General features: G+C 34.3%; 8 protein-coding genes across 15 annotated transcripts; 2 read left to right on the top strand and 6 right to left on the bottom strand.

The window, feature by feature from the left end:
• Window positions 1-35,678: 35,678 nt before the first annotated feature.
• LOC132278436 (protein SUPPRESSOR OF MAX2 1) lies at window positions 35,679-40,933 on the bottom strand. The gene is made up of 3 exons (XM_059780224.1): window positions 38,721-40,933; window positions 37,675-37,969; window positions 35,679-37,591 (listed from the first exon to the last, which is right to left on the bottom strand). The coding sequence occupies exons 1-3, from the start codon at window positions 39,956-39,958 to the stop codon at window positions 35,975-35,977; spliced, it is 3,150 nt and encodes a 1,049-aa protein (XP_059636207.1). The 5' UTR covers window positions 39,959-40,933; the 3' UTR covers window positions 35,679-35,974.
• Window positions 40,934-62,175: 21,242 nt separating this feature from the next.
• LOC132278417 (uncharacterized) lies at window positions 62,176-67,740 on the bottom strand. Of its 4 annotated transcripts, XM_059780207.1 has the most exons (12): window positions 66,877-67,212; window positions 66,404-66,563; window positions 66,230-66,316; window positions 66,106-66,148; window positions 65,911-65,968; window positions 65,488-65,631; window positions 64,037-64,133; window positions 63,852-63,929; window positions 63,516-63,741; window positions 62,994-63,217; window positions 62,768-62,802; window positions 62,176-62,478 (listed from the first exon to the last, which is right to left on the bottom strand). In XM_059780207.1, the coding sequence occupies exons 1-11, from the start codon at window positions 67,050-67,052 to the stop codon at window positions 62,779-62,781; spliced, it is 1,317 nt and encodes a 438-aa protein (XP_059636190.1). In that variant the 5' UTR covers window positions 67,053-67,212; the 3' UTR covers window positions 62,176-62,478; window positions 62,768-62,778. The 4 variants fall into 4 exon arrangements, with proteins under 4 accessions (XP_059636190.1, XP_059636193.1, XP_059636189.1 ...); XM_059780210.1 differs by lacking the exons at window positions 62,176-62,478; window positions 66,877-67,212 and adding an exon at window positions 67,559-67,740 and having other exon boundaries at window positions 62,578-62,802; XM_059780206.1 differs by lacking the exon at window positions 62,176-62,478 and having other exon boundaries at window positions 62,578-62,802; window positions 66,877-67,211.
• Window positions 67,741-79,190: 11,450 nt separating this feature from the next.
• Window positions 79,191-90,580, top strand: LOC132278400 (uncharacterized). 3 transcript variants are annotated; one of them, XM_059780190.1, is made up of 9 exons: window positions 79,192-79,396; window positions 79,497-79,618; window positions 81,413-81,513; window positions 86,202-86,397; window positions 86,501-86,593; window positions 87,349-87,408; window positions 87,556-87,630; window positions 88,604-88,684; window positions 90,167-90,580. In XM_059780190.1, the coding sequence occupies exons 1-9, from the start codon at window positions 79,309-79,311 to the stop codon at window positions 90,503-90,505; spliced, it is 1,155 nt and encodes a 384-aa protein (XP_059636173.1). In that variant the 5' UTR covers window positions 79,192-79,308; the 3' UTR covers window positions 90,506-90,580. The 3 variants fall into 3 exon arrangements, with proteins under 3 accessions (XP_059636174.1, XP_059636175.1, XP_059636173.1); XM_059780191.1 differs by lacking the exon at window positions 87,556-87,630 and having other exon boundaries at window positions 79,191-79,396; XM_059780192.1 differs by lacking the exons at window positions 87,349-87,408; window positions 87,556-87,630 and having other exon boundaries at window positions 79,191-79,396.
• Window positions 90,581-91,583: 1,003 nt separating this feature from the next.
• On the bottom strand, window positions 91,584-105,781 carry LOC132278399 (cyclic nucleotide-gated ion channel 17-like). Of its 2 annotated transcripts, XM_059780187.1 has the most exons (7): window positions 105,534-105,777; window positions 104,539-105,103; window positions 102,518-102,730; window positions 102,040-102,344; window positions 100,911-101,022; window positions 93,164-93,400; window positions 91,584-92,597 (listed from the first exon to the last, which is right to left on the bottom strand). In XM_059780187.1, the coding sequence occupies exons 1-7, from the start codon at window positions 105,560-105,562 to the stop codon at window positions 91,875-91,877; spliced, it is 2,184 nt and encodes a 727-aa protein (XP_059636170.1). In that variant the 5' UTR covers window positions 105,563-105,777; the 3' UTR covers window positions 91,584-91,874. The 2 variants fall into 2 exon arrangements, with proteins under 2 accessions (XP_059636170.1, XP_059636171.1); XM_059780188.1 differs by lacking the exon at window positions 93,164-93,400 and having other exon boundaries at window positions 105,534-105,781.
• Window positions 105,782-109,681: 3,900 nt separating this feature from the next.
• LOC132278389 (uncharacterized) lies at window positions 109,682-120,197 on the bottom strand. Of its 2 annotated transcripts, XM_059780180.1 has the most exons (5): window positions 120,032-120,197; window positions 115,977-116,061; window positions 114,854-114,964; window positions 110,054-110,155; window positions 109,682-109,954 (listed from the first exon to the last, which is right to left on the bottom strand). In XM_059780180.1, the coding sequence occupies exons 1-5, from the start codon at window positions 120,133-120,135 to the stop codon at window positions 109,910-109,912; spliced, it is 447 nt and encodes a 148-aa protein (XP_059636163.1). In that variant the 5' UTR covers window positions 120,136-120,197; the 3' UTR covers window positions 109,682-109,909. The 2 variants fall into 2 exon arrangements, with proteins under 2 accessions (XP_059636163.1, XP_059636164.1); XM_059780181.1 differs by lacking the exons at window positions 109,682-109,954; window positions 110,054-110,155; window positions 114,854-114,964 and adding an exon at window positions 114,971-115,356 and having other exon boundaries at window positions 115,903-116,061.
• A 2,110-nt stretch (window positions 120,198-122,307) lies between these two features.
• On the bottom strand, window positions 122,308-123,270 carry LOC132278461 (uncharacterized). Its single transcript, XM_059780245.1, has one exon. The coding sequence runs from the start codon at window positions 123,268-123,270 to the stop codon at window positions 122,308-122,310; it is 963 nt and encodes a 320-aa protein (XP_059636228.1).
• A 3,960-nt stretch (window positions 123,271-127,230) lies between these two features.
• Window positions 127,231-128,141, bottom strand: LOC132278378 (RING-H2 finger protein ATL56-like). Its single transcript, XM_059780170.1, has one exon. It carries the CDS (start codon window positions 128,015-128,017, stop codon window positions 127,421-127,423), a length of 597 nt encoding a protein of 198 aa, XP_059636153.1. The 5' UTR covers window positions 128,018-128,141; the 3' UTR covers window positions 127,231-127,420.
• A 1,321-nt stretch (window positions 128,142-129,462) lies between these two features.
• Window positions 129,463-132,539, top strand: LOC132280102 (EG45-like domain containing protein). The gene is made up of 3 exons (XM_059782227.1): window positions 129,463-129,698; window positions 131,050-131,323; window positions 132,297-132,539. The coding sequence occupies exons 1-3, from the start codon at window positions 129,578-129,580 to the stop codon at window positions 132,301-132,303; spliced, it is 402 nt and encodes a 133-aa protein (XP_059638210.1). The 5' UTR covers window positions 129,463-129,577; the 3' UTR covers window positions 132,304-132,539.
• The last annotated feature ends 3,912 nt before the right edge of the window (window positions 132,540-136,451 follow it).

The following is a 136,451-nucleotide window of genomic DNA, read 5'->3' as shown; positions in this document are numbered from 1 at the left end:
TTCTTAAAAGTCCCTAACATTTACTTTTGGTACGAACAAGGGCATGTTGTCAGTGAAGCGATTAAAAAATTAAATGTGATACCCCTCGATTCTAAAGCCACGGATGATCAAGTCCGAGCACAGATCCGAGGGATATCAAACAATCAATATGTAAAAAAGTAGGAATAAAAACTGAATTCAGAATAAAAGAATAATGCGCTGGAAGAAAACTAAAATAAAAATCCTCAAACCTTAAATAATAAATTAATATAATTTAAATCCGTACAACTAGGGAATCCACCTAGTGGACTCCTAATCCCAAATCTTTGAATAAATTTATAGAATTAAAATCCAAAATTAAAATAGAAATGAAATCCTATGTAACCGGAAGAGTGAGTGTCTGTATCTGCATCAACACAATCAAGCTCTAAGCCTGGTACTGTCGAACACCTGAAAAAATAAGAGAGTGGGTCAAGTCCACATGCAAGTCCCGTTCTACTACGATCCATACATAAACCCGATATGCAGATACATCATAGATAGACTCAACAATATCTAGAGTAGTCCATATATGTATAAGTACACACTATAGGACACTCACTAGTCCAATAGGTTTATCTCAGCCTGAGTAGAGATACCATGCAAATCGCACATAATGTGGTCATATGTACCTATACCTACCAAGGAATAACACCTCTGTCCAGCTATCCATCTTAGGCAATATACGCACCCTAACCATGGTCCTAAGACTCAAGCTCATACCATGGCATCATAACATAAATATATAAAGTCCGTGTCCTCCTAATACAAAATATCATCCATCTGATATAATGGCTTGATATCTGTATAACAATTTATCCCAGAAATCCAATTATGTCATTCAGTTATTTACTGACCTGGCACTAAAAGAAGTCGGACTTAACTTTTATTGTCAATCCGAAAACCTCAATCCAGATTAGGTAGACTTAGTGTCTGAACTAATTCATACCTAGTATGCTACCGTCCCATACCGGTGTACACTATCCTCCATTTACCATAGTTGACAAAAACAGTATAAATAGTTATCAATTACACTCCAAAACAAGCACCAATACAATTCCACATGTGTAAAACTAAATCATACATCCAACAACAAATTTAGAATCCAAATCCCAGTCCTTTAAATTGGTAAAATAAAATTACACAATTTACCTCTCCAAACAGTATCCTACCGATGCAATGTATAACAGATTTAAATACCAGTTAATTCCATTTAAGCGTACACATATCTAAATTATTATGTGCTTAAATCACAGCTGAAAACATGATTCTCAATTTAAGATTTTGCAGAGAAAACAAAATTTCAAAACAGTAAGCAACTGAAGTTAATTCTGCAATTATCCACCTACAGATTCTCTGTTTAAGCTTAGGTTAACTCCATCCTAAATATTTGAATGTAAGCTTACTTCCCAACATTTTTATAAGTTTTAAGCAGTGATTTACATCATTCAGTAGCACATAGACAACCCTAGGAAAATCCAGTTTAACCAAACAGACCCCAATTATCAGTTTTGCACATTAAAGGGGAAAGAGAAGGCTCTGAAACAAAAAGCCTTCTCCATTTCAAGATCAATTATCAGTTTTACGCTTCAAACAAGAGAAAATGAAGGCTCCGAAAACAAAAGAGCCTTCTCCATTTCAAGGGAGCCTTCTCCATTTGAAGGAAAGCCTTCTCCACTTCAAGGAAAGCGTCTATTCTTCTGTTGTCTTCTCCGACTCCGGTGGTTTCCAGTCTTTGGATTCAGTTTTATTATATGTTTTAAAGTCCCATACACTATTTAAAATAGTTTAAACCAATCGAGAAAAAACCTATTCAGTCCAAACAGCCCCTAAGTGTCAAAACTGGACCATTAAAAAAAAAGGAGCAGTTGAATAACAAGATGAAAATTAATTTGATCCAACACAGGCATGGATAAATTCAGGTAATCCAGGTTATTTACAATCTTAGTTAAGTATGATTAATCAAAATTAAATCACATATAAGAAATCCTCCAAGTTCAAAAATGCTAATTGACTAACATTCCAAATACAACCTGTAGGATTTTTTTCCCTAACTGTGCACTGTCCAATCCTTAATCCATCTATGAACTGTTGTTTCTCTATGTTCTTACAGGTCTAAAACAATAATATAAACCATTTAAAATAATTTAAACGAAGCATACCAACTCTGTACAGTCCAAACAATCCCTAAAACCCCTTCTGTAGCATCTTAAGAAGAGAGTATGTGATACCCTCGAATTCATTAATTAATAAACTCTTCTGATACAACTGATCCTCCAAAATACAACTCGGGAATCCATACTGTGTGGACCCCTAGAAAATCTAAACTAAACAAATAACAGTAATAATTGTCTAAATTAGGAAACTGAATCATAAAGGAACTCCTATGTAGCATCGAAAGAATGAAGTAGATTGATCCCCGCTCAGCACGAACAACCTCTACTCCTGACGAACACCTGAAAAATAATGGTGGGTCAAGCCCACAAACAAGTTTTACTTTATTACAGTCCAAGCAGAGATCCGATACACGTATACATCCTAGTCAATCCAACAGTAACTAGTAGTCCGTATATATATATATACACACTAAAGGAACCTCATTAAACTATAGGATTGTCTCAACCTGAATAGTAGGCAATATGCAAAACGCACATATAGTGGGCATGAGTACCTAGACTTACCAGGGTACACAACTACATTATATCTAGCTACACATCCCTGACGATATACGCGCCCTAATCACTGATCCTGAGACTCGAGCTCATATCATGGCACCATACTTATATATGTAAAATCTAGTAACCATCCTATCCAGTATAAATTAATCCTCCATAAGTCATTCAACTTGTTCAGCTAACCTGAATTAAATATAAGTAGGACTTAATATTTTAGTTAATCCATTCCCTTATATAATAAATTAATCCTCCATAAGTCATTCAACTTGTTCAGCTGACCTGACTTGAATATAAGTAGGACTTAACATTTTAGTTAATCCATTCCCTTATATAAAATAGGTAGGACTTAACTGATAAGTTAATCCGTCCCTAGAATGCCATCGTTCCATACCGGTGCATTAAACCACATAATCCAACAATTGATGTAACGATTAAGGAATACATCAAACAATACAGAAATAACTATGATAATATGATATCAAGTTATCACAAAATAGAAATAACTTATTATTTATTTAAGCTTCCTATATCATATGTCCTACACAAACTGAATCTTATACATGATGATATTTTATTATACCGTCAAATAAGCATTCTCCATATCCAATTCATCCTACACATTTAATCTTAATTGCTAAAATATTTTAAAAGATTAAATTCATTCGTATGTTTAAAACATTCAAATAGCAAGTATCATTATGATTGAGTCTATTTAAATTTATTTAAACCCAAACCTAGTTCCTATTTAATGTTCAGGAATCCTAGGCATGTTTCTACGTTTCATCATTCCACAGATATGAAAAATATATAATGTAAACATATAAAAATTCACACCGGAAATCAAATCAAAATCATGCATTTATTAATTTATAACACAAGAACAGATATGAACCAATTTCATAAAACCTATGTTCTAATCCAATTAAACATGCATAATTATTTAATTTTATGTGTTTATCCTGGAATTTCCTAGGCATGCATAGAAACACAAATCAAAGGAAAAAAGATAGAAGAAGAACTTGCCTTAAACTTTCGGATCGAAAGTTAAACTTCTTCTTCCTTGATCTTCTCTCTACAGGGTTTTTTTTTCCTCCTTCCCTCTCTAACTCTCTCTCTCTCTAGAATATATCACGTGAATATTTTTAACCCCCTTTTACAACCTATAGCTATATATTTATAGGCTAAATAAAATAACCCTAACCCTTTTTCCCAATCCAAGTCAACTTAAAAAAAAATAAATATTAAAATATTAAAAAGGTAAGTAAAATATGTAACGTATATAATTTGTGTATATGTTTATTAAATAAATAAATTATACACATCCTATTATTTATTAATGGACTATCCAATAATACTTCAGTTACCATAATATTATAAAGTAACTTAAAACATAACACGTATCAAATCTATGTATATTTTTATTATTTAAATATAAAACATATACATCAGATTAAATATTACTAACCAAGTTACCATAAAAGTAATTAATAAATTACTTTCCCTTTTATATATATTAAAAAGGTAAGTAAAATATGTTACGTATATAATTTATGTATATGTTAATTAAATAAATAAATTATACACATTCCATTATTTATTAATGGATTATCCAATAATTCTTAAGTTACCATAATATTATAAAGTAACTTAAAACATAACACGTATCAAATCTATATATATTTTTATTATTTAAATATAAAATATATACATCAGATTAAATATTACTACCTAAGTTACCATAAAATTAATTAATAAATTACTTTCCTTTTTATATATGTATATAATATATATATCTATATATATACATACACAATTATCCATGGATAATAATCCATACACATCCAACCTCCTATCCAAGTAGTCCATGGGACCCAATTGGTTGACCCATTACTACTAACCATAACCATAAAAGAAAAATAAAATAAAATAAAATAATAAAAGAAAAGAAAATATTTAATTTACAATTAATCAAAATACCATTTAAGCACATAATCTAATTAAACAATTAACACATAGACAAATACAAATAATACATAGACATATAATCAAATAATCAAGTAATACCTAATTCAATTAAACACATAAGCAATTAGTCAAATAATCAATTAAATAATTAAAAATACAATTAAAACAAATAAATAAATACCGAGACTATCCTTTTAAAATTATGGGTATTACAGAGTAGGCTCTCCCAAAACTGGGAGCCTGCTCTAAATGACCTAGAGCCGGCTCTGGGATCCTAGGAGCTGGCTCCAATGCTTCTAGAGCCGGCTTCCCTCTTTGGGAGCCGGCTCTAAGGTTTTGGGAGACTGCTCTCCCTCCCCTTAGCAGCCCTCGTCTGTTTCAGCTTCGTCTCCTTCAACTCCGGTGATGTTTCAGCCCTCTGCACTGTAATAAATTCTTGTTCTAACATCCAATTAACCTTCCAGTCTAACTACAAGCCATCCATATGCATCATTAATCTCAAATAGTAAAGCTTAAACGCATAAACAAAAAAGAACCAAACAAACAGAGACTTTAAGAATTTTGTGAAACTGTTTCATTCAACGAGTCTAATTATCAGTCAAGCATACATAAACGTTTATTTAGGCATTTATTTAAACTCCTAGAGTCCATCTAAGATCACAAGTTTAAGGAAAAGAGAATAACAGATACTTGCCTTTGAGACTTTAGATTAAAATCTCTAACTGTCGTCTCTATCAACTCCGGCAACGTCGATTGTATTAAACGACCTCTACTGCTCCTAGTTCAACCCAGTAGCATACACCAAACTCCCCTCATTGACTCTGCTTTGTAAATCACCCAAGATCATTCTCCGTTTCCCTCTGTATCTATCTGTTTTAGGTGAACAGTCTGTTTTTATGTGAACAGACTAAGGTTGTATTTCTTCAAAACCCTAAGCCTAACATAACAACATATTTATAGACTCAGTAAATCTATAGCTCTAATCCTAATACACTCCAGAAAAGAACAGACTAATGCTAAGTCGACAATACGTAAAATCCACAACCCTAACTTACGATCCAATAATTTAAATCAATTTAAATAATTATAAACAATCAACCAGTTACATATTACTAAAGCAGTTAATTTAAATAAATTCAAATAATATAATTAGGGAAATTAATTTAAATAAATTCAAATAATCTAATTAAGACAATTAATTTAAATAAATTCAAATAATATAACTAAGGCAATTAATTTCACAATTAACTAATCAAGTAAATCTACCATTATATAAACAAATATGCACTTAAATAAGTAAAAATGCTATCAAAATCCAAATTAAATTCCTATTTTATCCTTTTGAAAACTAAGGGTATTACATTTAAGTCCTCTTATGTATCTCCAAAAAAATAAAATAAAAAACAACAACAACAACTAACTAACTAACTAAATGTAAAATGACTAAAATGCCTAAGCAAGAATGACATCGTGTGAGACGACTGATTATTTAATCTTATACCTTATATTCTCTCCCTCTAACCTATTAGAGGGAGATGGGTTTGTAAAAATTAGGGAAATGTGATTTATATACAAAATGGTATAAAGAGTATTCTGGGAGAGTAAAAGGGTGTTTCAGGAATTTTATAACTTAAAATAGACATGTGCAATGCTCTTCTTTGTAACATTTTTTTTTAACTTTACGGATTTATATACTCAAAATATAGGATGTCTGTTATTTGTTTAAAATATAAAGATTAGGATATTTTTCTCACTCTGCCCTTAGTTAAATTATATTTATTTCAACCATAACTTTTATCATAATAATTCCACATATATGTGTGAACCATCCACTATTAAATGCAACTCTGTATGATGGATTGATGGAGTAAGTCCGACCTAGTTTTTTCTAACTCTATGTATATGTATGCATGCATATATGTTAAACTTATGATGCGGAAATATAAGATGTAAAATAGGAAGATGGAAGAAAGAAAAATAGATAACACAACGCAACATATACATAGTTCGGCGCCAAGGCCACATCTATGGATCAAGAACCACTGAGGTTACATTTATCTTATTACTTGTATTTCTTGATATGTTTACATTGTACTGATACACAATATATAGGAAATAAAGTTGCATACAAAAGGAATAAATCAAGGAGGAAAGAATTGTGAAGTAAATCAAAGAAGAAAGAAAGGAAAACGAATATAATATATATGTATAATATATATTTCAATATTCTCCCCTAAGCTCAAGATGGGTTTTTCGAAGCCAACTTGAATTTGGAGATGAAATCTTGAAAACGGTTGTGGAGTGAAAAGCATCGGAAAAGTCGGAACAACGCCGGGGAAATGGGTCGGAACAAAGTTGAGAAATGGACCGGAGCAACACTGGAAGACATCCGGGTGATCCATCTGAGAAATAAAAAGATCCGGAACAAAGCTGGTAAAAGGCCGAAACTAAGTCGGGGAATAGTCGAAACAAAGCTGAGAAATGCCGGAACAACGCAGGGAAATAATCGGAATAAAGCCGAGAAATGACTACCGTCGGTGAAGAAGGAGCGCTTGGTCGCGTGTAGTGCGAGTGAAATCTACTTGCAGCAGCGTGTGTCATGTGGGCGCGTGAAGCGCAAGTCAGATTTATTTCGCTAGAGCGTCGGCGCATGACGGTGCGGGACATCGCTTAGAAGTGCGTGGTTGATCGAAAAAAGAAAACAAAGAGAGATCTGAACTAGAAACAGATCAGATTTTACTAGTGTAAATGATCTAGGATCGTTACTCTGATACCATGTTAAACTTATGATGCGGAAATATAAGAATTAAAAGAGGAAGATGGAAGAGAGAAAAATAGATAACATAGCACACACATATACATGGTTCAGCACTAAGGCCTACATCCATGGATCAAGAGCCGCTTAGGCTACATTTCTCTTATTATTTGTATTTCTTAATATGTTTACATTGTATTGATACACAACATATAGAAAATAAAGTTACAAGCAAAAACAATAAATCAGGGAGTAAATAATCAAGAAGTAAATCAAGAAGGAAAGAAAAGAAACGGAATATAATATATATGTATAATATATTATACATATATACACGGAAAAAAGGAAAACAAAATGAATAAATCAAAGAGTAAATGAAAGAGGAAAGAAAAGAAAACGAATATAATATATATATATATATATATATATATATATATATATATATATATATATATATATAATCTACTTTAAGAGTTTATGGACAATGAGATATATACAAATTTGGACTTAGTTTTCATTTGGTCAAAATGAGCCGATTGGCTTATATCTTGGAGGCGACTAATGCCATGTGCAACTGCACAGTTGGGAGGAGTGTAACTTTAGGACAATGTGTTCACACATGCATCTCTACAAGAGGTTTTTCCTACTTAGTTTATTATTGTTGTATTTCTTAATTTTTATTATTGGGTTAATATTCTATTGGTAAGATAATTGTTTTTATTTGAATTCTAAACTCATTGTGATATCCATGTTAATTCAAATTGATGTTTTATTCATTTTAATAAAAAGTATTGTGATTTCATATTAATATATTATTCATTGATATACAGAATCATTATTTATGAACAAATGTAATGTATCGTTCTCGGTGGTGTAAAATATATAAATTTTTCTCAACATAATCTTTCTTAATATCTCTGATTATAACAGCAGTAATCTAAACTCCTTTATTGGAATTTAATTTTTAACAGCATCACCGACGTCACCCGGCAATTGCCCTTAACATTTACATCCATACAAGAAATTTGATTTTTAATCCTTTCTATTCATCCCCCTAAATTTTTTATTTTTTATTTTTTTTATTTCTAGTGGAAGTAAGATTTGGGAAGTGATTTTAACTGTTTTTTATTTTTTTTCTTTCCCTAATTTAACAAATAATGATTAACTGTATCATTATTCTATTAAGGACTTGAACTCTCAATTAATACTTATTTGTTTTTAACAAATTAGCTCTTATGTAGGACACTTTCTAGGGCATATATTTTGCAGGAAACTCACAAAGGTGAATAGGTTGAAGGTTGATCACAATCGTATATGTTAAAACATTGATTAATATAAAAATGCAAATTTTATAATTAGAACAATCATTTTCTTCGAAAATGCCAAAAAAAAAACGCGGGGGGGGGGGGGGGGGGAAGGAGTGTTTGAGATATCCATATTTATGATGGGTGCCTAAATAAGCACGTGTAATGTTAGGCACTACTCATTATTTTTTATTTTATTTGTATTTAACAAAAAAAAAAAAATCCATCTGTTGTGTGCACTAGTAGTAAAGGTAACAATTTTAACAATAATTGTGGTTGTAGGGGAGCAATCACTTGGTGGTTGAGATCTGTTCGGCCCTCATTCCACCCATGGAAAGTTTTTAATAGAAAGTGATTTGTATTTCTTGTCAATGTCAAAATTGAGGGAAAAGACACTTCCATTATACTCAAGGGAAAAGAGAGCATTTTCAGACCGAAATTATTTATGCGTGAATTTATAAAATATGATTGCGACTTATATATTGTTAGTTGAAGAAGTCTCTTACTTTAATACTGTGTCCTAACAAATAAATTAACCTAATGAAACAAATAATCACAAGCTGTTCTAGGATTGGAACCATTCCAAGAATATGATTGTTGACATGGTTAAGGATCAATTTTAAATCGTTACATATATATATATATATATATATATAATTTGCTACCTATTTTATTCTCAATATGCTTAATCTAATGATTGATCAATTTTTTACTAATCCAACCATCTCAAACTTTTTTTTTTTAAAGTAAAGACACAGATCACAAATGCCTCCTACAGAGCTAAAACTCTTCTTTTATTAAAAAGATATAAGAAAGTATATGTCTCACTTTCTTATATTTTAAATATTCAATCAATTGATAATCTTCAAGGAGACATTTAGGTTAAAGTGGTCGAAGTTAAAAAAGCATTTTCCATACTTTATCCGTGCATGGTTTGTGCTAATAAGAGGCATCTCTGCGTGCATCATCTTCGACCATAACTAGAGACATGTTAAACCATTACAGCCCATAAGTGAAGTGAGGTCCAAGGGGACCAGATTATGGACAGGGCATACAACTTTTATACCACAAATAAGATTCAAAAGGATACAAGTAGGAATCTAATAATTGCAATCCTAGTGGGAATCTAATAATTGCCAAGGTGTACTTGAAAAACGTTTTTATTTAATTCTGAATATATAGCAATACTATAGAAACTGGTTTTCATTTTAGATGGTCCTAAAGGCTAAAGAAATTGAAGAATAAGTTGGGAAATCACAGCCTTCACTTGGGAACCTTCAAGTCAAATACATAATTTTAAGGTGTATAAAAAGCATACTGTTTTTTATTTTTTAAGAATTGAAAATTAAAAAATTGTACAAAAATGGATCTGCTTGATTTGTAACTCATTATTTTCTGTTTTCAGATAACGAAAATCAAAAATATGTAAAAAGACTCAGTTTGGTTCAATTTTCTGAAAACTCAGTTATAAAAATGTAGTATATTTTCCTATAATAGTCTTTTATAGTTCTTTAAAATAGTTTTATATTTTCTGAATTGTCGATAACTGTTTTAAGGAGTTACAAATTAAGAAGGCTATAATATTTTATCAAAGATTTCTCAAACTCAATTAAAAAAAAACACACACACACACATACACACTTTTTCATAAAACTATTGCTATGTTTGGAAACCGTTTTTATTTTGTATTTTTTGTTTCGGACCGTGTATGGTAAAAAAGTAAAACACGGATGCGTGTTGGGTAACGTTTAATGCAATTTGAGTAGTATTGAAATATTTTCAAAAAATAGGCCAAAATTGGAAGCATCAAATTGGTTTTTTTGTTACTTTCACACGATAAATATAATAGCAATGAACTAAAAAAAACCTTTGAAATTAACTTCTTTTTTTCAACATTTAGGAAAAATATATTCAAGGGTTTCTTATTCTTTCCCCTTTTATTTGTCGATCTAATATTGAATAAGAAACTTATTTTGATGTCAAATTCTTTCCTCCCTCTTTTTTTATTATTTAAATTTCATTTCCAATCGTACAATTTGGTCCGGATATTGAACAATTTGGTTCCAATTCTAAAATTTTCTCAATTTGGAGTTTGAAAGAACATAACGGAACCATTTTTTAATAAATATTTATAGATTTACATATTATACTCTTTATATTGTATAAAGCACTTAATCAAAATATAACTTCTTATACACGACTTATATATATATATATATATATATTTGAAATTTTGGTTTTCTATTTTATTGGTTTGTATATATATTCGTTTTGTTCGGTTCTCATCTGATTTTAACCGTTTGGATTGGTTACAATATATTGTAACCTACATAATATGTCTGATTCATTTTAGAATCAGACCAAACTCAACCATGTCCACTGTCACCCCTTGTAACTCCAATGAAATAATTTACAATTCGTTTGGTTAGCGCAAAGTAATCAAAAAAGAAAAGAAATTAAAATTTTTAAAAAAATTTAGCGTTTAAAATTTTAAAGAAAATAAAATTCCTGCAACTAGTTAATTTTTTACAAAATGATTCTAGCATAAAATACGAAATTTTTTTACTTTCTGGCAAGAGTGATGCATTTATTTCTTAATTTTCAATTATGCCCCTAATCCAAATACGATACCCTATTGTTGTACAATGATATATGCAAACATAAGTAGTTTAAAATTATGACACGTACAACTCAACAAAGTATTGTTTCAAAAATTCAGACACCTTAAAATATTTATCTGGCTGATCTCACTTTGTAACTAATAATGAATAGTTTTAGATAGTTATGCAGGCAATTAATAGCTTATGCGAAAAAATATAAAGAACTTTCTTTCGCATGAGCTCCGCCTTTAAAAAAATATTATCAAACCAAATTTTAAGTATAAATAATTTAAATATATATATAAGCAATTATATGTAATTTTAATAATATATCATTTTTCTATTTTTGTTGCCTATAAAAGAGGGCTCCTCTAACACAAATTCATATATATATATATATATATATATATATATATATATTAGTATTTAAAATAATAAAGGTTATTTTGACAAGTGAATTGTTTTCTTTTCAATTTCTTGCTATATGAACTAACAAAATAATATCTTGTCACAACTTTCTTGAAATTTTTTTTGCTAAACATATGCATACTAAAAACTTAATTTGACTTTCCATCATAATTGTCCATCTAACCAAACGGACCCTTTATGAAAAGGCACATATGAAGATTAGAAATTTTAATTTCCTCGTAGCCACTTTGAGGTATTTTCACAAGCAATTAATGTATTGTATGTGTTTGGTGATAGACGTATTATAAGATGTTGCTTTAAGAGACCCAACATCATTACGGTTTGTTGGGAAATAAAAATGTTTATAGTTAAGGGAATAAAAGTATTTTTAGTGAAAAATACCATCCTTTCTCACTTCAATTTGGTAGAAATGAATGAGGTGAAAGAAAAACAAAACTCTATTTTAATATTATACATTTACATATCAATATAAGAAAATTATTTTGAACGAAAAATATAAAAGGATATTTGTTTGGTTCCTCCCTTATGTCAAATGGTGTTTGGAGGGATTTACTCACACTCGTATTTTCCTTTTACTTCCTCTTTCCTTCTTATGTACCAAAATGAGCGCGCTCTCTCTCCCAATTCTCCCTCCTTTCAAAATCAACCATTACAAAATAAAGAGAGAAAATAAAAGAAATGGTCCGTGCAGCAAATATTCAGGAGATACTAAAAGAAAATAAATAGACCACAAATACAACTATATAGAGGAGTTGAGAATGACTGAAATTCTTTCCTACTTTTCCTTTAAATGTAATTACTCTATAGTTAAAAGGCGTTCTTCTCTGTAATTAAATTGATGGATTTTTTTTTTTCTTCTCAGTCAAAATAATTGAAAACAGCATTGACTTACTTGCTAAAGAATTGATGAACCAAACAAGATCACAACAGGTAGATATGACCCAATAGGGTCAGCAAATCATATATATTATTATTGCTTTAAAAGTAGTATTACAGTCGTAGTAATTAGGGTGCAGGAGATAGATTCTTCATTCTAATTGTTTTTGCAGGGAGGACAAATAATAGTCATAAAATTTAATTAATTAATTAATCACTCAATTAAGGAACCATGGGTACTCTCGTGGTTTGATATACAAATAAGGGTAAGTATGGAACTTGAATAATAAATGTATTTGTGCTTAAATTAGCGCTGCCAACTGCAATCCTCTGGGCCCCGCCCATTCCGACAACAAGGTGTAATATTCAAAGGTTGATATCTTTTTCATATATCTCCACTTTGTGGACCAATCAGAGTCATTCTTTTTTGGTTAATGGCATTTTGCTTTTCCACTTCAACGTGTTAAAAATTTCACACTCGTAACAGTACGTGCAAAGTGAGAAAAAAAAAAAAAAAAAAAACTCAAAACTATGTCATAATTTGCAAATAACTCCATTGATATATATTTTGTACATAAAACTTCTTGAACTAGTGAGGTATCATATTTAGTTGCAAAATACTCTAATGTCTCGCATATATTTCATTAAATGATCATAATATTATTTCTTATTGAATTACACTTAATTTATTTTTTGTATTGAAATAAATTATGAAATAAATTCATAATAATTTGATAACATATTCTTTATTAAATTTGTATAAATTTATCTTTAATTTTTCAAATTAATTTTTTAAATAAAATCTTAAGTAGAAAAATTTTAAACAATTTAAGTAATTTCTTAATTTTTAATGAATATATTGCATAAAAAATAAGGTATTTTTTATTTTTTCAACAATATATTGCATGAAAAAGAAGTTATTTTATATAAAAAAGATTAAAGTGAGTATAAAAACTTTTATTATAAATAATAAGTTAATCATTTTAGAAAAATGGTAGTTACAAATTGATACTAATGATAATATTAAGATAAATGGTATAATTAATATTCAGGTAAGAGAAAAGATAAAAAAAAAAATAGTTTAATAAGAAATGACAAATATAATGAGGAAGGGTAAAATAATCTTTTGTGATGGGTTTGTTCTTAATTGCAACAAATTTATAGTTCAGGGAGGTTATTTGCAAAAGGGTAATAATTCAAGGGGACAATTTGTAATTTAGGGAGATTATTTACAAAGGCAATAGTTCAAGGGGATTTTTTGTTCTTTAGCCTAATAGTATTATTTAGTTTGGAACACATATGAGCAGGGGCGGCCCATGATTTCAATTCAGGGGACACAATGCCAAAAAATGAAAAAGAAAAAAAGAGAAGAATTATTTTAGGGTACATTTGGATATGGTAGATTCGGAGGAATAGGGAGAGAAAAGAAAAGAAAGACAGTGAGAGTATGTTTGGTTGGTTAAAAATGAGATAAAAATGAAAAGATAGGGAGAAAAATGATACTATTTAAGTAATTTTTTTCGTAATTTTGAAACTACCTTCAATAATTAAAAGGAGGAAACTATTATTTTATTCATATCCTATCTATTTAAAAGGACATGATAGTAATTTGGTTGTTATCATTTATCTTCTTTTCTCCTTTCTATCATATCCAAATAAGATCGAATATTATCATTTCATTTCATTTCTCCTCTATTTATCTAAGTATAAATAGAAATTATTGTTATCATTTCTCTTATAACTAATACGATCCTTTCTTTTCTTTTTTCTCTTATGTATCCAAACAAAGCCTTAAGAAGAAGAAAAAAATTAAGTAATAAAGAGAGAAATAGAAAAAATAAGAAAATATTAAAGAAAATGATAGAAACTAAAATAATTAAAGGGAGGGCATTATATACAAATTTTCATATATATATATATATATATATATATATATATATATATAATGATACTAAAATAATTTTAGGAAGGACATTATATACAAATTTTCATAAGGTGGTATAGAAATCGGACCATATATGATGGCCAAAACTTGTGATAATGAAAAGACGTGCTCTCTTTCTTTTGTTCGATCCAGTCTGGAAACAAGGTAGTTGTAACGGGTTGGGTAGTGCTGTATACCTATCCATTTATACCCAATCACTTTCCCATTTGAATCCGATATGGGACAAATAACCCTTGTAACAGCAGTCCATAGCCTCGCGCACATGTTATTAGTAATTTGCTTGTTGAGGACTATATTTTGAATTGATGAATGTTGCATTGAATTTTTTTGGTAATTATAATGCTCTTGTTTTATATTGATATATTCTCTTTGTCAAGAAAAAAAATAAATGGTGAAAGTAAACTTGGCAACTAAATGGTGACTTTGGGTACACGGAGTCAGAAATTTTTTTTCAGGAACATTGCGCATATATAAATCAATATTAAGGGGTATCTATATAAATATATAGAGAGATATATATTGTTATAAATACAGAGAAATATATTTTTGGAATGAAGTAAATTAATAAATTATATAGGTAGAATATAAGGAAACAATTTAGAAAAATAAAGAAAATGAAACACATTAAGAGAGGAAAAAAAATCAGGGGACACTTCACATATTTTCAAGGAAAAATCATAAATAGATTAAAAGAAATTTATATAGAATATAAAGGAAAAAGAGAAAATTCAGGGGGACACGTGCCCCTCTCGCCCTTAACTCCCTCCGTCTCTAGGTATACGGGGTGACAATTTTGGTATAAAAATATGTTGCGTTGTTGAGAATGAAACCTAAGATGATCTTGCATATGACCCCTTTTAAGATACCGTATCCTCATTTGGCATAACCACTTCTTGCGTGTAGGGGTGCACACAGTCTGGTTTGGTCCGATTTTGAGGATTTTTGGAACCAAACCGCTCCCAAAATCTGAAACTAAACCAGACCATTTGAGCCATGGAACCAAACCATCCCAAACTGTGAAAAAACGGTTTGGTTCGGTTCGATTAGAGAAAAAGAGAGGGAAAAGTAGGTGAAATAAAACCAAAAGTTAAACCCTAGAAATTAAAATAAGATTGAATCTTACTGAAACTGAAAATGATGAAAAATCCGTGGTTGAAAACTAAAAAACTTGATTCGTTGTGGTTGTTGTTGTGCTCGAGGCGCAAACATGCCATGAGACTTAGAGATCTGTGAGTTGGAAGTAAGAGAGAAGGGGAGAGAGTGTGAGAAAGAGGATGTCATCGATGGCAGCAATAAAATATCGACGGCGATGACCAAATTTCGAAGGTTGCTTGAGAGAAATTGATCAACAATTGGACCCCGCGGCAATGAAAACTAAAAAGTGAATGAAGTGGCATGAGCAAAGAAAAACAATGAGATAGTGGAGGAATTTTTGCACGAACCCAAAAATCAAAACATTGGGAGAAGCAAAAGCAAATAAAATAAAATAAAAAATTCGGATAATGATGAATGTTGGCTCCTGTTTGATTGTTGTGCCGAAATCCTTTCCAAAGTTAAGAGTAGTATATAGGTATAACTATATACATATGTACATAATATAACATATATTTGTTTACATATTATAACGATTCGGTTTGGGCCGGTCCTGTAGGACACTAATCTGGGATCTAACCAAAAATTCACGGTTCCATTATTATAAGACCGTGACTGGACCGAACCGCAATGAAACCAGTCCAGACCACTCGATTCGGTTTGGTCCGATTTGATTTTTTGGGTTGACGGTTTTTTTGCACACCCCCTACTTGTGTATATGTACGGTAACTAAATCCCCCTCTTTCAAGACCCTTTTTATTTGCTGCTTACATATACTTAATGTGTGTGTGTGTGTGTATATATATATATATATATATATATATATATATATATATATATATATATATAACAACAACAATATATTCAAACACGAAAAGGACAAGAACAATATGGGAAAAGAGCATTTAATAACTACGAGGGCCATATGCTCAACTCAACATCACCACACTCGGCTGCAAGAGCCTTTTTACTCAACACATGAGCGACAACATTCCCTCGACGAGGAACCCACACGAGGGTAGAACCCACACAATCCTTAAAGATAGAAAGGATATCATTGAAGACCACCATCAAACCATCAACCGAAGCTTGCAATTGCATCACAGGCAATCAATCCCCTTCCACTACCACATAATTATAGCCCTAGCTTTTGAGAAGAATGAGCGATTCACGAAGAACAAGACCTTAGCTGAGGACTGGAAACATGATCAAGAAAAACCGAGGCGACTTTAATGGGATGGCCTAAGTGATTTCAAAGGATCATACCTCCTCCATAGGTCCGCAAAGAAGAATTAAACGCCGCGTCAAAATTGAGTTTGACGAAACTCGAAATCAGAGCAGACCACTTCTCGCAAGGAACCACAGGAGGAAGAGGAGAAAGGGGAAGGGAGAGCAGTAAATCTTGCCTAGAGATTTCCTTTAAAAATGCTTTTGAACATCATCCTGAATTGATCTGTCATTGTAAGATCCCACTAATGTTTTAGAGATCGACAAAGTCAGCCAAAAAAATTGATAGCAATTTGATGTCAATATGCGAGGGAGTCCATGTAAATGAATGAGCTTCTTGAATATAGATTTGCCACATGGGTGGTGGCATTGGAGGTCTGTTTTTTCTGAGCAATAAAGTGAAATATCTTCGAATATCAATCAATCAATCACCACAAAAACTAAATCTATCCCTTGCCTTGTGTGCGTGGAAATACTAGTACGTACAAGTTCCATAAATGATCTGGTGTAGCAAGAGGTAAACATAGAGTAGTGTGTTATGGGACTAGCGGCTGACAAAAATTTGAGGTGGAAGAATAAATATATACTATAATACTTGAGACCAAAAAGAGGATATGTATTCTTGGATAACTCATCAACACTTTAGACATAATTCTGAATTGAATGAAGGGAGATAGTCAGATAGATGACATGGACGTCATTTAGCTGACCCTAATGTCGCATATGCTTTGGATTACACATCAACTCTCTGGAATATAATATAGCTGGAACTGGATTGGACCCGTGAATTTTACTTGGGCCACGATTTGGATCGGGCTGAATTTGGCACACCAACAAGTTTATTCTATAGAAGGCTTAAAGACTCTCACAGTGTCCAATTCAACTTAATTCCAACAACTATCGTGTAACACTATTCTATATGCTGCTATTATGTATGTATTGACTAAGGACAAATAATTAGTAGTACAGTATTAGAATGCCTCAACCACCTGACAAAAAGTGGGGTCAGACCAGCCTGCTTTATTATTCTCGACATACAGGTGCCATAAGGCCCACAACTGACAAGATTGAGATCAACCATTTTTAAATCTTCATTTTCTCTCTTCTAAATCCATACCGTAATTCATTACTCCTTCGGTCCAAAACAAAATGTCCACCTGCGCATTTTTAGTTGTTCCAAAATTAGTGTGCAATTTGAAAGGTTAATTTATTATTATTATTATTTTTTTATAGTATTACAATTTTAACTTTTTTACATTAAAGTAAAATATCACATCACTACGAGTAAATTTGATAATTCATTCACTATCATTGTAATAAAGAACATCAAGGTTGTGTTCGGTTGCGTGTAATTAGAGCATAGAAATTGGAAAAAAATTTGGTTCAATTTTGTTAGTTATTTTTCTCTAATTTTAAAAATTCCAATTCTACGCAAACAAACACATCCTAAGAATATGTTTGGCGGCACCGTATTGAAACTTAGGAATTCGGATTGAGAGCCCCAATTCCAAATACCTTGTTTGGATATAACAAATCAATTTGGGATTAGGATTGCATTGTAATCCCAAACATTCCAAATCGGCAATTTGAATCCTACAATTCAACTAAATATTTCCAATATAAAAAACAAACCCAACACAACACCTCTTTCTTCGGTCACTCACCCCTAGGGGCAGAGCCAGGACTTCAATTCAAGGGGCACAGCGTAAAAAAAATCAGACGACAAATATAGATTGTTCAATCAAGGAGAAAAAAAAAATCATTGCAAAACAATATGCTAAACAAGTGAATAGTATAAGAAATATTAGTACTTGAACCATAAGAATTAAAATATTGTTTAGTAATTAATATTTTCATTGAATATAGTTGTTAGTCTTTGGATTTTAAAAGTGATAAATTAAAATTACTCCCATTGATTTCATAAATTATAGTAATAAATTTAAATAAGAAGAAGAAAAAAAAAATTACAAACTCATTCGTAAGTTCAAAAAGAGGAATTTTAAGTACGAAAAAAAAAGGAAGAAGAAAAAGGAAATAAAAATGGGAACTTTGAAAGGAAAAAAAAAAAGATTTTGATTAAATAAGGGAAATTTAACCTTTTTTAAAAAAGGAAATCAAAGGAATTTTAAAAGCAAAAGAGAAAAGAAAGAAAATTTTAAGAGATAGTTTTAGAAATTATAATTTTTTGTGGGGCATTATATAGAAATTTTCTTATAAATGTAAAATTAAAATAAAAAATAACTATATTTTACACTTGGCGGGACTAGGGAAGGGGGGCCATGCCCCCCCGGGCACACATTGGCTGATGGGTAAAGGAAAAAATTAACTGTAACATTTACTGCCTCGTTCTCGTGTCTGTATATATAGGTGTGTGTTTATATATATACATGATTATTTAACATTAAAAAATATGAAAAAACAAATAATGAAGGGTAATGCAAAATTTTTGATGTAGTATTTTTTTCATTTTTCATTTTTGTCATTAAATTTTGATAGCAATGAATTATTTATTTATTTATGAACTGCTTGGATATGTCGTATTTTCTTTCACGGTTTTTTTTTTTTTTTTTTTTTTTTTTTTTGGGTATAGAATATAGTTTCATCGAAAATAATACCAAAGTTGTGTCATGAATGGTTTGAATACTGTGTTGATGTGCCACAACATGGGTTAGAGTTGCCTCATGTTCTTTTGATCTTCAATAGAAGTGTGCTTTAGCTACATATGTGTGTGTGTGTCTGTGTGTAAATAATTCATGGAGATTATAATTTTGTAATGTGACCATCCACATGATTAGAGAAAAAGAGTTATATGAGGGATTGATGATTTGTTGTTGAGAAAGTTTTCATCGTAATTGATAGGGAAAAAATAACCCTAAGTTGACCAAACGCCTACCATTTGGTTCTCTTCAACTACTTAGGATAAGATAAGGGCGAGGCTATTCAGTTAACAGTGATAGAGGAGATCGATGATAAATCAAATCTTAACCATCGACATCTTCTCAACGGATTTGATTCCATCGATATCTACTCAACCGACTGGATTTCCAAAACAACCATAAATAAGGAATAAAGCCACTAAAGAAGGTATGAGAAAGAACTCTTAAACATTGAATACATGTAATACCCCTAATTTTAAAAAGGATATTTCTGGTATTTAATTTATTATTTAAGTGCATTTTATTTGATTATATGTCATTATTTTTTTATTAGGTGCTTAATTGTTTTCTTTTGTGGTGATTTAATTTATTTAAATGATATTTATTTTTAGTTATTTGGTTGGAATTACTTGTTAGTGTTTTAATTATTTAATTGGCATTAATGGTTTAAGTGTAATTGGTTTAGTTATTTGAATTGGAATTACTTGTTAGTGTTTTAATTATTTAATTGGCATTAATGGTTTAAGTGTAATTGGTTTAATTATTCTATGTGTGTCTTATTTTATGTGTGTCTTATTTGGTTTAATTGGGTTTACAAATTATTATTTTGTTCAATTAGATTATTTGTTAAGTATTTAATGGTGAATAGGGTAATTAGGTAAATACATCTAACTAGGGTTTTAATTACAGTATAAATTAGGGTTTTATATTATAGCCGTCGTAAGTTTCTATGTTAATTGGATGGGCCGGTTAGGATTGTGAGTTGGACTTAAATGAACCTAGGGTTTAGGAAAACTCTATAAGTATAAGGTAGACGTCTGTGTAGGGTTTTTTTAAACAAAGCACACATTTTGTGGAAGTAGAGAAGGAAAAATGCAGTTTTTCACATTCTGCCAAGGTTTGATCAAAGCTCCGATCCCACTTCGTCCGTGGTCCGATCGAGCTGAATTTTGGAGGAGAGGTTCACGACTCAGTTACACACAATCTGAACGGTGAAGATTAGAGTTTGACCTCGGGAACAGTGATTCGTACTCGTGAACAGTAACTGGGTCGCACAGGTTTTTTCCATTCTGCCCAGATTTTATCAAACAACCGATCCCGCTTCGTCCGTGGTCCGATCGAGCTGAATTTTGGAGGAGAGGTTCATGACTCTGTGATGCACAATCTGAACGGTGAAGATCAGAGTTTGACCTCTGGAACAGTGATTCGTACTCGTGAACAGTAACTGGGTCGCACAGGTTTTGTTTCCATTCTGCCCAGATTTCATTAAACATCCGGTCCTGCTTCGTCCGTGGTCCGATCGAGCTGAAATTTGGAGGATAGGTTCATGACTCAGTGTTGCACAATCTGAACGGTGGAGATCAGATTTTGAGTTCGGGAATAGTGTTTCATACCCGTGAACAGTAACCGGGTTTTGGAACTCGCCGGGATTTTTTTTAAGAAGACGACGTTGAAACTTTGAACAAAAGTTTCTGAGGCAAGATTCCATCCTTACTCTTTCCCTTAGGCTTCATACTCTTTGCACTCTTAAATGATTCCAGGATTAATGAAGATTAAACCAAACCAAAATGATATCTGTTTTGCTATGAAACTGGTAGTTACAGTAGTGTTGTATGCTTGGTCAACCTAGACTAAGCATGTTTGTGGATGCATTGTGGTTCTGTGGTTCACGTTTTTCCTTACCACTGCTAGTATAAATTATTGGAAGGATGGGTCTAGATGATAGCTATCTTAACTTCTGTAATAGCAACTGTTGGAACTTAAATACTAGGAGGATTTGAGTTTAACACTAGATCGGTTTTGTGGAACACTATAATTTGAGCATGTCTACATACATACTGTGAATATTGTTTTGATGCTTACATTATCACAGTTAGTATCAACTGTAGAGGTTAGGATTTTGTGATACATACCCTACATATCTGTATGTCATTTGTAAGGTGTTAAATGGAAGTTTTAATTAATTCTGTCTTTATATCAGACTAAAGGGAATAACTTAAATTGGGCATGTATATGTTGTTGTTGTGACCCTGTTTATCACTGCTTATTTTATCACTGCTAACATTGAATGTTGGATGTTGGAATTTAGTTGATATATACTTGATTTATTGGTATTATTGACTACTGGAGGATTGGAAAGTAGGCACCGGTATGGAACGGTGGCATACTAAGGATGGGTTTGGTTTTTAAAACAATTCCATTACCCACCTACTTGGAATAAAGATGGGATTAACTAAAAGTTAAGTCCCGTGGATTTGTATTGTCATGACAACTACTTGTTGAGCGGCAATACCAGGGATTTTGGATGGATTTTATATATGTACTGTTATGGTGCCTCGGTATGAGCTTGAGCCTCGGGACCGATGGCTAGGGAGCGTATATGCATCGGGATGTGTAGCTGGCTACGATGGTTGGAGGTGTACCCTGTTTAGGTATAGGTACATATGCCCACTTCGTGTGCGTTTTAGCATGTTACCTCTATTCAGGTTGAGACCGGCCTGTAGTCCGGTGAGAGTGTGACTATATATATATTTACGGACTATCAGCTATTGTTGAATTATTTAGGATGTACATGCGTATCGGGCCTCTGTTTGGATTGTAGTAGTATAGAACTTGCGCGTGGGCCTGACCCACTACTATTTTTCAGGTACACGACAGTTCCAGGCTTAGACGTGTTCGTGCTGAGCAGAGGTCTCTATTCACTCTTCCAACGATGTAGGGCTCCCTCTATAGTTTTATTTCTGGACGTTTATTACAGTTGTTCTATCTTCCGTTTGGATGTTTAATAGGGGTCCACTAGAGATGGATTCCCAAGTTGTAAACTGATGGAGTTTTGGAGTTTGGGTTTGATGGATTTTAATAATTATAATATTTTGTGGATTCTATTTTTAGTTTCTTCCAGCTTTAATTTCATTTCTTAATTTATTTTGTATTCTGTGTTCATTATAAAATATTAATTGTTTGATATTCCCTCGGGTTTGGGCCTGGGCCTGATCAACCCGTGTCTCGGATTCGAGGGGTATCACAATACATAATAACCCTAAGTTGACCAGACGCTTACCACTTGATTTCATCGATATCTGCTCAACCAACTGGATTTCCAAAATAACCATAAATAAAGTATGGAGCCACTGAAGAAGGTATGAGAAAAGACTCATAAATATTGAATATATAATTAATTATTCTGTTATACAATTCCAAGCACTGACTTGATCATCGGAGGGTCCTCGGCTTGCACCCCATCGGTGCCATCCGAGATGACATAATCTTTATTGTTTTGCAGATAAACGTCGTCTCTCTGAGTCGCGCTGATTTCCTCTTCTACAGTTGGCGCAATATCTAGGAAACGATAAGTTTCCTAGAGAAATAGTGACTTTAATGTGATTCGGCCCAAGATGGAAGGAGAAATAAATCGACATGTTTCCAATCATAGAAACCATCCGGAAAGCATTCTGGCATCCAGAAATCATAAAGTGTCGCAGTGCCATAACAAAAGGTCCCTCGTTCCTATGGAAGGACGGGTCTCCACATCAAGGTCACCCATTATTCATACTAAGGGCAAAATGATGAATGAATCCTGATGCACTAAGCCGACAAACGTTTGGTCTTTCTCTTACCTACTAGTACTTGGTCCCCTGCAATACCAAGGCCTGGCCGTCAAAGACTAAAGCGTAGTAGTCCAAAACCATGGCCTGCTTATTCCACACTTACGTAACCTAGGGGGTCTCTATCCACCAAAAAGGCCTCTACCAACAAGAATGTCTTTACCTACTAATAAGACCTCTACCGCCAAGGGGTCCTTACCAATAGTAAGGTCTTACTACTCCATCTATCTATGGAATCAGGGTGGCCTTACACCCAAGAATGTATCTCAAGACCCTCACGTCCAATGAGGTTCTTACACCCAAAGATATCTTTCAAGTTTCCCACATCCAATGAGGTTTTTATACCCAAGGAGATTTCTAAGTCCAGGGTGATCCGTATACCCAACGAGGTATTCATCTAGTGGTTATTAGGCCATCGCCTGTTTAGGATGTCGGGTCATGTACCTTCAGAATGGTTCCCCATTCAGTATCCCCCAATTTATCATACTGGGGGAAAAACAGTAAATTACGTGATAACAATCAGTCACGATAGCAATCTGTATATGATGGTAAGTCAAAAAGCCTGGCGCATCAACCTCAGTACACAAAGCCAGTCAAAGCCTGGTACCATCCACATCAAGTTTGGTTGGTCTCAACCACAAAGAGTCGGGCAAATTTTATTCACATTATATTGCCAAGCCAGACATGTTTCATCCATACCAAGCTTGTGGTTTTTATTTTACTAAGTTTGATCTCAAACTCAGGTAGAAGATCCACAGCCTCGAGGCTATGAGATTTCAAAACATGTTCTCAAAAGAAGGTCAGTTGGAGGGAGGCCATAATCACGTGAGGCCATTCGGCCAGGTTAATATAGGTAAACTGTGCAAAGATATGCACTCTAACCCGTCGAAGAGCATGCCTAACATCTCAAAGATAGTTACAGAGAAATTAATGCCCATGTTATTGGTGACAAACATGATTGGTACATTACTCCAGGGAAAGAAGACAAAGGATTTAGGTGGTGTTTGGCTGGGCTTCCTATAGTCTCAGAACGGGTTTCTAACCCTAAGAAGCCCATTTGACAATAAGTGTAGTCGTTTGGTAAGAATTTCAAATGAACTTCGACAAAATGCCAATCGCTTGAAAGCCCGTTCACCCGACGCAACTAAGAATTGCTTTTAAAACCCACTTTCCACAATGTGAGGTAAATGTGCTTGTAAAATAATATCTTATCCCTGTACTTCTACCTATCATTCTTATCTCTTCATAAGTTTTATCTCACAATTAATCCCAAATACGATTTCTTCACAAGTTCCATCTCTGTTTCTATCTAATATACATCCACTACGATTCCATGGCTAACGGCAACACTGGTAACCCACCACCATCCACCTTCTATATCGTTACTTACCAACATCAATTTCACACCTACTTCTACCACTCTTCCTCTACCGTTTTATCGTAATTTTGCTTCTAATTTATTATTGGTGAGGCCCCCCACTACTAATTGTTTTCTATCTATTAACAGATATGAAATTCAGAAGGCAATGAGCAAAAAGATTATGACAACAATCCGAACTAGAGTTCATATTCTATTATTGCACTTTATATGTAGTTTCAAAAATTGTAGTCATGTAAGTCACCAATGAAAAATTCAACCAAATTTTGATGATGATTCAAAAGTTTTATGAAAATGGTGCCATATAAAGAGATGAGGTTGAATGGGAGCTTTGGTTTTAATGAAATTGTTCGTACACAGAAGAGGTTTGAATATATATAAGGTATAAAGGAAATGGGTATTATTGGCAAGCAAAAAATAATTTAATAATTAAAACTCCTTTAAACTGGACTCACCAAACATCTTTTTTAATAATTTTTTGTTTTTCAAAATTCCTTATAGGAAGTCATATCCAATAACGGACTTTTGATAGTAAGAAGTTGTTCCTCTAACACAAACAATACCCTTATTAAAGGGCAAGCCCATGAAGCTCCAAAAAAAAAAAAAAAAAAAAAAAAAAAACAACCAATTCCCTTATTAAAGGGAAAGCTTATAAGCTCGGGATAACATCCTCTTATTAAAGGGGAGAGTTAGGTGAAACTCGTAAAAACTAAACTTTTTATTAAAAGAGTGAGCTATGTGAAGCTCGTAAAAACTAATCCTTTATTGAAAGGGCAGGTTGGATGAAGTTCGAAATTATTATTCCCCTTATCAACAGGGCAAGCTGAGTGAAACTTGAACCTATTACGAACTCCTTACCAAAGAAGTAAGAACAACTACTACCCTTCTAAAAGGGGGGACAATAATAATCAAATAAACTAATACAAAGCCCCAAAAAAGAGACCGTTTCCCAAACTTAAAATTAGTAAGGTTTGTAAGAAACATGACCACGGGGCAAATACATTATCTGAAGAGAATAACCCAACAATACACAATAACTAGATTTCTAAGAGAAAAATCTCGTCCACATCAGGGTTTGGTCATCCAAGTACAGCGCCTAGCCTACAAAGGTCTAGTCATCCAAATCCAATGCTTAATTTCTATGGCATGCAAAACGGCGGGGTCATAAAAGAGAAAGGCATGGTCACTCAAGACAAAAAAAGAAGTTATTGTTCACCTCGGGAATAGTACCCGAGGTAGAACCATTTTACCTTGAGAATCGTGCTTGGGAAGGGTAAAAAAAAGTTACTGTTAACCTCGGGAATAGTACCTGAGGTAGAATTGTTCACCTCAAAAATTATGCCCAGGGTAAAAAATATATATATATTTTCTAGTCATTTCTGAACAAGGAAATAAGGGGCAAGTGATAGGGAAAAAATAACCCTAAGTTTACCAGTTGTCTACCATTTGGTTCTCTTTAACTACCCTGGATAAAATATGGGTGAGGTTGTTCAGTTAACGTTGATGAGGAGATCAGTTGAGGATGATAAATCAAATATCAACCATCAACATCTGCTCAACGGACTTGATTCTTTCGACATCAGCTGAACCGACTAGATTTAAAAAACAACCATAAATAAGGCATGGAGCCGCTAAAGATTGTATGAGAAAAAACTCATAAACATTGAATACATAATTAATTATGTTGTTAAATGATTTCAAGCACTAACTTGATCATCGGAGGGACCTCGGCTAGCACCCCACCGGTGCCATCTGAGATGACATAATCTCTATTGTTTTGCTAGTAAATGACATCGTTTCGGGTTGTGCTGATTTTCGCTTCAACTGTAATATTTAATTTTTTTGTAATATTATACCCTTTTGAAAAAGACTAAAAGTAATTGTAATTTAATCATTACAACTACTGAATTAATTTGCATTACCAAATTTTTCGAGCATTTATATGATTTCATTAATAAACGTGTTTTTTCTTTCTGTTCAATAATTGAGGTGTTCGGTGCCTTGTCCGGACGAATCCACATAACCCGTGTTCATTAAAAAAAGAGTTATATTATTAAGTTGTAATAACTAGTCTCTAGTTTATTCATGCTATGTTCGGTAGCATACTTGCAACTGATTTTTATCCACTTTAATGAAATGCTACCGAGTTTTGCTTTAAATATATATATATTTGCAAGTGTTTTGCATCAAAAAATTTGGATCATATATATGATAAACACTCTTTTTAAAATTCACATGGGTAAGTCAAAAGATTTATATCAATTTATTATTTATTTGATTTTTTTTTTTCCGATAAGTATTATTTATTTGATGTTGCGTTTGACAATATGAAATTCGATACTTTAAAATTGAAAATAAGGACTAAATGCTTGAACTGATTTAGTTCTTAGTTTTAATTCTAGGACATGGACTTCAAGCTATTGCAAAGGAAAATGCAACCAAAAAATTTGTCTTATATAATGGATATGTGTCTTATATATGGTATATGTGTCTATATAATTTGTCTTATATATTGTATATGCGTCTATATAATTTTTTATACATATACTTACATACATATCTATTTTCATTGTTTAATTCAATTCCAAATTAATGATACTATCCAAATAATAAAATTAGAATTGAAATTCAATAACACTTGAATTACAAAGTTTATTTAAACAGTGGATTTGGAATTGAATTGCCAGGATTATAAGAAATTGCAATTCCAATGTGATCCCAATTTAATTCCAATTTCATGCAATCAAACATAGCCTAAAAATTATCTTTTAAAATGTTAGATTTCTAAAAATAGACATTTTTTTTTTTTTTTTTTTTTTTTTTTTTTTACCCAACATTATTATGATACTTCCACCCAAAAAAATAAAAAAAAATTTCCTAGTGAAACTCCGTTATATGTGCCACCAATCGATTATGTCTTGTCACATAAGAAAAAAATGTATTTATTTATTAAGTTATATTAATACGTGTCAATATTTAATTAATTAGTAATACCATGTCATCAAAATAATGAAAGCATTAAATTATTTCTTTTCAAGTACAATCCTTGATACCTCCTTATAAGCGCATCCCTTAATGATTCCACACTTCCGGGAACCACCCAATATTTTACACTCCATACTCCACATTTGTGGAGTTAGTGGCCTGACACGATTAAATAGTGGGCCTTTGTGTCAAGAAAAACTTAATAAAACAATTGGTTAATGGCACAGTAGTATTAAAGGTGTAAGGAAGTTTTTCCTTTTTCGTGTCCAATTATGAATATAAAGTAAAAGTGATGGTGTGTGGTGATGTGTAAAATAATTATTTTATATATTTATTTAAACTTTATTTTATATGTTTTTCTATACGTATTGTATCAATTAATTAACTAATTTAAAAAGAATCATAATTTAATTTGCTTAAGCATTAAATTTAATTTTTTTTAAAAAAAAAGTTATGTACCTTTTGACTTATCAATTTAATTAATTTATTTATTACATAATGATTTAATTAATTTACATAATAATATAAAAATTACATTTTATTCAGTTACACCAAATTTAAACATCTTTCGTCATTTTATTTTTTAATAAATAAAATTTTAAAAATAATAAATTAATAAAGTGTGAATTAAAAATAAAAAATACACATCAACAAATTAAAGTCTCTAAAATAAATTTAGAACCACTTCAGCACAATTGTTGGCGTGGTCCGTGCTTTTAAAAAAAAATATAGAATGAAGTGTAGAATGTGTAATGCGGATGCTGAAGAGAGTGTGAAATATGGGGCCACCCAAATATTTGGAACACTTCTTGATTGAAGTCACCAAGAAATGCAATCCCGAGCAAAGTGCTTAGCTTTCACTTGTTCGATCACCATTATATTTTGAGTATAATATGGGGGTAGTTTTGAACTCACATTCCCCTAATTAAATAGAGGTGTGCCCGTAAACAAGACTTATTAATGCCATTAATTACTAAATATATTAATGCAAAAAGGAGGTGAGAAAAAAGGATCTTTGATAGGATTATTTATTTATTTATTCACATGTTGTGAGAGGGAACAGGTAATCATGGTGCTCTAAAAGCCTTCAAATCTACAAAAAAAAAAATATGAGCTAGCAAAAAGGCATGTTGTGGTTTGTCCAATACTTGTTCTACATCGACCATAAATTTTTAATTATTTTATGCCACATTGATCTATATCCGAATATAATACATAAAATTAGGGAATATATAAAATGACAACAATAGTGGGTGACAAAAATATAATAAGAGGGATATATACATCCCACATTCTCACATGCTTATGTTTCTTCTCAATAAAGTAAAAGAAAATATTACATTAAGAAAATAATAATATGCGTGTCTTTTTTTTTAAAATTTTTTTTAACAATCATATGTCACCCCTCTAATTTTTTAAGGTGAAAAAGTTAATGTATTCAATATTCCTTCCAAGACAACCCTTTTTTTATTTTTTATTTAATGATAAATTAGTTAAATGGAGCTTTGCTCATGCCCTAATTAATAGAGTGTTTAATTTTTATAACGGGTGTATCCGTATTTGAATCTTCCTTCTTTCTCATTTGTCAAGATAAAAAGATAAATTAATTAAATAGTATAATTTTTCCACTTTAAAAAGAGAGGTGAGGAGTGAACCTCATATGGACAATTTTGTGAAATAGTGTGTGAATACTTAACCATTCATGAAAAATAAAAAATAAAAAAGAAAAAAAAAAGAAAAAATATTTAAAAAGTAGAGAAAAGATAAATTAGTTAAATGGTACAATTTCTCCCTTTCAAAAGAGAGGTGAGAAATTATGAGCGCAAACTACTTGTAGATAAAACATTATCTAATGCATTATCATGGATCATTCAAATTTGTATAACCCTTTATATCTATGTATATATTTAAAAAAATATTATTGTTATTTAATCTTGTCATGATAGTACTTTTGCTACTATGTTGCAATTTTGAGAAAATTTATCAAAAGGATTTTTGGCCTAGCGACTGAACCTCCTCATCTTTAAAGAGGAGGGAAGAAATTTGAGCCCAGAGTCCAGATATTGACTAAAAGGTGTGTATTTGCTTTAACATTCTATAATATTTTTTAAAGATTATTTATTTTATAAAAATAGATAAATAGATCAACAAGCATGTAGTAATCATAATTAGTAAAATATGGTACGAAAAAAATACAGGTACGAAAACGTATGAATATAATTTGATATTTTTTTAAAAATGCGTTTAAAAAATTCGGCAAAAAAAATACGAAGACTTAAAAATATGAATACAAATACGTACGTGTATAATACGTTATATACACTTAAAATCCGGGATAAAAAATTCGGCTATATATATCTTATTATTTTCTTATATATATATATTTGTAAGGACAATAAAAAATATATAACAAATAATAAAATAAATATATTACAATTGACACTATCACAATAATCATAAAAAAAAAAAAAAAATCATGAGTATATAATGTGATATTCTACTTAAACATCTAGGGAGCGTGGTGATCTACAAACTTCTAAAATAATAATAATGATAAAGATAGTAACAAAATTTAAAAGATCTCACAAAAAACAAAAAATCTATAAATATCTACAAATATCAATAAAAACTTATGATTCTTTAAGATTATAGTGTTCCACAAATATATGTATGTGTGTGTGTATATATTTCATTGTTTTGATTAAAGATCATAATTGGAGGGACAATAATAAGAAATTGCACAACAAATAATATTATTTTGATGGTTTAAAAAATAATGGCTATACCGGAAAAAAAAAATAATTAGGTTACGAATTAAATGGAGCAACCAAAACGAATAAACCCGTTAGATACGGGGTGATGGAAAAAAACGTGTATTTTACCGTATCTTTTAATTTTGATCGGCAAATAGAAGTATTTTATTAAAATTCGTACGTACGCGTTTAATTCGCGTATCATACGCGAATTAACTAACTAGACTAGTAACTTCTTATTCTATATTCCCTTCATTCTACATTTAAAAGTCATATTTTACTTTTAAATTAGGGTTAAAATCATAAAATTGTGGCTTTCAAAATTTTGATCATAAAATGTAACATGTTTTAAAAAATTCCTACACTTTTAAAAAGTGATTACATTGTCCAATATCCGTATCCGACCCCTTAATCGAATTATGAAATGATAAATTTAACTTTATTATTTAATGTTAAATTAAAACTAAAAATTATTTTAAAATTACAAAAATTACGTTTGAAAGAAAGAGAGGGGTAAGAGTTTGAGGGATAGGGAGAAGGGGTGACGAAGAAAATTAAAGGGTATTTTTGTAAATTTAAAAAATAATTTTTAATTTAATAATAAATAGTAAGGTTAAATTTGTCATTTCATAACCTAGTTAACTGGTCGGATATTGATATTGAGGGCAATGTGATAACTTTTTAAATGTGTAGAAATTTTCTTAAACATGTTGTGATTTTATGGTCAAAATTTAAAGGTAATAGAGATTTTATTATTTTAACTCCTTAAATTATTATTATCTCTGGAAAAGAGCCAAAAAAAAAAAAAAGAAAAAAAATGAAAGAAAGAAAGGGTAATGATTATCTCCTCTTTTGTTAGCTCCTCATTCCTCAAACGGTCAAACCCCTGGAAAGGTCTTCTAAGGTTTTTTTTTTTCTAAATTTAAATTTCCACAAAGACTTTAAAAATACGGTCTTAGAGGACAAAAGAGGGTCAGAGTCATGTCATGGACCAACCCAAGCCCAACATACTTGCTTGAGCCGCCGAGTCGCGTGGTTTTACTCCTTCTAGAAACATAGTTGATGAACATGGGATTCAAAGGTCACTAAATCAACCAAAATAATAATAATAATAATAATTTTCAAATTGAGAGATCAAGGATTGTGGTTCTTATTGATTTGTTAGACATTAATGGATTTGATGCCAATTGGATCAAAGGGTTAATCCGATCAGAATAACTATTTCTTTTGATTTAATTTGATTAGATTAATTTATAAAATTAATCCATAACATGGTTATTAATTAAATATCTTATCCAATAAAAAGAAGTTAAAACAGAAGACAGATGAAACAATGTTTTTGTTTTTTTTCAAAGTTCAGGCGAGACACTAATCCATTATATTGTTAAGATAACTAAAAAAATAACATTTTTTAAAACAAAGAAGCCTTCTACTCTTTATTGAAGGAAAAACATTAAAGAAAAAACATAAAGTGAGGAGATAACAAGATGAGAAAACAATGATAAAAATATTTTGATAATATGTAAAATTTATATATTATAGTATTAGGTAATACTATATATTTAACATATTAATAATATATTTTGTAAGATTGGATTGATCAAATTCATATCTAATTTTTTTAGTTATGTGATTATTTAATTATGATAATTAATGAATTATGAAAAAAAAAATTAATTATTCTTGAGTAGAATTGAATTGGGATCAAAATCCAACCTAGTCCTGGGACAATTCTGCCAATAGTTTTTCTCACATATGTATGCATGGTTTCCAGTTAAATAATTTAGGATTTTTAGCCAACAAAATATGAAAGTGATAGACATACACAGTAAGGATTTAGTGAAGAAAGTTCCATATAGGCCGGAGTATAATTTAAGTTCATATATATATATATATATATATATATATATATATCCACCCATCTTTTTCTTAATAATTAAGCGAGGTCTGAATTGGTGGTGCTGAGAGATGCCCCTGCATATGAATTTGGAGAGAGACGAGGTTGGCTTTAAACATATAAAATGGTGAACGTTATTTTGTGCGGTTAGGAAGCAAAAATAAAATATAAAAAAAATACTTGGATCGTTGTATAGGAGGATGAATGGTTCAATACAATTAAGACACATATTTAAATTTAATTTTTTTTAATAATAATTATTATTCAACTTCTTACTAGTTAAACCCAAATCAATTTTGTTTCTTTTTCTATTTAAAATTTTTAAAATCCCTTAAACTCAAACCCATTTTATTTAAAAAAAAATCAACCCTTAGCCCTATTAATTGAAGTGCTGCAAACTTGGGAGGGATGTAAAATATAGATCTTAATTCTGACAAAAAAAAAAAAAAAAAAAGAAAAAAAAGAAAAAGAAAAAAAAAGTGATATTTTTTAAAATTTTAAATATTTATCTAAATTATATTGAGTCCAATCAATTGCAATTATAAACATTTTATCATTAATATATATATATATATATATCATGAGATAAAATTTTAAATATTTATTTAAATTATATTGTGTCACGTCAACTAAAATTATAAACTTCTTATCATTTGGGCAGACCCAAGTATTTTCTATATATATATATATATATCACGAGATTAAACTAATCCGGACGTAGTAATGGCGTTAGTTGGGAAATTTGTCTTCTCTACAAAAAGGTTGATTTGACGTAGAGAAGGAGGAATGAGTCAAAGATGAAGTTGAAAAAGGTAGGTGGTGGGGTTTGAGAGGAAAACGACACCCTTCCTTCCTTTTTCTTTTTCTCCTTGGGGACCAAACACACTGGCGGCATTCCTTGCGTCAATCAATATATACTGTATTTATGTATATTCTTTTTTTATCTCAAATATTTATATATACTTACCTATAGTATCATACATGTTAATTTGAATACTGTATTACTGTTACCCCATTTTTAAGGAAAAGGAAAACTCTTAATCATATGGTAATTTCGCAATATTTAATCATTGAAAAATGATTTTAAGGTTATTTGACAGAAAAGTTTTAATCAGTAATGTATATAAAATATAAATCACTTCCTTGTGCAGGGCAAACATGAGTCCATGACCCATCAAAATTGATAGATCAAAATTCACAATAAAACTTCGATTAAATATCACTACATAATATTGTTAATGAACATAGATTTTTGTATATATATATATATATATATAAAGGATAAAGTACAAAAACACACCTTTGAAGTTTGAGGAAAGACTTTGCGAAGGAAAGTTAGTCAATTTTTAAACAATGACGTTCCTTCAAATTTAAAAAATAAACAAAAAGACCTGAAAATAGTAAATTAACCTTATTACCCTTTAACATAAAATTGACATTTTAATTGACTTAAATACCCTTGAAGTAAACACAAACCCAAACCCATCTCAAACTCTAACTTGAACGCCTGTGTAAAGTACCTCTCTTCCCTTTTCTCTCTGTATCGCCGTTCAAGTCTTATGTTTCGAAATCCAACGGCGATTCGAAGCCCTACGATCTCGGAGCTGATATGGATTACATCTTCATTGGTTTTTTTCGCACCATCGGAATCGTGGCTGTTCGTCACTGGATAGTTTGATCATCGTCACCGTCGTCCGGTTCGTTTCTCTTCGCCGTCGCTGGAATTGGAAATGGAAGGTCACAGATTGTGTGTGTGTGTGTGTTAGATAGACAAAACAAAAATGGCAGGTTAAAGATGTTAAAAGGAGAGTTTAATGGGGGGGGGGGGGGGGGGGGGGTGTGTGGCAGGTTAAAGATGTTAAAAGGGGAGTTTACTGGGTCTTGCATTTCACACAGGGCTTTTGCCTCTGACGATTTGGGGATTTCATGGTTGTGGTGATGTTGATGATTTAGGGTTTCGGTGATTATGAGAGGTGAGTTGCTGCGGTGAAAGGGTGGAGATGGTTGTTTTATATGGTGGGTAAGAAGTAGAGGTGCTGATTGTGGGTGGTAGTGGTGAAGGGGTGGAGATTGTTGTTTTGTACGGTGGGTGAGAAGTGGTGGAGGTGCCGATTTTGGGTGGTGGTAGGAAGTTAGAGAGAGATGAGAGGACTGGTGGTGGCGGCGGCCATGGCGGTCATGGTGGTGGTAGGTGGCTTCAGATTCAATCTCAGCGACGGTGGCTGGTTTGAGTCTGAGTCAGCCTTCTCGGTAGGGAGGAGAATTGTAGGCTTGGTGTTAGATTCCGGTCGATAATTTAATAGATCGTTGTCGATGACGCCTAACGTAATACTAGCGGTATAGAAAGCGAAGAGTAAGAAAATAACGGATCTATTGTCCAAGGTCGAGTTTGCCCGAACCAAGGCCGAGTTCGGCGAGGTCGAGGAGGTGGCGGTGGCAAGAGCTCCGGCAAGGTCGAGGTTGGGGGTGGTAGTTACTGTGGTTGTTTGTGTATATATATATTTGGTCATTTAAATATTTTGATATTTTATAATTAAAATAAATAAAATAGTAAAGGATAAAGTGAACTTTTCACATGTTTTAAGGCTCTGTTTGAATGACAAATATCACAATGGGGTGTGGCTGTCCAAAAATAAGCCAACTTTCCTTGACATGTCATTTCCCCAAACCTCAAGTGTCTTTGTACTTTGCCATATATATATATATATATATAGATTTTTCTCCAATCTTGATAGTAACTAATAACCATACTAAGCAAACAAATCTCCAAATCACTTACTTATATTTGACATTTTATGAATAATATAAAATTAAGTTATAATTCTTTTAAATGATTCTCACTTTACATTGTGTGGTTTAGATTTTGTGACTGTTACAATCCGCCTTAATATGACTTGGATAAGACACTAATTACCTATGAGTTAAGAACAAATTTATGGTTGAGGAAGCTAATAAATGAGAACACATGCATGAGTTAAGGGTAGTAGAATGGGCAAGTGCAATGAATTTGTTGTTGAATTTAGGCACGATTGAAACATCTTTGTCCTCCTCTATCCGAATTGAATGGAATGGCGTGTCCTTTTCAACAAGAAGCTCATGCATAGCATTAATGGTGTGGCGTTGGAGTGAACTTTTTAATTCAAAACTACGGTGTAGTGGAGTGGATCTCATTTAATTCCATATATATTTTTGGTTCACATGCCAATTCCTTTTCCTTTCTCGTATTTGTCCTCCAAATACTACTATATTTGACTACAATAACAATGTTTTTAAGCATATAAAAAGATCGAGCACGTGGTTTCAGGAGGAATGCCTCGTCTTATTTAATAATCATTGTCCATGTATTTAACAAATATTTATGAGAATATAATTAAAATTATTACATAAAGAAATTAAATAACTAGAAAGGGTAAGAACCTCTATAAATTCTCTAAATTTATCAACACCTTCCTCTTTCTAACCTTCAATCAATTTCATCTCTTAAACTCACCACCCACCAAACAGTTGTGGTATATTTACATCTTTGCCCAAGAGAAATGAGCAAATCCATCTCTTTCAACACTAAGTAGTAACCAACAAACTACTCATACTCCATCAACCATTCATTACTGTGATTTTACTTGGATCTCCACTTCTGCAGCTATCCGAATCTCTTTCGAGTTCGAGTCGGATCAACAACATAGTTTGGTCAGATTCGGAGGGTAGGCGTGCCTTGAGCTGGTGGAAGCTCGGCACCAACACCTTATCAGCCCACTCTTCCAACTCTGTTCTACCAAGCCATACCACGCCTAAAATCTTCTCAAGAGCCTCGTCTTCAACTTGTATTGACAGCTTCTCATCAATCACCACCGAGGAAAACTTCTTTGTGATTGCACTCCTAATCTCACGGCGAATGGGCCCGATTTCCACAGGCTTGAAGATTATGGCATCATCTAAATAATTGACCAGATCATGAGGAACCGATGCTATGTTGTCAAGGCCATGATGGTCATCTTCTTCATGATCGATGGTGAGATCACTTGAACTGTGAGACCCATCGGTAGTCCTATTATCCTGATCAGTACTGTCAGCAACTTCATTAAGGTCAAATGCTATGTTGGAACTCATTTCTTTCCTAGGCTTTGTGGGCCTATCCTCATCCTCGTGTAGCCAGTTGGCTCGGCGCTTTACACTCTTTTCACCAATGGATAGCCTCAATTGCCAGCACCCACTTGCAATAGAGGCAAGCCTTTTTTCATCAACCAAATGTGCATTCAGTGAGTTTTTGAAATCATCTGGAAATGAATTTGCTGTGAGTATGAATATAACATTCCTAAGACTCATCTCACGACCATGAGAATCAACAAGACGACCCCTATCCATTGCCCGTTTTATACTCCCACGAACCACCATATCCATTTCATCAATGTCCTCCAGCATAATTACTGAGAATGGGTTCTGACGAACTGCCTCAACAATGCGATCAAGTGTTGTCTTACCACGGATATTCAAATCTGTTTCCTCATCATCACGCCGTGACCCAAGACATATCATTATTGGATTGGTCCCGCACAGCTGCTCTGCAAGAACTGATGCCATCTTCTTCTTGCCCATCCTGTCAGGGCCTGCAAATAATAGCCAAGTGTCACCCTTTGATTCAGCTCCCCTCCGTTTTCCATTGCCTAATTTGCATCGACTTACAGCTGTAGCCACTGCAGAAGCTGCTTCCTGCTGCCACCACACCTTCTCCTTTAGATTCTTAAGGAGCTTCTTAAATGAGTCCACATCTAATGTATTAGCGAATTTCTCCCTCTGCAATTCATGGAACTTGACCTGTGATTCAGAAGAGATGCAGCCCAAGAAGTCTTTTACATGCTCTTTTTGGGTATTATCGGGGTGGGTTTCCGTGATCTTTGTCTGCCCAAGAACAAGGTCTGTCCTTACAGGACTTCTAGGAGGGCTACCAGAACGCTGCAAAGGTTGGCTGGCCACTGGATTCGCGTTCAATTGCAGACTTTCTCCATTTTTTCTGGTTTGTTGTAACATCGGTTGAAAAGGTTGGCGCACAAGCAGGTTTGGATTGTACAACCCTGCCATTGAGAGAGCTGTAGGAGCGGATGTCTCAGAACTAAGATTGTGATGAAAATTAGGGTGACAACGCAAGCACGTATCATTCCATTTCTTTACTAGTTCTTGACTTTTCTGCTTGAAGATCACTTCCCGATCCCTGGCCTGTAAAACCCACAGATTGAATTCATCCACTCAAATATAAAATGAATTTTTATGAGTATTTAATTTAATTGACTTGAACATACCTGCCACGGAATATTCATTGTTTTAACATCATTATTATGGACTCTGGCATTTTGCAACCACAGTGGCAGCAGTGGCCGAGCTGCTTCTGATTTAACTTCAGAAGAGGATTTCTCACACTCCATCGCTACTAGTTTTGCTAGCTCTTGTTCATAGTTCTCATTACACTGTGGGCAACAGCTCATTCTTCGAGCTGGATCCAAGTTCTCAGAGGCACGTCTTGTTAGAGCAGTTGGGAAACTCTTCAACAGACTTTGAGGCTCAGCTAAGCTGCTAAGAATTCCATTGGTTGCCACCCTAAAAAAAATGAAATCCAACAGACAAACTAAAAGTGAACGGATGGCTCCAAAAAATGGAGGAAAAAAAGGTGCCAACTACATTTGTAAGGCTTAGGCTTAGATTGAGCAGGTTTCTGGAGTTCTTTGAAGTCCCCTCTAAGGAGAGGAAACAATTTACAAGAATAAGATGAAACAAGAGAAACAGGTTCATCTAGATCAAGGCAGAATATTAATTATAAACAAGGATCCATTTTTTAGCAAGGTATGAAATATATACAACAAAAAAGAAGTCCAAGCCTCAAAGAAAACATAAGGAGATTCTATATCCTAGTAAAAATGTTTGGCCTGCACAAAATATAAAGAAATTTCAGATCCCATTGGATATGGCATGTGTAATTCAATGTTCAAAAACTTCTAAATCAAGCTAGTTATGAGAAAGATTCACCCCTAATTACAGCATATTCCTGTTCAACTATTATTTTCAAGAGAAAAAAACACACAAGAAACCAGAGAATATATGTTTTTTTTTTTTTTTTCAACAAGTAACCAGAGAATATGAGTTCTATAAACATCATTCAGAAGTTGGACTCCATGAAAGATATAATTGATAAAAGATTGTCACTCAAACAATCTAGCAAAAGCAACTGCCATTAATGTATGAGGTATAAATTTGAAAGGGTGATTACCATTTCAATCATCAATAAGTGAAGCTAATAATTAAGAACAAAACATCAGAATGGCGTAATTTAATGGGAGATGAAAAAGTAGACCTTGGAAACATCCCCTGAAGAGGTGATCTTGAAGCAATTGGCACCGCCTGTAGATCCCAATCTTTTTCCATTGAAGGGTGATAAACCTGGCACCTCAAATAAGTCTCACATGTAGCAGTTCCAATCAACCAAAGCAAACGGCTGCTACCCTCTCTAAAATTTGCCAATAGCTTCCTCATCTCTGTCACAGCCATGCGCTCTGACTCGGAAACAACCTGTTGCGGACCTGACCCCGGAACTCCAAAACTCACAGGTTGCTCAACAAGCCATTTCAAATCACCCAAATCAAGAATAATGGCTCCAGCATTAGAATTCTGGATAAGCCCCCCCAATTCCTTAAGCTTCATGGGTATTTGTGTTTTATTCAAAGCAAGCTCCTTTCCTACTGGAATCACCTGAACATTCTTAAGTGGTCCATCACCAAATTCTTCTCCCTTGTCAATTCTCCTCAGTAGATCCTTTAACACCGTCTCAGGCTCTAACTCGCCAACCAAAACTGGGTTTCTCCTCTCAGTCCTTAACAATATATCAACAATCCGCTTAACTTCATCGTTTCTTTGCTGCCGCCCCAATTGAGCAGCCGCATAATTCCCCCCCTCCTGCTGCAGTCGAGGATTCATATAAAAATTACGATGTGGATGTGGAATTGGAATTGGTATGGGCATGGGCGTCGGGGTTGGCCGAAACCCAATTCCAATTGTGGATGATGAGTGATTAACAGCGGCCGCCTGAGAATTCAATGATTGTTCAATGGTTGCCTTAACAGCTGGGCTCGAAAAGCTCGCTTCCCGCATAACCCTGCTAACACTTGGGTCATCAAGAATCGATATTATGAGCTGTTCCAGCTCCACTTTGACCGCTAGAAGAGGCTGTTGCTGCTGCTCGGGGCAACCTCGCCGCTGATGCGCCTGTGCCCGTTTCAGCGCTGCCATTAAAGCATTGGAAATCGGGGGTTCCATGGCGGAAGAGGTCGCGTTTTGGGTGGTGGGTAGTCGCTCGAGTGCCACGCTGAAGCAGAGCTCTAGAGCTCGGCACTGAAGAGGATGGGAAGAGTTGGAATGAGAACGAATACAAGCTTGTCGGAGGAAGCCCGAAGGCGACGCCAAGAGTGTCGCCGCCACGTGAAGCGGCGTTGTCTGGCCATGATTACGGCGACCCGCCTCGGCGATCGAGTGGTTCAATACACTCGTTGCCTCTGGCGTTAGGGTTTGCTGGATCGTACTTAGTCCCGCTCTCATCTTCTTATAGCAGCAATAAACAGGCTCAATCTCGAAAATCTTTTAAGGCTCGAAACTGTTTCGAGTCTCATAAAATCCCAGAATTGGAATCGAATTTTCGCTTGCTAATTTTTGTTGGAATTTCTTGAGTTTTACACTAATAGGAGAAAACTAAAGCAATCAACAAATGCCACCACTACTACTACTACTCTAGTCCTCAAGTTGGGGTTTTCAGATACGAATATTATTATTGCATCAACTTCTTAATCCGCAAGTCAAAATGATCAAAGTGTGAACGGATGCAAATAAAAAATATTCGAATTTTCTAGAGGAAAAAAAACAGAAGAAGAAGAGTTAAAAATCATTCAAATTGATCTCAGCTGACACAAACCGACCAATAAATCAAAACTAAAGACAAGTCACTTCACAAGGTGCAAAAGTGGAAAATCAAAAAAGCCTTGGTCTACACCTTTGCTTGGTTGCCTGTGGAGTGGAAGCCTTATAATTCAACGGGACAAGGAAAGCTAGATTCCCTCCACACAAAACCCCATCCCTTTTCTGTTTTTTTTTTCTCTCTCTCTCATACAGCAGGCAGCGAGATGATGATAGAAGTCAGTAGAACACATACATCTTTCTCTCATTAGATGACCAAAAATACCATGGTAACAAACAAAATCAACTTTTTCAAATATTACCAGACTGCACTGCATATAAAGCTGAGGTAAAATTGTTAGGTGGCAGAGTATGTATGGCAAGTGCTGTTTTATTATGTGTGTGTGTGTGTATATATATATATATAGAGAGAGAGAGAGAGAGAGAAATAATTTATGAAAAATAGTAGTAGTAAGCTGGAAGTACTTTCAGTTGCAAGGATTTCTGGAAAATGCTTTCGGGGTTGAGTAATCTCCGCTCTCCTTTTTGTGTCATCCTTTTGTTTTTATTATTAATTTTATAATATGTGATCGCTTAATGAAACCTTTCTAGAGAGATGAGAAGGAGATTCATGAGTAGATAGATAGATTGATTACTTTATTTTTTTAGCTCTCTCTCTCTCTCTCTCTAACTTTTTCTATCTATGACTAATGACAATGGGCCATGGTGTAGATTGTCGACCTTTATAGTAGTAGCTCTTATTTGTTAGTTTTGAATTAATTTTTAGACTCACATTCTCTTCCATCTATTGATTGCAAATACTAAATATCCCAAATTCACCTTTAGCGCGTGAAGACACCACTCCAAATGGAACTGCGCACAATATGGCTTGAGATTTGGAACACGCTCTTCAGGTTCGCGTGGTTGTAGACTCTCTTTAAATGGTTTGCCTTTCAACCAATTTTCGGCTTTTCACACGCAACTGCTGCAAAGGCATCGCACGGCTATCAACACCTTTTCATGCTTTCACTTTCTCTCTCTAACTTTTTGAATGAACAACTACTTTATGATCATCACCCCATCTTTTGTCTTAAACGCGGTTCTTTTAACCTAAATTCAAACCAAGCTTTCATCACATTTTTAAATTGCAGATCGTCCCAATAGTTTGGAAAAATTACATATTCCTTCCATGCCTATTATATCATTACGAATCGACTCTTTTTTTTTTTTTTTTTTAATTAATTAATTCATATCTTACTTAAACTCAAGCTTAAAATCAAAATTAAAAAGGACAAGAGTTAAACAGTTTTCAATAATTTAAAAAATAAAATTTACTTTTAAATAATTATAAAATATAGTTCTCTCCTATAAACTTTTTCATTTTAATTGAGTTTTTAAAAAATAGTTCTTGGGGCTGTCCAAATAGATTTTTAAACAATTTTTTTATTTTCAATTCTCAAAAAATAGAACCAAGCAAGTAATATAATTATACATAACAGAATCATGTTCACAATAATACCCATTTGCAAACTTATGATGTTGGTGTCAATTTGTCTTTATCTCCAGTAAGGCATTAAAAATTCGAAGTAATTGATTTGATGAGTTTTGTTGTTCTTGTTTTTTTTTTTTTTTATTCCCCTTCCTCCATAGCCCATGCTCATAAAAACATGAGATAAGAGCACCAAAGAGAGAATTTCTACCATGCTTTTCTCATTTATTCCGTTTTGAGGCTCTCTTTTTTCAATTTCTTGGTAAGAATGGTGACGATTGGTTGTATGATTCAGCTAGGGCTTTAAATCACATCATGTTATTGAAAATGAGTTACAAAATAGCACCAAAATATACGACCACATAATAATATACTATCATAAAAGTGAACTAAATAAAAACTTTGGAATCATAATAATTGAGACGTGTACCCTCCTATTATGTGGTGGTCCTGTGCATCACCGAAACTGTGTTCAATATGGATCGTGCCAGGAATAATTGACATTTTTATTCTTTTTACTTGTCAAGTAATGGGTGAATTTAAAAGTGAACTACCTATAAATATTTTAAAGTAAATTTCATGATTGTTGCATTCGATTGAAACTAGGTAAGATTTGATTATGTTATACTTATATTATGGGTTATGCATAAATACTCGTTGAAGAATCACTAATATATTGGACGTGCTTGGTTTGTTATTCAAAATTTTTAAAAACTCAATAAATAAAAGATTGGTCTCAAAGAATTACAGTATAAAAACAAGTTTTCTAGAAATAAGCCTTGTTATACAGTTTTCATAAAATTGAATCTAACAGATTTTTTAAACATCTTTCTGATTTTCAGTTTTGAAAACATAAACCTATTGTTATACTCGTTGGTGTTTTTTTTTTTTTTTTTTTCCTTAAAAATTGAAACAAGGTCACTTTAAACTATATGCAATTTTTTTATATACTTTTTTTGTATAGAAAAATTAAAACCTTCAAATGCTATTAGCTAGAAAAAATGCATTTGAAGGTTTTTTTTTTTCTTTTTTTCTCATAATAATTAAAACAAGGTATCTTTAAACTTTTTTTTTTTTTTTTCTTAATAATTAAAATAAGGTCACTTTAAACATTTTTTCTTTTATTGAAAAAAAAAAAACATTTAAATGTAGGGCATAAATGCATTTGAAGATTTTTTTTCATTTTTCTTAATAATTGAAACAAGGTTACTTTAAACTATATTCATATATAGTTTTTTTCTATAATTCCCAAGGAGTTGTTCTTAAGAATTAAAAGTTCATAAAAACTTTCACATAATCGCATTTATACTCCAAAGCATATTTAGAAAATTAATTTTTAAAAAATTAGATCAGTAAGCCATGCTTTGCTAATTATGAAGTATTAATTATATCATTTTTAAAAGTAAAGCAATAAGTTTCTTACATATAAAGGTGCCCAACGGTTGGGAGGGGCAATTTTGTCACAGAAAAAGGTTTTCCTGAGTGATGTGGCAGTGTTGCAGCATACAAAATTATTAAGGGGATTTTATGGCAACATTTTTTTGAAAGGGAGTTATTAAAACTATATGGGAGTTTTATGAAAAAGGTAAAAATGTTACTAGTTCAACACATAATTAGTAATTACCATCAATTAGAGATGGTAAAATTATGTTTTGGGATTCTTCGCTTTTTAGGGATTTATTTTCTTCACTGCTTTTTGTGAAGTCTTCAGAAACAAAAATCATCATCAAAGTTCCTTTTGGCAACGCACGCCCTCACTTGCCTTTTACGCGTTTTTCAATTTCTACAACCCAACTATTTACTCTTTATACCTTTTTTCATTTTTTTTTTTTTTTTTTTTTTGGATCTCTCACTCCTCCTCCCGTGTACGTCCATCCCAACCCTCCAAAAGCAAAACCATCCATCAAATTCAAGAAACCCTCCACGGCTTGATTTGATGCACAGGAGAAAGTGGGTTCCATTTTTTTGGGTGGGGTCATCACCTGCAAGTAGAGATTCTAACCTTTAGATATGCCAATTTCAAACGATTTTGACCGTTAATGGATGGAATGCTACTAGTGGTACGTACATGTTATTTATTCATCTACTTTATATGTAGTAGTAGTAATACTATATATATATATATATAAAGAGATAGGAGTCTGAAAAGGAGGAGTCGAGGGTGTACGTAATGGGATGGACTCTCTAACTTTCCGCATTTATTACCGACTTATGGTTGGCAGTGCACTTGCCGTCGTCCTCTTACACTTCTTTATTGTCTAAAGTTCGAATGACTATAATTCAGACAAAAAAATTGTTTGAATCACAATAGAGCCCCTCTACGGAACACTCTTTTCTTTTTATTTTTATTTTTGTTATGGTTGTCTGCTCGTTGGAATAAACAACATAAACGAATAGCACACATCCTTTGGAATTAAATTGAATTGTAAATTTATACAAAATGGGTAATTGTCACATTATCTACCCTTGTCCTGTTCTGCGCTCTATCTCCATTTGTCACGTCTCTCATCTTCCATCAAACTTCCTTCACTTTGTGATGATGTGCATACAATACAGTGTCTGGTAAACTAACATTACCACCTTGTAGTTCATATATATATATATATATATATATATATTAGGTCTGCATGAGTCAATAAAGAAGCTTCCAAAACTGCAATTAATCTCGATCGAATTTTGACAAATTTGGCTCTACATTATTGGTTTCCTTGTTGATGAATTGGCTTTTATGCTTGTACATTGACTTTTGTTTAAATTTTGATTAGAAAGTTTAGAATATCAATTCTATTACTCAATTTAATGTTAAAAAGTCAAAGAAGCTACTGTATAATTTGGTTTGACTGCAAGCATCTTTTGACAATCAACAATAAACGAGCATAGTTTGAATGATGAAGCCATCCATATACACACACACTTATTGAATACAAACTACGTAGTCGGTAGGTGCTAAAGCCAGCCACGCGTTAAGATATTTTGAAGAGCGAAGTGCAAATGTAGGAGTGATCGATCAAGTGAAATATTAAATTAATTAAGTAAATCAACATATACACAGCATGTGCAAGTTAAAATTGAAGAAATTAAGAATCGTTGTAACCTTATCTAGGACTAGGAGGGACTTACTGAATGATATAGGAGAGACTATAATCTCATACAACATGCAGGAACACAATATAATCTCATACATCATCTTCTTCCATATCCAAAAAAGTAAACTACTTTGCTTTTGTTATAAACATATATAGTCTTAACCACATCTTAAGCATGCTATGATATATACAATTATAATTCCTTCCACTTTGAAAAGGATCAGTTTGCCTCGTCACCCTCTCAACCACTCCTTCCCAATTAAAACACATTCCTAAATCTCTTTCCGTCATTCTACTTGTTTCCATTGGTTTGGATTGAAACACACACACACACACACTCTCTCCCTCTCTCTCTCTCTCTCAAGAATCAAGATTCATTTCACCTTAATTAGCATCACCATCAACACAGTATGTTGCTTGTTAGTTGGTTCCTTCATAAGGGAAAAGATTTCCCCACCATACCATAATATTCCATAGTACCCCACCCCCACCAATAATAGAGGATTAACCATGATTCAAAACACCTCTTTTTGTTTTGTTTTTATTTTTCTTCGAGTTTAGTTTGATACATCAATCAATCAATGACCTAAGTTGTAAGGCTTTCATATTCCGCTTGTCATTGATTATTAAAGTGTCATTTTATTTGACCTGCTACACCCGTTCCCACAAGTTCAAATTGTGATTGGAAGATGGATGGTCTATAAAAGTTTCTCTCAATTACCCTAATTAGTTGAAGCAATATTATGAACCAAAGGGCCCATGTATAACAACTTCTTTTCACTTGAACAAGCAAAACCCCACCTCGCTTTTGCACACACATTACACATACTAATATATATATATATATATATATATATCATGTCATAAAGATCAAACTTTAAGCAAGCACAAAACAACAAATCACTCACAGCTGGGAAGAATTGAGAGCCACCCCCTCCCTCCAAAAGGTGTTGGTAGCTTCTTGCACTCAAAGCAATTAAGTATACTTTCAAACCCCTTCCTTTTCCCATCTTTTTATACTAGTAGTTTATTTGTAAGTGGATTTGCTTTTTTATGGAAAAAAAAAGGGTGAATTTAGGCAAGAAAAGCACCAATCAAGCCAAAGATGACTGTTGGTTCCCCTTTTTACGATACAAGAACTGTGTCATCATTCTTCAAAATAAATCAGAAGAATAAAGTTGGATTGTTATATTAAATTATACGTATATATTATTGAATGAGAAATCTACATTCTACCTAGGGGCACTTTATTTATTTGTCCCAATTCAAAATTTATTGTATTGGTACAAGTGCAGTTAATATCCTTAAAATATATTGGGTGTAGCATTTTTACCTCCTATTTAAAAAAATATGTAAAAAAAACTCATAATATATTCATATTGTACAAAAATACCCCTCAATCATAAATTAATATTATAATACCCGTTTTGCTTTTTTACACTTCCGAAATGCCCAAGGGGTATATATGCTATTAATCTCATAGTATAGGGGTATTATATGTACATTACCTTATATATATTTGAATTTTTTTTTTTTCTATATATATCTCTAAACTTTTTAAATTTTTTTTTTTTTAGAATTTGTAGAATAAGGTTTTGAATATTTTGAGATTTTAGTTTATTATTTTCGGCTATTTTTTGTCTTTTTTTTTTTTTTTTTTCGTACCAACACTATTAAATAAGGAGAAAAAAAAAAAGAAAAATAATCCCAATATCAGTGTACATTGGTTTTCGGAGTTTGTAGCAGGTTTGTTTTCTTTAATTTGTACTTTATTTTTATTTTTATTTTTTATTTTTTATTTTTATCTTTACTTTTCGTTTATACTTTTATTTTTATTTTTATTTTCTATTTTTATCTTACTTGTCCATAGTCGGCGTCCTCCAATAGTATCATTTTCAGTCATTTTACAAAATTATTTATTTTATATATTTTATAAAATGGTTCAGTAAGGGTAATTTAGTCAATTTAGGGTTTAAATTTGTCAAAGAGACCTATTTGTACCAAATCAGAACTTTAAGGGTATTTTTTGCAGGTGAGGGCCGTTCTCCAATAGTGTATTTTCGGTCATTTTACAAAATTATTTATTTTTATATTTTTTATAAAATTATTCAGTAAGAGTAATTTGGTCAACTTAGGGTTTAAATTTGTTAGAGGGACCTATTTGCATCAAATTAAAACTTTAAAGGTATTTTTTGCACGTGTAGGGCGTGATATGCACTCATATTTTAGGGGTTTTTTTTCTACACTTAGACTCTTAATGTATTACTATAATTTACAACATTTCTAATTTATCTTTTTTGTATTGAATTTATAAAAATAATTAATTATTAAAATTTACAATTTGAAAAGTTCAGGTTTTCAAGAAGAACTTATTTGTCAATGACAAGGATTTATCCTCCTTTTGTGAATAGTTAATCTGCGTATTCAATTTGAGGCAAAAAATAATATAGAATCAAGTAGGAAAGAGATGGGGTATTTAGAATAATGATCTCTTATTCACTAAAGGAAATAATCTAAATTGATATTATCTCTGTTTCAAAATAAATATTTTTTTTAAAAAAAATTTGACTCATAGACATTCTTTTTGGAACATAGAAAGTAATCATTTATTATGAGTACAAAATGAAAAGTATTTGGCATTGCCTAATCAAAACATACAAATAAAACAACTATGTATGACATCTAATTCATTCTATTCTTAAAGAAATTATCCCATATGTCTTATCATATTTTGAAAAAATTTATCATTACATGAATCAACCAATTGATGGGAAAATGGTGAAGTCCAATCAATGATGATGAAGGAGGCACCGCCCCATCATAAATCTATTCAAAATTTCTTTTACAGTAATTGAAAGACAAATGAGAGATGCCAAATCCTCACAACTCAAATGCTTTGTTTGAAAGAACATGCCATCTACTACTTCCTTTTCAACTTTTGGAGTTCTATTTGGGAATCCTTAAAAAGTTGCCAACAAAAGAAAATTCTACTCAAAAGACGCATAGAAGATGTTACTTTTTCTCCACTAATGCTGTGGAAATTTAGTTTTGTTTAACCACTAATAATATGTATACTTTACACATAAGCCATTAAACTTTCTAGGAGAAAATAAAAGAGGAGGTTTTGGAGAATAATCAACACTTTTGGATACATGTGCAAAAGTCATGCCTCAAACTTTACATAATGTATTCAATTGCTCTAGATAGGGTTCAACTAAACCAAAAAGTTAGTATTTAAAAGTTAAAAAGACAATTTTTAGCAAACCTTTTTCCCTAGGGCCTACATTAATAATTCTTCGATTCTTTAAAGGTAATTAATGTAGAGGCCACCTCATAAGAGGTGGAATGAGTTATCTCAAAAATAATAGTAATAATAATAATTGATTGATATTCCCACTTTGCTATCATGACCGTTATTATGACCATTAAAATGATTCAAAACTTTGTATGCTTCTTCCTATCCTCCCTTGCAAGTCCCTCCTACTTGATTGTTGTCCAAACCTGTCCTATCATATTATTAAAAACTACAATCTAGTGATATCTGCTTAAAGTCTCAAAATAAATTAAGATTGAGAATTTAAATTTGGAGAGTTGATAGAGTGTGTGTATTATTTTTATTTACAGTGTTATTATTATACGAGAGTAATGATAGGCAATGTGAAAGAAAAAATGTAAAAACTCCCAAATTTGATTTGGTTAAGCAACGTTAGAGTTAAAAAAAAAAGAAAGTCATTTGTGGTATAACTTTGAAAAAAAAAAAAGGAGAGAGGAAAATATGGTACTTCCTCTTTTCCCTCACAAACAGGAACTAAAAACTCTCATCTTCTCTATTACCAAAATATTAAATCGCAATACATAATAGGGTATAGATAATATTATATTCGTTTTGTTAAAATCAGTAGTTAAAGAAGTTTTGACTATTAAAATGATTTGATATATTCAAAATATATAATTCTAGGAATTTTTTCTTTGTAAATTTAGATTTACGGAACACGGGAATAAGAAATTTTCGGATGATTTTTATTTTCTTTTGTTTTCCCTTTCCAATTATGGAGAGTTTTTAATTTCCTGCAAGAAGAAAGAGGAAGATGTTTTCCTCGAGTTTTTGTGTTTTCTCTTTCGCTTCACTTTCCATTACTCAATGTAATATACAATTTCTTTAAGCTTAAATATTGCTCCTCGGACTCCTGTAACAAGGACAAGAAAATAAATTGTGTTTTGACCATATCTAAAACTTTCGAGTATAATGAGCAAAACCCATATCATTAATTATTGTGCATCTATCTTAAGTAGGATTAAGTGCAAAAAATACCCTTTAGGTATGGTTAGAGTGCATATCACATTCCTCGTATGGAAAAAACACCCCTAAAGTTTCAATTTTGTACAAATTGGTCCATCTGAAAAATTTAAATCCTAAGTTAACTAAATTACCTTTACTAAACCATTTTATAAAATATATAAAAATAAATAATTTTGTAAAATGACTGAAAATGACACTATTGGAGGACGTTTCTCACGTGCAAAAAACGCCCCTGGAGTTTTAATTTGGTGCAAATAGGTCTCTGTGGCAAATTTAAACCCTAAATTGACTAAATTACCCTTACTGAACCATTTTATAAAAATAAATAATTTTATAAAATGACTGAAAATGACATTATTGGAGGATGCCGATAATGGACAAGTAAAGATAAAAATAAAAAATAAAAATTAAAGTATAAAAGAAAAGTAAAGATAAAAATAGAAAATAAAGTGCAAAATAAAGAAAACAAATCTGCTTCAAATTTCGAAAATCATTTGGAATTTTTTTCCTTTTTTTTTTTTTTTTAACAGTGTTGGTACGAAAAAAATAAAATAAAGAAAAAAAAATAGTAGAAAAAAGTAAACTGAAATCTCAACAAATTCAAATCTTTATTCTACAAATTCTCAAAGTTTCAAAAAAAAAAGTTTAGAAATATACATAAAAATAAAAAAAATAAAAAAAAGGTAATGTATACATAACACCTCTATATTATGAGATTAATAGAATATATACCTACTTAGACATTTTCGAAATATTAAAAGACCATTTTTTGTCATGAGGGATATTGTTGCACAATGTGAAAAAATTAAGAATATTTTTTACACATTTTTTTCAAATATAGAGTAAAAATACTATACAAAATATATTTTAATAGTATTTTCTACACTTGTCCCATCTTATACATTTTAAAAGTATCTTTGGGTCCACGCTTCCTCCTTTTCTTCAAAATCAATTAATTTATCAAACCGTTGGGTGGCAGATTCAAGGTGCCATTGGCAGTTTTATAATAAAGAGGGGGATTTTATATATATATATATATATATATACATATATTGTTATGAATGTTTCATTCATCGTTTTTTGATAAAAAAGAAAAAAATTAAATGACAGAAAGAAAACGAGATGAGTGAAACATTCATAATAATAATATAATAATACTGGTATTAGTACTACATATTGTTGTTAAGGTCAGGGAATCACATGATGATGGATAGATTTAGGAAGATCAAAGATAACGACAGTCCAACCAAAAACAAGTCACTTTTTACATTATTATTCTCTTAAACTAAAAAAAATCCAACATAAGCAAGCAAGCTCTGAAGCGTTTTTACATTATTATTCTCTTAAACTAAAAAAAATCCAACATAAGCAAGCAAGCTCTGAAGCGATTAAAATTTAAATCGTTCATTATTCATATCTTTCACAACAAAGATATATATATAGATCTTCCTAAATCTATCCATCATCATGTGATTCCCTGACCTTAACAACAATATGTAGTACTAATACCAGTATTAGTGAATTATATATTGCTATTAAATGTAACCATGCGATTGCTGATTCATTATTTTATATATATATATATATATATATATATATATATTAGTTAGTACTCACTAACACTTGTCTATAAGATTTGAACTTTTGACATCTTTTTGAAAGTAAAGGTTGATACCGTTAAACCACTGACCCATTAATATATATCTATACTATTTTAAAAGTGTAAGGAATTTTTGAATATTTTTTTTATTTAAAAAAAACTCATTAAAGCATAATAATTTATACATCATTAATGGTATAGATAATGATATATGAATATATATGTTTTCAATTGCAAGAGTTACATATCTTAAAATGCCTACTTTAAAAATAAAAAATAAAAAAATCTATAATATAATATATTTGTATATAGATTTTCATTGTACATATATATATATTTTTTTTTATCGTTGTACATATATATTATTTTTTACATTTTAGATATTTTTTTATGCCTAACAGTCGAATAATAATATATATGTTTTTAATTGCACGAGTTACATCTCTTGAAATGCCTACTTTAAAAATAAAAAAATAAAAATTCATAAAATAATATATTTGTATATAGATCTACGTTGTACATATATTTTATTTTTAACAATTGTACATATATATTATTTTTTACATTTTAGATAATTTTTTATGCTTAATAGTCGAATAAAAAGTGTAAGTAATTTCTTAACATTTTATATATTTTTTTTCACATAAAAAAAAACTCATTAAAGCATAATAATTCATACATCATTAATGGTATAGATAATGATATATAAATATATATGCTTTTAATTGCATGAGTTACATCTCTTGAAATGCCTACTTAAAAAATAAAATATAAAAAAATTCATATGTATACTATATAATATATTTGTATATAGATCTGCATTGTATATATATTTTATTTTTTACCATTGTACATATATATATATATATATATTATTTTTTACATTTTAGATAATTTTTTATGCTTAATAGTCGAATAATAATATATATGTTTTAAATTGCAGGAGTTACATCTCTTGAAATGCCTACTTTAAAAATAAAAAATAAAAAAATCCATATGTATACTATATAATATATTTGTATATAGATCTGCATTGTACATATATTTTATTTTTTACCATTGTACATATATATTATTTTTTTACATTTTAGATAATTTTTTATGCTTAATAGTCGAATAATAATATTTTATTTAAATGTTGTAAAATTAATTTTTACGCTTTTAACAAATTTTTTTTTTTTTAAAAAAGTATTTTGTATATAATAAAATCATTTTCATTAATTCTAATAAAGTCTCATTATCATTACCTCATTAAATGAGTTATTTTTTTTCCCATTACAGGCAATAAATAAGGATTTTAATCCTTTAGCATTTTTCTTTTATAACTTCAATGGTGTCTCTTTATCATAACGTACGGAATAACAAAGAGTGACTTCAATATTCAATTTTTCTCTCTATATATATACACACATTATATATATAGACAGAAATCCAAATCTCTATTTCTCAACCTATTGTTTTGTTGATTGTTCCGTGAATCCACTCTCTATTTTTTAATCATTTGAATATTGATGATTTTAAAGGAATGATATGCTGGAGCTTGCTTTCCATGCCCCTTCTGCTATGTGCATGGATGTTGAAATTCCAGTGCTTTGTAGTCATCCTCACATGGACCCACCCTTAACATTTCATGAGCTCAAAATTTTCATCAAGCCCTCCTCTTTTTCTCTCTCTTATATTCCTTTACATGTGGTTGCAAGTGGGCACAGATGAAAGGAGGGAGGGATTAGAATATGTGTGTACATTATATATTTGTTCTTTTACATTAAACAACTTAAGTTGTGGTCAATATCACAAAATTTTGTTTTGTTTTGTTTTTTTTGGTTGTTTTTCAATCATCACATGTAGTTAGCATTTGTTTTTCATTACAAAATATGGATTTAGAGAATAAGGGTCAAATAGCATAAGAGACACCATTGTAGTTATAAAAGAAAAATGCTAAAGAATTAAAATCCTTATTTATTGCCCGTAATGAAAAAAAAAAAAAAAAAAAAAAAAAAAAAAAAAAAAAAAAAAAAAAAAACTCATTTAACGAAGTAATGATAATGAGACCTTATTAGATTTAATGAAAATAATTTTATTATATACAAAATACTTTTTTTTTTTTAATAAAAATTGATAAAAGTTCCTTTGCATGTGGTTGCAGGTGGGCACAGATGAAAGGAGGGAGGGATTAGAATATGTGTGTACATTATATATTTGTTCTTTTGCGTTAAACAACTTAAGTTGTGGTCAACATCACCAAATTTTGCTTTTTTATTTATTTTTATTTTTTATTTTCAATCATCACATGTAATTAGCATTTGTTTTTCATTACAAAATATTGATTTATAGAATAAGGGTCAAATAGCAGAAAAGACGCATACACTTCACAAAAAGATGGGCAAACGGCACTATTTGGAATTGTTAACCTGCTATGGCAGGATATATGCCATTTAATGCCTTATAAAAAAACAAGGGTAACATTTATGTGAAGTTTTTTATAAGAAAATTCTGTTAGCTGATGGCATTTTTTAGATTTGTGATTAACTTTTAGCTTATTTCATGTTTGAATTATTTATTCAATGTTTGAGAACTCAATCACCCACCTATTTCTAAAGGATTTGAACCATCGGCCTTCTACTTTAGAAGGTAAGTAAGTACCACTAAATTATAACTTTTGATGGTTAATCACTTGCTTATTACATAGGAATAGGAACATCTTCAAAGTATTTTTCCTTTATAAATAGTTTATGTATAGTTCAGTCTTCTCCACTCTTTTTATTCGTGAAACTCCTCCACTCTTCTTCTATACCTCCTAGAATTTTAGAAACAAAAATAAAACATAATACATAATGCAATGGGTTTTTCATATCCACGAATCAATTAGTTTTTTCAATAAAGTTTGTTTTATATTTTAGGGCTTAAATCTTAAAATCCTCAATACTATCATTTTTTATCATGAAACTTCAACTTGTTTGTAAAAACCCTAACAATATTAGTACAAAGTTATCACTTTGCTCCAATTCTGTCAATCAACCGTTAAGGGCTTGTAAAATAACTAAATTACCGTTATGATATATCACTTTATTTACAAAAATAAAAATTCATATTTTACAAATTACAACATTATCCTCTTGCACAAAACAAATATATATTTGGGTTAAAATCATAAAATTCCCACTATTTTAATATTTTGACCATAAAACTCCAAACTGTTTTAGAAAACCCTAACACTTTTAAAAAGTGATCACATTGCCCCAATATCCGTATCCGACCAGTTAACCGGGTTATAAAATGACAAAATTAACCTTACTATTTAATGTTAAATTAAAAACTAAAAAATATTTTTAAAAAATACAAAAATACCCTTTAAAATTACAAAAATTGTGTTTGATAGAGAGAAAGGGGTGAGAGTTTGAGAGAGGGGGGGTGAAGAAGAAGATTAAAGGGTGTTTTTATAATTTTTAGAAATAATTATTAATTTTTAATTTAACATTAAATTGTGAGGATAAATTTGCCATTTCATAGCCTGATCAATGAATTGGACATAGATATTGAGGTAGTGTGATCACTTTTTAAGTATAGGGAATTTTTAAAACAGGTTGGGGTTTTATTATCAAATTTTGAAAGTAGTAGGGATTTTATAATTTTAACCCAATAAAAATTGATAGCACGTAGTAGGCATATGTTCTTGCAGGGGTAGTTTTGCTACTAAAAATTGAATGCCAATGCATGTAAAAATCACGCGTTAGGTTAACATCCCAAACTAACAGAATTGAAGCAAAATGATAACTTTGTAATACTATTAGGGTTTTTACAAATAAGTTGAGATTTTATGATTAAAAAAATGATAATATTTGGGGTTTTATGATTTAACCCCTATATTTTAATTTTTAATCATTTGTAAATATTTATATTATAATTATAAGACAAATTCACTCATATGCATCCCACGTGCTTTTTGCTAATTTAAATAAAATGATATTTGAAAACAAAAAAAAAAAGGTTGATCCAATTAAAAGATATATAATATATTTAAATTTTAAAAATATGACCTCAACCCAAATCCTAATTAAACCAGGTTGATTTCTTCAACCCAAGCCCAACCTCATAAAAAATAATTACAGAAACTAGGAAAAAATTGAATTAAGTTCGGGTTAAATTTTGATTGGCCATTGCTCCCAGACCAACGCACATCAACTAGTGAGCCAATTGGCAAATTAGAAAAGATCATCTCTCCAACACCATTAAACAGAAAAGCCCAGCCTCTATTGGTCCACAGTCCAGCCCATCTCCCACCGTCCCCATTGTTTTGAGGGCAGAGAAAACTTAATTCATTTATTGTGTATCAAGACAAATTGAGAAGAGAAAACCTAATTCATTTCTTGTGTATCAAGACAAACTGAGAAGATTTGCAGAGCTCAGTGAGTATAGAAGAGAGTCGAGTCAATGGCGAGATAAAGCAAGTGAGACGAAATCAAGAGGGCGAAATGAGAGAGAATGGAGATGAAATGCCCTGTTACCGGAGAAATAATTCGAAAGTCAGTATCGTCGAAATCAGGATTAGAATCCATATTCTTGATTGAGTTTGAAGACATGGGACTTTTAGGTATATAATTTTTCCTGGAATTTCAATTCAGCTTGAAATCTTTAATTAATTTTGGTTTGTTTTATTGAATTTCAGGTAAAGGGGAATTTGGAATTGTTAAGAAATGTAAAAATTGCCTTGATAACTGCATCTATGCAATGAAGATTGTGCTTTTGAAGTCTGCAAAATAACTGCATTTATGCAGTGAAGATTGTGCCTCTGAAGTATGCAAATTTGCCATTCCAGAAAGTTTTGAGGTATGTATTTTGAAAAACTTTCAGTCATCATCCAATAGTATACTTCTATTTAATTTGATTTTGTTTCTAATACTATCATAGTAGTATAAATTGCTCTCTAAAATTCCTTTTTGTTTTTTTTTTTTTGTTTTTTAACTGTTTTTGTCTCTTTGTGCTTGTATGAGTATTTTTGTTTTTTTTTTTAATTGGGAATAGGTTCGAAGTATTTTTCCCCTACAAATAGTTTATGTATAGTTCAGTCTTCTCCACTTTCTTTTTATTCGTGAAACTCCTCCACTCTTCTTCTATACTTCCGGAATTTTAGAAACAAAAATAAAACATAATACCTAATGCAATGAGTTTTTCATATGCATGAATCAATTAGTTTTTTTAATAAAGTTTGTTTTATATTTTAGGGTTTAAATATTAAAACCCCCAGTGCTATCATTTTTGGTTATAAAACCCCAACTTGTTTGTAAAAACCCTAACAATATTATAAAGTTATTACTTTGCCCCAATTTTGTCAATCAACCGTTAAAGGTTTGTTAAATGACTAAATTACCTTTATGATATATCACTTTATTTAAAAAAATAAAAATTCATATTTTACAAATTATAACATTATCCTCTTGCACAAAATATATATATATATATATTTGGGCTAAAATCATAAAACCCCCACTACTTTCAAATTTTGATCATAAAACTCCAATCTGTTTTAGAAAACCCTTACACTTTTAAAAAGTGATCACATTGCCCTAATATCCATATCCGACCTGTTAACCGGGCTATAAAATGACAACACTAACCTTACTATTAAATGTTAAATTAAAAACTAAAAAATATTTTTAAAAAATATAAAAGTACCCTTTAAAATTACAAAAGTTATGTTTGATAGAGAGAGGGATAGGAGTTTGAGAGAGAGAAAAGGTAAAGAAGAAGATTAAAGGGTGTTTTTATAATTTTTAGAAATAATTATTAATTTTTAATTTAACATTAAATTGTGAGGTTAAATTTATAATTTCATAGCCCGGTTAATGGATCGGGCACAGATATTGAGGTAATGTGATCACTTTTTTAAAATATAGGGGTTTTTAAAAATAGGTTGAGGTTTTATTATCAAAATATGAAAGTAGTGGGAGTTTTATGATTTTAACCCAATAAAAATTGATAACACATGGTTGGCACATGTTTTTGCATGGGTAGTTTTGTCACTAAAAATTGAATGCCAATACATATGAAAACCACGCGCTAAGTTAACATCCCAAACTAACAGAATTGGGACAAAATAATAACTTTGTAATACTGTTAGGGTTTTTACAAACAAGTTGGGATTTTATGATCAAAAAATGATAATATTGGGGGTTTTATAATTTAAGTCCTATATTTTAATTTTTAATCCTTTGTAAATATTTATATTATAATTATAACACAAATTCGCTCATGCTTTTTGCTACTATACATTATTTTCTTTGATAAGAGAATATAATTATTGAGAGAGTTAAAATAAAAAGACATTAGGCATTATTTTCAAAAATGATTGTTCCTAAAGAAGTATATATTATATTAAATATATGTGTATTCGCTAATCCCATAGTGCCCTCATATAATTATGGACAAAAAAGATCTGAAGAAGAAAAAAGTGAGGACACGAGAGGAATGAACAAACCTAAGTTACTAAGTGTATTTATTTAAACTCCTCCAGTAAAAAGTGTTCATCAACCCTAAAATATAACTATAGTACTATATTTATCAAGAACTGGGCACATAAAACTTAGTTTACTTGAGCTTTAGCCAACAAATCTCGATGAAAATTATCCAAATGGTACAATAAAATGTTATAAGTAAAAAAATTATAGGATTCAAATTATTCTGGGAGTATGTGGGTAGCCCTGCAATTCTATCCAACTATTTACAGAATTTTGTACCCTTTCCGCTTTTAGAATTAAAATAATTTATCGTAATTAGATAAAAAAAAATTAATATGTTGCTTTATTCAAAAAAACTATTTTCACAGTGTAAAAAGAGCTACAAAAGCTTATATTCATAACAATTTCATTAAAACCAGTTGACTCCAAAACTACACATCTTTATGCAATATTTGTTTTTGCTTTGAATATATATATATTAAAAAATATGGTCCAAAACTACACATCTTTATTAATGCCTTAGAACCAACCTCTTTTAGAAACTATTATCCTAGACTTACTTTCCCAGACCTCCAGATCGAAGAAAGAGGTTAATTCTCCCAAGCTGCTTACCATAGAGGAACCATTTATGAATGGAACATAGATGGCAAAACCGAGTATCACATTCTTAACACCCTTCAAGAGATGACAATGGTCAGTACTGCTTACAAAACCAAAAATGACTCATCCGATCATAATATAACCCAATTCTTAGTAGGAGGATTTACAGGACAACTCAAAGGATAGTGGGACAACATCCTTACTCCTGATAAACGTCATGCCATTCTTCACTCTGTCAAGACCAATCCAAAAGGAACAACGATCCAAACAGAAGAAGGTGCAGATATAGAAGATGCAGTTGCTACACTTATTTTCTCTATCGCTAAGCAATTCTTCGGCAACCTCTCAATTGTTAGAAACAAGACCTCAGAAATCCTAGCCAACCTTAGATGCCACAAATTCCAGGATTTTCGATGGTACAAAAATGTTTTTCTCTCAAAGGTCCTCACCTGGACTGATTGTAACCAAGCCTTTTGGAAAGAAAAGTTCATTGTTGGATTCCCCAATCTTTTTGCTGAAAGAATTCGCAAGCGTTTTAGATCAAAACACAATCGCCATATTCCTTATGATTCCCTCACCTATGGCGACATCATCAGTACCATCATAGCTGAAGGAATTGTTCTCTGTACTAATTTCAAACTCCAACAGCAAATCAAGTATGAGAATTCCACTAGCAGAAAGGAATTAGGATCTTTTTGCTAACAATTCGGCTTCAAAAACCTAACCCCTCCTTCCAAACGAAAAAGTCATACCCGCTACAGGAAGCCTTTTCCCAAAAGATATGACAACAGGTCATGGTACAACAAGAACAAGCCCTCATTTGCAGATAAATACCTTTCCTCTGAAAAAAATAGACAGAAAAATACCCCTCCTCCAAAACATTTTCAAAAGAAGCCTGCCACTTCAAAAGTAGAAATAAAATGCTTCAAGTGTGGCAAGTTGGGTCACTACAAACGTGATTGCAGAACTAAACAGAAGATCAATGAGCTTGATCTCCCTGAAACCGTCAGAAGCCAATTGATGTAAATTCTTTTAAACTCTTCAAATGAAGAATCCGAACATGATAGCAATGGTATTCAAGAGGATGATTATCATGCTGATACAGATTATGATTCTGATCCAACCCATCTTTGGATGACCAACCTATCAAAACCAAATGCATTTGTATGATTACCAAGGATCAAGAATTCATGTTGGAACTCATTGACAAAATAGAGGATCTTGATCAGCGCAAAGAAAGCCTGATCAAATTCACCAACAGCATTAGCCAAAGGAACGACAAGACTCCCGCTGTTATACCAAATACTTACAACCTTACTGATATCTTTGAAAGATTTGGTACACAGCCCCAGATGCCAATTACGATTCAAGACCTCCATAAAGAAATCAAACAAACCAAGTAAGAGATTTCGATCCTAAAGCAAGAGGACAAGCCTTTGAAAGATTCCACTACTCATAATATTCTTACCCTCAGAAGCCAAATCTTTTTCAACAATCCCAGATAGATGCCTTAATACCTAAGTCCTTCGCAAAACTTGAACAACAAGTTTCTGAAAATCTTACCAAGGACAATGAGACTTACATCAACCTTCTGACCCAAATAACATTCCAGAAATGGCATATTAATCTTAAAATTGTGATCAACAAAGACTATACCATTCATACAGTAGCCCTCATTGACTCTAGTGCTGATCTCAATTGTATTAATGAAGAATTTGTCCTTACGAAATACTTTGAGAAAACCAAAGAACTACTTCAAGGTGCTAATGGTTCGCGACTCACTGTTCAGTACAAGTTAACCAAAGCTCATGTTTGTAATCAGGGTCTTTGTATTAAGACACCTTTCATCGTTGTCAAAGACCTCAATACCCCTGTTATTTTAGGAACTACATTTATTTCTCTTCTTTACCCATTCAAAGTTGATAGCCAAGGCATTTCAACAACTCTGGTCGGACAAGAAATTTGCTTTCCTTTTGCCCATCCTATAGACACCAATGATTTCAATACCATCAAGGATTCCTATGTTACTCAGATCCCAGTTGTCAATAGGATTGAGAGCAAAACAAAGCATTTAGATTTACTCAAACAAGAACTGACCTTCAAACAGATTGATGAACGACTCGATCACAAAAGTCTTCAAGACTCTATTCAAAGGTTTAGATCGAGACTAGAAAGTCAGGTTTGCTCTGATCTCCCAAACGCTTTCTAGCACAAAAGACAACACATTTTTGAATTACCTTATGAAAAATCTTTCAATGAAAAGGATATCCCTACCAAAGCCCGTCCTAGCCAAATGAATCAAGAACTTCTTGATTACTGCATGAAGGAAGTCCAGGAATTATTGAGCAAATCCCTCATCAAAAAAAGCCGTTCCCCATGGAGCTGTGCTGCTTTCTATGTCCAAAAGAATGCTGAAATAAAAAGAGGTGTTCCCAGGTTAGTCATCAATTACAAGCCCCTCAATGAAGTCCTTCAATGGATCAGATATCCCCTGCCTAATAAAAAGGACCTAATCCAACGTCTCGTTCATGCAACGGTTTTCTCAAAATTTGATCTTAAGTTAGGATTCTGGCAAATACAAATTGCTGAAAAAGATAGATACAATACAACTTTCACAGTTCCTTTTGGCCATTACAAATGGAATGTGATGCATTTCGGGTTGAAAAATGCCCCTTCAGAATTTCAAAAAATCATGAATGATATTTTTATTCATCTTACGAATTTTTCAATTGTTTATATCGATGACATACTAATATTTTCTTCTTCCATAGATGCACATTAGAAACATCTCAATATATTTGCTCAAAGCATCAAGCATAATGGATTAGTCCTTTCTTTATCAAAGTTAACCTTGTTTCAGACCAAGATCGGGTTCCTAGGTTTTCAGATCCACCAGGGAACCGTCATCCCAATCAACAGATCCATCCAATTTGTTGACAAATTCCCTGATAAAATTAAAGACAAAACCCAGCTTCAAAGATTTTTAGGGTGCCTAAATTATCTTTTTGAGTTTTTCAAGGATCTTTCCCTTCTTTGTGCTCCATTATGCCAAAGACTAAAAAAGTCCCCTCCCCCACGGCCCGATGAGTATACAAGAACAGTCAGAATCCTTAAAAGCAAAGCAAAAAACTTCCCTTACCTATCTATTGCTGATCCAGAAACCTTCAAAATTGTGGAAACTGATGCCTCTGAATTAGGATATGAAGGTATCCTAAAACAAAAGACAGGTGGCAAGGAACAACTAGTCCAGTTCGCCTCTTGCATATAGAACTAAGCACAACACAATTACTCTACAGTCAAAATGGAAATTTTATTTAATAGTTTTATGCATTTCAAAATTTTAAAGTGATTTACTAAATCAAAAATTTTTGGTTCGTGTTGATTGCCAATCTGCAAAAACTGTTTTAAAGAAAGATATTCATAACATAGCCTTCTCAAGAATGGGCTCCAACAGAAGTGAAGGCTCAGGTTCATTCCATGGCTCCCAAACAGATCTGGCCCAACCCAATGAAGATGACTGTTTTGATATTTTCACCCAACAGCTCCAGTAACAAAATTTTCAAAGAATCATCATTTTCTTTCAAAAAAGTTTCTGACTTTGGTCATTTAATGTCGCTGCATAGCGACAAAAATAAAATAAAATAAAATAAAATCTACAGTTTAAATTTTTTATTCAATAGTTCTCCATTTTTAGGCTTCTAGCATCTTTTGGTGCTCATGACAGACAAGCATAAAAAAAGTTATTAACCATCTGTTTAGGGATATTGACCAAAACTTTAGAAATGTCAGTGCAATTTACCCTTGAATTTATTAAGTGACGGAGAACCACTATCAACTCTCAATCTCAATCTATTATATACATGTTCTTTTATTTTATTTCAGTTCATTATGAGACAATTAAAGCAATTAATTTCACCAACTTTATCATATTTTTGTAAATCCAAAAGAGATGCATTAATGGTTTACCCCAACTTCAAAAATATTGCAACGCACGCATGCGGTAAACACATAGGTATAGAGCAGGAGATATAGAAAACGTACAGTATGACGCTTTCTTTTCTTCCATTATTGGCCTAATTTTAAACCATTCTTTCTTCACTTTTCTTTCTTTACTTTTTTAATGTGACATTGAAATTTGAATTTCACTCATGGGATTTGGAATTTAAACTCACTTCCCCCTATGTTAATTCCAGAAAAGGAAATCCCTTTTAATGCCAAAAAGTAAATCGTGCCAAATTATTTATATATAGCTTCACTTCAAATTTACGTGCACCAGAAAATGACTTTACAGTGAGTATTAATGGAGGACTTGCTTAGTTCAGTTTTTAGAAAACAGTTTTTCAAAAACTCATAAAACTATTTTTAAAGAACCATAGAAAATAAAAAAAACTGTGACAAACCAAGCAAAACCCTTATTGTCCAACAAATGTTCAGACGCTACTTCTGCAAAAGAGGATCAGCTCCCTTATATCATTCCTTACTGATTACCCAAGAACTGAACCCTCCCTTAGTCCCTACATTTTCCTGATATCCAATTTATACAACCACTGCAATACCCAAGTCCTCAATGGACCCTATCCATCATTTTTCTGATTGTAATTAAGCAGCCTTATTTTAGAGGTCAACCAACGCTTGCATCCTATGCAAGAAAGTCAGAATTAGAGAAAGAAGGAAAAGCAGAACATAAAACATTAATAAATGTGTGTGTGTGTGTACATAATCAGGCATATCACTTCCAAAAACAAAAGGGCAAACCTGAAAAGTAATTGCATTCAGAATGCCAGTTTAGTGGCAACTCCAAGAGAATAATAGAATTTCAAATTTGTTCAGGTGGGGTTTCAATTTACCGGTAGTAAATATTTATGACCCAATTGTAGACATAATACAATAATTATTGGGCCGCATAGTACTAAACACAGACAATGTACCTTCTTTTGGATCAATTTGGTTGGAGAACAACATGCTGAAAAAGCCAAACAACCAGAACACTTTAGTATTTATGTAATGAAAAGCTTCCATTCATTATCAAGACAATACTAAGAAAAATAACATCTTTAGGAAAAGTAAATGGGTGAGAGAAGAATAACTATCAAACATCAATAGGATCACATTTATCATTTTGTGTCTCCTACTTCACAAAGAAAGTCCCCTTACCTTAATCTGTGTCCTGTTATATGTGTAAGTGATGTGAACGAGTCCATCACTAGCTTGGATAACAGCAGGGTAAGAGAACTCCATTCCCGCAGTCTCCTCTAGTGTCATGACATCGTGCCACGAGTCTCCATCATTCATTGAGAGTGCAACTTTGAGTATGCCCCTGGAGATAGTATTATACGCAAGTAACAGACGGTCATCCTTCAGCTTAACTCCATCGATACCTGTTAATTACGCTCACATGTTATAAGCCATCATAAACATGCTGAAAAAATAACATCTGCATGGAATATATCTGTCCCTGGGAAAATAAAATCATTTAGTTCTGCTTTACACACTAATTAGATGCACATGTTATCCTTTAGAATGTGAACCATTACAAATTGAAAATGCATCACAATGAAAAACAAAATGAATTGATTCAAATGACCTTTAAGACGCATTCATGTCTATCATCCAATAGACATGCATTCTAATTTCTAACCAAGGGATAGACAAAAAGAATATGGCTTTAGCCACAACCTGAATTTGGGTTGGGTAGCTCAGTAGGTTTTGCATAACCCCAGGTCTGCCCACCATCATTCGATTCTGACATACAAACTCTATTGATGCCATCAAAGGATCTCAATAGAACACGCAAGGTCCTATTTGCAGTCTGGTAAGGAACTGGTTGAATCACACTGAGAGACTCATTCTCAATATATATAGGCCCATGCTTTCTCCATGTCCTACCTGAATCTGCAGTTATCTGTTTACACGAGTCATAAAACATGAGTTAGCCACCCACTTCACATGATCATTCAGCTAACATCACTAGGAAGCGCAAACTCCTTAATGTAGTTGAATTTTCATTACAACCTCCACCCAAGCCCCCCAAGAGTTCCAACTTTCCACGGAGGATCCACAGAGCAAGTGCCCATTTTCCAACAAGATAGGCTGAGGAAGAGAAAGCAACATGTATAATAACTGCGTTTTATAAGTAGCCATACAGTTCCAAACTCCACTACATAAATGGACATATGCAGTAATATCTTCAGTCATACCTTATTTTTTATGGGTCCTAATATACCCGGGGGGAGCTGTTCTCTCTCTGTCCAAGTGATACCTCCATCATAAGACCGCTTCATGCATCCACTCCATCTGAAATTCATCAAAGCACCAATAAGCAGTGCCAAAGAAAGCCATATAGATAGTTCAAAATTCTGCAGAATGTCAGGTTTTTTAAATTATTTTAGTTATGCCACATATCACTTCAGTTGCACCCAAACAACCAATTCAGTTTTGATTTGAGCCTTGTTTTGGAATTTAAATCATTCCATGCCATCTTCATAATTAAGAATTATTGTTCTTGGTGGTGTTCGAAACAACGTTATGAAGTTATAAGGACAATCTATTCAAATGTGAATAGTTGATACGGCTGTGCACCAGAGCTAGCTAACAGAGAAGGCCAGTTGACTCAATTGTATGGAATAAACAGAGGAGTGAAATGCAATAGAGTATAACCCAGCTAATTCCTATACCACACTAGGAAAAGATTTATAGGAAGCACAGCCATGAGGGAAATCGAATGAGGCAGACAAGAGACAAGTGTGACTCACTGCAGCAGTTGTTGGATTATTGCATGCAGGCCTTGAATTGAAAGCAAGTGAGAAATATCTGACCTTGCCAAGTGTGACAAATCAAAATAAACTAAAAGTAGCATATGGGTTAAGCTTTAAATATTAAGGCACCCTTGATAGTTGCTTATCAGACAAGTTGCACCCGAATCACTAATACAAGCATAATCTAATACTTTTACTAGTTCTTTTGGTATCAAAACCACCCTACATTTAAACTTGAGTCTTTAAAATTAAAACATACTTGATCATGATAGCTTTCAAATTTATGTTACAAAAAGAAGAAAGAATGCATTTCTATCTGTTCCGTCTAGAAAACATAAGACAATTCCACACACTAATTAGAATGACCAATCAAATATTATCTTCTCAATAGTTATTGATATTCTCATGAAACACATTCCTGAAAAACAAACCACGCACAAACCACATGTTTTGGAGATTAGTGCTCTTGCAATACCATCCAACTCTCCGTCTTGATAACATTCTACGCTCTAGTAACTTAGGCCTTTAGATTTATACAATGCTTTATAATACAACCAAAAGCATAGACAATTTTTCTCCACACAATAATCAGTGGATCGAAACCCTTCAGCTTTGCAGACATATATTCTTGCATAAAATTGTACATTGACGTGACAAAGGATTCAAATCAGGTATAGGACGTTATGTTATATACGATAATTACATTCATATTGTGCATTCGAAATTTAATATCATCATAAAAAAGAAGCAAATATCTGATATTTAAGAAAATCTTGGAATTATACTTCCAGTTAAGAACCAAAACAAAGTTGAATATTTGATAAGATGCATAGAGGACATCACAAATTACAATCAGTCAACAATTAGAAGACATTAAAATGTTGAGAACTTACTTTTGAACCTCTTGGCCAATTTTATAGAACAGAAGCAACTCATTGGATGGAAGCTTAAATAGCACAGGGTTCCACATTGGAACATTGTGTTCTTCATCGACAATAACGGGAAAATGCCAATAGCCATACTGCCCAAAAAGTTCACTGTTACAAGTTCAAAAATCTTCCAGAAATTGCTTTCCAACAAAACGAAAAATGAATAAAGGTTGCATACTCATATACCCAAAAATCAAGAATGAATCTATAGCTCAGTTACTAAACTGGATTGAGATGAAGGATCATAATTTTAATCATGAGCGCATGCCTGATTGAGAGGAACAATACCAGAAACTAGTAGCCAATTTTATGTAATTCATGTTAAACTGACAGAGGATGCAAAATTGACAATGCATGGTGGTGCAAACAAATGTAAATTTAACATACCAGAAATAAATGTATACATAAGGGCTATTACCAAGCATTGATTCTGCAATGCGGGGTGCTGGGAGGGACGGAAAAGGTAAGTATGTAAGTTAATGTTTACATAAGCTAACATTTACATACTTATCAAAAGCGTATGATACGAGTGCATGAAATCATCTTACTAAGCTTGCAATTTTCTTGGTCCAAGAAGTTTACCTTCTTCTACAACAAAATATGAAGTCATTATCCTTCTATGTATCTGCAAATTAACAGTCATGCACAAGGAGACAGAATGTGTTTTCCATAAAAACTAAAATTAATACATTAAAATTTTGATTACCTTGTATGTCTGTAACCAAATTTTCACATCAGGTGCTCCCTCTGATGTACCCCCAAAATAAGCGACCAAAAAATGATCTTTATCAACCTACACTGACCCAAATCGGCAACAATTTAATTGAATTATGTTGACGATTGAAGCATTAATGCTTAAATAATATTTGATTTGAATCACCTCAACAATTGTAGAAGCGTGACAACTATTGAAGGGAACAGAATTTGCAACAAAAGTGAACTCCTCCTCTATCAGGGGGCCCTGAATGCTATGGGCCTTGTTTGTATCTAATGCTTGAGCCATCCAAGTTGTGGTGTTTGCGTATACTTTACCTACTTTACTGTATAGAGTTTCGAAACACATTTTTAGGTCTTGTTGAGAAATTTAGTGTGCTTTTGTGAGTGTGTTCATGCATGAGAGAGAAAAAGAAAAAGAAAAAGAAAAAAGAGAGGGGAATGGATTGCCAACAATAAAAAGAAGAAAGTCTAATGAATTAAGGTAAAGTGCAATTTTATCATTTGACAATCAGTTTGCATAGTCAATTAATTTGATAAAAATTGGGGTTTGGTAATCATACCACGTTGTTTGTTTGTTTGTTAGTAAGGTGTGATATTAAATCAAACAATAATCAAAAGAAGAAACAAGCTATGTACCTGTTAAGAAGCAGACAAGTAGAATGAAACAAGTAGTGAGAATGCAATGCAAAATTGGAATTGAACAATTTAGGGGCAGATCGGAAACTGGTTCCAAACAGATCATGAAAATGAGGGGGTTTGAGATGGGACAACACCATGAACAAGAAGAAGAACAAAAGCAGCCGCAGCATCATAGAAAATCAGATATTTTGAAACCTTAATTAGCAAATACCCATATACTTCGTCTCTAGTATCTTCCATCAAGATTTTTTACTTTCTTTGACATGTTTGTGAACTGTCATAGTAGAGACAAATTATTTACCTCCTACCTAATTCATTTATATTTTATTATGTACTCCTGTAATAAAAGAATCAGGACCTGATAAAATGGAAGAAAATTGTGGCTCTCTCACGTTCTCTCTGTCTGACATCTCTGTAGTGTGTATTATCTTACTATTTTTTTTTCTTAGTTGTGTTTTAGTATCTTACTATAAATCTGCTGAAACAATTGAAGTAGATGATATAAAATAATTGCTTGAATTTGAGGAAGATAAAAAGCTTATTTGTGTTTTGTTTTGTGCATAAATGGTTATATACTATACCTACCCTTCACTTTGATGTTTACAAAATGTACGAGCATATTATAATGATAATGGGTTGACAGATAGATAGAGAAAGGTTGATGGATTCTACAACTTACCCTTCACTTGAAGGTGCTGGAAAATTTATTTTCCTTCGGCTATCTCTGATCTGATCTGCGCAATCTCAAATGCTCCAAGCTGCCAACTGCTGGTTTTAGAGAGAGACACAGAGCGCGTGTCCAGTGACTCCAGTCAAACGGAACCGACAATTGAAAATCTTTTCATATAAGATCAGTAATTTTTTTTAAAAATAAATCTTTAAATTCATTAATACATTATTCTTTATTTTATATTACAATAAACTACCTTTTGTACAATAATTTAACCTTTTTTTTTTCTTCTTCTAGTACTTTTTTATTTTTATTTTTTTAATCCTGTCAAAAGATATACTTTATTTAACAATCATCAGATATAAAATAAATTGCTAGAAAGCTTAACATTTTTTAGTTTCTGGATTCTTGTATTTTTATATATTGATAAGAGTAGTGATGGACCAGAGAACTATATGAAAGGGAGCGGTCTTAAATAAGTCTGGTATCATTAAAATTAAGTGGGAACATTTTTAAAATTTTAACAAAAAGTAGGAATATTTTGAAGATTTTCACAAAATTTACAAGTAATTTTGTAAATAAAAAAAATTTAGTGGGGGCATTTTTTTTTTTTTTTGAAAAAATAAATAAAGAATTATGATATTAATATGATTTTGTCATTGATAAAGTACCCCTTATAACATTTTTTTCCCACTCGAATTAGCAACGCCCTCGTTGCTGTAGAGCCACCCTACCTACTCGAGTGGCTCACCCGAACGCTTTCGGGGTCGGGCATTTGGCGTGGCACCGAATCAAGAATTGAGTCTGACTCTAACACCAACAGTAACGGGTGGACGCTTGTCCATTTACCTAACAACTTAAGCTGTTAGGTAGTGCTGCATACCTACCAATTTATACCCCTTTCATTTTACATCGGATCCGATGTGAGACCAATATCCCTTGTAACAATAAACCATTTAAATTTTTTCATCAAATTAGTTAATTTGACTTCTTTGTTTAGTTTATTTACGCTGAATTTGTTTATTATTTGTAATTTTATTGATTTTAATTATATTAATTGATATATTTTTAAGAAATAAGAACTGATTTGATTCAACTGGATTGCATTATATTTAATTATATATTTTTCTTTAGATCTCAATGATAAAACACATACATATAATATATATATATACACACACACACCCTCCATTTTAGTTGTTCATCTTTGGTTTTCTAACTTTTAAGAGGAGATACAATTAATTTCATTGTCCCCTTTTTAAATTACTAAGTTTCCTTTTAAACTTTAAATATATAAAAAACAAGTTGAAAGATTTTTGAAAAGTTAGACGGGTAATTATGAAAATATTGTATTTAATTTGTTTGACTTTTCAAAATGGACAATTAATTTAGGACACTCTAAAATGGAAAAAATGGGCTACTAATGTGAGAAAAGAGAGCATATATATATATATATTAGAAGAAGAAAAAAAAAAAAAAAAAAAAAAAAAACCTTAAAAAAATATAATGTAAACTTATAAAGGGTAGTTATGGTAATATAAAATAAAATATAATGTATAAGTTTGGGGATTTTGTTGTCATTTTTCTGAAAGGAAAATAAAAAAGTGGAGTGCAATACTATAGTAGAGTATCACGGGTGTAGTGTCCCGAATTTTTTGCCATTTTCTCTATTTTTCTTAATTATTATTTTTGAGCACCGGTTTGCGTATCACGTGGGTTTCAAATGTTATTTAGGGCATATCTTTGAGTTTAGGACTCTTGAAAAGCATTCTAGTTTATTTCACCATTTTTGGGCTTTCGGGCCCGGGAGGTCCCATGTGGGCCTAGTGTCACGGGCTTAGAGTTTCAGCACCACTGCTGCTCCCGTGCGGCACCAAGACGTTGTTTCCACTCTCGCAAGTACTTGGTCAGCCTAACTCCCGTGCACACCTTAGCCAACACATTCCCCTCGTGCGCTTACTAGTGTTGTAGTTGCCCTCGCGCCTCTCCTCACTTGGCTTGCACACTCACACACACTAAGGCACTTAAGTTAGCAAGGAAAGAACACTTCTATTACTTCAAAGAATGCTTTGTACAAGGCTAGCACTCAAGCTCTCTACAAGGCTCTCAAGACTCACTCTAGGACTTGTTGCCTACAAAATGAAGTCATCCATATATTTATAGGCATCCCCATCCCTAATGGACGGCTAGGATGCATTCTAACCAACGGTGGAGATCGATTCTCTAGAATCTTCTCCCACTTTCTCCACACTTCCATACTTGTCTACTAGTATCTACAACATTCTAGAATTCTCCATACTATTCCACACAATTCTGGAGAATTCTAGAACCTTCCACACAATTCTATAATGTTCTACACATTTCTACACATATCTAGAATCTTCCACACAACTCTAGACTACTCCGGAAGATTCTAGAAACTCCTATGCCATGTAGTCGCCATGCAGCGTCCTCCTCAGCGTCTGCGTGTCGCCTGCATGGCACAACCTCCATAGGCGGGGCGTGACATTCTCCCCCACCTATTTTCGTGATACCCTCGTCACGGTTTCTTCAGCTGACCCAGCCTCTCGCAGGTCATCAGCACTTGCGCATATGTCCTTAGCCCAAACGTACCAGCGCCTTTTGGGAGATGGGAGGTCCTCACGAGCTCCATCGTGTTGACTGCCACCTCTGGACTCTCCTTCCTGCCCACAAGTTGCACCATGCATGCGGCCTTGCCCTCTTCACCTCCAAGTATCATCAATGCACCAAGGCATGGTAGTGGCGCGGCATTGTTTCTGTCCATGAACTCCAGCCCCAGCACCATGTCATGGTCGTCCATCTCCGCAACCTGGAAGTCGGCCTTGCCCTTCCATCATTGCATGCATAGCTCCACCTCCTTGCATACTCTACTCACGCGTGCCTCCTCGGAGTTAACGTCCTTGATCCAGCCCTCCGTTTTGCGCATCTCCAAACCAAGTCGTTGCGCCTCCTCCGGGGTAATGAAGTTGTGTGTAGCGCCCGTGTCCACCAACGCTTGCACGGCTTTGCCACCAACCTGCGCATCCACATAGCGTACCCCAGCTACCTTCTTTGTTTTGCCCTTCTTCTTGGTGTCATGCGTCATGCTACTCAGCATCTGTATAGCCCCCATACACCTATCTACATCGCTGCCCGCATCGTCCACCTTGCCCTTGCCCTTATCCTTCACAAGGGCGTTCATGGTCTTCTTGTTGGAGCAGTGTCGCAATATGTGCGGCCCTTCGCACAAGTAGCACTTCGGCTCCCACTTGCCCTTATCGCGGCGCTCCCCTTTGCCACTAGCCTTGGACCTCTCTCCATGGTCCTTGCCCTTATCATGGCGTGGGCGTCTCTCCTCATCGCTGTATTCATCATCACTTGATTTGGGCGAGCCCCTTTTCTTAAAGCGACGGTCTCCCCTACCTTTGCCGTGGTCCCTCTTGGGAGACGTGGCCCTCTTGTCATAGCGCCTAAAGTCTTTAAGGCGCTCCGCTATAGCCATTGCGGATGCCAAGTCTCTAGGCTCCCTCCTTCTCAGTTCTGTGGCTACCCAAGACTGCAACCCATCAATGAACAAGCACACGCGTTGCCGCTCCGGCATCTCTGGGATCTCCAGCATCAAGTTGGAGTACTCCGTCACATACTCCCTTATGCTGCCCTTCTGCTTCAGGCGCCTTAGGTTGATTATGGCGAGGTCCTCAACGCACTTAGGGTAGAACTGCCTCTTGAACTCCTCCCATGTATCAACTGCTCTTGCGCCCCTACCGGTGAAGCGCTGCCTCCACCATAGAGCAGCGATGTCTGTGAGGTACATAGTGCCTGTCTGCACCTTCTCCTCATCATCCTCAATCTCCATGCACTCGAAGTACCGCTCCATGTGCCAGAAGAAGTTGCCAATCTGGCGCGCATTTCTCACCCCATCGTACTCATTGGGCTCCGGTGCCTTCTTCTTCCTTGGCTTCACCACGACCTCGCGCGCCTGGGAAAACTCCTTCTTGCACTCGGCAATCTCCACGCGCAAGTCGTCTACCAGATCATGCAAGTCCCTTTCCTTCTCTTGCGCCTTGTTGGCGATGCCATCAATCAGCTCGTAGAGCTCCGCCATCCTTCTCTCGAGCCTATTAAACTTGGTCTCTGTGTAGACCAAGTGTGTGGCAAGCTTCTCCTCCAAGCTCTGCTCTAAGATGTGGACTTAGTGGTCTCCTCCGCTAGCCATGTCTACTCCAACAAAGCTCCATTGACGAACCTGCTCTGATACCAACTGTTACGGGCTTAGAGTTTCAGCACCACTCTAGCTGCTCCCGTACGGCACCAAGACGTTGCTTCCACTCTCGCAAGTACTTGGTCAGCCTAACTCCCATGCACACCTTAGCCAACACACTCCCCTCGTGCACTTACTAGTATTGTAGTTGCCCTCGCCATCTCCTCACTTGGCTTGCACACTTACACACACTAAGGCACTTAAGTTGGCAAGGAAAGAACACTTCTATTACTTCAAAGAATGCTTTGTACAAGGCTATCACTCAAGCTCTCTACAAGGCTCTCAAGACTCACTCTAGGACTTGTTGCCTACAAAATGAAGTCCTACCTCTATTTATAGGCATCCCCATCCCTAATGGACGGCTAGGATGCATTCTAACCAACAGTGGAGATCGATTTTCTAGAATCTTCTCCCACCTTCTCCACACTTCCATGCTTATCTATTAGTATCTATAACATTCTAGAATTCTCTATACTACTCCACACAATTCTGGAGAATTCTAAAACCTTCCACACACTTCTATAATGTTCTACACATTTCTACACATATCTAGAATCTTCCACACAACTCTAGACTACTCCGGAAGATTCTAGAAACTCCCATGCCATGTAGTCGCCATGCAGCGTCCTCCTCAGCGTCTGCGTGTCGCCTGTGTGGCACAACCTTCATAGGCGGGGCGTGACACTAGGGTCGGGTTTCCATGTTTGGGAATTTTCCCGACATCATTTTATTTTTTATTATTTTCATTATTAGTATATAATAATGTGTATATGTGTATGGCATAGTTGTAGTTGTAAATATACTTGAAGGGCGATTTTCGGAAGTTGGTATACACGGGGACCTACCTTTGTCTAATGGTGTGTAGAATGTGCTAGATACCTTGTTTTTGGCCACAAATCTATGTCACTCTCGTTCTCCTCACATTTTCTTATTCTCTCTCTTTCTCTACTATTTCTTCTTCATTTTTTTTACACCAAACAAGCCCCCTTTTAACCCCATTTTTTATCAAGCTGCAGTATGAAGTAGGGAAAATGCTAGTTGGAGAATGTGACCTACTCAATCAGGCCCGGGGGGAGGGGGGCATTGGATCATCTTCAAATTTGGAGGCACATAGATTTTGGCTTGGATTTGAGGTAAGGTTTGTCTAATTAGTAATTTCCTAGACCTTTGTAAGTAATTTCTTGTTTTTCCCCATGTAATCATGTTTAATTTAATAATACTTGCTTAGCTTAAGTTGTATCATTGAATATGTGATCAATGTTTGCTTATTTGTTAACAATGTGAAGTTCAATGCTCTTAAAGTGGTCGTAATGTGGTTTTCATGTTGTATCAAGTGTTACTTGAGAAATTTCACGAGATACAAGATTAATTTGTGCTATCTTGCTTCAAAATTGATAGTATGTCTAACCTAGCATACCAATTACTTGATTTAATACTTATATGAGTTCTCATTTATCAATTATCATAATGTCATGACTAACTTATTCGAAATTAGGTAAGATTATGCAATGTATGGTTTCAGGCATGCCATGATATATTTTTGGCATCCATGTATTTCATGATGGGAGTGTGTGTGATGATGTGAGAAGGGAAATTGATTTTTATAAGTTTGCAGATAACGATTTTCATTTTACCTGGTATTTAAGGGGTAACGCATACTCAGATGTGCTAATTAGCTAATAGGGGAATGGTGAGGTACCCCATGTGTAATTTAGTGACCCGGGCTCCAAATGGTAGTGGGGAGGTACCTTGTGCCAAGGATGATAGCAAATTTCCCCTAGGGATGGAGGGAGGTACCCAAAATTCGGCTAGTTAACATGGTTTTGGTGTGGGTGTGTGTGAAGTATGGGTTGTGTGAGTGATATGCGGACTCACATTTTCATGCATTCATCGTTTGAGAATTTTATTATCTTATGAATGAATTGAGGTTTGTGTCGTCATCCTAACCATGAACCCACTTCATTCCTCTATGTTTATTATGTGTTATGTGCCTTTACTTATGCGACTTGAGGAGATGCTACTTAGGCATTTTTTACTGAGTCGTTGTGCTCACCCCTATCTTATTATTTTCAGGAACCGACAAGGAAATAACAAAGGACGTACCCCCGTAAGCTTAGGCTTGAAATTGACAACTTTTGACCCTTTTGTGACAAGACTTGTGTAGAATGATGACCATCCCATGATAGCTAACCATTTTGTGACTTGGTGTAATTATGTTGTTAACGATACTTCTTTCGTCTCGAGTTGTAACTATATTCTTTTGGTGACCAAATATGTCTTGGTACATATGTAATGATTATAGTGTTATTCTGTACTTGGGGATGTAAGAGAACCATTCTGATTAAGAATGATTATGGACCACTTTGCATCTATTCTTGTATATGGATGTCATTGTTGCTTCCATTACCCATTGCATTGTGAGCCGGGATTGGTACTAAATGGCCCAAATGACCAACTTTCAATTAAGAATGAGACCCATGATTTAAAATGAGCAAAGAAATATATATATTTTTTGGGTTCGATAATCAGTTGTAGGAACCTTACGACTTGCCGTCCATTGCATAAATTGAATTTTGGGTCCAATTTACTGTAGGCCAATAAGCTGGGATTTAGGTGATCAATTGTAGCACACTACGATCGATTGTCACTTGTCATGATGTGTGCCATGCGCAACCCTAGTACGCGTGTAAGTGCACGTAGGACGCTGGACAATCAGTTGTCCAGTGCCCTACAATCGGTCATAGTCGTATTCACATGTGTACATTTGGACACTTATGTCCTTGGCCTGAGACTTCGTTGTAACCTCATTGTACATCTCATTAATGAATGTTATGATCGTAATAAGCCTGTTAAACAATGATGTAACGTCAAATGATCGTTTTACCCTTAGTTTAACATCGGGTTTGGGTAAGGACCCAATTGAGTTGCATTATTCGTTAATGACTCGGATCCTTTGAATTTTGGTCGTTACAAAGGGCCTTCTAATCAAATGGTATCTCCTCACCATACAGAATAAAAAGGTCGATGATTCAAGTCCCAATAGGGATAAAATGAAAAAATAAAAATAAATAAATACTAGAGGGGAGTAGAAATATATGGTTTCCCAAGTCAATCTTTTTAAAAATGGTTAAGAATAAAATAAAAAAATTATCTGTAAGATTAAATATTTCTTTACTTTTCTTATTTTAACTATATGCATTCCATATTTCCATTGAGGAAAAATAAATTCTAAAACAAACACAAACAAATTTACTGGTGCGTGTGCACAAAAAATGCATAACACTTTAGGTTTAGAAATAATGTCAAGTGGGCACCATATTTTATAATTTATAAAACCACTAAACATTTATACTATGGAGTACGAAGCGAGCAAGGATCGTCCCAAGAGATCTAAAATATGTTGGTTTTTAGAATTGAATTTTACTTTAGTACTTATGTGATTGCTGAAAAGAGGTTTGTTTTGGGATTAGAACTAATTTTAATTTAAATACTTGCAACAAAATAATAGAGTTTAAAAGATTAGGAAATAGATTTGGGGTGTAGGATTCACCACTAAGCACATTCCCTAACTTACTAACTTTCAATTAATTGGGGAAAATCAAATGTAATTCTAAATGAGGTTAACAATTGTAATGAAAAGTATGAAACATCAATGTTAAGCCTAAATTGCCTACCTAATGACAATTAAACTAAGTGTAGTGCAATTCACTAATTCAAAGCATGATCCATCAATTTAAGTTACAATTTAGTCTATATTAATCAAAAGGATAATGCAATTGAGACAAAAAGTATGGAATTTAAACACAAGTATGAATGGTCTACTTACCTAGGAATTAAAGTGCAATTAACTAATTAAACTTAAATTAAACTAATTAAGCATGAAATTAAAACTAATTAGACAATGAATTAACCTAAACATGTAGTGCCATCCATCAAGTGTAAACAATTTTCATCAAATCAAAACACAATTACATCTACTTAACACAATGTATAGCCATCACATAATTCAATTCACAAAGAAATCAAGTGTAGAAATTTATTATCATTCAAAAACATATAAGACAATATGAGATTGACATAGATAATCAAATGAAAGAATTAATTTATATATTTCAAGGCTATAACATATATTACACAAATAAATCCCCAAAAGTCAAGAGTTAAGAATTAGGTTACATGCTTAGGGTTTATCTAACCCTAAGTTGAAGAATTAGCCGCTCATGATTGATGAACTCAAGGTGTCAACAAGTTCCATCATCTGCTTCATAATCTCTGAGTTGCTTCTCAAAACCCTCGCATGTTCTTACTTTTTCTCTCTTTCGCGTGTTTTTCTAGAGAGAGAGCGTAAAAAAAACGATACAGAATATAAAACTTAATAAAATAAATAAAAACTAACTATTAAAATAATTAAAAACTAACCCTAAAAATAATGGTTCACTAGGCCTTAAGTAACAAGCCTATTAAAGCCAAATATGTTACAAAATAAGCCCAAATAAGTTAATACCGTAACCAATAAAATAAGACAATCCCGTAACTGGTTTGCTGCCAGTAGCATGACGTCCGGACCCAGCTTTTGGCGTTTTTCTGATTTATTTTGAAATGTTCTGGAACTTTCTGCTTGTCTCTAAAAATGCGGCAATGGATCGTTTTAAACCCGTTTAAACTTTATTGCCCTCAAATATACATAAACATAAATTATGACTCAAACATAAAAATAAGATAAATGCAAAGACTAATACCTTAGCTTAGGTGCTGAAATGTGCAACATTTAAGCACTTATCATTTTACCATAAGACAAAGACATTAGTGAAACATATAAACAAATTTACCATAAGACCAATGTAAGTAAAAAAGTAGTCTATCAATAATTAATTAAATATATTGTTTATATATGCATATAAGAGAGGTTGCACCCTTAGAATGAATAATCACATATAAAGAGTTGTGTCGGTTGATGAAACCAATACATCTCTTCATGTATGAATTATAATTTTTCCAACCCTCACTATATATATGCGTAATAGTCGTAGAGTCCACCATCCGATTTTGCATACTTAGGAGAGGGTTGAAGAATGTTTCTGGTATAGTTCTCTCCAAACTAAGTTTCTATATCCAGGTATGTCTCCTATAAATTTATGCAAAGGAAATATTCCCTACTCATGTGCTTGTAAATATATGTATTAATTTCTAGAGTGCATTTATGATAATTTTGATATTGAGGTGATCAGAATTAATTATTATTAGATTAAGTGGGAGAATATAAGCAAAATAGTAGTCTATCAATAATTAATTAAATATATTGTTTATATATGCATATAAGAAAGGTTGCACCCTTAGAATGAATAGTCACATATAAAGAGTTGTGTTGGTTAAAGAAATCAATACATCTCTTCACTTATGAACTGAAACGGTCTGAAGATTGTTTCTGGTGTAGTTCTCTCCAAACTGAGTTTCTATATCCAGGTATGTCTCCTGTAGATTTATGCAAATGAAGTATTCGCTACTCATGTGCTTGTAAATATATGTATTAATTTCTAGAGTGTATTTATGATAATTTTGATATTAAGGTGATCAAAATTAATTATTATTAGACTAAGTGGGAGAATGTAATCAAAATAGTAGTCTATCAATAATTAATTAAATATATTGTTTATATATGCATATAAGGGAGGTTGCACCCTTAGAATGAACAATCACATATAAAGAGTTATGTCGGTTAATGAAACCCATACATCTCTTCGCGTATGAACTAAAACGATCCCAACCCTTATATATGTGTAATAGGCCTGGAGTCCATCATCCGATTTTGTAAACTTAGGAGATGATTGAAGATTGTTTCCGCTGTAGTTATCTCCGAACTAAGTTTCTATATCCGGGTATGTCTCCTATAAATTTATGCATTGGATCCATGAATTTTATTTATGTTAGAAAGTTCTTACAATAGAAACATTAGCGAATCATATAAACAAATTTACCGTCTTTTGCTTTAGGGTGTACAATACAACTATTTTATTGAATTGTATTATATTTGCTTTCAATTAACTTTTTTATATCCATCTCATTGTTTATTTTCAACACATTAAGTTGTAAAATTAAAAAGGTTCATTAATGGTCAAAGGGCAAGTTGGTCAATTCCCCGTGTGTTATATATGACAAGTGGTTACATGGGTGTCTTTGTCAACTTTTTTAAACTTTAAGGGTGTCTTTATCCAAAAAATAATGAACTTGTATATGACTATGACTGTCAATATGACAAATCTTAGGGGCGTCATTGTACTTTACCCTATAAAATTAAATCAATCTTATCCATTGTATTAAAGGTAAATTGCCCCAATGATATTACTTAATCTGAAAAAAAAAAAAAAAAAAAAAAGTATTAGTAACATAGGAATAGTAACATGCCAAAAAGAATTAGAATATTACTTTAATAATAAATAATACGATTACATGAGCGAGTATTAAACATAGAATAAGATATTGGGCAAAGTGAGAAAAACACTCTTAATGTTTTAATTTTGGGCAAATAATACCCCTATCGTTTATTTTGAGTATTTAACTTCGTTAAGCTTGAAAAAATGAGCAAAGAAGGGCTTATGTTATGTATATAAGTCCGTTAAGTTTGGAAATTAAGTAAAAAAAGGATTGACTTCACTGTAAAGATATAAAATTCCAAAAACATCATTATCTCTTCCTATAATGCCCTCATAAGAGCAAAGTGAGAAAAACACCACTTATGTTTACATTTTGGGCAAATACTATCCCTATAATTTATTTTGAATATATAAGTCCTTTAAGTTTGAAAAAATGTGGCAAATAAAGGTTTGATGTCATTAATTCGTTAAAAATTTATTCATGTACATTGCACGCGACATTTTTAAGATATATAATTTTAAAAATACCTTTATCTATTTCGATAATGCCCTTATATATATACACACTTGTCACATTTAATTAGTTTTTTTTATCTATTTTTTTATTCAGTTGTAGAGGGATACTTAGACTTTTAAGTATTCAGGTCATTGTTTGCACCAAAATTAAATGTTAATGAGGTTTAAAACGTACATGGGTTGTATACTTTATATGTATACCATAATATTTTTTGCCCGCAACTCTATATTATATACATAAAAAGAAGGACAATTTAGTTATTTCACAATTAATTAATTTTTTTACCTGTTTTTTATTTAGTTATAGAGAGGTCATTTTAGTCTTTTTAACATTTGTCCTTATTTGCTAAAAATTTGAATGTTAAGAACTCAATGTTTTTGGCTCGAGACCCTAAGATATATGTATGTATGTAATATATACATACGGAATATATATTTTTTTTGGTAGATTAAGGAAATGATTGAATATGTAATAAACCTAATTTAAAAAAACCACACACACAGTTGAGTAGCCCCCGACTTGACAGTTGACACCAACGCAGTGGGTAAACGGAAAAGGAAGCGTAGGTTTAAAACAAGCAAGAGAGTCGTGAAGGAAGAAAGGCTGGGTGATGGGCGCTTTTGACGCATCATCGAAATGGTTAACATTCTCCATAACACTGGCGGTTGCCACTATTTCTGCATCTGCAGCCATCTCTGGTACACTCTCTCCCGAAACCCTAAGCACAGGCACCCCTGAAATATATATCTTTATATCTATACTACGTATGTATGTATTCCTTATGTTCTATATTTTCAGTTCATTTCTGGGGGAGAAAAACAATACATACGAATGAGAAGATTCGAAAGCTCGAGTTATCTCTCAAGGGCTCATTAGAGAAGTGTGCTGCTGAAAGGCAAGGCCGTATTAGGGCTCAACAGGTGTTGTGCACACCCTCTTACCTTGAATCTGTATTCAAATTGACCAGTCTATATATTATGTATACACATATTATGATCCAACCCATATTAGGAAATGGATTCTTACTTGCCAAGAATGGGATTTAACATTTGGGCTTTCTGGTACTAATTGTAGCAATATGCCATCCAGTTTTGAATAACTTTGCTAAGTTAAATTTTACTCATTTTTGTTATTAATTTGATTTGTAATCAAACAAGCGGAATGACTATTGCGCACATGGGGGCAGAATTCTAATTGTTATAGCAATTCTAGAAATACACCTTTTAGCCATTTGCTGCTTTATTTTCAAAGGATCTAAACAATATGTATGGACCATCTATTGCATGTGTAGATGCATTGGTGACATGTTCTTACCATAAGTTCCTTCTTTTTTATCAAATCCAGTGATATTTCACACTCAAAATGTTACTCGTAATTTATTTATTTTTTCTTCAAAGAATATGTTCAAAAGAAGGAGACGTGGGATGAAATACCCGTGCTCTTTTTTGTGGATTTTTAAGGAGAGCTATGCAAGAAATTTTGTAAAATGAATAGCTTCTGGGTTTTCAACTGAGGTGGCTAGAACTTTTTTATCTCCCTCCTTTGGGGACCATCTACAAGGTGAAACACTACCATATGTTTTGCTGAGCTCTTGGGAGTCTCTTTACATTTGATAAACTTATCTTCTTGGCTTTTGCTTAGACCTTTTGACCCGACCAGGACTTATTTTGAGTGCAAAGGTTGGTGCAGCACTATGTAAGAAATTAGTGTTCGGTATGGATAATACATGTTTGACTTTGTGAGTTAGAATCTATACCCATTCAGCACACCACCAAATTCTATGTAGCATTTGTAGTTTTACTTCTGGTTGAAGTTTGAGTAGTTCGGTTCCTGAACTTTTCATTTGTGTTTTGTAAATGTGATAAGAATGGATTATGTTTTGGAAAAATTAGAATCAGTATGAATTTTTGGTCATTATTGCTCTTCTTGACGAGTATTACGGAACCTCTGGAACGAGGTTTGTGTATTGCTCACGATCAGTTCTAGTGAAGCTTCCAGGAGGCATTCTTGCTCGTCCAGGTGTCACCAGTCGTTTCTCCTTGTTTGTGGCGCTTTAATAGCTGTAGAGCCCCACCACATTATCACACCTTCATATGCAAAAATATATTTTTCGCTTTCTTCTACTCATCAGACTTATTTTTAACTTGAACAAATTTTCTTGTCTCCAAGCGGTTGCAAATTTCACTTATCAAAAGTAAAAGAAGAAGAAAAAAAGCAGTTGCAAAATTTCCTTTTAAGTTAGATATCTACTAAATACGAGAAAATTAATCTTCAGTCCAGTGCTACGAAGGTATTTAATTGAGACATTTCTTTATTCCTTCAATTTGATTTTCCCGAGTTTGTTTTGGCACTATTGTCCAGATTGAAACATCTCTGTATACCTTCTTCAATTTGATTTTCCTGAGTTTGTTTTGACACTATTGTCCAGGTGTAATGCTTTTTGCAAGCTTAGATCACTTTTATCTTCAGAGTTGAGAAACAAAATGTTAATAGAATTTTGGAGTAGCATTCTCTTTGTTCCTTTTTATTGTCAAACATTTGATCCTTTTGTCTATGATTGGGTGAGGATGTAATTATGTAGTATTATTAGGCTTTCTTCACGTCATAAATGCTTCAACCTTATTTAGGGAAAAAAAAAATTTAGGAAAAAAATTGCTTCAACCTTGAGGTATGTCTTTATTTTATGAACTTATTTTTCTTTATTATAATTGTAGGCTTTAAGGAAATCACTGACCCAACCTAGTTCTGACAATTCAGAGTTCACTTCTTATCCTATGATACCTATTGCCATCGTCCGGTCATGCTTCTCTACCAGGTAATTTGGGATGACAATATATAATTTATCATTTCATGCAAGAAACACTAGATACTGCATAGTAATCTTAATTTGAGTTTTTCACTTGATACGATATGTTGTACACTTGTATTCCTATGTAGAAGGGCAAAGTAACTGAATAAAGGCAAACAGCTAGATTCAATTGTGTTAACCCATATAAGATCTGGATAATTTTCATTAAGAAGTTTTAGTTCTACTAAAGTAGGATAAATATTAAAGAAAATGATAAAATTTTGAGTCCCTCCTAAATGAAAATAAGTATATAAGACAAGCTCCATTGTTTTGTGAAAAGTGGAAATTTACTCGAGTATGAAGCTACATGTATCCATGCCTCCATGGTCACGATAATAGCCTGTAGAGTAAGCAGGTTATCTAAAACATAGATCCAGTGAGATTTTTCACTGATTTTTAATGTTGAGTGGTAGTTGACTAATAGAAAGGACCATATTTGGTCAGCTCACCAATTGTTGGATTGGATTTCTTGATAGAATTTGTTAGATAAATGAAGATAAGCTACAATATAAAAGGAATATTGTGGTTAATACAAAAAAAATGAGGATAAACTTACAGCCATTGTAACGTCACCATAATCTGCACTTTCATATGTCTTTATACTAAAAAGTAAAAAGACACTATATATGGATTCGAAGAGGCACTTAAATTATATTGTGGCAAAATTTTGGTTGCATATTCTCAGAGTAGAAATTTTGGTTTCAAAGGTGTTTGAAATTCTGCTATGAAGTATATATATGATAGATTTTTGAAAATTTTGTGAAAATTGGTCAAATAATGAAAGAAGTTGTTGGAAGTTTCCGTTCGACTAATGCATTTGTAAATTTGGCAGTTTAAAAAAAGCCAGGTCCATACCTAAAAATTTAACTGTCGAGTTTTAAGCGTAGAACCATGGTTGGTATTAACAAGAAGTTAGGAGTAGAAATTAGAGAGATAGCTAGGCCAAGTATCAGAATATCAAGTTTGGTTTGATTTGTTTTCAATCCAGCTTGAGCCTGGCTCTAAGCTCACAAGAATATTGGAACTGGTTTCTCAATATTTGGTGAAGCTCAAGCTTGTAAATGATGTCAGGTGACCTTCTTAATCAGATGGCTAAGAATTGTATTCTTTGTGCAGTTAGTTCTGCCTTTAGTAATGGATAGTGTCATAGTGATAATAACATATTACTAGAAAAAGCAAGCTTACTAATTGCTCATAATTTTTTAAAAACTATTTCTGCTTCTTTTCTTCTATAGGTGAGCTTCTTTTAGGTTTATGTCGCCGGAACCGGACATCAAATTTCACAACCCTAAGGTTGCTCAAAAACATTTTAGATATATATATATATATATATCAAGAAGAAGAACCGGACCTTGAATGTCATCCACTAAATGTAAGAATCAAACTTGAGCTTGATGTTAACTGATTTAATTGGCTACATATCAAAAAAGCTTTTTAACAAGCTAAGCTTGAGGTATTTTGTAACGACCCTCACCCTAGCCAGACATAATATTGTCCACTTTTGGCTCCCCCAAACCAGAGACTTCCCAGGGGGTCAACTATCCTGGTACTACTTCAGGTTAAGCACGCTTAACTCTGGAGTTTTGGTAGGTTCACGGCCATCACGATTTTAAAACGCGTTGTGTCATAGAAGGGTGTTGAATCTACATATAGCATTTGTCCCATCTAAACCTAGGCGATGTGGGATTGTGTACCTGTAGCTCGCCCAGTGTCGTAGCCTGCCAATGCCTCGCACCCGCCCACGCACACCAGTCCACAGGGTTGCCACAATCCACCCCCCTTGGAGGCCCGATGTCCCCGTTGGCATACTTCCTGCTGGCAGGCTCTGATAGCATTTGTAACGACCTTCATTCTAGCCAGACACAATATTGTCCGCTTTTGGCTCCCCAAACCAGAGACTTCCCATGGGGTCACCCATTCTGTTACTATTCCAGGTTAAGCACGCTTAACTCTGAAGTTCTGGTAGGTTCACGGCCATCACGGCTTTTAAACACGTTGTATCATAGAAGGGTATTGAATTTACATATAGCACTTGCCCCATCTACACCCAGGCGATATGGGATTGTGCACCTGTAGCTCGCCCAGTGTGGTAGTTTGCCAATGCCTTGCACCCGCCGACGCACACCCGCCTACAGGATCACCACATATTTATGAGTAGCTTGGTTCAGTTTTACAACCATGGACAAGGCATCCTATATATGATCACTTGCTCGCTTGTACACACATGCCTCTGTGTATGTTTGTTCATAATGTCAATTCAACAAAACCTTTTTCCCAACTAGCTGAGGTTTGTTACATTAATCTTATTTTTTTTATTTCAATCTACTTAAGGCCTTAACCTCAGTCAAACCACATGTTACCGCATCATTCCTTACTAACTATACCACTTTAATTTTGGTCTTTCTGTTTCCTAATATTAGCCTCAATCACAATGTGGACCAAATTGTTCTTCCTAACTGGTGCACTTAGTGGTCTATGTACATCCAAACTATCTTAATCGATTATATCATTTTATGTCTAATTTGCGTTACTTTAACCATTTCACTGATGTACTCATTTCTAATTTTATCCTTTCTTGTCGTTCCGCACTTCCATCTCAAATTTCCATGTTAGTCAACTCACTTTATGCATATGCTCTTAGCTGTCCAACATTCTACCCCCTTAAAAAAAAGTGTCTACTAGTTGCTTTATAGAACTTTCCTTTCAGTTTTAACGGCATATGCTGATCATACAATATAATAGATGTGCTCCTCCATTTAACCGATCCTTCATTTGATTTATGATTAACATTATCTCCAATTTCTCCTTCATTATGCCTAAATAACGAAAATACATTTTTTTGTACCTCTTCATTGTCAATCCTCACTTACTTCCCCTATTTGTTGTATTAATGAAATTATTAAAGTTACGCTCCATATATTCAACTTTACTCCTAATTGTCCTAAACCTTTTTGATTCTAGAGTTTTCCTCCAAACCTTTAATTTAATACTTATTCCTCTAGTTTCAGCAATCGAAATAATATCATCAACAAATAACATACACTGTGGAATCTCATCTTGGACTTGTCTTGTTAGTTCATCCATAACTAATGCAAAAAGATACTGGCTTCATACTGACATTTGATGTAAGCCTACAGTAATTTACAGTTACTTGTTTTCCTCAGTCATTTTAACTATAGTGAATTAGTGATACATCCATCCATCATACATGAAGATCTTTTATTTATTTATTTATTATTTTTTATTATTATTTTTAAATTAGGTATTTCAAATTATGAGATTATATTCCACTGCAAAGCCTAAGATAGCCTCCTGAGCATCATTTTTGTGTTCAAATCTGGGTCCACCTAATATAATCTCCACAATCTTTTCCTCCATGACCATTAAAGTCTCCTCCAATGTATAATTTTACTCCTTCAAGTATCCCTCGAATTAATTCATCCATATATTCCCAAATTGTGCTTTAATGTGTTCATTTACTACCTCTTCGATTGCACAGGCGCTAACTATATCAATTATATTTTCTCCTAATACAAGTTTTACTAATATTATCCTATCCTTTTTTTCTAATACCAGTTACAACATCTTTTTTTTTTTTTTTTTTTTTTTTCAAAAAAAAAAAAAATTCTTATAGACGATTATCGCTTCTTTATTTCTATTTTATTCTTTTCCAGTGTAATAAAGTTTATATCTTGAATTCTCAATAACTTAACTTTTCCTCACACACTTTTTTTTCAAATATCTTAATTGATACTCACACACCCCACCCCACCTCAAGGCATTGTTTGCACCCAAGAGGAGTTGAACCTTAAATCTCATGCTTTATGAGGTACCAGGGCCAAGTAACTTAATGTAACGGGCTAGGTGCTTCGCGATCCGATCCAAAAGCTTTAGTTATTAGGTGGAGCTAACACCCAATCCATTTTTACCCTTTTCACTTTTTATCCGGATCTGATGTGGGACAAGATTCCCCTTGTGGCATTCTCCCTCACCCGAACTCATTGCGGTTGGGCCACCTTGCCTACCCGGGGCTTCTCACCTGTACGCCTCTAGGTCGGGCGCTTGCGCATGAAATCGAACGAAGGACTGAGTTTGGCTTTGATACCAACTGTAACGGGCCGGGTGTTTCGCGATCCGATCCAAAAGCTTAAGTTATTAGGTGGGGCTAACACCCAACCGATTTATACCCATTTCACTTCCCATCTGGATCTGATGTTGGACAAGGCTCCCCTTGTAACACTTAACCACTTGAGCCAACCCTTTGGGGTTTCCTCACACCCTCTTAATTTCATGTAGACTTATAATATTAACCCTTCTAATCAGTGTATCTACCAACTCCATTCCCTTACCCGTCCTAAACCTACATTATTGGACACTACCCGTCCTATGCCTACATTATTGGACACTTTTTTACCAGCAGTTGCCCAGAAAAACCTGGGAACCCTTGCCTACTTTTTACCTCATTCAGGCGCCGATGTGCCGTCCTTTTACCGTTTTCAAAACATTCGGAAGCTGATGCAATGTGTTGGTTAACATTGCAATATTCATATGATCCTGACATAAGTTTAACATTGGCTTTCAAGCTACCCAATTTGGTTGTGAATTTCTAAATGCTTGTGTAGTCTCCCATGAACTGACCCTTCTCATTTAAGCAGGAATGGGACGCCAAGGCAACCTTTACTTGTACCTCTTGCTAGGGCATGCTTGGTATTTGATTCCTCTCGGGTTCCTCCAGCATCTCTTGAGGGTCTTGAAGATTATAGTCATTGCTGGATTCTATATGTTTTTCATTTGAATACAGATCTTGAAAAGTTATGGAAGCATCCAAGTAAGTCAAAGTTTAAGGCGAAGGTATGTGGTTCTACTAATCTGAGACAGTGTTTCCTATGGATTCTACTTTTTGTGATTTTTAAAATGTTTCAGAATTCTACAAAAAGGTTGGCTGGATGAATAGGTTAGAGTACCAAGATTGAAGGGTGGAAGGATGGGAGTATTTGCAACAAGATCTCCACATCGCCTATGCCCTATTGGGCTTACTGTGGCAAAGGTAAAATTGAATTCTAAAAATGCACAGATGCGTCTTTTATAAGCACATAAGTTATTCCTAAACTGATTCAACTGTACTCTGAAAAGAGAAAAATGTATTCTCAGAAACTGGAATTTTTTTGTTTCTCTGGAGGCTAAGAGAGGTTGAAACTTCCACGAAAGAAAACCACCCAAACACTTCTAGTGGAATCTTTTTGATAAATATATTACAATGAATATCCTTTAGTTCTTTTATCAGGAGTAACCTTTCCTAATATTTTAATCTTGTGTTTCTCCTTCAAACAACCGTACCCCTTAAAAAGGACATGGATTCAAAAAGGCTTCTGTTCAATTAATGATATGTTACATGCCACTTTTGAAGGCAGCACAAGGTTCGTTTCCTGACATTGCAGCTTTCAGCCAGCCTCAATTCACTTCCTGGATAATGACATCTGGTACTATGTTTATGAACCACAAGGGTTATTGGGTTCAGTGCACGCTTAAGTAACAATTGACTGGATTCAGTTTTGATTCTTTTGAATTACTAAGATGTTTGATGTGATGTATAATGTACTTGATTCTGGTTCCTTCATCCCGACTGCTCTTCTTTTCTCTGTATAATCCTGTTTCGATCCCCTGTAATCTCATTGAAACATATTTTCTTCTTTCAACACTGGACATTTATGATTTTGAGTGAAAGATGTATGCCTTAGCTAGATATGCATTTTGAGAAGCGGGGCATATTGTGTTCACACATATACTCTTCTTGTCATTTAGGTGGAGGTAGTACAAGGAAATAAGGTCCTGCTCTCTGGTGTGGATCTGGTCGATGGAACAGTAAGTGTTGAATTGGTCTATCAATAGCTGCGTTATGGGGGGAAAATCTGAGTTTCATTTTTTAAAAGAAATTGCTCAAATGTATTTGTACCCAGGCACTGTATGTTATTAAATGAGTGTTGTTCGTGGTTTAAATTTGATCAACAGCCTGTTCTCGATGTCAAACCCTACCTACCATATTGTGACAGCATCCCGGGAGCAATTGTTCCAGTGTGGGTGAAGGTACTATATTCATGATTCACAAGCTACTTGTGATTTTACATCTATTAGCTGTTTGGGTGCTTTGTAAAGTTCCTCAGGAATAGTAATTAAAGAGACAAGAAAAGGAAAAAATTGACAAATCAATCTATGAAGCTTATTGCATTGCCCAATGGCCTAGTTTGTAGATCGCCCAGCTCCCCGAGTGGGTGTGCCCGTGTTTTGAGTCCCCCCTCCCCGTAGTTTGCTAGAGAAAAAGAAAAAAAAAAAAAAAAATCGTTTCACCCTTGCAAGGATTAAGCTATGTCAAAGAAACCATTGTAGTAAGATTATATTACTACTACAAAAATAAAAAAACTTATGACTCTTCACTACTAAAATATTCTAGTCGTGAAGAGTCCATATTTAGACCCAATAAAAAAATATAGTCCAAGTACAATCAGTGGACCAATACTGTAGCCCATGTGCATCAACACTATACTTTTATAGTGATTCTATCTTTTTTGTATCCAATTCTCTTAAAGGTTTGGCTTTTCTTTAATTTGATAAATCATTACATTTGAGACCTTGCATTTTTTCAAACACTGAAAAAAATTTATTAGGAAGTTTGCTTTGTAGTCTTTTACAGAATCCGGACAATCTATATCCCATTTATTTCAATTGTTCAATAATAATCATACCTTGTACATGAGTTGGATGCAAAAAAGATAGAATAGTTTTTTTATTTCAGATCTTTTACATCAGTGCTTAACTTTTTTTGGATCCTCTTTTAGAGGTTTGGAAGATTGTAATAGTATGGTTTTTCTATAGTGCTGTGTACATCCTATGTACATGGGTTGTGCTAGCACTTTTGTGTGATTTATGGATTGGAAAGGTCTTTTAATGTTGTACATCACCTTTTTTTATTTTAATAAATATGCAACCTTTTTGCTGTCTTACTTTCTAATATTTATTATTGTCTCTCTGAAATTTAAAATTAAGACCTAATTTTGGACAGGTCGACAGTTTGTTAGATGTAGCTTCTGTTACCTTCTCTGAGGGCTTTCCCTCTGCTCTAGCTGATTGTCGGAAGATTGTGGTAAGACTTTTTAAATCTGATTGGAGTATTAAATATGATATTTCTTTCAGTATGTGATTGATCTGAATAATTGTTGTCTTCATTCTGTTTCCTTTTCTTTTCTTTCTGCATTGGCTATTATCCTATATATTATTCTTTGCAAGTTGCTAAATAAACTCTCTTTTTAGCTTTTGTTCTTTCGTAGTAAATGTGAGCTGTTATTGATCCCTAAAGAAGATTGATCCCTAAAGAAGAAGGAAATAGGTAATGAGAAGTTAAAGGTGAAAAGCCTCAAATCTGAAGCACCCACTGGGAGAAAAAATCAATTACAAAGACTAGACCCCAAGGGGATAGCCTAATGACAAGGTTCTCACTTCACAGTTTGGAGGTTGGGAGTTCAAATCCCCTTGGGGCCACTCCCAGGGAATTTTTCCGGTGCACGTGGGACGGGGGATTGCATGTTCCTTGTGGTGGATTATGTGGGGTGCTCCAAGATGCCGGACATTACCATTGATGATAGAAAAAAAAAAACAGTAATTTTCAAAGACCTAGTCCCATGATGCAAGTGTTTAAGAGACGCAAAAAATAACTACAGCAAAGGAGAGATGAAGAATACAATAGAAGGATGGGGGTGTCCTTCAAGGAAATGACAAAAAACTCAGAAACAAGGAAAAGGTGCACGATAACCCGTAGCAAACATGAAGGAACCAAACCCAAATAACCTACTGAAACACTACCCAGAGAAGAACTACACAGACCCCTCACAGAATATGGACATGGGCTCATCCTAACAATTTCGTGTTCTTTCTCCACCTAAATCTATGAAAGTAACTTCTGAATGGGTCTACAGAGATTTTTCTGTAGCATGAGAGAACAAGGTAGATTTAAAATGACTCTTGGTGGAAAAATGAAAGGAGGAAAGAGGGAGGGAGGAGTGGGTGAGGGTGCAAGGCCTCCCTTTGATTGGTAGAGGAGAATATGGCAGGGAAAGGAAGAGTGGAGGGAATCCCTCCCTTCAAGCCCACCATACCAATTCCTCGTGAAAATGGAAGGACAGGAGGAAGAAAGAATCTTGCCTCTTCATACATTTCACCCTTAAGAAGCCTTTTTTTTTTATTTTTTTAATATGGAAGGGTAAACAGTTATACATCACACCTTATCTCTTTCCTCCTTCAATTCCTTCTTCTTAACCAAATAACATGGGCAAAATGCTCCTATTACTTTGGAATACCTCATCCATTGTTCATACCTTAACTTCAATTTTTCATCATTTGTACCAAAAAACCAAGAATGATTGCTGTTGCTGTTATTATGCTAATTTCCTTGTGTCTTATCAAAACCAATTGTGTGTTGAATGGACTGTTTATTTCCATGCATTGGTTCAAACTTTAAAGATATTACACAAGACATAACTTGATTCCCACATACAGGACTCCTGCATATTCTTTATGGTATTCCTTTTTATATGTTGGATTTTGAGGTACTGCATTTGCATATTTTCAGGGAAAAAAATCGCTCTATGCATCACCTGATGAATTTCAAAGCTTGGTCAAGCAAGTGCTCTCATGGGATATAAGATCGGTATCTCAAAGAAGCCGCCCTCATAATTCCCTAGTTAAGACAGAAGATGGCGAAACAGTTGATCATGCTCTGGACTTGGACAATTACCCTGATGAAGCTTCTGATAATGGATTTGAGCAGGTTTCTTCGTTTCTTTCTGGTGATATTATCTATCACCTGATTTTGGAAGGCCTGGATGTCTCCTACAGAGTTGATTCCGATGGTCATGTTCTTGTAGAGGAAGTCACTTTGTCATCGCACCAACCAAACAGTAATAAATAACTGCAGTTGCATTATGAGAAGGTAAACAGTTGGGGGTAATAATTTGTGTCAAATGTGTTAATATTTTTTAGTACTTTTTACCATTGTTACGTTTAGCTGCAGCTTGATTTCCACAAAATAAATAAAAAATAAATCCCCGGTTTATTTGGTTAAAAGAGAGACAAGTAATCCTTCTTGTTATGACATCAGTGATTCTAGGGTTCACAGGCTCCCATCAGCATAGTAATATTTGTGATAACCACATTATAGACACGGCTAGTTTTTTGCCCTAACTCTGCAATTGATGTTAATTAAACTTAGATCTTAGCACAGAAAACTAACCCTGTATTTTGTTTGATAGGGTCAATCAGGTTAGAAAGTAATATTTCAAATTACAGTCAACGAGTAGGCTATTTAACGAGCTAGTTGAGTCTCTTTGTGTAGGACCGATCTGCGTTGGTACACCGTGATGCATTGGGGAGGGATCAGTACTGAGTTGATTCCCCAGTGTATTTATGACGCTATTGCAGAAAATTTTAATTCCTTCTTGTAACTTTTACAGTAAATAGACTGCAAATGAAGTTTCAGGGGCCATTAATGTCATAATTATTAGCACTTTCAAACATATAGCATTTAAGTTTGATACGGTGGATTTATGAGAGAATATCATGAAAAAAACATAGTAGAAAAAGGGTGAAGATTCTATGATACGCATTTGATCCTAAACGAAAAGATTAATTTTTGAATCATTGATTTGTTATGGGAGGTTGGGTTGGGTGGTCAAGGGATGCTAGTAGAGTAGAGGGGTGGGAAATATATATTTTATTAAGAGAATTCTTATTGGCATGAGATCTAAACATAATAAGATGGTATTATTATTCATCACATAATAATTGAACCCACCCCACCCCACTCATCACATAATAATTGAACCCACCCCACCACACCCCAACCCAAGTCAAGTCATTTTTATTTTTAATATATATATTTTTTTCTCAGTACAATCCAAGTATGCGTATAATTCATTCGTTCATCATCATGTTGTCCCGTGAATAGGAGAAGCCAATTCACTTTGTCGGACAACACACCTATCATTAGATTTAAACACAAACAAACTAAGCGGATTCTATCTATTTTCATGGCACAGAAAAGTGATTCTATCTATTCTTGCAAAACCCACAAAAAATGGACATAACTATGCGAGGAATGCAATTACAATCCCCCTTCCTCCTTTCTTCCCCCCATATTGGCAGGGTGGAATAACACAGTGGAGCTTAATGAATGCGTTTGCGCATCAAGATCTCATTGGAATTGTTTTCGTGCACATAAGCGATGATAGGTTTCACCATTTTGCAGCTGATATGTACCTCTCTCTAGTAATCCAAATAATTTAGTCATCTGACTCAGCAGAGAAGTCGGGCTCTTCAGGTTTCTGTAATTTAGGCAGCCCCACACCTTTAATCTTCTGAGCTCCTTTCCTTGTGTTTGCAGCAAATCTTGAAGCCAATATTGTGACTCCAAGTTTCGGTTTTGTCTCACTGGAACTCACAAGATCATGGTCCTGTTCCTCCTCTAGCCCAGATCCACTAGCCACATTATCATCCATAACGAAGGACTCCATTGTAGTGAGATCTTTTGCCATCCTCCTCCTCTTGTACCGTCTCCAAGCAGCCTGTATAAAGCAAGCTGCCCATGTTCTCCAATGGTGGGAATAAAATCGGAAAGTATGCTGTAGCTTCTTGCTATGGAGGCGTCTAAATTGATTGGCAACAAACTTGAGATCTTCAGCTCGCAATGCAAAGGCTTCCACTTCAACAAGTGCTCTGACTGTCCTAGTTGACGAAGGCAAGTTCACAGTGGATCTTGGAAGCAAAGCCCATGCCAGTAGCTCCTCTCCACAAAAGTCTCCAGGTCTCAATGTAATGGAATTGAAGAAACCAGTCCGGCCACCATTTGTAGTAGAGCTCTCTAGTCTTCCCCTGATAATAAACAGCATTTCTGTCACAGGGTCACCCTCACGAACAATATATGTCCCCTCAGTGCTTAACGATGAGACTAGACGCTCGCATATTGCATCAAGTAGCTGATCATCCATCTGTGAGAAGAATGGGACCTGGCAATATTTAAAGAGGAAGGTTAAAAGTAGTAAACTCATTTGCTATACATATTTCTTTGATTGATAGATAATAATATGGAGATGTTGAATCTTGATGTGTCTTCCAGGATTTTCACTTTCCATTTTAGAGGGAGAATATTCTTAGGATATTAATGGCTGAAATTCTTTGTACTGAGTAAGCAGCCACCCTTGACAGCAATCCAGCAAATGATGATGAGTTCTTAGGAGGCTGAAATACACAACAAAGCTGTGCTGAGATAAGAAAAAAGGTTTCTACAAGACAGGTTGCATGGAAGCTCACAAAGGAGCTCACACATGCCATTCAAGATAGCTTTAATGCTGCAAGTCACTTTTGGGTAATGTCAACAATCATCCAAATCATTATTACGGGCAAAATATCAAAAGAAGCTTTAGCAATGCCATTAGCCTTTGAAAGTGGAAGGGCGAGGGTTCAAGTCCTCATAGAGGCAAAGTGTGGGTGTGAGTTTCATGCCAAGGTTTAAAAAAAAAATTGCCATTAGCCTATATCTCTATAGAATCAAAATGCATGGGAAATAACATACACGCCGAACAAGGTCCAAGCATAGGTGACGCTGAATATCACGACTAAGATCGGCAGGTAATCCACGCAGGATAGTTTCTTCATCTACTCCTCGAGTTGCAAGCCACTTATATTGAACAAAACGCCGAACACGTTGTCTTAAATCTTCAGGGAGTTGACGATGCCTCATCCACTCCTCAGTGTCTCTTCGTTTAAGTCTCCATTCCTCAAGCCTCACTGTTATAGATTGCAGGTATGTCTACATAAAGAGAGAAAAGGCTAAAAATTTTATATACATACACATATTTTCACAAAATAAGTAACCCAAGGAGCATAAATATGAAATTATAAAGGTTGGGAGAATGACCAGCATGAAACTGATTGATGGAGTGGGGATTAGAACCTGGGCCTTTGACCACAAGCAACACATGCCCTACCATTGGGCTATCACACCACATCCAATTTCAATTTCAATTTAAATGAAAAATAAGCAAAAGGCCTTCCATATCAGGGTTTTAAACTGTGCATCTATTTAAATCAGATTGTCATAGAATGGGGAGTTTTATATAATACGATTTTCAAGAACCAAAGCTGTGAAATTTTTTGGTTTTCTTGTTGGGGTAACAAATTTCTAGACACTAACACAGCAATTTTTTTTTTTGATAAATAATAATCAATTAAAAAGCGTTCAAAAGGGGAACGCGTCCCATAACAAGAGTCGAACTGGGTTCTAAGGACCCAAAGAATCCAAAAAATTAACTAAGTCATCGGGAGAGGAGCAGGAACTCTTCACGTAACTAAAAATAGAACGAATAATATGAAGTTTCAGCGTCGCCATGGACGACTCATTCCCTTCGAACATTCTACTATTCCTCTCCTTCCAAATGCACCACCAAACGAAATGCGGAGCTGCCCTCCAGAAATCGCGAACACTACTTCTCACACGGCATCCCCTCCATGCATTAATCAATCCCTTGGAAGATCCAGGCATTACCTAAAACATACCAAATAACCTAAATATGAGGTTTCAACAGTCGTACACCACTTCAGTAGGAATCGAATCTGAAAATGGGATTGGTACCATTGGAAAGCCAACGAAAAATCGATAAACTTAGGCTCAAGAATCAACTAATTTGGACCTAAAATGAGCAACAAACTGGTCTATAATTCATTTTTTTACTGTTTCAGGCCATTTTAAGGGGAACTTGAATAAGTTTAACTCAAAACTCTCATTTTCTTTCAAAGATTCAATCTTTTTACATTAAAAAGGGGCATGAAGGTGCGATCGATCGTGACCTTTCACGAACGATTGGCTGAGAGCATCTTTTTAGGCCAAAAATGGGTGTATGCATGTAAAGATGTTTAATAACACGGTGTGACTCCCATGATTGCGGGCACAACCTTAAATGATGTCTTTTGGAGACTTGTTTCGAGTTTTGGAGTCTTGGAGGTGGTTGACTCCTAGGAGATGTTTCGAAGGATCGCATTTGGATATGGCTTATTTGGACAATGCAAGAGGATATGATCCACTGACTCACCATCACGTTTGCAAAGACACTAACACGCATATTATGATCCCTATCTTCTATATATTACTGTTTTACGTGGTATTTAGAAGAGCTATTTTGTCCACAATAGGAAGGGCTAGGGCTACAAACTTATGATCTATAATCTCAAGATTGAGTTCATGGCATAGTGACAAATTCGTTGCAATATAACCAAGCTTAACCTAACAGGACAGGGCTATACGTCCAAAGATTATTCTGCAGACAAAATAATTTAGACATAATCAGCTAATACAATCCATTGTTTGCAACCATCTCATACATATTATGATTTGTCAGTGTTTGGGTTTTAGTGTAATATTGTTAGTGGTTAAGGGCATTTCTGTAATTTTGCCATCTCAATAAATATATATATATATATATAGGAGAAATGTGGAATGTATACTACATCAGATTCTTTTCTTCCATTATTTCCTCTTTTCTTCTTCCTCTCCTCTCTCTAGCCCTAGAAGCACAACTTCACAACCTCAACTTGGTATAAGAGCAGGAGATCGAAGCCCAAAACTCATCCATATTGAGTTGTAAAAACATCAGAAGGGGTTGACCCGCTGACGTTAACATGTCGAGGACCATATAGACTGGATCGCCTGAATTTTCTAGTAATAATGGTGATGTTTGGTGATTCATTTTGGAGTTGTTTGAGTGGGCTTCTCTTTCTTCAAAACTTTTCATGTTTTTTGGCTCATTATGTTTCGATTAAGACTTTGGAGCTTTTTTTTTTGGTTTTTTCAGTTGAGATCCACTGTAGTCTGTACATGGTGTGTGTAGACCTGGGAAGATATTGATTGTTGCTTATTGGTCGATCAATTGAAACTGGAACAAGTTTTTTTTGGCTCGAAAGGCTATCTGTCGTTTGAGTCCTTTACCGTTTCTAGAGATTACATTTGGAAACTTTTGCTTATGAAATTGTTTTTGGATGCTTGGGCATTCGGAATTCATACTTGAACTCACTAATAAATTCAGATTCTGCGTCTGAATCTTGTCAACCAGGCTTTGCTCTCTGGTTTCAATTCTGATCCTAATTTTTTAATCTGTTCTTCTAGGTTTTGCTCTCTGGGTTTGCAGTTCACTTTGCTCTCTGGATTTGCAGTATTGATCCCATTATTATTAATTTTTAATCTTTCTTCAAATTTTGCCCATGCCTAACGATAAACTATAACCCCTTGAGGATGATGATACGCTTAAGTCGATTACCTCAAAAAATTTAAATGGAGTTAATTACCCTGCATGGGGCTATGTTATGCAAGTTTTCCTGCGTGGGTGAAGGAAATTTATGTGTTTAACCGAATATTCCCCTGATGACAATAAGGCTTGGGAGTATGACGATTGGATGTGTGAGGACTCTATTGTTATGGGATTGTTGTGACATGGATGTGTGAGGACTCTATTGTTATGGGATTGTTGTGACATAGTATGGAACCCCATATTGCCACTACAGTTGAATTTTGTGATTCCTCTAAGCAGGTCTGGCATTCTTTTGCAGTCATTTTTGTAGCAAAGTAATGATTCTCGGTTGTATGAGCTGTATGAGAATTTTTTTACCACTAAGTAGTCCAAGAAGACACTGTCTGAGCATTATAGCATTCTTAAATATTTTTGAGATCAGTTATTGCAGCATTGGCCATTTACAACTGATTTGGAACGACAAAAGCGTCATTGAGAGGAATTATGATTGCTTCACTTTGTCTGGTTCAGACTCTAATCTTCGTGGCTTTGAAGATCAGATTCTCGCTAAAAATTACCTACTGCCGGTAATGCCTATTCTCAATTATTGAGGTCCTCTTTGGGGTAGAATTCCACTGTGACTACTAGAGTCTTCTGCCTTAGCTTCTAGCAGTGGAGGTCGTGGTAGTTTTTGTGGTGGCTATGGTGGTCGTGGTTCTCGTGATGGTGCCAGTGGACGTGGAAACGGATTGTGCGATCATTGTGGTGGTACAAATCATATTGAACCTTATTATTGGGCGAAATAAGGCAAACCCGATTATGTGCACCAGGCTACGATGGTACTACAGAGTCACTGCAGCCTTGTACTACCTCAAGACATGTAACTTTTGATTCTGGTTCTCGTGATGCTATGCACTCACTACTTAGCTTAGCAAGCATATTCAGATGTTACAAACTTCTCTTCCATACACTTCAATCGCTACCCTAGCCAATTCAGGTAATATTGCATGTGCGGCTCAATCCTCTCCGTCTTGGGTCATCGACTTCAGAGGTAGCTCACGTGTCTGGTGTATCATCTCTCTTCGCTGATTTAAAACTATTAAATATCATACTGTTTTAGCTGATGGTTCCTCTAGGCCTATTGTCGGGAATACGGTCTTACTGTCCTTCACCCTACCAACCCTACCAATTTGTTATCATTACCTTCCAGTCTTCATCTTCCTAATTTTCCTTTTAATTTTCTTCCCATAAGTCAATTGACCAAAGCATCACACTGTTTTATAACCATATCCCCCACTTCATGTGTTTTTCAGGACCTCATAACAAAGTTCATCTTTGCCGTCAACTTAATCAATATAAAATTATATTAGCAGGTCACGAATTCTTCACTTTCTATACATTGCTTTTTCCTAACAAATTTCTCATGACAGATTTTTAAGAAGAAAGGAGAGTTTCAATAAAAGTTCAAGAACACAAAGTACATTAAGCATTACATATTTTGCATTAATGTAAACATATTACAGAAAATGAAAATAATAATTATAAGAGTACCATATTTTGCATTTGCGTAAACAAATTTTAAAAAATGAGGTGGGGTACCACTCATTGCTGCATTGGAGGATCCATATCTTCAATGGCATTGAAGGTGGACATCAAGAAGGCTTATGATTCTGTGTCTTGGAGTTTTTTGTTGAGGGCTCTGAAAGGTTATGGTTTTAGTGAAGTGTGGATCAAATGGATTTATGCTATTCTTACTTCTACTAGATATTATATTTTGATTAATGGATCTCCAAATGGTTTTATCCAACCAGGTAGGGGATTAAGACAAGGGTGACCTCTATCCCCTTTGTTGTTTACTCTTGTTACTGAACATTTGTCCAACACTATTAATGCTGCAGTCCAGAGAGGGTATCTAAAGATTACTCATACTGCTGCTAAAATTCATCCTTCTTTGAGCCATATTTTCTTTGCAGATGACCTTTTGTTGGCTTGTAAGGCTTCCACCTCCAATGCTAGGGTGTTATCTGGTTTATTCAAGCAATTTGAGGAGGCTACAGGGCTGCAAGTTAGCCAATAGAAAAGTAATGTAATTTTTTCAGGAGCAGTGAGAAGGAAGCAGCAGCTGCTGAATGTTTTGCAATGTTCAGAAGCTCAATTCCCTATCAGGTATTTAGGATTGCCATTGTGTCCTTATGGCATTAAGATGGTTCACTGTCAGGGGCTAATAGACAGGGTTTCTAGCAGAATCCAGTGTTGGAGTACAACGCTGTTATCAGTAGCAGGTAAGATTGAGCTGCTCAGGTCTACTGTCACTCCTATTTTCCTCTACTGGTGCAGCATTTACAATGTCCCTGTGGCTGTGATTAATCAATTGCAAAGATTATGTAGGAATTTTGTTTGGGGTAGTACTGAACATTCAAAGAAGATGCATTTACTTAGCTGGGATATGATCACCAGAAGTAAGGCTGAAGGGGGACTGGGATTAAAAAAATTGGTTGACATTCAGAGTGCCTCTAAGCTGGTATTAGCTTGGGATTTTCTTACAAGTAAAGATAAGACTGTAGGTACCTTGGTATAAACTTAAATATACTCCTAATTCTGACTATTGGACAATCATTCCAAGGGTGACCCATTCAGTAATTTGGAAAGCCTTGGTGGAGGTTAGAGATCATGTGTTGAATTACATCAGTTTCAGTGTGGGTAATGGAAAACTTTTTAATTTAAAAGATCCATGGTGTGATGGGATGACACTTGCACAGAGATTTGGTCATAGAGTGTTAAGGTATTTACATTTATCCAGAAATGATTCATTGGATTGTCTAATGAATAATGGAAGCTGGGATTTAAATTTGTTTCAGGAGCCTGCTTTACACCAGTTAAAAGAATATCTGGGGTTGGTGCCAATTAAATATAATGCTGATCACAGACTGCTATGGGATGGAGGTGTGTTTTCTTTTAAAAAAGCTTGGATTTCTTGTAGGTCTGAAGCTCAAGAGGTTAACTGGGCTACCTTGTGTTGGGGCAGGGCTAGGCCAAGATGGTCTGTTACCACTGTTTTTGTTATGCTTAACAGAATTCCCTCCACGGTGAACCTTCAACGAAGGGGTGTTGTTTTAGCAGCTAGATGTTCTCTCTGCCAAAGGAATGTTGATTCTATAATGCATCTGTTTGTGGAGTGTTCTTTTACTTAGGTTTTCTGGAATTGGTTTGGTGGGGTTCTCCATTGGGATATGCAGAAGTTTGTTGAGATCTCTTCTATAGGAGATCTTTTTAACTGGTTTAGGAATTTGTACAATACTGGTCCTCTCAAATGTTTGTATGCTGCAGCAGTTTGGGGTAGCTGGCATGAGAGAAATGCAAGGCTGTACGGGTCAAATACTGAACCAGTTTCAGTGGCAAGGGGTTTGTTGATGGAAGTTTTAGACCTTAACAGTACTAAGCTCAGTGACTTTGTTGCAACTTAGTCATTTGATAGTTTTGTAATGGATAGGGGTTTTGTCCATATTTTTCATTGGTTTTCATATATTCTGAGGGAATGCCCTCTGTGCTTCTGTATATATTTGTTTTTATTATTTAAACAAAATCCATTTATGAAAAAAAAGAGAGGATCCATATTTTCAATTTAGTTAAATTTATGAGATGCAAGACTTGTTGGAAATTATATATGCTTCATGTGACATTTAAGATATAACAAATCTTATACTAATATGCTATGAGAGAATTAAAATATGCTAAGAAATAATTAATTAAATATGCAACTCTATATTTAATTAAACATGCAAAACAATGCAATAGAATAATAATAATAAATAAAGAACTTTGACCGAGGCTAGTATTGGATACTATGTCCTTAAGACAATTTACACCCCGCATGGTACTAACGGACTCTCAAACGCTTGTCTCCTAGGATACAACGGTCTACATCCACCAGTAGCAGCACTTCAAACTCGTGGATACGACGAATCTCCACCGTGTAATCCTCTCTCTGACTAAAAAATGCATCTATACTATATAAATAATGAATTTGGTGCAATCTGAATCAAATGGCTCATCCATATTGTTCTTAGGTCTAAGTGGCTTGGACCACTTCACCTATGGCTTGAAGTTACACCCACTTGGGTTTATGTTGAGAGAGGGGGAGGAAAATGAAAAATGTACGAAATGAATTATGCAGCCAAGTGGGGGTATTTATAGGCAAAATGGTGCCTCTTGGTTATTGGATTTGTCTATCCATCATTGGACACACCATTTATATGTGTCTGTTCATCACCAGACACACCCACTCCAATAGGTTGCAATGGTTCACATTGAATAGGTTATTTCTGTTGGTTTTGAGTTGCATTTTTTCATCCCACAACCAACTAGTGATCACACATGTTCAGTCCAATGCATCAGTATGGTAAAGGTACAGCCTAAACGTAGCCAATCACCATCTTTAACAACGTTATGGCAACAACCATATTTCCCAAAATGTTAAAGAATGGATGAACCCTTCACATCAAGCATATCAACTGTACATGCCTTTTCACGTATTCTGTTGACAACTGATCAAACAATTTTCATTCACAAATTCTAACAAGACACATGCCTAGAAGATAAGGCAAGCTTTTGGGCATAATTCTTGATTTCCTAAAACACCTTTACCTATATAATAACTGTTTCAAACCTCACAATTTCACTGAGCTTCACATCTAGATGAGCCTTAAAGTGTTAAATCTAATGCATGTTTCAGAACACAATAGTACAATTAAGCTTTAGGCATTAGACTCAAGCTTATAGATGGTTAGCAAATTATACGAAATAGGATGAAAAGTTTTGATTCAAGCCACTGATCCAGCAGATTTTGATCATACAAAATAGAATGAAAAGTTTTGTACTAGATTGAAGGAAAAATAAATAAATAACAACTTTGGTAAAAAGAACCAAAGGAAAGTCAAGGAATGCCACTAATAATTATATCAATTGCATGCTACTAATAATTATATCAACTGAATGGGGGAAAGTCAAGGAATGCCACTAATAATTATATCAATCAAATACCTGCATGTTCCCAATCAGATGTGCAAATAAAACAAGACCCAAGATGGCAATGAGTATGGCAAATGAAGTTTCTCCAATAAATGTGCTTGTTGACAAATTCTGCCCATATGAACTAAGAAAAAAAAATAAAAAAGAGTATTAAAATTACTAACAAATGGATTTTTATATGGTATACTGTTCATCAAAACTAGAAAGAAAATATGATATTAGTAATAGATGTTTAATCAAATATGTAAAAAAAGCTTACAACTCCAAGCTCCTCCAATAAACATTTTGTTATTAATCACTACTTACCAAACCATGGCAGTTACTAACACTTGTACACCATTATAGAAACTAGAGATGCAAAATTCACTTTTAAACAAAAATACTTTGTCCATCACTCCCCAAAAATGACGGACAAGACTAATTAGCAGTCAGAAGCAATGCTTTGTCATTCAAAGCCAAAATAATGATATACTATATTTGACAAGAAAAACTAAATATTCCATGTAATTAGTCACAACCTCATATCAACATTCAGATTCTGGGTGACTACAAATATTTGAACCACTAAAATAGTTTCCCCCATTCCCTTTTGCTGCAATATTTAACTCACCTAATTAGGTGTCCAACAGTCATGGATATAGAAACATTTTGCAGTGATAACAAATTTATTGGTTTAAAATAAAATTACAATGTTGGAATCTCATATCTAATTATTTGACACCTCTATGAAGGAAAGAGAAAAGGCAGAAAGACTATTGAGTAAGCAAGCAACAACAGGTAAGCTGATGTGATAGCAAGGGATTACAGAGTGGGAGCCCCATAAGTTCCTTCATATTTTGGTCAACCTGGGTCATTGTTGTGAAATTGTATATTTCTTGTTATAGCAGTTACCATTTGTACGATTAGATATTCCCTACTTTGTGTTGGAATGTAACAATGCCTGCCATATTGATACAACACATATTCTAGCAATTGTTGTCCAAATTGCAGTTTTTAAGGATGAATCACGTTCCTTGTTCAAGTCTGCCTAGAGCAACACTTTGACAAGCAATGTAGAACCCCCAACAGTAACAAAATAATAACATTAAAACAACAGCCATCATTACTGTTTAGAAGTGATAAAAATTGGGAGAAAGCATACCTCAAGTTCTGTAGGCCCCACCATAGACAATAAAAGTACTTTTCGAGAAAATTTGAGGAGACAACACTTTTGGTGACTGCATTCTCAAATATGCCATAGTTGAAACTGATACCATCATTGTCAGGGTCACAACTCTTAAACACATTTGTACTATTTGCCCAAGTCTTGCGACCAACATGGTCAAATGTATCACAATCCAAATAGTTAAGGAAGCATTTTGTAGGGCCAGATTCCTTTTTGCAAAGTGATTTCCAACATGACATGTAGCGGTCAACTGACAGCAAATACCATGCTGCCCCTAAAACCTAAAAGGACAATGTTGAATCATTAAAATTTACCTAGAAATGAAAAAGTAATATTGAATAATGAAGAATGTCAGCAATTGACTACCCCTCACAGAGAGATTAAAACTAAATTGGTTAAAAGTACATACCGGAAATTTTTATAATAAAAAAGAAAGTAATTCAAAGTTACGTACATGGCTAGCCAACATATACAATAGCAAATTATATGCAGCCCCTGCCCAAGCTGTTTTTGTGACGACTCCAGTTGCTTTAATAATTTGGGAACTTAATGGGAAAATCAGATATAGCCTGGGAACATATTGGAGTAGAACAATCAGCGCAAGGGCATTGTTATTATGATCAGCTCTTGGACTTCTTGTTGCCGGTATAATGAACCAGATGACAATCTGCAGTATACATATTTAATCAACAATCTTTTTCTGTCCTAGTAAGCTCGTGAACATAAAATGGTAAAGATGAAACAACCTTTCATAGATTCTTTAGAAATATGAGTAATAATAAGTGTTTAACTCATCGTGTAAAGTCTAGCAATAGATATAAAGAACAAACTACACGTACAGATTATTTTGATACTGATTAACTAACTATATCTACATTCCCACCCTACTCTTTGATGCCAGGCAGTGGCTTTGGGCCTTTCTGCATGGATTAGATGGCAGTAGTGGGGGCGGAAAGTTTGGAAGATTGAATCTGTACAGTAACACAACCGTGAGACAGTTCGGTTCCTATTCCTCTACAAAAGGCTTTTTTGATTTGCGTTCTTGCTTGCTTTCCTTCTGCTCTTTGGACTTTTCGCGCACTTTACATTTTCTCCTTGGTGCAATACAGGTTTCAACTAAAAGCAGTGACTTTTATTTTTTTATTAATAGATAAGTTACTCACACACCCAGTTTGCTGCCAAGGGAACTTGAATCCTCAACCTTCCATTTGGAAGGAGTAAGAGATACCACTTGAGAGAAATGCTTGTTGGTAAAAGGCAGTAAAATTCTAACTCTCTTTTTCTTTAAAATCAGTTTTTGTACGTAGAAAGAGTGGAAAACAACAACAACAACAAAGGAAAGGAAAAGTGAAAAAAAAAAAATAGACAAATTTTCCTCTCAAATTTCTAACTTCCAATCCACCATCCCAAGGAAGCATAACCAAGGTATCAGTAGTGGGGTTTCACTCAAAAGTCAGCACCCTAACAATTCTATAAACCAAAACAAAAATTAGTATAAGCAGTAGAGGAACTATAAGCCTGACCTCCTAGGGAATGCTTGAAATACAATTTTAATCTTAGGAAAAACATAGAAATTATATTCTTTTTAAAAGATAATAAATTACCTTGAGAGGATGTAAATGGGGCTGATTACCCAACTTGATACGTTTTTGAACGTTAGAAGGAATTAAACTATCCGCGGAAATATAGAATATTCATTTCATCAAGATCATAGTTAACACTATTGTCAACCAATGAATCACCTTGTATAAATGACGGCAGCGGAAAAAGGAGCCTTAACCAGCATTTGTCTTTGATCAATATGTACTACATTACAAGGCTCAAGGAACTGCTCTCTACAATAGAGTCGGGTCACACTCAACAACAATATTTGACAGTCCCCCCTCAACACAACAGGAAAAGCTTTGCATTTTAGACAACAGATAAAACCCAACTTTATTTAAGAAATTGAAAAGAGGACAAGACAAATTTGTCATTGCCTGGATTCACCCTCACAGGTACTTTTCATCAGCCTAAAACATCTTTAATTAGGTTCAACCCAAGAGCATAAAAACAGTCAAGCCCTTCTTTTCTAAAGAATGAAAAATACCCCCCACATGGACACTTTGGAGAGACTTACTCCCCATGTTCGATCAAATGGGGCAAAACTTTCCAACCATCCCTAGACAACTAATAACCAGTCTGGCACACTTGAAAGTCATCACTGAAATTTGCATACACCCATTTAAGCTAAACTTGAAAACAGATGAACGAAGGAACTGAATCATACAGAGCCCCCAATACCTATAGCTGCTTGGTTATTTCCCAAGCACAGTCACGCTTTAGAAAAGGCAATATTTATGGTTATTGAGTAATCTAGATTGATCTTCTTATCTTTGCTTCATACATGACTTTAATTTCCAGTAAAGAAATTCAACCAGAAAATATTGCTTGTAATATGTTTACAAGAGATGTTAGTAGTGGAAGAGAAAGTACCTGAGGGAGAGGCAGCGTGGCAATCAAATCAATGAAGAAGTCCGATCTTATATATCTTCTTGCAATCTTCTTGGGGTCCATGACAAGTTCACCCCTCCCAAAAACCCTTGAGCTTGGTGCTACATAAGCCGTCCTAAATTTAATAATGACATGCAACAGATAGAAAAAATCTGCAACAGTCCGAAAACAGGTGACTATGATTCTCAGATTGAGGTCTGTCTTCACACACCAAAAGTCCTTACTCCCCCCTATACTAGGCAGGTAAAAATAGAGTGGGTCGATGAAAAGTGCAACCAAGCAAGCGACAATGAAAACCCTGTTCCATTGCAACACAATCTCACCACCCGGATCAAGTATACGCTTGCGCCACGTCTGTTGGTCCTCCAGAAAAACCTTAGACCATCCAAATTTGGAAGTTCCAGAGATTTTACCTCTACCCACAAATCCACCATCATTTTTCAGCATGGAAGACGGAACCTTGTATCCAGAAGATGACTTATCTTGGTGCGAGGGATCACTTCTTCCCCATAAAGCATCTTTTAGTTGCTTTCCATCAGAATAAAACCTAAATTTTGCAACACATACAATTTTTTTTAGCAGAAAATTTTCAAATCCACCTTTCTTTCTGGTAAAGAAAATAAGATAAATTCCTAAATATTTTGGTCAGTGGTGTCCTGTAGTGTGAGTATATGCTCAATCGAGTGAGAATAACTGAATTCTGAGATTCAGTATCTCGATTTCTTCCCTTCTGCTGCATTTTCTCCGGTCCCTCAGATTAGTTGCAGAGAATATGAAGCCAAAGGAAAACGACCAAAATATTGAGATTTTAGCATTAGGCTTAGCAAAGTAAAGTTTTTTTTTTCCCCCTCAGGTCGGCAATAATGGAAGTTTCAAAATTTGATTCGTTTTACTTTCCTACCTTTTGTCATCGACCAAACAGAAATTGAAGAAAAATATAGTGGTAAAGACGAAGGAAAATATTGGATTTTACATACCTCACAAGCTTCTGTTTCTTCAACTCCATGGCAGTTGCCGCTGCAAACCGACAGTTTTTGTCTCTCTCTCTCTCTCTCTCTAAAAGAGTAGAGATGCAACTGACATCTACTGCTCGTACCACAAAGCCCTAATTAGGACTAGTACTCCCTAAATGAGTGTCAGATCTGGGATCTGAAGCTCTGTAGTGGTAGTCATGTCGTGACATTACACCCTTTTCTTTTCTTTTTCTTTTTTTTTTTTTTTTTAATTTACTATTACTACTTATAGATTTTAGTCATCGTCATTGTCGTCGTCTGTCTGTTGAAAATGTTAAAAATGACCATATACTCCACTATTTGAGAAATTGGGTCAAACCCCGGGGACCCCATTCAATTCAATCACACGGATGATGGGGACTCGTACTCCACGACAAAATAAATAAATAAAAGAAAGCTTAATTCAATTTGGTTTACTCATATTTACTTTATGCTCCGCTTCTTAAGAGGAAGAAAATTAGGTGAAAGGTAAAGAAGAAGAGCTTAGTGAGATACCCTATTAATCTCATACTTGCCTAAAATTAGGCGGAAAGAATTTTTATTTTTTATGTTTTTTTTGGAGTTTGGATAAATGGAAAATTTCATACTTGCCTATTTCCTTTCAAAATCTTTCCTCACGAAACACAAGAAATCTTTTTATTTGATATTCTTATTTTATGCATTATCTTAATCATGCAAAATAATTTCTTTCTTTATCTTTTTATTGAATTTCTAAGATGTAAGTTCTTGCAAAATAACTTTATTTTTTTATTATTTTTTTTTCACTTTTCTTTGTTTTCTCACAAGTTCGTATGTAATTAGCAACAATAACATACAATCAAATGTCTCTAAAAAATTTGTTATTGCATCAGTACATCTCCGTGTTTTTCTTAAGTTTCGTTTCTCTTAAACTAATAATTAGTTCTACTTCTACCTAACAAAATATTATAAAGTCTTATTTTAAATATAAATAATTATGTTATTAAATTTAATAATCCATTATATTACTATTTCTTTGCTAAAAATAGACATCATTAAATACAAATTCATTTATTTTTTAGTATTTAAAATTATAAGGATAATTTTGGTATGTTCAATCGCTTTATTTTCACTTTCATGCTATCCAAAATAACAAATTAATATTTTCTTACATTTTTCTTGAAAATAACTTTTCTTTTCATTCATTTCATTTTTCTTTTATTTTCTATTTCTTTTCTTTTAAAACTTATTTTCATATAACTAAACACAACATTAGGAAGAGATGTATCATTCTCTCTTTCTGTTTGGTTGGATGGAAGAAAAGATAATAAGATTACACATTATTTTGTTTATTAAGTAAGAAGAGAAAAGAAAATTTTATAATTTAAATTTTTTTATAATAGTCTTGTCCGTTGAAAATTTGTGAGAGGAAGAATGACCCGGGCACGAATCTTTCAAAGTCACTTTGCCCTGTCCCATGCGGTGCACATTACTTGGCCTATATTTGGTTACGTCCTCATTTGTTTAAGTGCCATTGAGACTGCGTTTGGATGCGATAATTACACAAAGTAGCTTACTCTTTCACCACCACCTTCATCATTTAAATAAGATATTCACGTAATGCTAACTAAATAATGTCATACATAAATATAACTTAATTCAAAATATTATTTATGTTATTATTTGATATTAAATGTATGCAGCAATTACACATAAATGTATTCATATGTTATTATTTGACATTTATAAAAAAAAAACTTAGCAAAGTTTAATATTAATTCTTACACTCACCACATTCACTGTCAAAATAAGGTATATTCACATTGTGCTGAATAACTAATGTCACACATAAATCTAGTTCAAAAAATTAAAGATACCGATCGACGCCTAAGGACCAGACGTCGACCGAAAGCTCCCAACCGATCGACGTATAGCCACTTCACGTTGAACGAATCCTATTTTAATTATTGTCATCCAAATGCTATCTCAATAGCACTTAAACAACTAAGGACGTGGCCAAATATAGGCCAAGTAATGTGCACCACATGGGACAATAGGACAGAATGACTTTAGAAGATTTGCTCCCGAATAATTCATCCATCCACTTTTTTCTTCTCTCCTTACCTTCTCCCTACCAAACAAAGAAAGTTTATTTCTTCCGTTCAATATTCCTCCATCCCTCTTCCATCCTTTCAAATGAAGCATTATTGTTAAATTCATATGCGGATTCACTTTCTTATGCCCCAGTGGTTTCGAGTATTGTGTAACAGTCAAACAATGACAAAAGTGTATAGGCCTCAGCAATACGACGTGGCAAGAATAGTTCAGATAATTAGCTTTCAATTAGCTGTTGAGGAAGTACAAGACTATATCGATGAATTACAAGGCGTGGAAACAGAACCGGAAACATTTAATCCTAAAACCTGGATGTAACTTTTCATTTTTGTCTGATATAGAATTATTGTTATGTATTTATTTAAATAAATTATATATATGTTAATAATTTTTTAAATTAAATTTTAATAGTTTAATATTATATATTTTCTTCTCTGATTAAATTTTCGTTTATTGAAATATCAGTATTTCTTACTACTATATTATTATTACGTTTTATTATTATATTATTAAATAAATTAATTACTGAAATACTAAAACCCTTTATATTTTTAATAATAGTATAAATAAGAGTAATAGTGGTGGTTATTTGTAAAACGTGACTGTTGTTTGTATTAAATCCCCATGACATTCCCACTAAACTTGTTTGGTGGTACTAAGTTAAAAGAAACTTGTGGGAGAGTGAGAGTTTTCTTTCAACTTTTTCAGTGGGGAGGTAATGTGTGTCTTTAAGTCTTCAAGTAACCACTACTACCAAGTGCCAACCATGGACCCTATGCAGATTGTAACCCTATTGATTGGAGTATGTTAAGATTGGTGATAGAATGAATCTACTGGTTGATGTCAATGATCCAATGGACCTTGTTTTAGTGAATTAATTCAGTATCAAAATTACTTCTCCTTGTTTTGTGTAAAATTAATTCATTTCTGCTGAATGGGTCTCTCATTTTAAGCCTAACAGTCAAAGAAAACAACTCCACAACGGATTAGGTAAATACAAATACTCATGAAATGGATAAGCGTAAAATAATCATAATCATAATCATAATACGAATAATGAAGAAAAAATAATACAAAAAACTCCAAATTTCATAGTATAATCATTCCAACAAAAGGAGCAACCCTACATCCAACATTTTATTAAGCCCAGAACCTCTCTTGAAACAATACAAGCAGGCACAAAACATTAAAGAACGAAAAACCCACACTTTCCAAAATTAGCTCTAATCTTGATTAGCACCAACTAACTCAATTCATATACTGCACTCACACTATAAAACTAAATCCCACTCTCCCCATCTACTTATATCAAACAGATCCCATTTCCAAGTCTAAACTTCCTTCTTCTTCTTCCTTATTTATTTATTTATTTATTTATTTATTAAACCTTTCGCTAAAGAGAGAATTCTTGTTGGTGTTTCATTGCTATTTTTGTCGACCAGATTTGCATTCTCCTTACAAGATTCTGCATTTTGTTGTTAGACAGCAAAGATGGGAACACAAGCTGCAATGATGAGCAGAATTAGCAAATGATTGATACAACATTAGCAACCACATCTTTCATCCTCAGAATACAACAAAAGCAGGACTTTACCAGAGTTGGCCTTCCAATTTTATACCACTGCAACCATTCGGTTTCCATAAAATCCAATAGAATATAAGTTTTGAATAGTCGTTGATAGATTGACAGTTGCTGCGGTTGTTATATTGGTTCGCAGGTGTTGCACATGTATATATTTATTTATTTGTATAGACGTACCAAGAAACATATAAAATTATGTGAAATAGTTTTCATTTTTTTTTTTATATAAAAAATATATCATTATATCTATAGAAAAGAATAGTTGAGAAATGTGATGGTAGAGAGTAGTACAACAATTTGATAACATAATCCCATTTGCCATCAATATTTCCAAGTTAGTTGTGTATACTAGGGTTTAATTGTAAAACTCGAAAGACCAGAATCAAACCATCAAACAAGAATGCAACACTCTTAACTTGATTAAATACCCCTTTTTCCCCCCCAAAAAAAAAAAAAAAAAAAAATAAATAAATAAATCTATTATCCTTCATTAGTGTAATGTTTGAGAGTCAGTCCAGGAAAATAGCTGTAAAAATCTGTGAAGCCTTACTAAACATATGCTACAATCAATGTGAACTAAACAAAAGGAACAACTGCTAGTCTGAAAGATCTTACAACTCCAATTTAAAGAATGACTCAGTTATGAATCAGCAGCTCCTCCAAGCTTGCCACATTCAGGAGATATCTACCGTACAAAGAAACTGACTATCGTCTCCCAGTATCCAGCCACCTGTAAGGAAGAAAAGGGTTGCCATCACAAAAATCACGTCTCTCTCTCTCTCTCTCAATCTCAAATACACACGCAAGACATGCTCTACTGTGACCTTACCTGAGACAGAATACTCTTTCCAGTATGGCCTTCAATGACTAAGCCTGCCGTGAGACCAATCATAGCCCATGCTCCATTAATCGCTTCAATTTGGCGTTTTCTCTGCAATAAAATCATTCACCAGAGAGGATAGTAACCAAACTGATTTGAATAAACAGAAGGCGAAAAAAGATGACGATAATCTATATCTTAAAAGAGAAGCATAAATAGGCAGTGTGTTGTGTGGCTTCCCTACTAGCTTCTGTGCCTCACCGGCCACTGCATGATACGAATGCCATAGTATACAAGAGCTTGGGTTATTAATCCACACAATAACCACAAGACAATAATCTCTACCAAAAAAAAAAAAAAAAACCTTTTCGTTTCGTCCTCTGATTCACAAACAGAATTCAAATCCCACAATAAAACCAAATAAATGAATAAAAAAGTGTTTTCCCAACATATCCAAAATTTAACCTAGAGCAGTATCTTCTGAGCTAGGAATAAAATTGTTTTCTGGTGCATTGCTCTGTTACCAAACTTCAGGTAAATGTTCTCTCTCCGGACACTATTCTTGTTTCCTAATTCAACCTACTTTGGTTGATTCAATAGCAATTTTATTTTTTTTTATTTTTATTTTTTTTGATAAGTAAAATTTTATAGAAAGCGATCAAAAGGGGAGCGTATCCCAAGAGAAGAACAAAGGGCTAGCAAGAGCCTCAAGCCTTCAAAGAGGCCAAAAAAAAACAATAATCTCCTCTATAGATCTATAATTTCTCCCTGAAACCCAACAAAAAAGAGTGGAAAGAATATAGAATTGAATAATAGAAATGTGCATCTCCTTCCCATCAAAATATCTCATATTCCTCTCAAGCCATAAGCACCACCAAACACAAAGAGGCGTAGCCCTCCAAGCATCCCGAATATGAGCCTCCACAAAACAGCCTCTCCAAGCCTCAATCAGCCCTCTAACGGATCTAGGCATCACCTAGAGAATCCCAAAAAGACCAAACATCAAGTCCCAACATTCCTTGGCCATGGTGCAGTGTAAAAGAAGGTGATCCACTGTTTTCTCATCTCGAAGGCACATATAACAACGATTAACCACCACTTAATTTCTCCTTCTTAGGTTGTCCTAGGTTAAAATATTTCCCAAAACCGAGGTCCAAGCAAAGAAGGCCACCTTGAGAGGAGCCGTTGAGCGCCAAACAAACTTCTAAGGGAAAGGACCTCCAGGCTCCTCCGTGAGACACCTGAAAAAGGATTGAACCTCGAAACGACCTTTAGAGTTGGAAGCCCAAATCCAACAATTAGAAGCTCCTACCCTAATCCCCTAGCGATACAACAACTCCAAAAAACGAATGGCATCCTCCATCTCCCAGTCCTGAAAATGTCACCTGAATCAATCATCCCAAAATAGGCTCCCGCTATCAAGATGATAACAGTTGACTACCATAGCCTGCCTATCCGAAGCAATCCTGAAGAGACGAGGAAAAACAATAGCCAGAGGAAGGTCCCCACACCAGACATCCTCCCAAAAACTGATCCTCCTACCATCCCAGAGGCGAAAGCGAACATGTTTGGAGAAATCAACCCACCCCTTCCGAATGGACTTCCAAACCCACTCCCCTTGGACCGTGAACCTCCAGAGAGCTCCACCCACCTCTACTCTCCCCAAATCTACTAGCAACAACCCTCCACCAAAGCCAATGCCTCTTCACCCCAAATCTCCACAGCCATTTCCTAAGAAGAGATTTATTGAAAGGCACCATTCTTCTAAACCCCAAACCTCCACTCCGAATCGGCCTGCACACTTGCTCCCACCGAACCAGATGAAACTTGAACTCCTCTCCTCTACCCCTTATAGAAAATTACGCTGCAACCTCTCGAGTCTCTCAACCACAGAAGAGGGAATCTGAAATAGAGAGAGAAAAAAAAAAAAAAAGTGGGGAAGGGAAGACAGGGTGCTCTTAATCAGCATAACCCGGCCACCCTTGGAAAGATACTGCTTCTTCCAACCCGCCAGTCTTCTCTCAAACCTCTCCACAACAGGGTCCCAAACCCCCACACACCTTGAAGGAACACCCAAGGGCAACCCTAAATAAGAGATAGGGAAAAAGGCAATACGGCAACCAACAATATCAACAAACATCACAATCTCAACTGGCACCAAAATGCTCTTCCCAACATTCACCTTAAGGCCGGAGACAACTTGAAACCAGATCAAAATGCATCTCAGATATCTAAGCTGGGACACATTCGCATCACAAAGAACCAGAGTATCATCTGCAAACATCAGGTGGGAAATCTCCAAACCTCTCAGAAAACCTAACTCCACGGCCCTACTCGTCAATCTACTAAGGGCCTCCATCACAAAAAGGAACAAAAAAGGGGAAAGCAAATCACCTTGCCTGAAACCCCTCGAGCTAGAGAAAAAATCGGTCGAAGCACCATTAACAAATAAAGAAACGGGCGCTGGAAATACAGAAATGAATCTATTTCCTACAACGAACACCAAATCCCATCCTCTTCATCAAGTAGATAAGGAAGCTCCAATTCACATGATCGTAAGCCTTCTCAATGTGCAACTTACATAGAACTCTCGGGACCTCGCTGCTCAATCTGGAATCCACACACTCACTAGGAATAAGAATTGAATCTAGAATCTGATGGCCTCCCACAAAATCATTCTGAGCGTTAGAAATGACACCGTCCAAAACCTTCCTTAACCTAGAAGTAAGGACCTTGGCAATCAACTTGTAAATGCACCCCACTAGGCTAATAGGGCGAAAATCCCTAACATTACCCACCCCCCCTTCCCTTTTTCGGACTGAAAACAATGAAAGTGGCATTCAAGCTCTTCTCAAAAGAACCCTGAGAATGGAAAGCCTGAAAAGTGCCCATAACCTCCCCTCTCACCACCTCCCAACACTCCAAAAGGAATCTCATTGTAAACCTATCAGGCCCTAGGGCTTTATCCCCGTTACAGCTCTTCAAAACAAACAGGACTTCTTCTTTAGAAAAAGGCTCCTCCAAACCGGAGCACTCCTCACTAGAAATAGAGTCAAACTGAAGCCCTTCAAGCAAGGGTCTCCATCCAGCAGATTCTGTGAACAACTTCGTATAGAACTCAGCAATGCCCTTACAAACCTCCTCCTCCTTACAAAACAACTCCCTATCAACCCGAATCCTCCCAATATGACTGCCCCTTCTACGAGTGTTGGCCAATCTATGAAAAAACTTCGTGTTACTGTCACCCTCCTTAAGCCACAAGGCTCGAGATTTTTGCCTCCACGAAATCTCCTCCATGATAGCGATCTCAGCAAACTTTGCCAGACACTCCACCCTTCTAGCCTTCAAGGAATCCACCAAGACCCCTTAACCCTCCATCCGATCAATGGTAGCAATCTCAGAAAAAACCCGATTCTTTCTCCACTCAAGATTTCCAAAGTCCTCTTTGTTCCATATCTTGATACTCTCCTTTAAAAGCCGCAGTTTACCTGCAAGAGAATGACTTGGAGTGCAAACCACCCCATAACCCCCCCACCAAATACAGACCCTCTGGAGAAAGCCCTCACCCCGAAGCCACATATTCTCGAAGCTGAAAGGAGAGCGTCTACTACGCAAACCACCATAATCCAACATCAACGGAATATGGTCAGAGATAAGACGGGCCAAAGTAGCCTGGATCACATCAGAAAACTCCTCCCAATCCCCGGACACAAGGAATCTGTCAAGCCGAGAGAGAGTAGGGGGAGAGCGACCACGTAAATGGACCACCCTCCGAGGGTAGATCAATCAACCCAGAATCATCAATAAATTTTGAGAAGGACTCCATATCTGACGTCCACCTACCCCCCGTCGATCTCTCAAAAGGAGAGCGAACAATATTGAAATCCCCTCCAACACACCATGGAAACGACCACCTCCTTCTAAAACCCCCAGCTCCTCCCAGAGCAAATGGCGCACACTGTCCTTCGTAGGCCTATAAACACCAGAAAAAACCCAACGGAAGCCCTCCTCCAATAGCATTGGGTGCGACAAGATCATAGATAAGACAAACGTTTGACAGAATTTATTGGTTCAGTCTCCCATGGAAATGAAACCAAGTTCATCTTACCAACAGGCTAATGGCCTAGCGGTACCAAGCTCCTACTTCTCAAAGAGAGGTTAGGGGTTCGACCCTCAGTAGAGGCATGTGTGTTTAAGTACCAACTAGGAAAAAAAAAAAACCAAGTTCATCTTCTTTTTCGAGAAAATGTTGACTTGCGCCACAAGATCAAAACTTAAAAAATTTGTCAACATTCTTCAATTACTTAGGGATAATTTATAGCTATTTCCAATGATTTTTGTGACAGGTCCAGTACTTTGCAGTCATATGTTCCAGTGACACCAATGATTTCTTGAACCAAACATTATGTTAAAAGTCATTTTACATTCACCATCTTGACAACATATGCTTGCTTGGCTTATTGCTTACAAGCATCAAGAGCGAAAATTATTCATGAAGACGGGATTCTCACTTTGAATTTCTCTTTCAATTTAATTTCTCCATTTGTTTGGCAGCTAACCGCCATTTTACATTCACCATCTTCACAAGATATGCTTGCTTGGCTTATTGCCTACAAGCATCACTTAGAGCGAAATTATTCATGAAGACGGGATTCTCACTTCGAATTTCTATATTGCTTTAATTTCTCCCCTTTGTTTGGCAGCTAACCGCCATTTTACATTCACCATCTTCACAAGATATGCTTGCTTGGCTTATTGCTTACAAGCATCACTTAGAGCAAAAATTATTCATGAAGACAGGATTCTCACTTTGAATTTCTCTCTTGCTTTAATTTCTCCCATTTGTTTGGCAGCTAACCGCTTGGCTTCCAAAGGATCAACCATGATCACCTCCTTGATTGAATCTCCTCCTCGAGACACCTATATGGTAGGAGAAGAGTGTATCCATTAGTGGAAAGAAACACATGATAAGCAAAGCAGAGATGGAAACTCACTGTATAACTTGCAAGTCTATGCAACGAAATAGTAAAGTACACAAATAGAAGGATAACAGCCAAGGAAAACTTGCAACTTCTTTATATGTCCCTTGTGATTGTAACACAGAGTTATAGAGACTCGAGTGCTAGCCATGGACTTTCGGTGAAGGCTAGTGACTGCCTTGCCATATGCTTTAAGATAAAGCTTCAGTAACAGGTGAACATTAAGTCCATTTTTCAGCGATGGCAATTACTATTCGGTTCTTTAAATTAGGCCGAATTTCATTCCTGGATCCATATCCATGCAGCATAAACCTCTGTTGTCTCATGTGCATTCTACAATTAGAAGCAAAAACTTAAAATATAGATAGATTCATAACAGAAATAATTATTTTCTAAAAATGTACACGTATATATTAAGACAAAATACTCCTTTAGTGTTTACATACATTGCCAAATATATGCATGTGGACATACATAAATATATCTATATAATGTGATGTCCTTGTTTCATCACTATCCTATTTTTTCAGAATTACCGTGTCAACGTGCCTATATCACGTAGTACTCCTATACTGTACTTGTAACACTGTCCATGCTGCAGAGTTTCATGTCCCTAGTCCAATTTATTTATAATAACCCAAACAACCTGTTAATCTTCTTTAAGATTCTAAATTTTCTGTTTTCTCACCCTTTTCCCACCTCAACCTTATTACAAATTTACAGTTAAACGCACGAGAAATTTATTTACAGCACTCTCACTTAAACTCTCTCCTGCTTTCATGGCGATAATGTTTAGAAGTATATTCAATTTAATAAAATTCCCACTACAAATGCCAATTTTTATGGAAAAAATTGTAAATCACCAATCACATCACATACCTAAACATATCTTTGAGCATATTCAAACCAAATATACCATCATTATACATGTGGAAGCCTTGAGTAATGCATACATTAGGATTGGCCAAGACACGAAATGCCTGAGCCTCTGCTCTACGAGTAACCAGTCTGGCATCTTGTTCTCTTCTCAAACCCCATCTGAAAAGGCAGAAAATTTAAAGAAAAATAAATGATTAGGACACAAAGAAAACAACACAGCAAGTCTGCAGTCACCGTTGCAAAAAACTAAAATATAAAGCCTCTTGGCTGCCCTGGAAAATTTAAAGATAACTCGTGAATCTCCAATCAAGTGAGGTCATGTTTTCATCAAATAATAGGATACCCAACTCCCTTTCGGGAGATAATCGAACTCCACGTAGTTTCCTGCACTCCACTCCTTGTTATATGGTATCTATAATTATAATATATTTTGGAGTGTGGGATGCTTTTTGGACTGCAAATATTGCCTACCTCCTCTTTTTTTCCATTTATTTATTAAATATTTAAAGTTAGACATACATTGAACCTATACATCAGCGCATGAGGTACTTAGTTTCTAAGAAATTAAATCGAACATTCAAAAAGTACTCTATGAATAATTTCATACTAAATAAGACAATTGAACTTTCAATAAACTCAATAAAATATAATTTGTCTATGTAATTTTAATAACTTGGATTTTGACCTGGGCTTAATAAGCTACTTGGGCCAATAACAAGCACATACAGATTGGCAGAGCAGGCCTAGACTATGTGACTGACATCTTCCACTTCAGAAAGAATTGCTACTTGAATTCAGATCATGGGTCTCAATAAGTAAGGATATTTATGCGTGCCCTTTTTAGTGAGTTATTCCCCTTTGAATCAAGCAAAGGTTTGGAGATGTACCTCTCATTAGAGATGCCAAATTGCCAATTAATTCCACATCCATGATTGAGGAGGATTACCAGGATCAGTCCTATAAAACTAGTGAGGCCTAAGGCAAAACCTTTATATGGGACATTTTTTAATATTTAACATTAATATAATTAAAATCAAATACTTTCTCCTTAGTTTTGACCTTTAAATTCTAATTCATTATCTTCTCCTCCATTTTCTCCTTCGTTTTTTAAAAAGTTATGTATTTATATGTTACACACACACACACACACACACACTTATCACATGTGAATTTGTAGAAAAAAACACTTTATAGTGAGGTCCAAATCAAAATCTATTAAATCCCTTGTTTTGTACGAGGCTCTAGGCGACTGACTTAATTGCCTTAAGGCAGAGCCAGCCCTAGAAAGGAGTAGAGATTTGGGGTTATACTTGGGCAAGAAAAGGGAAAGTTTAAGGGCAGTTTTAGGTTCTGAGAACAGTTCCCCTAAACGCAAGCTTTCATGATTTAGGGTGTCTTGGTCCAGTGTTTAAGGGAACAAAGTGTTTGAGCTTGTTAAATATAAATTGTAAAAGTAAAAGGAGAGTTAAAACATATATTCTTGCAGTGATTTATGGTGATTGGATTTTAGTAGGAATAGAAAAAAGAAGAAACTCAAGGAATTACTCGATGAATTTCCATAGGTATGACACCTATAACTAGATTTGCATTGCTATCCCCAAAAAATTAGAGAAGCTTATGAAAATTTAGTAAACTGATGTCTATTGAATTGAAAAATACATAAATGCCACTAAACATAAGCTTTAACATCAATTCCCCCACCTTCAAGAGCAGATGTTGAAGGTTCAAATTTCAATGGCGACAAGTAGGCCAATGTATCTTACCTACCAAGGAAAAAAAGATAGAATACATATATAGGCTGTTGGACTTAACCTAATTTTGCAAAGACTATGACTTGAAATCAGAAACTTAAAGAGTTTTGACTCCTGGACACGTCCGTCAAGCTAGGAAGCACAAATTCTTTTAAGGGGCTGTATTCGCATTGGACATGTGTCGAACACCGAAATTTCACGAACACTCCTTAGGCACATATCCATAATTTAACATTTTATTTAAACACTTTGGACACTTAGCCGACACTTTGTTGACACTTCTAGGACGCCTGGCCTAGACTTCCAGAGAATTCCTAGCACAATTCTTATTTAACACACACACATCTAGAATAACCATGTTCGGCAATCTTGGAAATAATATGAACACAACTCAAAGTGTCAAACTTTCTTTCTTTAAGAAAAAATTGATAATATAGGCATGGTCACAAATCAAACATACCATGATACATTTTTATACGAGACAAAAACATAATTGTCATGACAAAGTAGTGAAACAGTAGCATATATGATATAACAATCATTACAATATTCGCATAACTTCATCTTTAAAATTATATATGAGTAACTCTTAGGTGCCATTTGATAACTCAATTAAGAGCTTAATTCTGAACGGATTAAGCGCTTATCTAATTAAGTGCATTTGATAACACAATTTGAATGTAAAACGGCAAGCGCCACTTAAAATGGGCAAAATTTTAAATGACAGGAACATCACTTATCAATGAATGCTCAACGCTGAAATTTAAAAAGATATTAAAACATATATTTTTTAATCACCGCTTAAAAAGTTCAGTACTTAAAATTCAGTTCTTAAAATTTTTAGTTCTTAAAATTTTCAATTTTTTCAAAACAACACCTTTAGTATAGAATTAAAAATTAATTAAAGTTCTATAATAGTGTTATTGAATAGAAGTATATAAATGAAAATTTATATTCAGATATTGTCGTGTCTATGTTGTATCAATGACCTAATTTTTTAGGATTTGACGTGCTATGTATCCGTGTCGTATTGTGTCCGTGTCTATGCTACTTAGTTGATAAGTAAATACCATATAAAAACCTAATCATAATCCAGATATAACCTATGGATCCTACTACCATACCCAGCAAATATAGATATTACAAATATACCTCTGACTCCAAAAGTTTATGAAATATAAATGTAACTGAATAATCAACAGATTAACCTAAATGTAAAATAAGACCATTCAAACTAAAACTTGATTTCAACAGGTCTTAAATGGGTTCCAGCTTGAAATCAAACCAGTTTTTAAATTTCTACTTCTCTAAGATTTACGTTAGCTTGGATCCATGAGTCACATCACTCGATTGCAGATAGGCTGGTTTATTGTGGTTACTTTGGTCTTCAATAGTTGTCAATTTAAAGTTTTAACTTCCCACAGATGCATTCCTTTTATTATAATGCAACAAATTTTAAAAATCACCATATTGAAAAGTGAAAACATAAAGGAGAGACCCAAACTTTGGTATTAGTATTACAGACCTAAGTTTTAAAACAAGTTAGCTATGAGAACATGATATTTTGAGTAGTCAATTGAAATTTTGGCAAACTAGTAGTCAAGGTTGCAGATCCATGTTAAATTTTCTTCTTCTTTCTGAAGAAAATTTTCTTTTTGAGAAGGAGGCTTCCTAGGGATGTATGAGTACATAGATGATAAAGTAGGAGAGATAAGAGTAAGACCCAAATGAAATTAAAGAAATTACTGCATTATGAGTTCTCCTCACTTTCTCCTAAGTTTATCCCCCCCCCTCTCTCACTTTTTGTCTGTGAGAGAGAGAAGATGAGGGTAGAGAGAGACTATGTTACTAATACAGATGCTGACAGTCGCTTACAATTGCCTTAGAAGGCTTGAACCCCCTTGGGTTTCTTTCTACACACAATTCCACCTTGGGTTTGGTCTGTCTTCTTTTTCCATTTTGAAGAAATTTGACATACATATAACAGTGTCGGTTGTAAATTTATCCTAAAATTTGAGTAGATTCAAAATTTGCATACCACAACCAGAACCATTTTTGTGATTATTGGTGGGGAAACGTAAGTGCATAGCATGAATTAAATGAGAATCCCAATCTAGGAAATTAGAAACTCGGAGTATGGAATGTGCGAAATATATTTCCTTGTAAAAAGTCGCAAACCATTAGAGTTGTAATGATATTGTGGTGCAAACACTAAATCCAATCTACTTGACCACAAATGGTTTGTGCAAGATTACAGATGCATAAGATCGCATAATTGCATTTATTGTTGTGTTTATTTCATTCTCGAGGAATCAAACAATGGGTGAAGAAAAGTATGAAACGGTGAAAAAAAGGAAAGAGGGAAAGGAGCATCTTACTTAAAGATTGTTGTTGCAGGGTGATGATGGTGATGATTAGAAAAGAAAATAGCGCCGTCGATGATGGGATTCGGCAGTGCTGATGAGGACGACACCATCATCATCCTTCCTTCTTCAGCTCTCGTCTCGTCTCGTCTCGTCTCGTCTCTCTCTGACGTTATAATTATTATCCTATCCATAACAACTATAAATGGAGATTATTGTCAAAGATAAATAATAATAATAATAATAATAATAAAGGTTAATTAATAAAATAATAATAATAAATCGTAAATTATTTAAAATGTTATATTTTGATGGGTGAAAGAGACTTCCTACAACATTTTTAAATCCGAACACAAGGGGACAACATTAATTTATAATAACTTGTATAACATGAGAGGTTTCTTGCAAATTTAAATGCAAAATTGAATGACTAATCATACAAGTGATGTATTTTCTATCGGCATTCTCGTTACTTAATTTTATTTTTTAGTTTGGATAATTATATTTTTAATAAGGGTTAAATTTAGATTGAAAATTTTCAACTTGAACTTAATTAGAGTGCCGGTAACATGAAAGCTTAACTTAAACTCAAATTTTAATTTTACTTCCAATATATTTTTAAATTTTAAATATATTATATATATTTCAAATTGTGATTACCTTTTACTTTTCAACTTCATATCATTTAAATATTAATTTATTGTATATTAATGTTTTGCTTAAGTATTTTCTTGGGAATTTATTTGTAATTTTTTATGCTTTAAGAATAATTTTGGACAAATTACAATGACACCTCTTCATATTAGCTCGATATCATATTTTGTTTTTAATGTTCACTCACATTTTGAAGAGTTTTGCAGCTAAGTTATCACGCGCTAAGAGTGTCCAAGAAGAGTTTTGTAGCTAAGCTACCACGCGCTAAGAGCGTCCAAGACTATTTTGTTAAAAGTGACGTAACAGAAACACGAGTGCCAAAGGCGTAGAGCTCCAACTAAAATTTTCAAGTATGAATGGAGACTTCTCCGAAAAGCATTCTTGATCAGACTTCTCTACTCTTTGAAATGGAAGTGATTTGAGAATTCGCTTTGATTCGAAGCCTTAGAAAGGGGGTTTTGTCTGTGACTTTAGTATTGTCGAAGTCGAAGGCAGCTATGCCCGAGATATATTAATGAGATCTTTGATTCATGTCCTTTCCATTAATCCTTATTTTACTCGCACCCCAAAAATCATTTTTCAATGGCGTTAGAACACTTTTGCATGTAAAATGATAATATTATCCTTTTAACTTTGTGATCATTTTGTTTCAATGACTTAACTAAGTGTATATATATATATATATATATACTTTTATCTATATGACAACCTTTTCAATGCAGCTACTAAGCCGTTAAGGTGACCTTAAGCCTTCCATTATCATCTTCAATAATAACAACAAAACAAAAAAGTGCAATGTTTGTGTAAATAGTTAGGGAGAGAAAGAGAGGGAGTGATTTGGCCGGTGTGGGTTTTGTATTTTGTTATTTAAATTTATTTTTTTCTTAAAAAAATAAGAGTAAATAAATCAATTCACATGTGTCAAAGCCTAAAACATAATTTGAGTTGTTAGTAAAAATTAAAAATAAAATTTGACCTAATTCGTGTGATGTCAATGTAAAATGTCAAATAATCTAATATGAACTTGAGATTAACCTAATTTTTAGCTTGGTTCTCCAACGTGGGCTCAGTTCGAAAATAAAAGACGTGGATGTGAAAAAATTGACCCAATAACATAGGTGATAACATAGGTTGGGTTAGCGTTCATTCTTGTACTAGCCGAATCCATCGTGTCATTTTCACATGTTACACTGGTTGAGGAGTCAATTCAGAGGCAACTCAATGTTTGAAAACTCAATCCAAAGCGATCATAAACCAAGTAGGGTTTAAAATATTGAACTTCCATTGCTTGTTCGGCACAATCATGCATCATCCTTCCATTGCTTGTTTGTCCAAAATTATCATCTCATGTTATGCAATTAGTATATACATAAATCACAATTAAAGCATGTTTATATAAATAACATGGCCCAGAAACTCACACACTCAATTAACAACGGCAATGTAAAGAAAGTTATAACATCAGCACAAGTGAATCACAACACTAGATTGATTGTTATTCATTGACATGGATATCAGGAAGAGAAAGTATTATATGACCAAGTTTGTGGTTGACTTGGGATTCATTATTTAAGTGACTCTTTCACAATTTGGTTCATCTCATCCCAACATGTAGGATAGGATGATGAATTCACTAACTAAGCTTCTTCAGGAGCAACAGGAGCATACCAACCCAATTCATCTTTAGCCTTTTTACATTCATGGTAGAAGACACTGTACACCACAAACATGAAGAGTTTCACCACACAGATTAACCAAATGCCAGCAATCCTGATGATCATAGGTGTAAAAGTAATTTTGTCAATCTTTTCGATCATGCCTAAAGGTGTCCTATAAATGGCTCCAATAATGAGAGTTAAGGGCAGCATTATGACACAACCTTGAATCCTTTTGCCTTTCATGAGCTCTCCAGCTCTGTCAATGGCCCTTAGCCCACTCGAATCATCTTCTACTATTGAAACCACCATGCTCAACATCCAAACAGAGGCAATATAAACATAACAACATGTGCCTAGAATGACCACAGCAACGGTTAGAAGAATCAGATAAACACCCTTACTCATCACCCAGACAAACCCGAGTAAGATCAAGATGAGTGCCATGATTGACAAAAAGATGATTGTCATAAAAAAAGTAGTGACAATGGCCCTTTTCCAACTTTTTCTGATTGTTAAAAGCATATCTTTAAGGTTCAAGATTTTCCCGGTGTAGGCTTCAAAAGAAGAGGATATTGTAGCCACCGAGAAATTCAGTAAGACGACACATGAAAAAACCAGCACTACCAATTGCAGCACCAGCAACCTCCGAACATCTTTAACAATACCTAGCCCCAAAGTTTCAGCAACTTCACCCCTGACTGGTTCCTCTTCCTGGGTCACAAGTGCCATCTTGGACAATAAATCTGTCAATATCGGCACTGATGCTAGATGAGCACCCACTGCCAATAGAGAGAGAGAAATAAACACAGGAAGCAAGATTGACATCATGACCTTCCCATTTCTAATGGTAACTTTGAGGGCTTCCCGGAGGATCCCAACAATGCTCAAAGAAGGTTGAGGTTCTGGTATGATGAACTTCGCTCGGCTCATTTCTTTCCCCATTTGATTACTTTTTGCATATTCATCTCATGACAGATTAATTGAGTATTTATAGTGGTTATTTTGGCCACATATGTTTGTCAATTCTCCGGTGATTACTTCTAGGGTAAAATACTGACAAAGGAGTAGATTATCTCAAAGGTGGATTACGAATTGAATAATCAGCTTAGATGGTAACGATTGAGCCAAACAAAGTGAAGCTAGGGTGAATGTTTTGGATAAGTTAAATTAAGTCGATTGTTAATTTCTTCTTTATTTTTCTAATGGCAAATCAAACCCTTTTTTTTCACATGGTATTAAAGCCAGCACTTCCAAATATGGAGAAATCAGCATAAACTTTACACAAGGATCGTAAGAAGAAGATTTTGTGAACTAACAAACATTATCACACGTGTAAAAGTTCATACATTTTTGTGTGATGAACAAACACTCCCAACATTTTAGAAAGTCCTTATGCATCCATTAATGGGGACTCCGTTAGAAAGACCTTATGCATTGTCGATTCTGTTGGTTTCAGCGTTGCATTTGTAATGTAGAAAAGGAATGCAGATGTTCATTTCTGTCACCTAGAAGTAGAGAGAGAGAGAGAGAGAGAGAGAGAGAGAGAGAGAGAGAGAGAGAGAGATTCTTCCTATAAAAACCAGTCACTAAAAGGGTTCTGTGTACCTAAGCTGATTGAAAGTATGCAAACTAAAAATTATCTGTCAGTCTGTACTCTGTAGGAGGTTTCTGTATAGATCTGAAAAAGTGTCAATAAATTTTATACTTATTGATTAAGAGCCTGCTTTTCAAAGTAGGAGTATTTAATCCTGGTGTTTCCTTTCCCCTCAAAAGAACTTCATATCCATGAATTCTGTTATTATTATTATTTTGGGTAAAGGAAATTTCTGTCAAAGTTGGCTCACTAGGAGAATCAGAAATGATCATACTGGAAACAACCACGGAGGCCATACCAAAATACATATATATCAATTGTATTATAACACATGAAAAGATTTAAATAAAATAAAAAATTATGACCACAAAATACGTACGGGATATAAATCACAATTTAATAATTTTCACATGCAAATCAAATCTGTAATGAACAGCAGGGCATCCAAAAAGGGAAACTGGCTGGTTCACTATCCCACGTATCAAAAGGGATCCTGTTTGGTTCCAGAAGTCTTAAATATTGTCTCCTCTAAGTTTCATCCCCTAGATTGAATATGATTGTCATGGTCCAGCTCAAAGTAATTACTTTTCATCTCATGTTATGCAATTCCTCCTACATCATAGTATACACAGATCATGCTACATCCAGTAGTATTTATGCCTGCTTTTTAGAAAATTTTAATTTAACATTATAAAAGTTAAGGAGCCAAATATTACAATAGTAATATAAGTGTGTTGGTAACAGCAACATAAGTGACTAAGATATTTATTTATTGACTTTGTAATAAGGAAGAAAAGTACTATAAAGATCAAGTTTGGATGTCTGATTGAACTTATTCCTTTGTGGTTCACTTTGGATTCCATTTACACGACTTCAACAAAGTTACTTTGTCATTCTTCTTCTTCATGGCAAAAGATGTCGTATGCATGATTCCAATAATCAAGGGTAAGAGCAGTACTAGAGCAGAACCTTGAAGCCTTTTTTCCTTTCACGGGCTCTCTGGCTCTGTCAATAGCCTATAGCCCACAGCAATCATCCTGTACGATTCAAATCACTAGGTCCAAGATCTAAACAGGGGTGACATAAACATAACATAAAACAAGATGTGCCCAGAGTGACCACGATGGACTGAGATATACCCAGGTAAGATCAAGAAAAGAGCCATTACAGACGAAAAGATCAGTGCATACAAAAGCTAGACATGATAAGCTTTTTCCACCTTCCTCTAATAGTTAAAAACATAGCTTTTGGGCACAATGCGTTTCTGCTTAAGCTTTCAATGAAGAGGAAATTGTAGCCACTAAGAAATTCAGTATACCGACACATGACAAAACCAGGACTTCCAATTGCAACACCAGATAATGTGCGACATCTTTAACATACCTTTCTGTATAGTTTCAGTGACTTCATAGCCATCGGGTCCTTGTTCACAAGTGCCACCTAGGCAATAAGTCTGTCAATTTGAGTGCTGATGCTAGAGGAGCACTCAACGCCATAGAGAGAAAGAAACATAGGAAGCAAGTTTGACACCATGACCGTCCAATTTATTTCTAATTGTGAATCTGAAGGCGTCTTCCAAGAATTACCAAAGAAGGCTGTGGTTCTAGGGTGGTGAACTTCACTTGGCGCACTTCTTTTTCCATTTGATTTTTTTTTTCCCTACGCATTCATCCTCGTGACAATTTGAGCTATATCAGTTATTTTGGCCACATATGGTTTTCCATTCTCTAGTGATTATTCTAGGGTAAAAGATTGACGGGGGAATTGGTTATTCCAAAGCACATAAACGTAAATTAAGTCACTACACGTCTTTTTCTAACAAAGTGAACCTTAGGTGAATGTTTGGATATTGGAGAATCAATCCATGTGGAGAACATCACAAGCTTCCAGTTAAGAATACTAGTACTAGATAACCAAACATTGGGCTCAACACTAATAACCTGAAGCTGCCACGAGAATCCAAACATTAGTCTTTCAAAACTGAGAAATTGACAACAATCTATGAAAAACTAATGTTCCATTTAGTAGGAAAGAAAAAATTTGGATAGAAGGGAGAGAAGAAGGGATGGATCATGGATGAAACATACCTAGGGAAGAGATTGTACATTTTCTTCTTTTTGTTCGGTTGGATGGAACAGAAGAAAATAAGCTCAAAATTTATTATGTTCGTTAGGGGAGAAGGAAAAAGAAAATTTTAAATTGTTTTTACCATTATATCTAGTAATATCTATAATATTGTAATTTATAGAGAATAGTATTGTAATTTAAAACTTGTATAGTTTAGGATATTATTTAATTTAAGACTTTTTATAATAGACCACTTGTCGTTCCGCCCATTTTTGGATGGATGAAAATTTGTAAAGGAAAAAGGATGACTCATCCCTCCTATTATCCTTTCTTTTCTTGTATCATTCATATTTCCTAACGAACAAAGGAATTTTATTTCTTCCATCCTATTTTCTCTCCACACCTATTCCTTCCTTCTTACCGAACAAAGCATAAAGAAGCTGTCATCAAGGAGCAAGTCCTACCATCTACAAAAAGTTAAGCACTGAAAAGAGGTATAACTAATGAAATCAATAGGGTGGGTAACGGATCAGCAAAGGAGTAGCATATAAATCTATACTACACTCAAAGGAAATGAATGCAAGTGGCCAACATTGATCCACTTATTGGAAAATGGCAACTATGGGGAAACCCAAAGGTATCTGAAATCATTTGACATTGCTAACTCAAGTTCTGAACTTCCATTGTAATCCTATAACAACAATTTGCCTCACAAAAAAGCAACAGAGAAATTCAAATACTTAGAGAAATGATACGCGTAGATGGTGACACCACATGCACAAGACTACACCTTGATGGAAAAGAACTGTGATTTCATGTGCTGTTCCCTAAACCCCCTCTCCCCCATCCTGTTGTTGTTCTTTTTTCCCGCATTACCAGAGCAAAACCACCTCAAAGAGAAAACAATTATTATTACAAATATTAGTGCCGTGGTCTGTCACATCTATTGGCCACAGAGGATAATAATATTTTTTAAAGAAACCAAATTACGGAGTATTTAAAAATGCATTGCTTTTGTCCAATGCTTATTGCTTTCCATGATTTATTATTTTATTTTATTTATTTTTGGATAAGGAGGGCATTCCATGATTCTTTTAGTATGTTTTGAAATAAATTTTCCAATTTTGAATCTATGTTGATTAATTTTCTTTTCCTTCCTAGCCATTTAATGTTCTCCAAAACTTCATTCAATATTGAAAGTATCAAAACAATGAGAAAAATAGAATGAATCAAAGGAAAGATGCAGGCAACAATTAAACATTCAAGACTATTATACTATTAAACAAAAGTTTACATTTACAGAGAAGAAGAAAAATAAAAAATAAAAATAAAAAAAAACTCAAGTTTTCAAAACTTACTTACTTATTCACCCAAACCCTCAACACTAGGAGCATTTATTTCTTCATACCCCTGGTTCTTGGAAATAATAAATTAGCCACCTCTTTGCCCTACACCAACAGCCCACAACAGGTTACAATCGTCGTTGCTGATCACCGAAGCCGACGCCCCTGAATTCAACCGAACGCGGGTTCGGCAAATTGGGCAATTGGACATTCTGGTCAACCAACTGTCCACACATTTTTCGTGAAACATGTGGTTACACGACGGCAGGCTCCGGCACCACTGGCCCTCTCTGAAGGAATCCAAACAAACGGCGCAGTCCTTCACCGTTCCGGGCAATTCGTGGACGTATTTGGATCTATTAAGGAACCTCTGCAAGTCGTCCGCGGAGTATGCGTCGGGGGTGGTGTGGCGGCGGCTGCGGTTGCGGTGGCGGTGGAGGGCGCGACCGGCGAGAAAGATGTGGAGTAGGGCGAAGGCGGCGACGCCGAGGAAGAGGAGGAAGAGGGAGACGATTAGGGCCATGATGATGGCGCGGAGGAGGAAAGAGAGGAACCTAGGGTTTGGTTTTGGAGATGGTGTGGTGGTGGTGATGGCGGCGGCGTTTGAGGATGGAGGGTTGGGGTTGAGGCGCACGATAGCATGGCGGTGGTCGTCGTGTTTGCTGCCGTCGTCGTCCGTCGGCATTGAATTTGTAGAGAAGGTGAAAGCTGGCTGAGGCTGTGGACGACGAAAAGGGCTTGAAATTGGAATTTGGTAGTTGTAGGATATTTGCCTTCCGTTCTGAGGATATTTAGAACCCTTTGTATATTGGCAAATTTTTAATTTTTATTTTTTTATTGGAAAGTAAAATTATGTGCCGCCGTTGAATTTTGGACTGCAGGTTTGTCGCTTTAGGTTACGGATAATAGATATCGATAAACACCAGTATCGACCCAATAATATTATTTAACACTATTCTTTCTACGCTAACGAAATATTAACCTATACTTAAAAATTTAACATGTGTTTGACTATGAAATTGAAAACGCCCAAGCAAACCATGTACACGGATCATTTTGTTTTTATGAAATTAATTGATGTGGTTACCTTGTGCAAGATTCAACTGGATTGCAGTTTCTAGAAAAACAAAGCTAAGTTGCTCATTAGATTCATCTTTATTTTGTTTTGTGATGCTAGGTATTCCTCCATTCTGCATCAATTCAGTACTCTCAAATGTTACATTAAAATATTTAATAGTTTCATACAAATTCATTCCCATTATAATTAGTAGAGTCGGGCTAGTTTGGTGTGGTGGAATAAATTAAAATAGAATGAGGATGGAGGTAAGAATGGAATGAGAAGATAATGAAATGATCATTCCTTTTGTTGGAAGGTAGAATTTGAAAAATAGAATGATTTTAATAGAATGGTCATTCTCCAAGAATAATGTAGAATGATGATTCCAACTTTAAAATTGGCACCAACAACAAGAATGAAAAAAAAAAATTCATTCCATTCCATTTTCTTCTATTTGGTGTGGTTGAATAAAATAAAGTGGGAATGGAATGAATTAAAGAATGAAATGGGAATGGATGGCCATTCTCATTTCCATATTTGATTGTACAGGAAAATATCTTATTTTTGTAAAACATATATATATATATATATATATATATATATATATGTATATGTGTAGCCGACAGTTTATCAAATGTTTTTTTTTATTCATTTATTTTATTTTATTTATTTATTTATTTTTAACATGGAAATGAAATGGTTATTCTTTTAGTTGGAAAGTAAAATGAAGTAGTGAGAATCACTATTTTCAGATAATGAACAAGAATCATCACTCTTAACTTTAAAATTAATTACCGAATTAAAAGATAAAAACACAAACATTTCGTTCCCACTTCATTTAATTCAATTCAATTCACTCACACTTCAGTGATGAAAGCCCTCCCCTCCAACAGATGGTATGTAACTGGCAGGTGCCAAAGTGTCAAGGTCTTCAATGCTTGTTCAACCAACCAGTAGAAAAAAGGGGTTGATGGAAGACTAAGTACAGTAGCGTCAAGGGTCTTCCCTTTAAAGTCTGGTCAATGTAACTTTTCCCTGCCCCTACGCCAACTATCAATTTATTGTTCTTTCCATAAATAAAAGCGGAGGCTGGCTTCGAGTTAGAGCAACTTCTAAGCAGCAGAAGAAATTAACTAGTAAATTCCTTGAGGTGTGTTTGTTAAGAGAAAAAATTAAGAAATTATTAAAATGGACGTTCATATTCGGTCTCTGATGATGGCGAGCTTAATGATGATGATGATGATGATGATGATGATATTTGCATATGCCGACGAGGGAACTGCCACTTTCTATGATCCCCCTTATACTCGTAAGTTCTGTTTAGAGTTGGATTAATATTGAATTCATTTCTATATACTTGTATCGATCTCATCCAACTGCCTTTGCTTTTTTCTTTTTTCGATAGTTGTCCAAAGTGTCTTTACTTTCGTAAGGTTTTGTGATTCAGATGCATGAATCATCAAGTCAGCATCTGTTTATGCCTGAGTCCATCTAAGTTGGTGGTACGAATTCCCAACTTCCTTAATTAGGACACTGACACTGAAACTTCATCAAATTTGGGGTCCTTTGGATCGAGTTTGCTCTCTCATACAATTAAAGTCTTTATTGCGACAAAACTTTGTAAAGTTGATCATTATGAGTGTCACATGAATTTGATTGAGAATTTTAATGGCAAAAGGAGGATTCATTAGCTCATTATTTAGTACAAATAGGTGAAATGAAAGAATCAAAAGATATTGCAAATCAGAAAATTGTAAAATCTGATCTTGTTCATGAATATATTCATGAGTTAAAAGGATATCATGCTTGTAAAAATTTAATGAGTGAGTAATGGTTCTTTGTACCCTTATTAGATCATTTACTCATTGAGTTCGAACTCATTCACCAGAAAAGAAAAACAAATACTGAAACATTCTTTCTAGTAGTCAAATATACACTAAGTTTGGTACAAATAAATAAAATGAAATGAAGTGGAAGGGAATGAGAATAAAATGAAAAGGTTATTCTTATCATATTGTTGATTGTAAATATGAAATAACGTAAGAATGAAATGATAATCACCATTCTAAGTGGTGGTGGTTGAAGGCGATGACGGTAGAAGGTGACGACGGTGGAAAGTGGTGGAAAACTGTGACGGTGGCGGCGGCGGCGGAAGGTGATGACAGCAATGGTGGCGATGGTAGAAGGCAGTAGCGGAAGGTGATAGCATTGTGGTTGTGATTTTTGAATTTGGAAGTTTTCTAAAATTTTGATTATTTTTTATTTTTAAAAAGTTTTATTTAGGAATTGAATGAGCATCCTTTAGGTTTTAAATTTGGAATTAATTTTTATTTCAAATGTTAAATTTTATATCAAATAAATGAATGATTGGAATGAACCAAATTGATTTTTATTTTTTGAAATGAATTTTCATTCCAATAAAATGATTAATCCCACTCTAAATTTCAATATATATCATTTCATTCGGGCATACTAAAACTAGGCCAAATAGTAATAGCTAAGCCCTCTGGTAGTTGATCAACGTGTTATGCACTGAATAATGTTTGTTGGATAAACAATAAACCCAAGTTGAAATTGTTTCAATTTTGATATCAAAATCAATGATTGACATGTGAGAAAATGGGGTATCTCTAATGTTTTTGGTATTGGGGCTGCTGCAGCGTCGGCGTGCTTTGGCAACCAGGACAACGGAAAGATGATTGCAGGAGCAAGCGATGGCATATGGGAAAATAGGGGTGCGTGTGGAAGAAATTACAAAGTAAAATGCAGTGGAGCTGCCAATACTGAGCCCCATCCATGCCAGGGCACTAACACCATAACTGTTAAAATTGTTGATTATTGCACCGCATGCAATGGAACCATCAATCTTTCTCGAGATGCATTCTCCATGATCGCTAAGCTCCAAGCCGGCAAGATCAAAATTCATTTTGACCGGTAAGCTATTCAATTTTTTCTTTTTCTTTTTTATATAAATTTTATTATTGGTAATTTTCTAGCATACATGCATATAAAATAAAAAGTTAGTTTGATATATAATAATTACAAAAGATCTGTTGTAGAATTTTCTCATATTTATAGAATTATATAAAATACAATATTCATACACAATGATTCAAAAAAAATGAACAACAACAATAACGAATAATCAAATAAAATACTTTCATAAAACTGTATAATACATCAATTCAACATCATAGATACAATGATGAATAGGAACTTAACATGACAAATAAATGTGATTAAAATAATAATAGAAATTAAGAACAAAAATAACAATAATAAAATAGGTAAGAAAGAACTGGCCTGATTGTTGAGACATGTGTAAACATATTGACTTAAAGTTGATAGTCATTCCCTTCGTGCAGGTATTGATGAAACTAATCAACTTTACAACCCAACTCTCCTCCATATGCATAATCACATGAAGACTAGGTCAAAGTCTATACAAGTCAAATTGTTCATAAACTCAATATGTAAAATACTCTTAAGTACAGTATATACATATACATATATGGAAGAGTATATTAGATCTTAAGTACAGTATATATATATATACATATATGGAAGAGTATAATAGATAGGTGGAAACCTATTCTTTTATAATCTCACTCACACTAGATATACGTATTCGTGCGTCACTCCTTTAGAATGATAAACATATAACCTATTTATAGTGAAAAAGAATGTAACAATTATAACAACATAAATAGAGAATTTAAATATAATTATTTCATCAATAAATATAATAAATCATTCTATTAAATAGTATTTAATATAATGTAACTTAATATATAATTTAACATATTTATTAATTTTATTAAAATATTACCCAACAAGATCAAAGGAAACTAACCAATTTTATTTTATTTTATTTTTTGTGCTTATGTGTACGTTGTGTGATTTGCAGGGCCTAAAGTGGTACTTGATTAAACGGCTTAGGGAAGGCTAGCTAGGCGAAGTCCGCAGATGGAATAGAAATAAAAGAAATATTTCATGGAAATTTTTATATTTCCTGAAAAGAATAAATAATGCTAAAGTGATATACTGTATTGCAACAGTGTTATAATGTACGTACTCACTGAAGGAGAAAAAGAAAAGAAATAAATTCTGTAATGTATCAGTTAATGAAATAAAAAGAGAACCTTATACACGTTGGATTTTTTAATAATCGGATAAATTAACCTTTATTTTGGTACGAAAAGTCAAGCCTATTCTTTCACAATACAACACTTAATGCAGTAATTTAGCACTAATAAAAATTAATAATAATAAAAAAAGATCATAAAAATTTCTTGAGGCCTCTGTCTGCTAATTATTCAGTACCAAAGACCGCATGTGTGGGGGCATGGATTATAAGATGTACCAAAGACCGCATGTGTGGGGGCATGAATTATAAGATATGACCGAGTGGCCAATGTTATGGGTAAATTACAGATATGTCATTTATTAACATTTATATTATAATAATATATTTTATAATAATTATAATTTTTTTCTATATATCTCAACAAAATTGATTTTACACACTATCAATATAACTAAAGTCAGAAAGTAGATCTATTCTATTCACTTTGCCGGTATTGGTGTCCTGGGCGAGCCCTTGGTCTCAATGGGCCATTTTCTGACCTTCTTGGCCTCGAGATTCCTTGTTGAATCTGAGTGGGTGATTTAGGCAGTTAACTTCACTCGTAGACTGAAAACTACTTCCCTGTTACGGGTTTCACTGTGAGGTGATTAATAATAATAATAATAATAATAATAAGGGTAAAGTGAATTAAACCCCTTAAACTATTGGTCATTTGTAAGAAATCCTCCTGAATTATAAAAAAACTCCCCTGAACTATGATTTTGTTGCAATTTACTCCCTTGAACTATTGGTCATTTGCAAGAAATCCCCCTGAACTACAAAAAAACTCCTAAACTATAATTTTGTTGCAATTTACCCCCCTGAATTATGATTTTGTTGCAATTTACCCCCATGACATCAGCTTCTAGCACTGAAAATTTTAAAAGATCAGTTTACCCTTATAATACACTGCGTCATTTTAACTTATATACTTCTTACATTTTTTTTTTTTTTTTTTTCTGCCAGAAGATGATTTTCACTCAACACAACCCAAAATAGAGAGCTAGAGAGAGAGAGAGAAGAGAGCAAAGAAATCCGAGGTCGGCGGGAAGGCTCGGTCTCGGATGATGACAGCTTGTGCGCGGAGGACTCGGCTATGATGAGAGCTCGGTTGACTCGGCCGTGAACTGTGGAGGCGACGGCGAGCTCAAGGGGGCTCGGCGGTGAACTGTAGACGGCTGTGGGCTCGAAACACGGACAGCGGTGTGCTCGGCTATGGAGATGGCGGAATGGGCCGGCGAGCCTGGAATGGACGGTGGAATGGACCGGCGAGCAAGGTGAGATGAACGGCGGGCAAGGCGGTGACGGCGATGGGCTAACGCAACGATGTAGAGAAGTGCGATATATATGGCTGACGGATCTAGTGAGTGGTGCAACGGCTATGATAGAGCTATGACAGGAAACCCACCAATCCCAGCAACAGATTCCTTGACTTATCCAAACACTTCTCAGACGACATCTACCACTCTGATCCCAGTCACAAATTCCTCGGCTTCATCGTCCCTTTCAGTCAATCAATTCGCTCAGATGGGGTTAACTGCAAAAAAATATATAGTTCAGGGGGGTTTCTTGCACATACCCCATTAATTCAGGGGGTTTTTTTGCAACTTTTATAGTTCAGGGGGGTTTCTTGCACATAACCCAATAGTTCAGGAGGATTTTTTGCAATTTTTATAGTTCAGGGGGGTTTCTTACACATACCCCAATAGTTTAGGGGGTTTTTGTGATACCCCTCGGATCCGAGACACGGGTTGATCAGGCCCAGACCCAAACCCAAACAATTAATATTTTATAATGAACACGGAATACAAAATAAATTAAGAAATGAAATTAAAGCTGGAAGGAACTAAAAATAGAATCTGCAAAATATTATAATTATTAAAATCCATCAAACCCAAACTCCAAAACTCCATCAGTTTATAACTTGGGAATCCATCTCTAGTGGACCCCTATTAAACATCCAAACAGAAGATAGAACAACTGTAATAAACGTCCAGAAATAAAACTATAGAGAGAGCCCTACATCGTCGGAAGAGTGAATAGAGATCTCTGCTCAGCACGAGCACGTCTAAGCCTAGAACTGTCGTGTACCTGAAAAATAGAAGTGGGTCAGGCCCACGCGCAAGTTCTATACTACTACAATCCAAACAGAGACCCGATACGCATGTACATCCTAAACAATTCAACAATAGCTAATAGTCCGTAAATATATATATAGTCACACTAAAGGACTCTCACTAGACTACAGGCCGATCTCAACCTGAATAGAGGTATCATGCTAAAACGCACACGAAGTGGGTATATGTACCTATACCTAAACAGGGTACACCTCCAACCATCGTAGCCAGCTACACATCCCGATGCATATATGCTCCCTAGCCATCGGTCCTGAGGCTCAAGCTCATACCGAGGCACCATAACAATACATATATAAAATCCATCCAAAATCTCCGGTATTGCCGCTCAACAAGTAGTTGCCATGACAATACAAATCCACGGGACTTAACTTTTAGTTAATCCCATCCTTATTCCAAGTAGGTGGGTAATGGTATTGTTTTAAAAACCAAACACATCCTTAGTATGCCACCGTCCCATACCCGTGCCTACTTTCCAATCTTCCAATAGTCAATAATACCAATAAATCAAGTATATATCAACTAAATTCCAACATCCAACATTCAATGTTAACAGTGATAAAATAAGCATTGATAAACAGGGTCACAACAACAACATATACATGCCCAATTTAAGTTGTTCCCTTTAGTCTGATATAAAGACAGAATTAATTAAAACTTCCATTTAACACCTTACAAATGACATACAGATATGTAGGGTATGTATCACAAAATCCTAACCTCCACAGTTGATACTAACTGTGATAATGTAAGCATCAAAACAATATTCACAGTATGTATGTAGACATGCTCAAATTATAGTGTTCCACAAAACCGATCTAGTGTTAAACTCAAATCCTCCTAGTATTTAAGTTCCAACAGTTGTTATTACAAAAGTTAAGATAGCTATCATCTAGACCCATCCTTCCAATAATTTATACTAGCAGTGGTAAGGAAAAACGTGAACCACAGAACCACAATGCATCCACAAACATGCTTAGTCTAGGTTGAACAAGCATACAACAATACTGTAACTACCAGTTTCATAGCAAAACAAATATCATTTTAGTTTGGTTTAATCTTTATTAATCCTGGAATCATTTAGGAGTGCAAAGAGTATGAAGCCTAAGGGAAAGAGTAAGGATAGAATCTTGCCTCAGAAACTTTTGTTCAAAGTTTCAACGTCGTCTTCTTAAAAAATCCCGGCGAGTTCCAAAACTCGGTTACTGTTCACGGGTACGAAACACTATTCCCGAACTCAAAATCTGATCTCCACCGTTCAGATTGTGCGACACTGAGTCATGAACCTATCCTCCAAATTTCAGCTCGATCGGACCACGGACGAAGCGGGATCGGATGTTTGATGAAATCTGGGCAGAATGGAAAAAACCTGTGCGACCCAGTTACTGTTCACGAGTACGAATCACTGTTCTCGAGGTCAAACTCTGATCTCCACCGTTCAGATTGTGCGTCACTGAGTCGTGAACCTCTTCTCCAAAATTCAGCTCGATCGGACCACGGACGAAGCAGGATGGGAACTTTGATCAAACCTTGGCAGAATGTGAAAAACTACGTTTTTCCTTCTCCACTTCCACAAAACGTGTGCTTTGTTTAAAAAAACCCTACACAGACGTCTACCTTATACTTATAAAGTTTTCCTAAACCCTAGGTTCATTTAAGTCCAACTCACAATCCTAACCGGCCCATCCAATTAACGTAGAAACCTACGACGGCTATAATATAAAACCCTAATTTATACTGTAATTAAAACCCTAGTTAGATGTATTTACCTAATTACCCTATTCACCATTAAATACTTAAC

Source organism: Cornus florida, unplaced genomic scaffold, assembly GCF_030987335.1.
Source record: "Cornus florida cultivar Cherokee Brave unplaced genomic scaffold, ASM3098733v1 CherokeeBrave_3.0.0_Hap2_Chr10, whole genome shotgun sequence".
Lineage (NCBI taxonomy): Eukaryota > Viridiplantae > Streptophyta > Magnoliopsida > Cornales > Cornaceae > Cornus > Cornus florida.
The sequence above is the reverse complement of the archived record's forward strand: the minus strand, read 5'-3'. Positions and strand labels throughout refer to the sequence as shown.

Excerpts from the sequence above, each read along its gene's own strand:
- LOC132278436 (XM_059780224.1), bottom strand. The coding sequence starts at position 39,958 with ATGAGAGCGGGACTAAGTACGATCCAGCAAACCCTAACGCCAGAGGCA. Across the intron at positions 37,970-38,720 it reads CTTCAGGGGATGTTTCCAAG|GGTGGCAACCAATGGAATTC; the intron begins GTCTACTTTTTC and ends CATTTTTTTTAG. Across the intron at positions 37,592-37,674 it reads CAATGAATATTCCGTGGCAG|GCCAGGGATCGGGAAGTGAT; the intron begins GTATGTTCAAGT and ends TGGGTTTTACAG.
- LOC132278417 (XM_059780207.1), bottom strand. The coding sequence starts at position 67,052 with ATGATGCTGCGGCTGCTTTTGTTCTTCTTCTTGTTCATGGTGTTGTCC. Across the intron at positions 66,317-66,403 it reads ACGCTTCTACAATTGTTGAG|GTTGATAAAGATCATTTTTT; the intron begins GTGATTCAAATC and ends GGGTCAGTGTAG. Across the intron at positions 64,134-65,487 it reads ATTGGCCAAGAGGTTCAAAA|ATGGAGTGGATGCATGAAGC; the intron begins GTAAGTTCTCAA and ends GATGAATTTCAG.
- LOC132278400 (XM_059780190.1), top strand. The coding sequence starts at position 79,309 with ATGGGCGCTTTTGACGCATCATCGAAATGGTTAACATTCTCCATAACA. Across the intron at positions 81,514-86,201 it reads CGGTCATGCTTCTCTACCAG|GAATGGGACGCCAAGGCAAC; the intron begins GTAATTTGGGAT and ends TCATTTAAGCAG. Across the intron at positions 86,398-86,500 it reads AGTCAAAGTTTAAGGCGAAG|GTTAGAGTACCAAGATTGAA; the intron begins GTATGTGGTTCT and ends CTGGATGAATAG.
- LOC132278399 (XM_059780187.1), bottom strand. The coding sequence starts at position 105,562 with ATGGAGTTGAAGAAACAGAAGCTTGTGAG. Across the intron at positions 105,104-105,533 it reads AAGAAACAGAAGCTTGTGAG|GTTTTATTCTGATGGAAAGC; the intron begins GTATGTAAAATC and ends TGCAAAATTTAG. Across the intron at positions 93,401-100,910 it reads ATCTGATTGGGAACATGCAG|ACATACCTGCAATCTATAAC; the intron begins GTATTTGATTGA and ends CTCTTTATGTAG.
- LOC132278389 (XM_059780180.1), bottom strand. The coding sequence starts at position 120,135 with ATGATGATGGTGTCGTCCTCATCAGCACTGCCGAATCCCATCATCGAC. Across the intron at positions 110,156-114,853 it reads AAGCAAGAGAGAAATTCAAA|AGAAAACGCCAAATTGAAGC; the intron begins GTGAGAATCCTG and ends ATTTTATTGCAG. Across the intron at positions 109,955-110,053 it reads GAAAGAGTATTCTGTCTCAG|GTGGCTGGATACTGGGAGAC; the intron begins GTAAGGTCACAG and ends TCTTCCTTACAG.
- LOC132278461 (XM_059780245.1), bottom strand. The coding sequence starts at position 123,270 with ATGGGGAAAGAAATGAGCCGAGCGAAGTTCATCATACCAGAACCTCAA.
- LOC132278378 (XM_059780170.1), bottom strand. The coding sequence starts at position 128,017 with ATGCCGACGGACGACGACGGCAGCAAACACGACGACCACCGCCATGCT.
- LOC132280102 (XM_059782227.1), top strand. The coding sequence starts at position 129,578 with ATGGACGTTCATATTCGGTCTCTGATGATGGCGAGCTTAATGATGATG. Across the intron at positions 129,699-131,049 it reads CTATGATCCCCCTTATACTC|CGTCGGCGTGCTTTGGCAAC; the intron begins GTAAGTTCTGTT and ends GGGCTGCTGCAG.